Source organism: Agelaius tricolor, unplaced genomic scaffold (genome assembly GCF_023055355.1).
Source record: "Agelaius tricolor isolate 1412-34295 unplaced genomic scaffold, bAgeTri1.0.p SCAF_9, whole genome shotgun sequence".
In the NCBI taxonomy this organism is placed as follows: Eukaryota; Metazoa; Chordata; class Aves; order Passeriformes; family Icteridae; genus Agelaius; species Agelaius tricolor.
In genome coordinates, this window is record NW_027269269.1 from 44,388,975 (window position 1) to 44,532,735 (window position 143,761).

The following is a 143,761-nucleotide window of genomic DNA, read 5'->3' on the forward strand; positions in this document are numbered from 1 at the left end:
TGCTAGACAGCAAATCTGCAGGACAGGAGCCTGATGGTCACGAGCCAAGTGCAAACAGCGCCGCGCCGTCACACGCAAAGAGGAAATCAAACATCCTACTGGGATGTGTAAACAGGACATAACCCACAAGGCAGGGGGGAAACCTCTGCAGAGAGCCCCACATGCAGCTCTGAGCACTCACGCTGTGGGAGAGGCAGCTGGGGTCAGGGCAGCAAAGGGAAAAGCTGCACGGGGTCCAGAAAACATCCTGCAGGGAAAGACTGAGCGAGCTGGAAGCAGCCAGCACTGACAGAGGTGGCTGAACAGGGAAACAGGAGCAGATGTGTGCAAAAACTGCATCTTCAAAGGACTGAAGCACCTGCCAGTTCTTCAGGATAAAGTCAGGCAGCTTTCCTAATTGCAAAGAAAGTGAAAGAACAGGTCATCTAGAGGGGCTGTGGTGTCTCCAAATCCCTCTGTGGTCACAGGAAGCAGGTCTGTGTCTGCTGTGGTTTCTCTAAAGCTACTTTGGTCTGAGGACAGTGCTCAGAGTATTGCCCTGATACCTGACCTTACAGCTCCCTGGGACCATTCCCAATACCAGATATTTTTCAGGTAGCAGAGCTCCTCAGCCTTGAAAAGGTGAGCCCAAGCTGGATAACAGGGTATAGAGGAGCTGCCCCACAAGCACACACATGGCTTTTTTTATTATATGGGACAACCTGGATGTGTCTAATACCAGACCCCAGCTGTGCAACTTCCTGACCCACAGATAGCCCAGGTGCCAGAGGCTGGATGCTGTCTTCTACAGCAGAAGCAAAGGAAGGAGCTGGAACTTTGTAGGCTCATGTCTGAGATGGTTTGATGTCTACATCTTCCTTCTGGGATCCAAGACTCCATGCCAGTCCTTTACTAGGTCAACAGGATTTGTTTTTTTGTGGATGGCTGTGATTCCTCTGCTCTGGACTTTCTTCATGCCCAGCCAGCCTTGCTCAGTCCTCATGTTCCTGTGACAGGTTTTGGGATGAAGACACATGTAATTTTGGAGAGGTGATGCTCTTTGGACGCAGGCACTCTCAGGATGTGAAAAGAGCAGTGTCCAAGATCTTCCCCAGCAAAGAGTGGGCAAAGGCAAGGGTGATGACTGAAATGGGACACCAATATTCCACTTCCTGTTCTACCACTGGTAGAACAGGATACCTGTTAGCCTGGATACCACATAGATTTTGTCAAGACACCTAAAATTAGTAGAAATATGGTACTTTTGTGTCACAGCACAGAAAGAGCTGTTTTTCCCCTTATTCCTGCAGAGGAATAACACCACTTCCATCCACTGTGGGAGATGCATATTGCAAGGGCCTCCAAATGTACCACAACAAACAGAGCAGGAAATGGGTGAGTACCTAACCTCAAAGACAGAAACACTTGTTATGAAAACCCTATTTGCTTAATAATTCCAAAGCTGCCTCATTCCACCAAAAGCAAACACACAATTTCAAGGATTTATTGCAAGAGCTACTACAAAACAATAAAAAGCCCCTCTGCAAGTACTCAGTCCTCCCCAGCTGTCCAGCTCTGCTCCTCCAAGTTACACCTGCCTCCACAGACCAGCTAAGTTTTCTTGGCCTCTTCATTCCCTTCCAGTTCCATCATCCATCCAGTGATGTTGCTCTTCTTGCTTTTCCTGAATTTGCAGTACCAGCAGAAGACAGCAAGGGCCAGCAGAAGGATCAGAACCAGTGGTAAGTATAAGATGAAGTTCAGCAGTGGTGGGGATGAGCAGATCCTAGACAAAACAGTTGATTCTGAAGGAAAAAAGAAAGAAAAAGTGAGGCCCCAAGCTAGTTTGAGTTTCTCACTCCTAAGTGCTATTTTCTTAACACTTTTCCCTCAATCTTCAACAGCTACAAATTTTTAAGAATTCATACAGGCTACCTGAGGAGAAGGGAGAGAGAAACCAGGTAATTTGCCTCAATTTCTTGTCTGGGGAGGTCAGATAAGGCCCTGGCTTGTTCATCTGAAACATCCCAACAGAAACAGCCAAGTTCTTCTGCTAACTCATTCCAGACTGGGCTCAGTGAGGAAAAGCAACACACCCTGCCTGACATCAGTGACCGTGGGATGAGGTAGAAGTCTGTCAGAGGCTGCACCACTGAGCAAGATGGGATAAGAGGAAAGCAAAGAACACCAAATCAGGAGGTGCCTGTCCCCCCCAGACATCTGCCCCTCCTTGTTACTCCTGATCTGCTATCGTATTTCATCCCCAGCGAGCTGCAGGCAGCTGTGAGCACCATCCTCATCCCTGGCAGCTCCTGCAGAACAGCTCCCCAGCAGAGGTGGAGGCTCCTGGGTACTTCAAAGATACCTGCATCACTGGAGGAACACACATGCACACACATGGCCACCCAAAAAAAAAAAAAAATTAAAAAGAGAGAGAGAAAGAAAAAACACCCAGCTAAGATTTTGCCTTTTGTGAAAACCATGAAAACCACTTGGCAAAAACACTTATTCAAAAATTGGAGGAGAATTTACTACCAGTTACTGAGCAATTTTAGCAATGCTTTTTCCACCAGTAATGGGTAACAAGAGATAGAGGGAGCTGATGAAGGAGAAATCTTGCGTGCTAGAGAGCTGTGATGGATACCAGCAGCAACACGACAGCAGGGGGGATGAAGTGCTGTCAGTCCCTCTCTGTGCAATTAAATCCAGATTAGCTCTGCTGTAGGTGCAAAGTCATGAGAGCAGGCCTGTTTCTGGCTGTGGGAGCAGCAGGCAGAGGGAAGGGCTCTGCAGGGTCACTCTCTCCATGCTGCTCAGTTCTGGGAATTGCTGCAGAAGCCAGAACTCGTGTAGGCACCCAGGCTGGCTTCAGGCATGGCAGCTCCAGAGCTGAAGGCAAGCACAAGAGCAAGATCCTCTCAGCTGGGTGCCTCATGATTGATTTCACAGTTTAGATTTTTTCCTCCATGCGGGTGATCTGAGCCTCCTATTTTCCCAAAGCAGCAACAACTCCTGCCTATTACCTTCCCAAAAACCCTGCGTGCACCTGACCGAAACCTGTGCTTTTATTTACTTAAACTTCTGCATGCAGAATCCAGTCCTACCTTGCGATATATATCTTATATTAAAACTACTAAAAAAATAGAAGAAAGGATTTCATCAGAAGGCTAGCTAAGAATAGAAAAGGAATGATAACAAAGGCTTGTGACTGACCGAGACAGCTGGACTGTGATTGGCCATTAATTAGAAACAACCACACATGAGACCAATCACAGTTCCACCTGTTGCATTCCACAGCAGCAGATAATCAATGTTTACATTTTGTTCCTGAGGCCTCTCAGCTTCTCAGGAGAAAAAAATCCTAAGGAAAGGATTTTTCATAAAAGATGTCTGTGACACCACCTTTGCACCCAGCAGGTGCCCCCACTCACCCCAAAGTGAAGTTTAGAGAGACCTCAGTCTAGACAGACTTCCCAGAGAAGTCACACCAAGAATTTTCCCCCCAAAACACTTAGGTCCTGGTCCCAGCACGGCTCTGGGGAGAGGAGGTGATCAGCCCCTGGCACCCAGCAGCGTTACCTGGCGGGATGGTGATGAGCTGGGTGTGCCCTGAGCGTGCCAAGGCCTGCAGAGCCCAGTCCTTCCCCTCGCCCTGCTGCTGCCATTCCTGCAGCTGGCAGTAATATGCCCCAGCATCTCCCCTCTCCACGCCGCTCAGCGTCAGGCTGAAGTCGCGGGCGGAGGCGCGGCGCAGGAACAGCCTCGCTGCCAGGCGCCCCTCGGGGTACTGCACGGTGCCATCGCGCTGCAGGGACAGCAGGGCACTGTCACGGCCGCTGCCCTTCGCCTGGAACCAGGTGGCTGAGAGCTGTGAGCGGGGCGGGAGGGCGCTCTGCAGCCGGCAGGGCAGCGTGGCCTCCTCGCCCTCCCGCGCGGAGATGCTGCCGTTGGTTTTCTCCATCTGCAGCTTGAGCTCTGTGGGGGAAGAGGGAGAGCAGAAAGAGATGTTGCGGTGTTGTACAGCTGTAAAAACACTTCTGCCTGCACCCACAGGCTGACAGGAACCTTCTGGAGCAAAGTGTGAGGGATTGGAATGGCCTCCCACAGGCCCCTTGCTGCTGTGACTCATTCTCCCTGGGGTGTTGTGTCCCCCACCTTGCCCATCATCTCTGCCCCCTGTGCAGTAGTACTTCCTACCCCCTCCAAATAAGTGATAAAGGCATCTTTTGGACCAAAAGCTATTTAGGAAGCTGGTATTCTCTGATCCACTTTATTTAGGGCTGGAGAGAGGCTGATTGAGGGAAGAACTGAGCCAGAGAGATCCACCATGCACCCCGGAGGTGCAGTGATTAAGGTGAGAGCAGCTGAACCTCCCGTCTTGTTCCTTAGCAGCAATGTGCTGCAGGGTAAGGAAAACCTGGTGTTTTCCTTCAGGATGCTCAGCAGCACCAGGTAAGGGCAGCTTCTCTATTCACAGCATTGCACAACCACCCAAGTGCACCAGGTGTTGGAGGGAAAAGAGAAAGGCCAAAATTCACTTTGTTATGAAGCATTCCACTACATCTGCCAGTAATAAAAATAGCAGCTCGGTTGGCTTGGGAGGATGTGGTAAATCTTCCTAATTCCCTATTTCCCTTTGAGAGGCACTGACAACTCCTGCATCCCTAAGCCTCTGATCCAACACAAGAGCTGCTGCTTTTCCTAAGCCCTGCCAGCTTAGGAAAGGCCTGGCAGGGGCCTGTCATAAGTTGACCCAACCTCCTCCAGCAGCACTACACAAGGGATAACACCTGCTCACCTGAGAGTTTGAACTTCAGCGTGGTCCTTCCCGATGTTCTCTCTCCGAGCTTGTACCAGCCATCCACCAGCCAGAGCCATTCCTCCACCACACAGTAGTAGCTGCCCTCATCCCCCACGTTTGCAGAGAGAATCTGCAGCTGGAATAGGCTGCTGGACACCCTCTGGCTCAGGAATCGTGACTTCAGTGCAGGAGAGCTGAATTCAGACCCGTACTCCAGTACGCTGGTGTAGTTGGCCCTGAGGATTTGCAGGGGTTTTGTGTCTGCTGGAGGAGGCAGGAGGTACCAGGTAACAGCAAACTGTGAATTTTCCTGGGCAAACACAATCCTGCACTGAATGGCTACGTTACTGCTGGCAATCTCCACAGAGCTGTCTTTCGTATCAACCTGAAGCTTGCTCCCTAAAATGGAGAAACAAAACAGTCATGCCAGATGCAGCTGCCAGTACAGGATACTGACAAGGAGGGGAATAAGGCTGAGAGAAACACGCTGGAAGAGGAGTAAGGAAAAGGGCACACAGAGGACAAAGGCTCATTAGGGGATGCTGGAGCAGAGGGTGGAGGGAGGAGGGAAAGAGCAAATCCACACACCCTTGTGTGTACACACAATAGCAGGGAATCACAGCTGGGTGTTAGTGGGCAGGAGAGCAGCAGAGGAGGTGCCTTGGAGACCACGGAGCAGGAATGGGGGATGGAGGCAGCCATTGTGTTGGAGCTGGGAGGCAAAGCCTCTGTCTGAAGCCAATGTGTCTGTCTACCACTGCTCCCATCAGCAGGCTCACACATATGTGACAAAAGCAGCCCACAGCTTTGGAGACTGTGAACAAGTGTCTTTTATCACAGAGTGACTACAGAGCCTCTGTGGGTTTCACTAACAGTTGCCATGTCAGGTGTTTGCTGTGGTTATTAACCCAAAACCACACAACAGAGTCCTGCACACCCCTGTGATCACACCCAGTGATTGTTCAGTGCTGTGCACTTGAGGAGAGCAGAGGGATGGTGCTGCCTTGGGCAGAGGGAAATCCTGATCCTGATGTGTCTGTGCTGCTCTGAGGGAACCTCTTCCCACAGCACATCACCTGTTGCTGGAACCTCTCCTCCAGCAATGAAAAGGCTGCAAATCCATATCTTTAAAGGTCCTCCAGCCACCTGCATTTCCCCTCCATGCTCAGCAGTCAGGGGAAGGAATACACACAGGTATCCACCCTTGGGTAGGGAGAAATTACTCACCAGGAGACACCATCAGGGTTTTAAGGGACTGTAGGCTGAGTTTCCATTCTTAGCACTTTCCTTGCCTATGAGCTGAGCAGCAGGACACCCTCTGCCACAGAGGCTGGGGACAACTGAGCTCCCTTAAGGCTCAGTCCCTGGGCGCTGGTCTGGGGACAGGCAGCAGAGTTCACACTGAGATGGTCCCTCAGAATGTCTCAGACCCCTGCCCTTGTCCACAGGTTCAGCAGGGCACTCCCCTCCCAATCCCAAGGGATGTGATGGCAGCAGGTGGTGGAGAGGGCTTTGGGACAAGAGGGAGCTGTGGCTTCTCCCACAGGGGCTGAGGGGGAAGGAGGACACTGCAGGAAAAAGCTTTCACATTTCCCCTTCCTTCAAGCATTTCTTCTCAAAACTCAAGCAATCCACTTCAGAGCCCTTCACTACCTCTCTTGAGACTGGTCAAAGCAAAATATCCCAACTGATATCTCTTTACATCCCTGTAGAGCCTCTGCTTCTGTGAAATCTGCCAACAAAACCTCCCTGCTTATTCTTTTCTCTTTGCACCCCATTACTCTTCCTTCTCTCTGCAGACAAACACATTTTCACCAAAAGGTTGGCAGTCTCCTCCAGAGAGGCACTTGCACAAGTCCCAGTATCTGCTTATTGTCTCGATTCAGTGATGAGGATTTCCACAGCAACACTCACTGGGATTAATGGGAGGTGGATGTTCCCAAGGGATCACAGTGCTGTCCTGCATTTCACAGTGTGCATTTGCTGCTCTGAAGAAACAGGCGTGGGCAAAAAGCAGAAGAGAGGGGACAGCAGTCATCCTAATTAGGACACTGTGCAAATTTATCAGATCCACCACGAAAACCACACTGACTTGAGCACACCTGGGAACTAGATGCCAGTTGATGTCTTACACTTGAGTATTTAAAAGCACACTTATCCCAGAGCTGGCTCTCTGGAAGCACAAATGTTCAGAGGGGGATGCTGAAGATACCCAAAAGCCATCTAGAGAGGGTTCTGGGCAGCCTGCTCTAGGGGGCCCTGCTTGCACAGGGAGTTGGACCAGGTCACCTCCAAAAGTCCCTGCCAATCTCCACCATCCTGTGTTTCTGTGACAGGTGAACTGACCGCACTGGAAAAAATAAGACACTTAATTCTGAACTTCATCTGCTCAGCACCAAGGATACCCCTCAGCCAGTCAGTGAAGTGCCAGAGAACAAAGGGGCAGGCAGGGTCTTGCTTGAGTATGGCCTAGCCTTGCACCCACTCATGGGCAGAGAATGCTCCAGAGAAGGAAAAGCTACGAGATCTCAGAGAGGAGGCACAGGAACCAAGCCTTGCGTGCTTGATTTTGATGAGGAAAATTGCTGTTACGCTCTCAGAGATTACCTCAAGAGGAAGCAGAGCGTTTGCTGCAAAGCCCCTTTGTTTTAACTCCAGGTCTCCTCTCTCTCTGCTGCTAAAGATCATTTACCAAAAGGGCAGAGGAGCTGCCGCCTCTTCCTTTCTCACATAAAAGCCATGATGCTGTTCTCCCTTTCATTTTCAATTTAATTAACCAAGCTGAGCACCTCAGCACCCATCTCCCTGTGAACCTTGCCTGCTGACTCTTGGCTTGCTCCTGGCCCAGGAGCAGTGGAGCAGGCAGAGGAACACAGCCCACGTGGGCTGCTGGCCTGGGGGACACAAGGTGAAAATGCCCACTCCAGCTCCACTGGAGAAAAACGAAAAAGCCCACTCAGCTGCACTGAGAGGATCATGGAGCACTGATTATGAGATCCCACCTTAGATGTTGAAAATTGAAAAGATCTGTCCTCCTTCCCTGTCTGCTATAATCTTTCATGGATGTCCTTCCTAGCTGAAGATGGTCTCTGGACCACAGCAACATGTAAACTCCTAAAGCACCAACTGACATCAAGTAGTAAACAAAGTGCTGAAGCAAAAAGTCAAGCACTCCAGTATCTCTGCAGGCTCCAGCTACAAGGTTTTATATGAGGAGAAGCAGGCTGGTGATTTTCATTATTTGCAGCTTCATTTTCTGCCGCTTCCCCTCAACCCTATTGCTGCCTGAGCCAGCTTCCTCCCCACACTTCCCAACCTTCCCAAATATCCTCCACTGGCTCGTGCTGCCTTTCCAAGAGAGGTGGCAGTAGAGGCAGCAGGAACCTCCCACTGTGCATCACCCTCTCCCAGTTCCCACCATTCTTTATGGAGTCACAGTCTCCAGCAGCAGCTGCAACACATTTGGAGCCAAATGTTGTAGTCTCATGCTGCTGCCATCTCCTCTGTGTAGATGCTCTGCAATTACACCTGCTCATTGCCACTTACACTAGAGATGTGTGCCCAAAGACGCTGATTATTGTCACCCCTTTGCCTCAGTGCCACCCTGCCCCAGCTGGTTCTAGCTCCAGAGCATCCCAGCAGTCAGCTCCACAGGGGTGAGGAATCAGTAACAGTGGAACAGGAGAGAGCACCAGAGAAAAGAGCCCAGACAGGGTAGGGAATGTATTAGCCTATGCCACAGCAAACCCATCAGTTAAAATACATGAAAAATGCATAATTTCAGTTCACTGGGCTGTGATTCCGAAAATCCAAGGATTTTAGAGGAAGGAGCACTTAATGCAAGGAAAAAAAAAAAAAGAGCAAGAGCTCTCCTTTGCTGGCAGAACAGACATGAGGGCAAAAAACCAAACCAGCCCATGTTCTCACACCTGCCTGCAGAGGCTCACTCAGAGGCTTTGGCCAGGACAAACCCTGCAGTTCCTGCAGCAGCCCCAGCTGTGAGCAGGGCACGCTGGCTCCGTGGTGCTGCCTTGGGGGCTGGGGTCTGTCTGCTTGCAACATCTCTCTTCCATAAGAGGATGAGGCTCCCAGTGGGATGCTGGCAGGAGGGATGGCAGCGCAGCCCCGGCCTGCAGGGGTGGCCATAAAAGGGAAGCCTGGGCAGGGCCCTGGCTGTGCAGCCCAGCTGTGCCTGGCAGGAGATGCCTCCCCACGGAGTCCCGGCACCCTGAGGCTCAGTGCTGGCTCCCAGCCCGGCAGAGAGGCCTGGTGCTTTCTCAGCATGCCTTCAATATTCTGGTCAGGGAACACAGGCATACCCCAGCATCAGCTTCAGGGGCTGGTCTCTCTCCACTGCCTCCCAGAAACCCACACTATGGGGTGTACCTTGCACCCCAAACATTCAGCCGGGCTTCTTGGGGGGCTCTGCTTCTTCCCAGAAACCAGGCTCAAAATCCTAGTGGCAAGGCTGATCCCTATATGCTTGGTGTAATCTGCAAACAAAGAGATACTGCCACTTGCCCGCACCAAATTTGCCTCCAAGGTTTTGTCAGGTGCCGAGGAAGCACCAGAACAGGCAGCACCATCTCCTGCGGCCCTGGGGACGCCCCAGACATCAGGGGCCCTGGTTGCCCCTGGTGACATTTAATGGATTTAAAGTTGCAGGAGAGACCTCTGCTGAAGGGTCTGCTTACCTGGCAGCACCACTTTTATTCCCACGGCATTGGAGCTGGTGCTGGCTGCCGGCCGCCCCAGGGGCAGGACGTTCCTCCTCCAGACCTCCACCTCGCACTGGTACGTCCCCTCGTTGGCAGGCAAGGCGCTGTGGATGTGCAGCCTGAAGGAGGTGTCAGTCTTCGCCAGCTGGGCTTTCCCCTGGAAGCGTGGCTGTGCTGCCCCCCAGAGCACGGTGCCATTGGGAAGGACCTGGACCAGCTCCTGTAAGGGACTCGTGGGCGGGTTGGGCTGGAAGCGCCACCGCACAGACACCGGCACCTCCTCCAGGGCGTAGCTGGCACCCACCTGGCAGAAGAGCTCAAAACTCTGCCCGTAACTGACCGTAGCAATTCGGCTTCTCAGTGTGGCCTGCAGACCCAGACCTGCTCGGGAGGAGAGAGCCCTTGGCTTGGGGACACAAATCCTGCCCTTGGCATGGGGACCCAAGTCCTGCCCTGTGCCACCCCACCACCACCCTTCCCTTCCCAAGAAGGAAGGCCATGGTCACTGCACACCATGGAGATGAGCAGCTCTGCACTCAGAGGGCAGGAGAAGCAATCAGAGGCCAGCACCAGGGGGTATCTCTGATAAATGCCACCAGACAATTCAGCAAGTAGCTTTGTGGAACTTAATTACTGCGAGTAATTATGCTGCTAGAACAGATATTTTGTATTCCAGCTTAAGGAGACAGGCCTGCTGGGCAAGATACTGCCCCTCAGGTCCCTGAGCATTTTAGCCGTTGTCTCCCGCAGGTCTCTCCCAAAACACACCATGGAGGACTCTGGCATCTTGGTAGAAATGGGGAAATTGAAGCACTGCAGGGCCAAGTGGTCAGCCCTAGGTCACCCTGCAGCAGCAGAGCTCAGAGCAAGCAGGCCCATGTCCCACTGATGTGTCCACCTGTTGGAACCCAGGAAATTCCTCTGACTGCCCTGGAGGACTCAAACCCCTGCCTGGGCGCTCAGAGACCTTGGCACAGAGCCCAAGACCCCCGTGCCTTTGATTTTGACCCATGGAAAAACAATTACCAAAGAGAGTTTAAGTAGAATAATAGTTTGTCACAGGGTGAAAAATAGATTTTTTTGGGTTTTAGAATGGGGGTTCGAGGTCCCAAGATGGAGGAATTTGGATGTACCCTGTCCTCCTTCCTTCTTCTTTTTAGACTCCATCTACAGGGTGATGGTGGCACTTTTGGATTGGTTTAAGGTAGAAACTCACTGTCTAACATAGGTGATAGGTATTGGGAAGTTATTGTAAATAACGCACACGTAGTTTTTAGTATACGAAGATAACACCACCTCTGAGGGCAGCCAGTGTGCCTCAATCCAACCTGCCAGACAAACCTTGGTGGGTTGGAGAAAGAATGTTAGAGAGAAGAAATAATAAACAGCCTTGAGAATGAGAATAGAAGAATCCTGACTCCTTAGTTGACTCAGAGTCACTCTGACCAGCAGAGAACCTGAGATCCACCCACTTCTCCCACCCAGAAACAGGGACAGCTGAACTCACCTATGGAGCTGACCATCACTGCTGCCTCCCCCTTGCCTGTCCAGTTCCGGCCTCGGGACCACTGCGTGGCTTCACACCGGTACTGCCCGCCATCATCCTCATCCAGCGTGCTGGGGATCACCAGGGTGAAGGTGCCAGAGCTCTCTTTCTGCAGCCTGAGGCTCCCCCGAGCCCCTCCATGCCGGTAGGCGCTGCCCAGGTTCAGGGCACCATCCTGCTCCATGGCGGCCACCAGCTCCCTGTGCCCCGGCTGCTGCGGTGGCAGGTGCCACCAGCGCAGGGACACGGGGCCGGTGGCTCCCTGCACCTCACAGTGCAGGACCAGGGCGTCTCCTGCTGTCACCCGTGGGGTGCTGGTGGACACAGACAGGCGCAGGTGGATCTCTGCAAATGACAGTGACCACGTTGGGATGCTGTGCTCCTTAGGAAAAGCCAGAGATACTCTAGCGTTACATGGAAGACCAGACAAATCTTGATTTTGGAAAAGGAGTTGAGGTGTAGTAATTACATATCCTCTGAACAGAGAGAGACTTGCTTCTCCCAGGAAAATCCTGGGAGGCTGTGTAGAAGCTGTGAGAAACTTAGGGGAAATAATTCAAACAATTATTATCTCTCTTTCTGTAACCATTGTTTATAGATATGGTTCTCCAGAATGTGCTATTCATAGTTCACCAATAGGGTGAGAGAAGATTCCTAAAGGCCAATCAGGTCTTAAGTCCACCATTGTTTCTATAAGAACTGTACATTTCTAATAAAAAAGTGTTTTTGCATGCCTTCTGATGATAGAGTCTCTGTATCACCTTTAGCTGTCCCCAATACCCCTTCACTGATATTGGAGAATTGCCTGAAATTTTCAACCAGCCTTTTCATATAAATTTGGAGAAAGCATTGTGGTTGCAGTTTTTTGGTTTTGTTTTTGTTTTGTTTGTTTGTTTTTCTTTTTTTTGGTTTTTTTTTTTTTTTCTTTCTGTTTTATGTCTTGGGACACAGATACATAAAGAATGAGTTAAGAAACAGAGTCCCAGCAGGCAGCTCCTGCTACATCAGAATAACCATTATCTAGCTATGACAAGGAAACCAAGAGCCTCCTACACACTTTCCTTAGAGTGGTTTCTCACAAATCATCCATCCAAAACAGTGAGAGTACCCTGATGGAAATGGCAATGATCCCCCTCCCCAGACATGCCTGTTCTGCTGGGTTTTCCTGTGATTTTCAGGAGTAGCAGCAGATGTTGCTCACAGTTTTCAGTACCAAAGATACAAGAGGACCCAGACTCCTCAGAATTCTACCTATTTGCCCCAAAACTTACTGTGAAGAGATTGGACTAAAGGTTTACACTTTGTTGACAGCTAATGTGTCTGTCATGCTAATATGTGCTAAAGCAAATGCTTTTCCCATTATCTATCAAAAACTATGGCATATTTACACTCTTGCTGCCCTGTCAAGATGAGGCCAGACCTAAAGCATTTCCCAGTCAAGGATCCTGCAGACTTCACCCAGCAGAGCAGCTGTTAGGCTTTACTAACCTACTGGCTTCACGTCGACTTGGATGCCTGATGACACAACAGTCTGGATGCTCTGCAAGTCCCCAGGAGTCTTCATTTCTGACACAGAGCACTGGTAGGTACCCTTGTCCTCCAGCCCCACCTCAGAGATGGTGAGGACATAAACTGTGTTGCTTGGCTTGAATGCTCGGAGCTGCCCCAGCCTGGCTCTCTCCTGGTATTCTTCCTCCCAGGTCAACACCCCATGGGGGTCAACCCTGGCCACTTCCTTGTTGTTGAGGAGCCAGACCACTTTGAAGTTGCTGCTCTTTGGGGCTTCCACCACACAACTGAGCTGCAAGCTGTCCCCTTCAGAAAGGGAGGGTTCAGCGGCAGTGAGGTCCACGGAGAGGTCTGTGCCTGTGGGCAACCAAAAAACAAGGAGGGTGGTGGGTGGCCCTGCCCATGCTTCCCTCCTGCCTGGCAGTGCCAGTGGCCTTGCAGAGGGCAGCAGGAGGGAATTCTCTGTTAAAATGTGGGGTTTTTTTTCATAAGAAAAGTGATCAGGATGGAAAACTTGGACCCTGGGGAGAGGGTTGCCAGCTCTGGGCACTAAGCAGCAGTTGCAGGTGGAGGAAGAGCCAGAGCCCTGGGGAGCTGAGCTCCCCCCTTTAGAGCAGATAAACCCAACAGAGCACTCACTGGGACAGCCTTTGGCCACAGCCTCCCCCTGCTCAGCTCAGACGTCCAAACTGAGGGCTGCCCTAACTCAGAGGCATCAGCTTTTGCAGGTGCTGCTCTGCCTCACCTCCTGGAGCTGTTTTACCTCATGGAACACCTATCCTGTAAGCCAGAAAGGGGCACAAAGGGCTTTTATCACAGTGGTGGTTTTAACTATGCTGCTTGTGATAGAAAAAGGTGTATGAAGGGCTGGCTTTCAAGTGGCTTGTCTGAATCCACTGTGTCTCTTCCTGCATGCTGAAACCCCCAGTGTCTACTGTGGATTGTGGGCAAGAGATGCTCTCCAAGCTGGAGAGGACTTGGGTTAAGTTCCTACAGAAAGCAGAAATTTCAAGACTTATCACATCATGGGGAGGCAGGAAGGAAAAAAGAGAAGGTGGATCCTGCTCCCCATACCAATTAGCAGTAGGTGCTGAGCAAAGAAGGCAGTGACAGGGGGAACCTGAAGTCATCTTCCCCTTGGCAGACCCTCTTGGGCAGTCAGTCAGCTGTGTCTGAGGTAGGGACCCCATCTCTGGGTCCTATTGTAGCATTCACCTTCCTCACTGGGCATTCACCTTCCTCCCCAGGCACTCCTGGCACCAACCTGGCTGGACAGTGGCTGCAAGCAGGAGACCCACTGGGTACCCCAAAACCCTGAGCCATGACCCCACAAAGCACTGGCTTGGCCAAAAACCTGGAGGAAGGACTGAGCCCCCGTTCCCTGGCTCACACCACTGTGTCCCTGGGTCACTGTGGTGCCCCATGAGTCTCAAAACACGGGAAAGGTTACGTGCTGTAGTTTGGAAAGAAAACAGAGCAGCTCCCAAACCACAACTGGAAGGGCTCAAATAATTTACCTAAAGCACAGCACCCTGTGAATTTAAACACTGGTTCATAAACAGTTTGGGAACAGGAATCCCAGCTGCTGCAGATATGTTTGGCATTCCTAAACATTTGCTGCAGAGTTTATAGAAGCCCCTGGAGCAGCTAGCCATGGTCAGAGTGGCTGATGGCTCTCAGAGTGACGGGGTGCTCAGCCCTGGGTTCCCCCACTGGGTGCTGGAGGAGGAAAGCAGCCCTGCAAATTTGATGGAGGGCTTGCACACCCACTGCTGTCCCACCATGGCAATACCAGGAGCACCAACTCTGCCACCATGAGGTCCTCTCACCACCCTTTAACACTTACCACAGGACAAACATCAAACTCTGACAGGGTTTCTAAAAAATCCCATGGCACTGATGCCTGATGCACTACCAGTCATGACAAGCCCTCCTCAACAAGAGGATGCACAGAAGTGCACTGACTGCCATTGCTCCCCAGGCAGCAGCAGGCTTGGAAACCTTTGCTGCAAACAGTGCACAATGAGGGGAATAAAGCTTACCCACTCAGGTTTCAGGAGACAAAGTGACAAGAGAGCACACTTCCCTCCCCCTCCTCCTGATACCTTGCTCCCCTGAGGCACATTCAGAGTGCTGAGTTCTCACCCGTCTGTTCTTTGGTTTCCTGCTCTGACTCACTGCCCTCCCACAGGACATCAGTTCCCCTCACTGCCCCAGCTCTGCTCTGAGGCCTCCTCCACCCGCCCTGAGCAGTGGGGACAGGGTACACCACCTCCACAGGCAGGGCTTCAGTGGGAGACTTGCTCCCATTTTACTGCACCCTGTGTTAAAGGGCACCAACTAGCCACAGCCTTGTCTTGGCAGCTTTGAGCTAAAGCTTACTGGTGATAGAGAGAGAGAGAGATTCTCCCTTCCCCTGGGCATGGCTACTCACACACATCTGGGGGAAGAGCAGGGTGAGGGAGCACAGCCAGCAGAGGCTGAGGCAGCAGGGACAGACAAGCCACCCCCAACAAGAGCTGTGCAGCACACACAGCCCATCCCTGGGTCCCTCCATGCCTCTGCTGAGGCACAGTGACAAGCAGCTGACTTTTTTAAGGCCACAAGAGCCTCGAGGCAGTGTAACAACCCTGTTTTCCACACTCTGGAGTTAGGACTGCCAAGGATCCATCCAGGCTGCTGTGGGCACACGCTGTGCCCTCTGCTAACACCTCACACGGGTCTGTGAGGCTGTGGCCTTGCTGCTGGCATCGGGGATTCAGCTGCATGAGGAGCCAAAACACCAGCAGCTCCTGAGCCAGGGCTGCCATGGCCCTGAGCTCAGCCCAGCCCGACCCACTGTGTCTGAGCAGCTCCTGAGCCAGGGCTGCCATGGCCCTGAGCTCAGCCCAGCCCGACCCACTGTGTCTGAGCAGCTCCTGAGCCAGGGCTGCCATGGCCCTGAGCTCAGCCCAGCCCGACCCACTGTGTCTGAGCAGCTCCTGAGCCAGGGCTGCCATGGCCCTGAGCTCAGCCCAGCCCAACCCACTGTGTCTGAGCAGCTCCTGAGCCAGGGCTGCCATGGCCCTGAGCTCAGCCCAGCCCAACCCACTGTGTCTGAGCAGCTCCTGAGCCAGGGCTGCCATGGCCCTGAGCTCAGCCCAGCCCAGCTCCTTGGTGCCCAGCCAGACCCACCAGTGTGTCCCTGGGCTGCGGCACGGGCAGGTGAAGGGGCACTGAAATCTGCTGCTGTAGAGCCTGGAATGCACAGGGGAGCTGGAGCCAACAGGTGAGTTAGTTTGTAAAAGGTCTTACCCCGGCTCAAAACTGCCAGCCAAGTCCTCTGAGTTTGGTTGCGGGAGATGTCCTTCCATGTCTTGTCAGGATCCTCAATCCACTCGGCTGCCTCACAGTACAGCTGCCCCTGGTCAGATGGCTTCACTCCCCTGATGATGAGCTTGTACGTGGTGTTCCCAACCTTGTTCAGCTGCACATTCCCCTCCAGAAACCTCTGCTCATAAGAGGGCCCTGGCTTCAGGATGAAGTCCTTGGAGAGGGTGAGGATCTCCTTGGCAGGCTGCTCTCCTGCTCCCTGAAGAAGGTACCAGCCAACTGAGAGATGGGTGTGCTGGGCAGTGGCCTTGGACACCTCACAGGTCAGCTCCACCACATCCCCTTCCATGTGAGTGAGGGCCTGGGGTGCCATGGAAGCCGAGAGTGTGTCTGGAATCACTGAGCATGGGGAGAAACACAGAATCACAGAATATCCTGAGTTGAAAGGGACCCATGAGAGTCACTGAGTCCAGCTCCTGTCCCTGCATAGGACAACTCCCAAGAATCTGCAACCAGGGCCTAAGGGAGCTGACAGCACAGGAGAAGAATCTGTAGCTGACTGACAAGGCTTCCATCACCTTGTGTTGAGGTGTGAAGGGACTAAAACTTCAGCAAACAAGAAAGAAACAGTCAATCTCTTTACAGTGCCCTCTTCACTCTTTACAGTGCCCTCTTAATTAGGCAACCCCAAGGAGATTAGAACCCATCCCCTCATTGTCCCAAATGCAGACTGGTGCAACACCAAGATAAAGGAGAAAACAGGGCTGAACACCAACTGGAAGCACCATACCACCGTGTAGACTCAGTGGGCTCACAGCTGGGCCTTTCCCTCTGTATCTCCACCCCATTGCTTTCCCTCCCCAGTGGTCTGCAGGAGCTGCTACCTCCCTCCACCTGTGAGTATCCTACTTGGGTCAATTCCCATACCCACAGAGCCTGGGAACTCCTGCCTTCCCAAGCACTCAGCTGCAACACGCTGTGTCTGTGTCAGGAGCTGAAGTCAGGCCATGGGAGAGCAGAGGCTTCCTTTTCCTCCCCTTGCTCTGGCTGGGAGGCAATAACCACAGAATCACAGAATAATGAGGTCGGAAGAGACCTCTAAGATCATTGAGTCCAACCTATGCCCTAACACCTCAACTAGACTATAGCACCAAGAGCCATATCCAGTCTTTTTTTAAACACATCCAGAGATGGTGATTCTACCACCTCCCTGGGGAGAGCATTCCGGTACTTTATTATTCTTTCAGTGAAAATTTTTTTCCTAATACCCAACCTATACCTTCCCTGACGCAGCTTGAGACTGTGTCCTCTGGTTCTCTCAGTTGCTGCCCGGTGGGAGAGACCGACTGTCGGAATTCAGGACATCCCTCTGGCTGTCCTGGATTGCCAGGATCCCTGCCAGGGGGCTCAGACACCCTGGTACAGAGCCCAAGACGCCTGTGTCTTTGATTATGACTCATGGAGCAAATTACCAACCTTATATGAAGATCTACAAGCCACAAAAGTATAAGTAGAATAATAATTAGTTTGTCACAGGGTGGAAAAATAGATTTTTTTGGGGTTTTTAGAATGGGGGTTCAGGGGGCAAGATGGAGGGATCTGGGCGTGTCCAGCCTTTCTCCTTCTTCTTGGCCTCCATGTTCTGCTGTGATGTTGGCACTTTTAGATTGGTTTAGAATAGAAGCTCACTGTCTAACATAGGGGATAGGTATTGGAAAGTAATTGTAAATATCGTACACGTTGTTTTTAGTATAAAAAGATAACACTGCCCTGGGGGCAGGCAGAGTGCCTCTGTCTCTGAGCAGATCTTGGCAGGCCAGGAGAAAGAATTTTATAGATAAGAAACAAAAAACAACCTTGAGACCGAGAACTGAAGAGTTCTGACTTCTTCAACTGCCGGGTTGGGAAAAGAGACTTTCTAATGCATCTCAGGGTCACTCTGACCAGCTAAAGCCCCGAGAACTGACCTGTCTACAACCTCCCTTCAGGAAGCTGTAGAGAGCAATAAGGTCACCTCTAAGCCTCCTCTTCTCCAGGCTAAACAGCCCCAGCTCCTTCAAACGTTCCTCAAACCAGAGAACACGCAAGGTGATGGATATCTTGACATACCGACCTCAGCCCCACTCATCACCCCTTTCCCCACTGTCCCTCTGACAGATGAGATGTCCCTGTGGGGACAGCAGTGACCTGTCCCAGCGGGAGCAGGGCTCTCACTCTGGGCCCACCTGTGAGGTTGGTCTTGGCGCTGTAGGTGCCGAAGTACCTCTCGTCGGTGTTGGGCGTGTGGCACTCGTACTGGCCGGCGTCGCGCTCCTGCAGCTCGGTGATGTGCAGCAGCACGGCGTCCCCCTGCAGCCGCTCCACGAAGATGCCGCGGCCGCGCACGCGCTGCGTGTAGATGGCGTAGGGGAACGAGGGGTCCACGGTGCTGACGATCTGCACCTCCCGCTCGGGGGCCGAGGGCAGGTAGATGGACCACTGGAAGTTCTGCTCCGCCGGGCCCTGGTAGCCGCTCACCTTGCACCACAGGGTGACGTGGGAGCCCTCCGTGCGGTACAGGGGGCCCTCCTGCACTGTCACTTGCCGCTGGGCACTGGTCAGACCTGTCAGCACACACGGTGTTTGCAGGGGGGGCAGTTACAGGAACAAGCCCTGTTACAACAGAGCCCTGAAATTTCTTGTCTCGTGTCACACTTGTTTCCTGTCTCTTCTCTCTCTTACACTGGGGGGTCACACAACAGAGGCCAGAGCATCATGGCCAGAGGGCTGCCAAGCCCGTTCTTGCCTGAAGAGCCTGTCTCAGGCAGCACTGCAGGGGAAGCAGCAATCAGGCTGAGAGCACTGGAGGAAGCTTGTGGTGTGTTAAAATGAAGAGGGCCAAGCTCTCGGGTCCTGCACAAAGTGTGGGGGACAGGGAGCATGGGGGACAGGGAGCAGGGGTGCAGAGCTGGTCACTGTCAGAGGAGGAGATGCAACACAGAAGCTGAGGCACGCGGGACAGTGGAGGTCAGCAGCAGGCTGGATGCTGCAGAGATGCTCCATAGGCAGAAATGGAGGAGAGCACAGGAGAGGGGGTCAGAAAGAACTCTCCTCTGAAGGCAGGGGGCACAAGGAAGCATCAAGAGCTCCCTCCATTTCTGCTTGCACAGGGTCTGGGGATTGCCACCCACAGACCCTCCCCTTCCATATAGCACTCAGCAGTGACATTCACTCTGGAGCTCAGCATGCACACCAAGCAGAGTGCCCACAGGACATGGGTCTTGAGTCATAAAAACAACTGTGGTGGCCAGGGAAGAGAGCTGGTGACAGGGCTGCCTAGGAAACCTTCAGAAATTCCCTCCCAATGGAAGAGGGAGTGAGGTAACACCCTCCACACACTGCAATCAGCCACTCAACAGGGACGTGTGTGTCCCCTCACTGAAACCCTCTTAGGGTTTGGGCTCTCATTTTGGAGTGAAAACACAAAGCAAAAGGAGCACGTGCTGATGGCACCTCTTCCCATGGCAACTGAGCCAGAGCAGCACTGGCTGAGCCCCCCAGGCCCTGCTTTCCCCACAACACTTCCAAGAAAGCTCCAGCCACTGGGCAGGGCACTCACCCAGGAAGAGGAGGAGGAAGAGGAAGGCAGCTGCCAGGCACTGTGCCAGCCCCATGGGAATCCTCTCTGCTTGGATCCTCTCCCAGAGGGGCGCTGGTGGGTTCTCATGGGCGATGGCGGCAGCCACGCCGCTATTTAGAGAGAGGCTGGGAGGAAACTGTCTCTCAGTGGTGGTTTCCTCTGCTCAGAAAGGCAGGGAGAAGTCACGGAACGGGGTGCATCAGCAAAGCAACACCCTCTGGGAGGTGACAGCCTGCACCCTGTCCCCAGGCCACCTGGGCAAGTGTGACAATGCCCAAAGCCCCTTCTGCCACTGCATCCATGCCAGATGCCCACCTGTGGGCACCACTGGCTGTGGCTTTGCTGTCCAACAGCAGCTCATGGGCTAAACCTCTGTCTCACTCCTTCCCCTTTATTGTATGGAGTAGCTTGCTCCCTGCTGACAGTGAGGAAGGGACAAGGGGCTGGATTCCAGGGAGGGATGGAAGCAGATTTCTAGGGATGGATGAAGGCTCCTCCAGCTATTTATTTCCCATGGCTGCAGCCAGCAGCATGATGCCTTAGGTAGGGGCTAGAGTGGCACAGCCTTGAAGATGGCTGATCAAGCTCTCCCCACTCCAGTGTCCCCAGTGGGGCATCCTTCCCACCAGTCCATCCACCACATGGTCAGGAGGATCATAGCAGCCAGTCCAGCCAGCTCGTTGGTTCTTGAAGGACCACCACAGAGCCAGGAATTGGCCAGGAACTCTATCCTGTATGCAGATCCCATGGATGTGGGAGATCCTGGCCCAACACTTCTGGCAGCAGCAATGGGACCATGGGGAGCTGCACTGGAGGGCTGAGGTCAGGAGGCTCCAGTGCAGTCCCAGGGGCTCTGGCACATTCCCAGAGACAGGTGTTGTGGCTGCATTGCCTGGGACATGCTGCTGGCTCCTGCTGGCAGGTGCCAGGGGTGTCCTGGGACATGGTGGGTCATCCAGGGCCACATCCTGGGCAGGGAAAACCCAGTCTCTGAGGCATGTAGCCAAAACACTAGAGATGGGCTCCAAGGCACTGCTGAAATTATTTGTTTGGCTGTTTTTGTTTGGTGAGGGGTTTTTTTGGTTTTGGGGATTTTTGGGGGTGGGGTTGTTTTCTTTGCTTTGGGGTTGTTGGCCTTTTTTTCCCCAGGTGGCACAAAGCATTTATCCCTGAGCCATGCTGCTCCTGCTGCTGCCAGAGGGATTGACTGAATGACTTAATTAGCTCAGGGATTCACAAGCAAAATCCAACCATAAAACAGCTCCTCTTGCTAGATCCCAGGGGGCTTCCAGAGGGAATGAGATTCATGTAACAACCCAAAACAAACACCAGGTCCCTCCTTTTCCCATTTATAAAACCAACTCATATGGCAGGCTGGGAGGTGGAGGCAGAGGCCTCTTGCTGCAAGGCTCAACCCTCCATCATCCAGCTCCTCATCAGCTCCTCAGAAAACCATATCCAGACCAGGGGACAGGCTGTGTCAGCAGGCAGAGGTGCCTGCAGGACCCCACCTGTACCCTGAGGAGGGTCTGTGCCTTGTGGCAGCAGGACAGAGCCATAACTCTGTGGTAGGCTTACATTCCGTGCTGCAGGATTAAACCTCCCCATTTCAGAAGGAAAGGGATGGAGAGGTTTGCTTTCCAAGAGCAACCCACTGCCAGCACTGCCCTGGGGGATCATCCTGTTGACAGTAAGCCAACCCACTTACCACTTTGGAGGAGGGAAAAGCATCAAAAGCATCTCTGCTACAGTGACAGAGTAAATGGAAAGGAAACTTGGAGTTCAACCTCAGTGAGCTTCCGACAGCCAGTGTGCAGATAAACACACACTTGGGGACAGTTTAACTCCAAGCTTGCAGCTCTAATGATGCATGAGTCGCAGTTCACATTTGCAGTAGAGAAACTGGGGAGAATAGGACTGCCTGGCCAAACTGTATCCCTGGCAATAATGATGCTCTGTGGACAAAACCAACAGTTCCTTCTTCCTGGGGCTGCACAGTCTAAAACTCACTCTCTTCCTCTCTGGGAAATCAGAGCAACCAGACATACAGCAGGGCAGGGTAAAGGAGGGGATCAGAAAATTCTTTACAAAGACAGCACTGCCATTAGAAGCCACATCAGGGAGTCCAAATCCATGGGGAGAAAGATTCCCTTGCCCTATTTTCCCAGGCATGACACCAGACAGGAAATATGATCCTTGGATAGCAGAGGGTCCCTGCCTGTGCCTACACAGAGCAGAGGACTTTTCTCCTCTGAGCCAGGTGCTGCATGTGCCCAGGGCCCCACCTGGTGAACTGAAGTGCTGCACAGTCCCATAGGGATTAAACACTCTTGGCCTCTGGCTCCTGGAACGGCCTGGCTACTGCCAGCACCACAGCAGGGCCACCTCTCAGTGCACTTCAGCAGGGTACAGCTATGTACCAGAGCATAAAGTTGGAAATTGGGTTGCCCAGACCACTGGCTTTGTCTTTCACACTGGTGATGACCATCTTCAATTGCATGCCTTCATTCTCCTGCCTCTCCCTGGATCCCTTCGAAGGTGCCCTCACTGGATGTTGTTCAGCCATTTTAGGTCGAAGCTTTGCAGAAAAACGCCACCAAAAGCACAGCAAGGTTACCAAGCTACCATGGAAAGTTACCAAGCAAGGTGGAGGCTCTGCTAAAAGAGCAGAGCAGCCATCAGCAACATCCGCAGTGACTCGGAAACCTCTTGGCTAGACAAGTGCTGACATTCACCTTACACACTGCAGTGAGCCTGGGGAGAGATGGAAATAAGGCAGGCTCAGCCCCACATCAGGGCAGAAAGGCTGTGGAGGAAGCTGTTGAGGGTGAAGGAGGTGACTCAGTAATCAGTGTTTATTTTTAGGGGGAGGAGTCTGTTGAGACCCAGAAGTGGTTAGGCAAGCACAGGGGAAAGGCTGTAACCCAGATCCCAGTCTGGCTGTATGATCCCTCACCCCATTTGGGCGCCTGGGGTTAGGGAAGCTGTGGTTTCCTGCGCCTGCAGCCATCCACTGAAAAGTCACAACAAACACCACCATCCAAAGGAAATCAGACCTCAAACCATGTTGCAGGCAAGTCCAGCTTTGCACAGGAGGGGTTTTCAGCCTGCGTGGTTGTAAACACCTCTGTGCCTTGCAAAGAGCAGCTGCAGAGAGCTCCCCACATTTCAGGCTGCTCTTGTGACCAAATGGGGAGGGGGAATACGGCCAGGTACAGGCTGTAGGCAAGCTCTCCAAAAATGCTGCCTCTGCCTCAAAACTAATTAGATTGACAGGTCTCTGGAGCTCTGTCTCCCACCCAGAAATGCCACTGCTGTCTGCCCACAGTGATGTGGAGAGGCAGGAGGACAGGGAGGGATGGAAGCTGCAGCTTTGAAAGCAGGAGGCTGGCGCCAGGCAGGGTTGGAGAGACAGAGGGAAGAGCACAGCATTAGCCGGGATAATCTGGCAGTCTTGGGGGACGCGCCAGAAGCCTACAGATAATCAGGGGAGCTGGTGCAACAGACTTTGAAGTCTGCCATCAGGTTTTCTCAGCCCGGCTCAGACATCAAAGGCAGCTGGTTGCTGCCCCCAATTACAGAGCGAGCCGGCCTGCTGCCTGCCTTCCCCAAGGCCGGCGGCTCAGCCGCGCTCCCCCGGGCACGCGCTCACGGCCAGAAACCTCCTGACAAAGCAGAAATGCCCAAATTCCCTGCAGCTCCTGCTGGAGCCAGGCTCACTTTGCTGGGAGCTCGCCTGGCTGCCACGTGGCTTTCACCTTGGGCTGTGGGAGCCAAGTGAGATCTTGGTGGATACAGATCTGCCCACTGATGTGCTGTGGGGCCTCTCAGTCCCAGGAAAACCAGACAGCCACAAAAAAAGGGGAAGACTAACAAAAGAGAAGAAAATAACAACCTTTTCTCATTGTGGTGGGAAAGTTGCTGCCTTTAGTCAAATCTTGCGTGGCCCTCGTGGGACATGGCTCCAATGCAGGGCAAGGTCAGGGTCTTCATGAGCAAAACACTCCAGCAACACAGAGAGGCTGTTGGGGTCAGTTTGCACTGAAAAAACACAACACAGTACAGCAAGTGAAAGCAAATAATTAAAACCACAAACAAAACAAGAGAAATTGAAATCTAAGAGCAGAAGTGGCTGAGAAGCAGAGAAAAACCTGTCTTGTACCAGCTGCAGCTTCTAAGGAGTCTGGCCACGCTGAGTAGCAAACAGCCAAGAACACACACAACTCTTCTTCAATGAACCGGTGTTTGCTCTTATTTGCACCATAATTTCTACTGGGAAACAAAAAAAAAAAAACCAAAAAAAAAAAACCAAAAAAAAACACAACAAACCAACCCAACAAATCAAAGAAGAGAAGAAGAGAGCAGCCTGCCCTCCATGAATCCTGGTGATCCCCTCTGCAGCACACACAGGGCCTGATCACGTCACAGTGAAGTCTCCAAGTGCAGCCCCCCTGCCCAGCCCGGCTTCTGCGCAGCACCAGGAGCCGCCCCCGGCCCGCTCTGCGCTGGCATCTGAAGCAGCATCAGCATCTTTTACACAAGCAGCATCATGAAAGGCTCTTTGAAGCACAGCAGCAGTGGGATGAGCCTGGTTGTTTCAGTTCCCCATGGACAAGAGCCTGGGCAGAGGCCGGGGAAGAGAGGAGGGAGGTTAACAGAGGGATAGGAGAGCAGTTGCATTGGAGTTTCTGGGGGGGAGCACAGGACGGTGGTGTTACGTGTTGGGAGAGAAACTAGGTTTTCATATTAAGCTGCTTATTTAGGTCTCTAAGTTATGGAGATTCTGCACTTCAAAACTAATTAGATTGACAGAGCTTGGATTCGATTACAGGATTTCCAGAAGCAAGAGGGTTTGAAAAAAATCAAATTAAATAGCTAGCCTGGAAATGCTTGCAAGAGAATTAAACACCCATTGCTGCAACCAATTGTTAAATGCATCTAGGCTGGGAAAATGACAACTCCTATTCCCAAAACCCACTGCACCAGTGGCTGCAGCAGGGAGGTGCTCTCCTAACAAACCCAAGTGGAATATGGACAAAACCATGTTTCCCAGTCCTAGAGGTAGGCAGAGGGTCCCAAGGCACTTCAGGAAGCACATGCCTCTCCAGTGGCAGTGTGTGAATTTTTCCCTGCCCTGAGGCTACTGCAGCGAGCAGAGCATCCAGGAGCTGTAGGCGGGCAACTGCAGGGCTGGGGCTGAAGAGGGAGGAGCTGGAGGTCCCACGGAGCAGCACTAGGGCTTGCAGGGGAAACCTCACCACATAAAACCCGACCACCTACATAGACAGAAAGTCCCATCCTTACCAGCCAGGACACCAAAGTGTTTTCTGCACCAGAGGAGTGGGGCTGGCCCAGCACTGCCAACAACGTGGGACCATCTCACAGCTGTGCTCCTGAAATGACAAAGCAAGGGAGCAATGGCAGAGCTACACTTACACCTCACCTACCATCAAAGGCTTTGCTCATCTGCCTGAAAGAACTCCCTCTTTCCCACTCCTCTGAGATCACAGGAATAGCAGTGGCTTTTAAGGCCCAACAGCAGAGCCAGAGTGGCCTTTTTTAAAATCCCAGAACTGCCAGCTTCAGTTCCTCTTGAAGCTCCAAAAGCATATTTTCTCTCTTCTCTTCAAGCATCCACATGCAGGTGTCCAAAGAAAGTCAGCTTGGGGCCTGAGGGGGTGCCAGGGGAACTTTGCCTCCCAGTGTAGGATGGGCTGGGTGTGTTTAGCTACCTGGCCATGCAGTAGATGCTCTGTTTCCTATATGTCACCTTTTCACCCTCCTTAGGTTTGGGTAGAGCACTCTGGACAGCATCATCCCACATTGTCACACCAGCACCACAAGGCAGAGCACATTGTAGGCAATACTGAGGCTGCTGCTGCTGCTCTCCTCCATTTGCACTACAGAACTGGCATCTTGGCTATCGTCACAGAAAGGCTAAGTTGTGCTTACTCTGAGCCAAACAAATTCCCTTCAAACAAAAGGCAGGAGCTGCAGTGAACTCCAGGGAAAGCCTGCAGGGTACACTGCTTTGATTAAACAGAGATGGCAGGAAGAGTTGCAAATGTACACAGTACATCTCACTTGTTTGTGCTCGGGTTGCCAGTCTCAGTGTGAAAGCAACTCCCCCTTCAACGTTGCCACTGAAGGGCTTGATAAAGGATGTGCTCAGGACTGCAACACAGCAGCAGCAGCTATCTTCCTTTTGCCTGACACCTTCCACACAAGACAGCCTGCAGAACTCCCCTGCTCCTCACAGGGACTTGGAGAACACCTCTCACCACCAAAATGTGTGTCTCAGCCAAGCTGGGAAGAGGTGACACTCTGGCAACACGCTGCTGCCACCAGTGACACGAGGTAAAGGAGGGTTTAAAGACAGCAGCGCCATGCCCAAGGGTCCTGAGAGCTGTCTTGTTAACACTGTACACAGTCGGGTCGAGGAAAGGGAATTTAATGAATAGCAACTCACAAAAGACCTTTATAGACCTTTTCTGAAAAGACCTTTTCTGCATTCATCCATGCAGGGAACTGTAGGAGACAGAAAGAAGAGAGGGGCAAAAAAAAGATAATGGCACAAGGCAAAGACATCTCAGCACGGACCTGAAAGGCCACAGGAAAAGCCATCAACTTCAAAAGGACCTTAACATCTTATTTCTAATGAAATGGATTATTCTACCAGTCCGAGCTCTCTGAGCTGAAGGGGCTCTCCCTGAAAAACCTGAGACGGACATTTCTGAGCTAGAGGAAGGGGCCATGCTTTTGTCAGCCTACAGTGATGGGGGCAGGGGAGAGAGTGGACAGTGACAAAAACCAGCTAGTAAGGTCTGTCCCTGCAGAAGCCAAAACCACAATAAAGTAGAAAAATACTTTTTTTTTTTTTTTTTTTTTTTTTACTGGAAGACTCACCTTAAGGCAATGATTTTCCTCTAAATGCTCCAAGAAGCTTGGTTACTCACCGTTGGCACAGCCACTAGGAAAGACACCTTCAGAGGGACTGGACACTGTGGATAACACACCAGGGACTTCAGTATGAGGCAGGGTTGGCTCCAGTAGCCACAGAGCAGAAAAGCTGCCTGGCTGAAGCCCAGGAACCTGCAAAAGGATAAAAAACACAGAGTAGACTGCATTCATCCTGATAACCATCATCCAAGGGCTGTTGCACAGAGGTGTTATACAAGTAACAAAATGGAGATCAGAATCCATCCTGGAAATGTTTTCATGGATATATAAGCTATGTTTGGAGAGAACCTGAGGACCCGTCACCTGTCTGTGGGTTGAACAATGACCACTGCTCCCTGCTGGGACTTCCTCCCTCCTTCCCAGTCCATCACTTGATGGAGCTGCCATTACCTCATTTCTCTCAGCCCCTACCTGTCTGCCCAATACTTTTATACAGGTATCTTGCCTAATTCTCATATCTTGGGAGAGCTGTGATTTCCTCTACAGCAATAGTGAGAAACAAGTGTCTACAGTTCTTATTCTGAGATGTGTATCTTGAGTAGCTCAGATAAATTACATTCTTTAATTACCTGTTTCTCAAGTCCAGGATAGCTATCCTGGGTGTTAACAATGAATCATGTTGTTGCTATTCTGAAAAATGAAAATGTTCAGCACAGTGGTCGCTTGTCTGGAGCTCCTAGACACTGAGCAGAATTTGTGTTATGATAGCAAGCAGATGGAGAAAAAAGGCTAAACCATCTTTCTTAGAAAGAAAAACTGTCCCTTCTGCTTTGGCAAAGGGAATATAAATGTCTCTTTGGAGTCACATCAGAAATCCTTACTTTCCTTGCATATTGCCTAGAGTCCTCATGAGGAAAGTGGCTACAAAACATTTGTGTGTATGTGCACAGGGTCCCAGCCTTGCAGGTGATTCTGCAGTGGGCACTGGGCTGCAGTTCTGCAGCCTGAGCTCTCAGCAGATGATTCAAGATCACACTATAACAATGGATTCAAGAACACTGTGACAACGTACCCCTGCTCTCCTCCAGAGAGAGAAGCACAAAAGGCCATCGTCCTTGAGATGCAGAGAGACAAAGGCAAGAAAAGGCCCCTGAAATGAAGCATGAAAAACAGAAGAGATAAGGCAGAAGGAAGAAAACACAGATTAAATCAGCAAACAAGTTTCAGCACACTAAAAGGATGTACCTGAACACCAAAGGGGAGGTTACAACTACTGCACTTGCATTCAGAACATGCATTTGGCTGTAACCACACACAGCTTTCACACATTCAGGCAGATGCTAAGCAGCATGGATATTTTCTCTTTTTACCACAGTCCTAGCATCCCAACAATTGCACATTATCCCAGGGCCTTTGTAGAGCTAAGTCAGCACAGAGGCAACAAGAGCTACAGAGGCAACACCAGTCCTGTCCTCTCAGACATCTCTGGGTTCCCAGGTGCCCAGGTATGTTCATATTGCCAGTTCTGCTGCAGGAGCTCTGGAAGCACATCCTCCCTTCTCTCCTAGCTCCACCCTTTAGGAAACTTTTAGGAACTTAGTGTCTTTGGCACTCCTTACCATCCATTAAGTATGTCAAACTATTGCCAGGATCATAGAAGCAAGGAACTAGAGGGCATAAGCCAGGTTTAAGTTGCTAAGAAGAAACAGAACTTTGTGCCCATTTGTCCTGCAGCTTCATCACTCACCTCTGACGACAACAGACTGAGTCTGTGGTCTAGTCTAAGGAATAAAATGTAAGATATTGCTAACTTGCTTTCCCAAAACCTGTATTGCAAAGTCCTGCCTCTCTACCCCCTTGGCAGAGGTGGAAGCTCTTACGCTTCTGGCACTTGATGGAATGCAACTCTGCTGCCAGGGAGAGGAGAACAGCTTGTGTCTATGGCAGCTCTCCTGAGGGACCTGGAAATCCACAGGGCCTGCTTTCCTCCATAACCCAGGATCAGTCATCTGCTGGCTACAGCACAATGCCATTTTCCTCAGTAGCAGAAGGAGACCCCTGGCAAAAGGCTGTCTGACTGAAAGCTACACGTGGCATTTGAGGTGTATTTGGCACAAGGATGAGAAGTGGCTTTTCCTTCAGTTAGCACATCCCACAGCTTCAATCAGTCACTAAAGACTCTCTCTTGAAACACCATTTGTCCTGATACCTGCTGTGCAGACCTCAGCCCCCTGCAGCCACAGAAGTGTGGGAAGTCCCACAGGAAAGGCTAAAGCCACACATTTCCTTGGAAGATTTGCATGGCAGGGCTTCAGCTTCACATGACAAAGAGGAGGCAGGTCTCCTCATGCATCCTGCTTGACACCAGTCAGTTCCAGCCCAGAGAGGGTTTTTGGACTGGCCCTGACCTGAGCAGGGCAGTCAGCCAGAGCCACAGCAGCACCAATAGGGTCTGTCAGAGAAAAAGGACAGCCAAGCATGTTGCCTGAGCCTGCTGTTATGAAAGCAACTAAACTCTCAGGCTCTGGCACAAAAGTGCTTCTCAGACTGCCCCCATGGCAGCAGGCCATACCCCCATCAGCAGCTGGGAGAGCTGAGTCCATGGCAGGTACAAGGCAGTGTTAGAGACCTGACACCTCCCATCACTCACTGCAACACCCAGGCACTTACTTACCAGTACCCCCTTGCATTTCCAGACTTATATTTTTCAGCTTTCTTTCTTATAACAAAATCCACCACGTTTACAACAATGGTATTAAGACCCAGGTCATCCCAGGGGGTGGGGGAGGCAAGTGAATTCCATAAAAGCTCACCCAAACTTACCTGTGAGGTGTAACCTGCACAGCTCGAGGCCAAGGACTGCTGTCCCACGAGCACACCACTCCTTCCTGCTGTCCCTGTGTCAGAGGCTCTGCTGAGGGACCATTTGTGACATTTCTAGATCTCGGCTGATGGCTCCTGCTGCTCCTTAAGGATTTAGAGCTTGGTGCCACCTCCCAGCTTCCTGCAAGCAGACTCTGCAGAGCACACCTTTCCATCTAGAAAGAAGTCAAAGGTACAAAGGTACACACTTTGCTGTCACCTGGCCGGCACTGCAGCCTGTCAGACGCAGCACACACCACTCTGAACACAAACTCACCTTGCCAAAGCCTGCCTGGGCCTCCCAAAACCACTGCTGCCTCAAACAACTTCCTGCTGGAAAGCACATGTGCTGCTTTTGGCTGGAATAAAGTTCATTTTCTTCACAGTATCCAGCATGGGGCAGTGTTTTGGATTTGTGTTGGAAGCAGTGCTGATAATGCAGGGATATTTTCCTTACTGCTGGGCAGAGCCTGCACAGAGCCAAGGCCTTTTCTGCCTCTCTCCCCACCCCAGCAGCGAGTGGGAGCACAAGAAGGTGGGAGGGGACACAGCCAGGACAGGTGACCCCAAGTTACCCCAGGGATATCCCAGAGCAGACAGTGCCATGCTGGGCATATAAAAGTGGTGGGAGGAGGAGGAAGGGGGAACATGCAGAACACAGGTGTTTGCCTTCCCAAGTCACTGCTACGTGTGACAGAGCCCTGCTCTCCTGGGGATGGCTGAGCACCTGCCTGCCCAGGGGAAACAGGGAATGAATTCCTTTGTTTCCATCTATGGCTTTTTCTTTCCCTATTAAACTGTCTATATCTCAACACATGTATTTTTCTAACTTTCACCCTTCCAATTCTCTCCTCCATCCCACTAGTGGGGGAGTGAGCAAGTAGGGGGCTGTGTGGGGCTTGGCTGCCAGCTGGGATCAAACCGTGACAGCAAGTCACCTCCTTGCTGTATGATTTCGGTGTCTTTGCATGGTTGCTGGGGGTAAAAAAACATCCCAAACTCAGCCATTGGCAAAGAAAGCATGAAGTTTTCTTCCAACACTATTGATTTTCCTCCTGGTATTCTGGAAATGAGAAGCCTCGTGAAGGGGTCAAGGAAGACTCAACATCTAACACCAGGTTTTACAGCAGATATTAAATATACACTCCCAACTGTGACTCTTGTCCTTAGCTAATCAAAATAAAACTCTTCCAACAAAAAGGGTGACTTACAGTGGGGTAGAAACACAATAGACTCAGAAAATAATTATGCTTCCCAATTCATCCCAGAAATGTAGGCAAATATTTAAAACTTACTGTAAAAATAGGTTCCTGCTTATTTTACAGGGTAAACACTGCTGGAAACAGGACTGTGAGGTTTACATTTTATACCTTCAACAATAGTGTCTGCATACATGCAGGGAACAAGGAAAGAACTGCCCCCTAGCTCAAACATCCAGACCCACAGCACAGACATAATCAAAAAGGACATAATCTTTATTTTAAACATAAAAAGAAACATTTTACACGGCATTGTTAGAACTATTCGGTACCTGCATTCCAGAATTGTGCCCAAAACTTTATTTTATAATTTTGAAATTAAAACAAAAGAAAGAAAATATCTTGCCCTTCTGCTGTATGATGTTCAAGGTTGCCCTGGATCGAAATTCCAAGTGCCTGGAGGAATTTACCAGCTTAACCAGGAGACATGGCAATGCAAACAGAGGAAGATCAATGTGAGCCCTTAGGATACTTTGACAATACCACAGGTTGCAGCAGGGAGGATATGGATGCTTGTACTGCACCACAGGCAGCTTACTCTTCTGACACTCTGCAGGTTTAATACACAACCAGATGCACACACACCTCCACTCACACAAACCCTGGTCACACACAAAATAATAATAATAATAATAACAATAAAAAACATGAAAAGTGACCTAGATTTTTTTTTTCCCTTAGAGAGAAGATTCACACTCTATTTTTAAAAAAGGGGATAATACAAAATTGGCACAAGTAGAAGGAAACCTGGGGGCTAGGTCTAGCCCATCAGCTTCTAGCCTTCCAACTACAGCAAATACAGGGTGGGATGGGATGCAGCATTGCCTTCCAAGGGGCTGTCAGCAGTACAAGCTAGTGGCAAAGCTTCCTTCACTTGGAGTGACAAAGTTGGTTTTTATGGGCTGTGGAGGAAGGTCAGCATTAGCTAAGGACACGGGGACCTTTCACTAGAGAAGAAGGGAGCCCTGACCAAAATAACCCTGAGTTTTTTTCCAGCAGGGAGGAAGTGTGCTATATTGTGTGTTTGGGAAGAGCTGGCTCATCCATTCCCTAATTATTGCCCTGCTCATCCATTCCCTAATTATTGCATTACGGTCACGATCCTCTCCCCCTAAAACTTAACCAAGGGCATAGATAGACAAGGAGTCAGTCTGCCAGGACAAAAAGTGACTGATGCTGTGCTTAGAACTTCACCACCACTTCCACCCCTCCCAAGATGCCCCAGTGCCACAACCTTCTGAGAAGAAAGCAGATGTTAATGCAGGAAAGCATCTGCTAGATCAGCCAGCATCCCAAACATCAGAATAGTGTTTCATAACATCCCAGGAAAAAGCAAGATTTCACGACAGTAGAGACAGGAGAGGAAGAAAAATTCTTGCTGTCAAAGTAGTATCTGAGTGAATCCTTTCCTCAACTCCCTTCCTTTGGAAAGCATTGCTACAGATTTCTGGGCTTTCACAGTGGAAGCCGGAGACTGCTTCTGCCCTCTTCTTTAGGAAAGGCAGCTAAGTCTGCCTGCAACAGAGGTCTTTTCAGAGCTCTTCCAGAAAGAAAAACATCAGGCCAGAAAGAAAACTTGCTATGTACCTTCAGGACAAAATCTTTCAGAGGTTCATAGGTCTGGGGGTCCCAGTTTTGGAATACTACATGAAATGTCTTAAATAACAACTTGCAAGCCCCAACTCTGCAAATTAAGGCCATTTTGAAGATGTTTCATACTCATCTTTCAAAAATCCCTGGACACCTCTAAGCATACAGATGTGACTGCATGCATGTTCACACACAGGACACAGAGCAGCCTTCTGGAAAATCCCTTCACATCGGCCTCAGAACAAAGGTCACAATGCAAGACAAAAAAACAATCCACACTAAGAAAACTTAGCACAAAAAGCCTTCATAGGCCAGATACCAGACCTGCAGCTCCCCTGGAATACGCAGTGGGATGAGCTATTAGAGAAGCAGATTGTCTAGGACATAACTAATGTCTAATCAGGCAACAGCACACCACAGCCACTACCGTCCGTGGATGTTCTTCTTTACCACCTTTTAAAAGCCATGGTAAGGATTGAGCCCTGGCCTCACCTCTGCATTTCTCACCCTTCTTGATGCAAGCCAAACCACGGCTGTGACATCAGACTGTGGTGAAGTCCTACTTCCTCGTTGGTTTGTACACAGTATCTTTATTCTGACCCTTATTGCTTAGAACACCAGCCGTGCTGGGAAGACAGAACTGCCTGGCAAAGATGCTGCTCCCTCTCAGGAGCCAGGTCAGTGTATTTGGAAGACCAAAGCAGGAGTTCCATACTATAGCACCGAGGCATAGGTCTCAAGCCCAGGGGGAAAGCCCTGCTGAAAGGCTCATGCTCAAGACCAGGGCCCTTGGAGCCTGAAGGATTCTTGCTGCCCTCTTGGGCTTGCTCTTATTCCTATCCTGAGCTGCACTGCAGCTACTGCAGATCTCAGATTCTGCTCACAGGCTTGAGGGTTACCAGTGAGTGACTGGCAGAAGCAGCACTGAAGTCTGGTCTGTGCATTTGGTAATACATAGTTTATGAGTCTCTAAACATGATCAGTTGGCCAACTGCAGATGAAGACCCCTATTTTCATAGGTCACACCATCACCTGGGGAGCAAGGTGTCCAACCTCCCTGCTGAGGCCAGCAGAAGGCTGAGCCCTGTCCCTAGGTACCACGTGCCCCCCTGCCACAAGCAGAACAGGGTCTCAGGCACGATGTGAGCAGCTGTAGTGGGGAGAAGAGAAGGTGGAAGGGTGTGGGAGAAGGTGGCCATAGGCAGACATCCAACAAATGCTTGTCTGAGAATCAACTCTTCAAGTTAGTTCCTACTCACCATAGCTAAGAGATTTGAGCACTGAAAATAAAAGGTTTAAAAAAAGTGCTTCAAAGACCTCTACCAGGCAAGGTACATGTCAGGATTAACTGCAATCTCTTGGAAAGCCAAGGAAGAGAAGGCATGCTGACAACCATAAAACAATTCTTTGCTGGAACAGCCTTATGATGGCTCCAGTACAGGAACCTTCCCCAGCCTTCAACCCAACACAGAGAAGTCTCTGAGATACCAAGGTGGAAAGAGAAAGGGAACAGGATGGTGTGATGGGGACAGAGGGGAAAGGTAGATTGGTTAATACAGTGAAAGTCTAACACTTACCAGCCTCTTTCCCATTCATCATCCTGCCCACCTTGCCTTCATACAGGGACATCTTTCCAAAACCACGAGGGGGGGAAAAAACCAATGAACCAACAAACAAAACATTAATGAATTTTGTCACAGGGCCCTGCTGAAAGAAGGCTCAACAGTTTGCACATTAGAAGGACATGATCCCTATGCAGAAAGTGCTGCTGGAAAAGGAGAACTCCCAAGTTGCTAAATATGGCCTGATTGTTCTCAGGACATGATGTGTAACAAGGAGAAGCTGAGGTCCAGGCTGAAACCAGAGAGCAAACGCACTGTCTTGTCTGGGCCTGTGAGCAAGTGTCTCAGCACAGTCCAGGAGCCCTGTGAGTCTCTCCTGAAATGCAGTGTGCCCAGCTGGGTGCTCAGTCCATCTCCATCGACATGAGCCGGCGCCGCTCGCGCCGCGTTTCCTGCACCTCCTTCTTGCAGCACCAGCGGGAGCTGCAGTAGCCAATAAGGCAGGATAGGAGTCCAATGGCCGTGGCCAGGCCGATGCCGATCAACAGGGGGTACTTGAAAGCATTCAGAACTGAAAAAGGAAGGCAGAGCCATTAGATATCGCTGAGAAACTCAGACATCCCCTTTATTTCTGCTTGACTGAAAAAGGAGAGAATTCCACATTATTCACTCAGGGACAGATTAATTATTTCAGAAAGAAATTACGCTAATTTTCCTTCTTGATTTTCATCTTCCCAGGTTTGAAAAATTGGTCTTTTAGTCTCTCCCTTTCCTCTTCACCCTAATTCTTCCTCTATAATTTCAAAGCCTTGAAGAGGCTGGAAGCACCAGAAGAGCCCTGGAGTAAGACAGCCAAGTAGAGTTTATTTCAAAAATTATCCTCTCACGCATTTCTCCAAACAAAATATTGGATTGTTTCCCCATCAGAGGAAGAGTGTGGCTGCATTCTTTGTAATTTCCAAAAAGCAAGGAGTGGACTCCTCTGTGCTTTGAATTATTAGAATTACTATATATTTACCCTATCTAATCAACCTTCAAAGCTAGTGCCTAAACAAAAAAAAAAAAAAAAAAAAAAGAGATTTTGAAGTACCTACTGTTCAGTTAAAAGGCAGTAAGAACTGAAAGGGGTTTGGAAAGTACAGTTATAATAGTTATCAGCACAGTGGGGAGAACAAAAGCTTCTTGTTCATTTCAAGTTCATGGAACTTCCAAAAATGACCTCTCCTAGAAATATCAAGAAAGCAACTAGTTCAAAACCCCTCCTGTATTCATTTTACTCCTTAGCTGAATTCTGAGTGCAGTATCTAGTGTGCAACTTCCTGCCCATGAAGTCTAGCAACACTTGCAACTCTGGGTGGAAAGCAGACAAGGCATAAAGTGCAGGGAGCAACATGTCTTGTCATCAGAGAGGGAGGAAAGAGGCAGAGCTCTGATTTTTCTCTTCTCAGCTTTGACACTAACCACAATGTGACTAATTCACACAGCCCATCTGCAAACCAAGGCCTCCTCCAGCAGGCAGCAGAAGGGTTAACACCTGGAGAGAATGCTGTGCCCTTGACTAGAAGATGCCTCAGCTATGGAAAACATCACCAAGAGGTGATCAGGAAAGAAAATGCTCCAGTCTTGTATCTATCAACTGTTTAGGCAGAACAGATTCTTCTCCTCTGAAGAATCTTGAATCAGAAATTGCTGACCATAAAAAAAAAAAAAAAAAAAAAAAGACAAAATCTAATGAGGCACCTTTAAAAGCAGTTATGGGGGATGTTTGCCACAAAAGGACATAATAAGGTGTTAAAACCTAAGTGTTTCAGTGTCTCACCATCCATTTTCACAGAGAGGAAGATGGGTTTGGCTCTGATGTCGGGCTCCCGCTGCCACACGCCCGTGGCAGACCGCACCCAGGGGGTCACCAGGCAGTAGTGGTTCCCGAAGTCGTGGTCCTCGCAGCCGTGCACGCGCAGCCGGAATTCCAGAGGGCTGATCCTCTCCAGGCTCAGCTCGCTGCTCCCGTTCCTCCTGCCCTGGGTCACAATCCCCCTCCTGTCCAGAGAGGCCAGCAAGATGGGCTCTCTGTCCAGGGCAAAGGAGCGCACGGCAAACCAGGAGACATCAAAGGACATGTCATCTGTGTGTGGGGACAAAGAAGAGTTCAGATGTGCTGGTGAGCCCTGAAAAGCATCCACAGTGCCATTTCTCAGCAGAAAGGTTAATTTGTAAGCAGCATGGCCAGCACTGGTCTGACAGCAGAGGGGAAAAAAAAAAAAAAAGAAAACAGAAAGAAAAAGAGACAGTCCCCTGAACATGTCCTTTCTAGGAAGATTCAAGCAGTGAACTGCAATGAAATGCATTGACAGGAAGAATGGAGTTGTACAGAAAGGGTGACTTACCACAGGGATGACACTAAAGTGATTTCTTGCCTTTCTGCCTGCTATTCTGATATTTGTATTAAACTCTGATCTAAGTTTTTACCAAGCAGGCTTAATATCATAAGAAGTTCTACAGTTATACTGCATCTATAGCGAAAGGGAGTGGGAGTGCTAGATATTTGCTAGCAGAGAGTGATTTGCAGTCACTGTCTTCATGAGGGCCTTACACAAGCACTCAAGATCAGAAGGCTCTATCCTGAAGGCCCCTTCCTCACATTTAGATTTTGCCTAAATGAATACATATTCTGCACAGTGCACAAAAAATTAGCTGCAACAGTACAAAACATTCAGGAGCAAAGCCTGACCATGCTGCTTTTATACACTTTTCCCAGAGTTGTGGGTTACTGTGACACATCAGACATGATGCCTTGTGCAAGTTTCACCACCCAAAGACACAGTCTATAATATGGATTTGCAGGAACTTACACTTTTGACACAGCTGCCCCGCAGTCAGAGTCCATCAGCACACCCAGCTCGCTGTGTGTTCATGCAAGGTCCTATTGATCTCATTAGCAAATCTCAGTCCTAAGCCTATTAGGCAGATGTAGCTGAGTATCTACTTTCAAAATCACCACTATTCTTTGCTATCACGAGCCCAGCAACACCTGTCAGAGTCTGAAACCTGGCATGACCCACAGCACAGGCAGGAAAGCCTGCTCACCTGTTTCCTCACAGGTCCTCCTCCCTGGCACATCAGCAAACCCATGGACACAAAGTGGAAACAGAAGTTACTATTTCTGTCCTGAGTTTGGAGTACTGATACAGTGTGTGCACACCTAAGGCAGTCCCAGTGATTCTTGGCAATGTATCAAACCTCCATTTTCTAGTATTGAGAGCTCTGAAAAATACAGTACCAGCAATCTGAAATTTGAAACTGATCTTTTGGCCAAATGAGGTTTTTTTCTCTTAAACTTTTACATTTGACCTCCAGGCTAATGGAAGCCCTAAGCCTGCTGTTGTACTGAAATTGTTTACAGATCTAAGTGAAGATGATTTTTAAGTCTATCAGGCAAGCTAGCACTTTGAAAAAGAAGGGAACTTCCATATTTTAAAGTAAAAGGAAGAAAAGGGACAGTCTCAGCTCTTTTACCTAAAGTATATTATCAGCTGGCCATGTGGGACATTCCTCCTTACTGCAGAAAAAAAGCCAAACAAACCAGTGTTTGAGTATAATTAATTCCTTCCTAAGGTGCACTAGTTTTACACATACCTACAGAAACAAAACAAAAATATGAGAAAGCACACGTTCCTAGGAGAGACAGTGTCTGACCAAACTGTTTTGGGACACCAGCCAGTTTCCTGCCCTGCCTGCCCCAGCCTGGTGCTCTGGGCAATGCACAGACCCTCGGGAGAGCACCTGGCCTGCTCTGCAGCTGGGGCAAGTGTGCCAGCCCTACACAGGGGGGTTCAGCACAGGTCACACGGACCAGCAGCCCTCAGAGCAATCCCTCTTGCCTCTCGTCCTGCAAATGCTACAGGAGTTACTTGGCAAAGCACTTGGACCACTTCCCTTGAAACCAAAGTTAATAAAAATTACCATAAACACATGTTCAGTCAAAGAGACCAAACTTTGACCTCTGCTTTGTGCACTCATCCAAATGTCTATGGGACACAGGGCCTCTGCTGGAGAGAGCTCTGTTTATAGAAACCACTCTTCGTCCCTGCTGTCTGTTTATGCCAAATATAGTAATAGCACTGGTCCACAGGCAGCACGTTGGGAATGACCAATTCCTTCCAAAGATCCAAGACTGACGCTTGCTTTTGTGTTTCCAGGTGCTGTAGGAGCATATGGACACCTTTCAGGCTAAGTGAATTATACTTAACACACCACTGACCTTCCTCAAGCAATAAATTTAGATATTAAAAGATAATAATAATAATCTAATCTTCAGATCCTCAGGCAGCTTTGAAGAATCCCTTCTTTTGCATCTCAGATAATTTGAGGTTCCTGTCCCTTCACATGAGTACAGGCACTTGCTGTCATTTTGAAATATTTGAATCTATCTTCTGTAATTACAACGTGGGACAACATTATTATGCCAACATATTTTATTAGCCAGTATACAGTTTGCAATTAGTGACTCACTACAGACAGTCAGAGGGAGGCTTTGGCTCCGAGCACTCTGTCACTATCCTCCTTGAAATAGCTTAATACAGCAAAGTCATCTGATTCATTTCTCTCCATCTCTGGGTTTCATGCAATAAAAACACAGACAAATATAGCAAAGCCAGGACATAAATCAGGTGCTCTCTAAATATCAGAGATGAACATACCTAGCAGCTCCCAAGTGCTAATAAATATGTAGATTCACTGACATAAAACAGGTCACACACTAGGCATCTGCCTCATTCCACACACCTTGCATCGATGTTGACGAGCCACTCTCAATTTTTGACCCAAATGTACAAAAACTCCACTTCAAGAACCACGCTCCCACTCAACAAAGGTTTCTTTTCCTGGCTCTGTCTGTGCCACAGTTAGTAGTGTGGAACACCTGGCCAAGCTGCCCCACAGTGAAGCGTCACATCCCAGTGCCCACAAGGCCATCAAGGACCTCAGTGCCACCAGGACATGCACCCTCTAAAGGAACAGAGAGCACTGGGAGCTGCCCTTGAGAGCTCTGGGAGCAGAGTTAGCAGTGCTGCTGTGCTTCCTCCCCTCCTCAGCCAGTGAGGATCATCAACATGTAAAGCACATCTTTAGGCACATTTCGATTTGACACACAGGGCTAAGCTGTCTGGGTCTTAGCTACTTCCCTGACCAATCACCCCTCAAAAGAGGGAATCCTATTTCTAGACCAGCTTCTTAGGAACCATACACTTCCACTGCTTAGAATGGAGCTCTCTCAGCATCCTGTTACAGTGTTGAATCACAATTTTGAGACCCTTTTTGTTTACTACATTTAAATGAGGTTGAATAGGGCTTCCTAGAGAGCTGAGCAAACCACTTCAAGCCATATAAGGGGTAAACAAGCTGGTTTTGTTAAATTCTCCAGAGTGCCCATTGGGTCTGGCTGGAGCAGATAAAAAAACCCCACATCTCCTTTCAGACACAGTAAGTAATACTTTTAAATCCCTAAGCACACAGCCCAAGAATGGGTGATCTGGGAAGTCTAGAGAGATCATTTGTGAAAATGTGTATTCAACAGAAGTATCAGAAGCAGCTTTTATATCTTCAGGGCACAGAAGAACTACTATTCCCCACTGACACACACACATATTCCCCTCGTACCAATTCAAAACACCAACCACTGCTGCCAAAGCAAAGGAGCACTTCTTTAGAGGAGCAGTTGCTGCCATGTACTGGGCTTAGTAACACACACTCGATTTCAGCAGGGTCTCAAAGAAGCAGAGGAAATTAAAGCATGTAGCAGTCACGCCAAAACCTTTTCTACCCTTTGAAAATTTCCCACAGGGTGGATACACACAAACACACACTGAAAGCATTGTGAGCTGCCTCCACCAGAAAAAGGTTCAAACCATAAGTGATACCTCTAGAATAAAAAATAAAAAAAAAGGATCAATCTAACTAACAAATGGCACTGACAAACATAACTGGTCATTTAGCTTTTCTTCAGCTCCTTGGAAGTACTTTATTTTTCTAACTGTGCATACAGAGAGGGAGAAGAGGTGGCCCCTGACACCAATGTACTACAGGAGGCATACATACTAATGCACATGCATGCCTGCAAAGTTGAGTGTGCACAAGAGCAGAGCTGGCTGGCATACCAAATACATCCAAAGGATGTGCATCTAACAGGATATCTTAGGAAACATCCTGCTCCTCCTCTGCTCACAGGGGATCCCACACCACAGCCCTGCAGCAGGTCTGACACAAGAAGCACAGATGGCCTTGAAAGCCGCCACACCCCTCAGAAAGGAGTCAAATGCATTTGCTCTTTTCTCCTTTCTCATCACATTCCCAAATGGAATGACCATGTCTGTACTGCAGTCATCTGTTTTCTTCCAGAAGATGCTGATAACTCTTGCCTTGTTTCTCTAAATGCCAGGTGTAGGCTTTCCCTAACAGCGTGCCTCATGTCCCCAGTGGGATGAGACAGCCCTGTATTTTCACAGTCTGTCTAACATTTGGCACTAATTTAAAAAGCAAGTCCTCCATTCCAATTGTGAATTAAATTGTGATACTGACACAGCATAAAGACAGATCAGAAATGGGACACAGAGGAATAAGGCTACCAGTAAGGAACTACATGTTTGCTACCATACAAGCCCTCAATCCCTTCCTCTAACCTGCTCCATTAGCCCCCTCCAGCTCCCAAGGCCAGGAAGGGAGATGGATGAGGAAAGTCTGCACACCCTGCATTAATTCCAGCTGTTCCCTACAGTTCTTCTGCCAGCCTCATCCAGAGGACCAGCAAGGACTGTGTGTTTCATCACACAGCATGACTGGTTAGGCCCCAAATCCTGCTCATCCTGCAACTGGAGGCTCAGAGCATGGACTGAAAAGTCCCCTCAAAGCCTGCCACAATGCCACATTTTACTCCACTCTAGGTTTACTTGTCTGTGCCTCATCTGCCCCATTACAAATTGAAAAAAAAAGAAACCAAACAAACCACTAACATGAAAGAAAGAAGATAAAAAAACACCACAGAGGTCTGCCATGTCGAAGATGACATTACCCAGCTATGGAACAGATTACAGTGCTGACATTTAAGACTCTGCTCTGGTTGCCCATGACTGCTGGAAACAGCATCATCTCCAGCTCCAGGGATCATCTATCAATTCAACAGACACCCACAAACCCTTGTGAAGTTGCCAAGTTAAAACTTAACTGTGCTGCTATGAGCAGCTCCCTAAAAGGCGACACCTTTTTACTTCAACCTTTTTGATTATCCTTATACTGTCCGTGTTCCTCCCAATCTTGAGGTACCAAATACACATAAAACCATCCCAAACCCAACTGTGAAGCTCTTACAGGAGAGCCCCACTGCTACTAAGTGGCCTCTTTTCACAGCATGGTTGAGGCTGGAAGGGACCACTGGAGGTCATCTGGTCCAACCTCCCTGCTCAGGAGTTATCCTCAAGCACACGACACGGGATTCTGTCCTGAGGGCTTTTGAATCTCTCCAGAGAAGGAGCCTCCACAACATCTCTGGGCACCCTGTTCCAGTGTGTGGTCACCCTCACAGTAAAGAAGCTCCTCCTCATATTCAGGTGGAACTTGTTGTGTTCCAGTTTTCAAGTTTTAAGTGAGTCAGGGATGCTGAGGCCTCTTTCACAAGGCTACGCTGAGCTCATTTAGGCTGTCGAGCACCAGCAGAAGCAGCAGCTGCTCCCTGTCAGCAATTATTGCTTTGGAAAGGAAGGCAGCTGCTCTGAGTACTGCCTCACAACAATACCTCTAAGAGCTTGAGCACACCTCAACGTGCAAGAGGCTTCCTGCTGAGCAGAAGCCACAGCACAGGCTGAGGTAGATGCACAGGCACACGTTGCTGCTTGCTGTGCCCAATATCCCAGGCCGTGAGTCTTTTGACAGCAATAAAGTTTACTCAGCTTTTCCTCCCTACCAAGCATTTCAATAATACAATCTACAGACTTCTATCATTTTTTCACAGGCAGCACACGACTGTAATCTGGCAAATTGCTTCCCTGCCACGCTCAGATTTAATGTAGAACAGACATCTTGTAATTTCAAAGTGATGGGCCTTTACTAAGCCTGGTACCTCATCTCATCAGCCACTACATCATAAGTAATATTTTCTGCACAGCACCTCTTTTGTAGTGGTTTATGTGTAGGCTTTTAAGTTTGGCATAAATCATGACAACTTTATATTTAGATATATTCACATATATTTATATTTACATATATATTAGTAGATTTATTTTAAAGAGATGCTTATATCCATATACATAATGACTCAACTGACTCCAAACCCAAATTTTGGGTATAAGAAAGAGAGCTACTCTCACAGCATTTTGATGAAAAGCAGCTCAGACAATGCTTGGCAAGCAGCTAGGTTTTGAGCAATTCTCTGAACTTTTCAGCTCTCCATAAAAATTTGCTTTTGTGTCTGCTACTCTTCCCACAGGAACTAGGTACTGTATTTCTTTCTTCCACATAAAAAAAGGATGCTCAACTCTGAAGGCAATGAACATTCATTTTGGCATTTAGGCTGCAGCAGTCAATTATTATGATTTTTAGATTTACTTTAAGCCTTAAATTCACTCTGAAGTGAGAAGCTGACTGGCCAGGAGTCTAGGATTTCTTTACAGATGACCATTTTCTTCTAAATGGTTTAGCCAATGGAACTCCTTTCCATTTAAAGGGAATAGGAATAGTTTTCATGGCCCATCTGATGGCTGCAGGTTGAGATTACCTGCAATGGGGTCAGTTGGTGGGGACAGCAGAGGGGGATTTGATGGTAAGAACACTTTTTCCCTCTCCCCTCAGGAGGGGAAAAAAACACTTGCTTTAAATTGAGCTGTGTAAAAGCAAGCATACTATCCTGCTTTTGTCTAGTTCTACAGAACTGTTGGTTCTCAGCTCTCCAGCCTCACTCCAAGGACATAGGGCTGTCGCTTCTGAAGGCAAATGAGTTACGGGTGAAATAATGTTGCTGAAATACCTGGCTCGAGTGGCATTCCTTCCATTGTGACGATGCACAGCAAATCTGCCACCTCACCCTGGTAAATCGTTGGGCTGTCAGAGTGCACCGAGACATTGAACACAGGACCTAGAAAAGAGTAACCACAATTATTCATGCAATTATTCATGACAAGCTTTACTGCACTGTCCAACACCTTTCTTGCACATTTTTGAAGTATCCTCCCCTAGTTTGTGGAGACAGAGCTCTGAAGTAGGGACAAGCAGCCATTAAAGTTTGTTGTAAAATAGTTTTTCATTTTTAGCCATTTAATTCTGTACTAAGACAAAGTACCTAAACCATCAGACCTTTCACCCAACACAGAGGCTGCTGCCCAAATCTGCCTTCTGCTCTCCAGCACAAAAGCAGCTGGTCTTCCACTAGTGACTCCTTTAAGAGCATGGGAGTTCAGATCTTCAGGCTAATCTAGAATGGATCTCTTTGTTGAGGCTGTCAATAAGAATTCAAGTTAAAGCAAAACAGTATCTTAACAATACCAATGGTTCTACACTGGAACAGACAATACAAGAAGTGCATCTGATAATACTTTTCTGTGGGTTTTCCTTCAGGCTCTGCCACAGATAGCTTCTTCTGAAGATGTCTCAAAGCCCAAGGGTACAGTAACTCCTTCAGCTGCAAAGTGGTGATGATATCAATGAAAACCATTAGGCTGTTTTGAAATACTCAGATACCATGACAACACTGTGATGTTTTAAAAGACTTCTGACATACATAGGTTAAAATCCCCAAAACTTCTCCAAATTTTGACAACAGCTGCATCTCTAGTGCAAAAGTAACAAAATCACAACTCCTCAGATATGCCAGCACTGTTAATGCTCTCTATTTCACAGGGCAGCAACTGAAGAATGTAACAAAATACCTCTGTGACTTCTCTTACTAACCAAGGAGTGAACAGAAGGAAAGCTGATCCCAACAGTGACCCCCAGAATGACTTTGGGGGACAGAGCCAGGGAAGCAAAGAAGAAACCTGTGACTCAGTTAAGAAGTAACCCTTTTGACACTCCCTAGACTGCCATGATTACCTGGCTCACCTACTTCTGGCACAGCAGCAGCAACAACAAGCAGAGAAGGGTGGCTTGGGAGGAAAGAAAAAGCTGTTTATTTCCTCTCCTCCACTCTTAGCTGCTACTCTTTTAGTACAAGAACCCTAAATTTCAAATCCCCTGAAGATCAGTGGCAAACAATGCTTTTAACGAAGAACACTTCAGGAAATCATCCAAAAAAACCACTTGTGCCTTGCCCTCTCAACATGTTTCTACACTGATAGCTCACCACATGGCACAGACAACATGATTCCCAAACTGAGGTTCTGGAAAGAAACTTGGATGTATCGTGAAGCTAGAGCTATAATTTTTGGTGCAACTTTTCTAGACTACAAGGGCCTGGCTTGTTTTGGTCAACAGAAAACACACAGCACGCTAAGAAATTAATTCCAACTACAGTGCAATAATTACTTCTCCAGCTTTCAAAATCCCCTCTCCCCCAGTTTCCACCAGCCCTCTCCTCTGCCCCAGAAGCAGCTGCACTTTTGTACACAAGGGTAGTATGCAGACATACAATCTGAGAGTTTGACACCCATTTTGAAACTAGAAGATCTTTCTTAAAATTAACACTGCAAATTACCCCCCCAAACAAGGATAAAAGGGTGGTAGAGATGCAATAGAGGCTATACATGGATTACCAACCAAGACTCCTACATGTTTATGCTAGAACACATTTAAGGAAACAAGAGACCCAGAATACTGAGATCAGCTGCTCAGGTAGTGACTGCACAAGCAGGCTGCAGCCCCAACTTAAGCTCAGCATGATGGGATCCTTTTCCTAGGAGATGAACAGAGATTACTCTGAATGCTTCCTCAGCATCTGTCTCAACTGGTTTTGTGTGAATTCAATTTGTTTCCTGACATTCACACGCGCACACCAAACTATATTCCCCTAGCAGCCTATTTGATTATTTGATAAATCAAGACATTTCCATCCTCTTGCTCAGAGTTGGGCAGACAGAAGTTCCAGGTCCTGGGGATTAAAGGCAGCATGGATCAGGGCACTCCAGCCAACTAAAAGCAGAAAAATCTCAAGCTGTGTGTGAACTGTCAGAGAAAAGAAATAAAGAGACTGTCAAAATCTGCTGGGAATGTCCCTGCATTCCCAGCACAGTCCCTCTGCTGCACCGATCAAAGGCAGAACAGCACCATAATAATCCTGGTACTGTCCATAGCTCAGAGTCTATCCTCAGTCCATCCTGCAGCAGGTGAGGTAACATCACATCAGGAATGCAGGACATGCCCTGCTCCAGCAGACAGGCTGGATGCTGGGAGGAGCTGAGCAAGAGAGATGAACTGCATGGCTCCAACTCTGTCAGGCTAAGGATGGGCCACCTTACCCCTGCCCTGGCAGGTTAAACAAGAGGGCACATCGACTTTTCAGGCCTTATTTCTAGGCTGAAAGTCCAGGTACCTTCTGCATTGAACAGACACTGCCTTCAAACTCCACTGATGTGGAGCAGAGTCAAACCAACAAACCACTGATATGGAGCAGAGTCGGAGCAGAATCAGAGCATTCCTGGCCACTGGATGTCACAAGGGTAAAAGCTGAGCTTTCCTGGCTCACTCAGCCAGGAAAGGCTGTGAATCATGGAAATGCAGCATTCCCAAAACACTCCTCAGTTTGGGTCACCAAGCACTTCTCCGCTGGGAGAGCCAAAGCTTCTCAGGCATGAAGGCTCCAAGGCATCAGCTGCATTGGCATTTCAGGATTGTGCTTTCCCTTGGTAAGGCACAAAAAGTTCTTTCCCTTCAGGTATTTCCCTAGCAGGTAACATCTCTTGCAAATTACCTTTTCTACCTCCAGGGAGAAATCACTGTCCTGCGCTAGAACTGGATATCAATACTCAAGAGGTGTGTTGGGGGTTGTGTTCTTCCCTCTTCAGCTGAAGAGGGAAAACAACATTTAATTATTTATTAAAACCTAAGCAAGATTAATTGCAGTGAAAGTTCTTCAGTTCAGTCTTGAAAACTGTGTGGCTGCAACTTCCTAGGGTTATATATTCTTTAGTTGTATCTCAGGTCTTCTGCCCACATAACCCATGCCCTGGGCCCCAGGCTGCCCTCAGGCATGAAAGGACAGAATAAATCACCTTCAGAGATTTATTGCCTCCCTTAAAAAAATGGGGCACTGAGTGCCCCATTCCCCCACCCAGTGTTCAAGAGGCTCTGGATCTGGACCATGCCAAGCAAGGCTCAGAACACAAAACTCAAGTACACTTCTCTCGTTTTTGCCCTCAAAGATAAAACAAACAAATAAAACAAAAAACCCCAAAACAAAAAAACAAAACAAAAAAAAAAAAAGAAAACCCAAAAAAACCAAACAAAAAACCACCCAAAAAAGAGGCCAAACATCTCAGTGCCAAGGTTACAGATACAGGCATTGGTAAAACAGGCAGCTCCCAGCAGACACTGATGACACTGGCTCAGGGTCTCAGCTCCGTCACGCTCAAGCACTTGCAGTGTCACTGGGAGGGTTGGGGAGGTGACAGCAACTCTCTCCTTCAGTGAGATATGAGTTCATGCTACATTAACGCCGAGAAAAACAGAACTCTGCAGATAACAGATGATGTGGCTTTGGCCATCTTTGCCACCTGCATTTAACAGTTTGAAATACTGTAATTGGCACCTACTGGTCACTTGGGAGAATAAACAAACCAGAGTTTAGTTTCAATTGCAGGGCTGACAGATCAAGCATGACCTGTAAAACTCATCAAGAACAAGGCAAAGTTAAATGCTGAAAAGCTGTTCATGAGCTTGAAAGCTGAGAAATAACTGGATTTTAATAACTTCAGATTTGAAGATAAGTGTCATTCCTTCAGATAATTTGGAAGCTAAAGAGCACAGATTTACAACACAAACCAGCACTCCCAATTCTAAGAGGTAAGCATCATAAATTGCCATGTTCTGCTGAGAACTTTGATTTAAAATAAGCCAAAATATCTGCTCCTCACTATAAATAAGGCCTTATGTAAGCTTAGATAAAACACCTAAAAGAAGTTTTCTTCTTTATAAAGTAATAACAATTTTATATTAAAAAGCATCTGCAGTCAGGATGGTAAGAGTTTTCAGAGCATTTCTTGACTCCTGAACACTTGAAAAACACTACACAACTTTAAACAGAAAGTTTAGAAATTGACAGACTTTAAACAGAAAGTGAAGAAATTGAGGTCAGAAGTTTACTAGTACAAACCCAGAAGTGCTTTAGAAACCAGGTTCCAGAATCAGGATTTCTTCAGTGTACTTTTCTCTGAATGCTCCCTTTTATAATAGATCTCAATGCTCAAACTGTTGATTTCATGTCACCAGGAAGGTAACTCCAGGAGCCAGACACTATATTGATACAGTTTTCAGCTAAAAAGTGCTATGCTAATTCTTCTACACATAAAAATGAAAGGAAAAAGTATTGTTGAATATTTTGTGCTCAATCAGATTCACACTGAAGGGGCTGCAGGGTGGAAACAAGGAGTTCAAGTTGATCGAGGTAATTTACTCAACTTAAGCATTGAGACAAATTCTGAGCCCTCTTTACCTGATGTCACCCCACTTTCTCCCTGCTTTCCTTCCCTGCTCAGTAATCTGAATACTTTAAATCTGCAAGAAAAATGGGAAAATAAAAGAGAATAACCAAAAGCCAGTTAAAATCCAGTCTGCAACAGAAGAGGCCCTAATTATCTAGGGTCCTAGGTGATGTTTTGTCTTCTTTGATTATCATTTTACCCTGCACTTCTCTGCAGAAACAAGGTACAGTCTCCCCCCAGACACGAGCTACCTTCATTTCCCAGCCAAGTAGAGAAGAGAAAGGTCAAGTAATCTGATGACAACAGAGACCTGGGGCAGGCTGCTCCCCTCAAGAAGCCCATGCCCAGGCTATTACTGACCAGGGACTGGAATTCCAGCACACAGTTACCCTGCTTCTAATCAGACAGCACCACAGACCACAACGGGGAAAACAACTGATGCAACCCACGAGCTCTGCATCGTCCAAAATATTACTCATCTCTGCCCTGGCACCAAATCCTTCACTCTTCAACTGAGAATTCCATGATCTGCTTTTCTCCAGATAATAAGTTTCTTCACCTTCACTTTTCCAGACCCCTGCCCTTTCCCAGTTTCTTCGTGAAGCCGTTCCCTAACAAGCTTTGCCCCAAGCCTCATAATGGCCGTTACTGGAAGAAGCCCTCAGTAGTTAAGTCTGTGGTTTCTACTTCCAGCTACAAATTAATGCACACAGGCACAAAGGCACACAATGACAAAGCACGTTCCTGCCCATTAAGAGTGGCTGGAAAATACCAGCCTTTCTTGCCAAAGAGTTTCTGCTGCGCTGCTTTTCATTCATTTCCGTGATTAAGCTTTCTTTCCTCTAAGAATCTTTCTATTCGCCCTTCTTGAAATTGAGTATCTCTCGGGGTCATTGCAGGGCATCATTTCATTTTAATTGCAAGCTCAACATCAATACTCAGCTCATATTTCAGCAGCTCTTGGTTTATCTCAGCTTCTTCCAAAGTGAACGATAATACATTGCTGTGCAATGAGCTCACATGCAGATGTAATCCAGAGTTGAAGATTTCATTGAGATATTTCCCTTACAAGTTCTCTTTTATTTTTGCCTCTCCAGAACTTTCTACCCTCTGCTGAACGGCACAGAGCAGAGACAGCTCAGAGCACAGCCAAGCTCCAAATGGATCTCTCACATAACACACTTCTCAGCATGAGATTAAAAGCTTCCTTCTCCCTGCTTCCTTCAAGGGAAAGGAAAATAAGTCACTTGTGTGGAAATCCTTGAGAGTGTGTAGTGGGCAAACACATTCTAAACACCAACCTGGGTTGCCCAATTCATGGTGAAAGGGTTTGAAGATTAAAGGACAGATGCCAACACAGAGTTTATGAAGCTGTCTTCATACACTGGCTTGAGAAGAACACAAGGGACAGAAGACTGGTGTGTTCCAGGCTGAAAGGAAGGATCTCTACACATGCATCAACAAATAGCTCAGGAGGAGAGAGGATGCACTGGAGTAGAAAATGTGCAATGAAATTAAGAGAACATTTCAAGACAGGCACTGGCAGCTGCTCTTGTTCCTCACATCACCGGGCAACCTTTTAAAAAAGACATGGCAGAACCTCTCTGTCCTACACTGGGAAGATAAACAAAAAGCACTGAGGAATATTAAATTCTTCACATGGGACAGCTTTCCCTGCCCACCAGATAAGCTTATTTTGCTTACAGCAGCTGGACATACAGAAGGCATTCGTTTTATGAAACTGGTCTAGTGATCCATGTTATCCATGAGGTCATACCAGAAGATTCACAAGATCCTCTCTGGTCTTAAAATATATCCAGCAGAGAACAATCTGCCATTGACTGAATATTTGAAAACTAATGGCCTAGTAGGCTCCTCCTTACCACCACACTCCCCCACCCTCACCTCCAGTTCATATGGCCCAGTGGACAAAATCCACATTTCCTTTTTTTTTAGTTCAGGGTGTTTCAAACAAATGCCTTTACATTAACATTTCAGATCATTACCAAATTGAATAAATATGCCCCTCTGCAACAGCAAGTGGAGAAAGGAGAGAGGAGATCTCTGTCTGCAGCCAGCAAGTTCTGCCCTGAATGGAAAGAATCTGAGCAAGACATTTTCCACAGATGTTCATGGAACAACATTTCAGAGCACTGCCACATTTCAAGCCCATTGTGGCAGGAAACACTGAAGTTTCACATGTGCAGTCCCCAGCTCACATATGAAAAGCTCACAGGCCTCTGCCCCTCAGAGAGATCACATGGCACAATGTGTATGCACGCTTAAAAACTCCTCTTTGAAACATCACTCAGCTCGGAGAGATCTGGGAGTGAGTCAAATGAGAGAGAAGGATTTCCAGTCCCAGCAAGCCTCACCATCCCCCATCAAAGGGGAATCAATAAAAACAACTGAGAAAGAAATTCCCCCTAGGACTAAAAGCTTCACGTAAAACCCTTTAAGGGCTTCCTTTTGCTGAAAATGCTGCTTCCTTATTGATCCCCTCCCCACTCCAACAGCCATGATGGAAGCTGAAAATGCTGCCCAGGCCCAAGATTTCAAAGTTTGGAGGAGACTGCAATACATCCTATTTTTCAAAATTACACTGCTGTATATATTCCCTCCAGCAGTTATAGATAAGTTGTCTTTCTGTTACACTTTGAGAAATCAGTGCAATTGACTCCTTAACAGTTTTCCTACCAGGGACAAACACTCATAAAAGATACCACACCCCACCCTCCCTACAACTCAGGATTTAGCACACTGGTGCTCCCCAGGTTTTGTTTTGTTTTGCTTTCCCAGTTGCCTGGAAAGCTGCATGCCCCTCTTTTTTCCTGCACGTTTCCTGTTAGTATCTTCCCTCCAATTTTGAGGAAATTTTCCCAACAAATAACTAGCTCCCTCAGCAGTTCTGCCTTTCACCATGCCCATTAGGGAAATTCTGGCACCAACTTATTTTTTCTGAAGAACAAGTTTGACAGCTGCTTGTGCCACAGGATGCAAGAGAAGGGTGTGATATCTGAGCTGTGCTTTCATAGCTCCTCCACAGCTTTGCCATTTACCTCTGGCTCCCTGACTCAGTCTGCATCAAAGACAGGAGGTTTCAGCACACAAAACCAAAGTAACACACCCACAAAACATCTTCTGTCTTGTATACTTAATTCCAGATGATTTCCCAAATAATAATTCCACAGTTAGTCCATTCTAACTGTGCTCATCACATGTTCTCCTTGTGCCCAGAGGTGAATATTCAGCAGGGATATCTGAGTAACAACTGAAGGACACAAAGTTCATCCAACAATTAAAGAAAATTGCAGGTATTTCAAAACAGATTTTGCTACATGCCAAGATTATTTTGGGAAATAGCACTGCAGCAAATTCTGCCTGGGATCTCATTTCTTTCTTCATTCTTTTGTAAAGAATGAAAGGCTGACAGGGCTTCAGGACCATGCCTCCCCCTGCTCCAGCCCTGCTACTGGAATTCACACATTCCCAGGGCACTTCTACACGCTGCCTCCCTTTCTTCACTCCACGCTCCAGAAATCCTATCTGGGTGGAGGGGTTGGGAGGAGAGGCTGGCAGCAAAGAGAAGTCAAGACTACAACACGCACGCTTCCCTCCCTCGCATTGCTCGCAGGTTTCCCTCTGAACCCTGGGTGTCAAAGCATCCCAACAAACTCTCTGGATGGGAGTTCAAAGTGACACAGGACCAGCAATATTGGGAGAGGCACAAACCACCACTTTTGTGCAGGAAAGCCTCCGCATAGGAGCTTGGAGGGGCAGGGTGGGGTTTTGTGCAGATTTCATTCTTGCTGGTTTCTTTTATCACTCCCTTTGCAAATACTACTCTCCCACTGTGTCTGACCCAGATATGAAGAGTAATAAGGCTAAAACTGCAGCCCACTAAACCATCTTGAGAAATTACCTAAAACTGAAAGAAGCTGAGTCAATGTCCTCTGTCTGGCCAGCTTAGATCAAATCTACATCTCAAAGCTTCCTACGAAGCGATGTCTTCATTGCCAGGCTGTCCTCCTACGATCAGCCCTTGTCCTTTTCCCAGTGTGCTATATAAGCAAGTTCAGATCTTAGGAACCACATCATCTAGAATAATTACCTTAGCTGTGGATGCAGCTGAGAAGTCAGGCTGCTCTTGCCTAGACACAGACACATCTCCTAAATAGGCTACAGCCTGTTACTACCAGCAGAATATGAGCATGAAAGCCCCATCAGCTCAAAACCCCACCAGCTTGGTTTATCAAGTCATGAGAGAAGCCCTTCACTCATATGCGCACCAGTGTTATAAAAACAGCTCCCACTGCACTTCCCAACAATATAACATGACAGAAGTCAGAGTTAATATGCATCTCTGATGATCCAAATCAATGCCATCCATCTCTCCCTCCCTCCAACATATTATCAGGACAGGCACGTTTCTATAGAAAAGTCTCAACAGGCAGGCTTAGTTACAGCTGAAGGTAAGGGTTTCAGCAAGCAATTGAGGAGCAGGATGTCCTTCTGGGTACTGAAATCCCTCCCAATTTGTGGAGCTCTGTAGCTCAGCCGCGAGGGACCTCTAAGGTTTTGCAGCAGCAGGATACACTTACTGAGATGGCTGAAATGTTACCCTGACCTGGCCATTTTCTGCAATTACATCAACAGCGAGGTGTGCTCAGGAAATTTAATGCTATGCTAATAGAGTCTGTTTTGGAACAGAAATCCAGTTTATATTAATGCTCTTCCAGAGCAGCCGCTACTAACAATCTAGTGATACAGCTGGCAAATGCAGCAGCAGTTGCTCCATACTGAGAATGAGCTCTGAGCCTGCAGGACCATAAAAGCTGCATTAGTAGAGAAAAACCCAGGGGTTATGATTACAGCCAATTCATTAAACATCTTTCTGTAAACAATCAATAGCACAAAGGACACAAGTACCACCAAAGAAGACAAGCACAGCTCTCAGCCATCATACCATTTGTTCCAAAGAGTAGATATTTCTGAGACACAGGGAAATCAATGGGAAGGCGTCACAGAATTCCCTCTCTCTCTGGCTTAGACACACGGCTGCCAGGTTCTGTACCAACCTGATGTCTGGAAGTCTATCTGGATAGGGTTGGACAAGCCATTGACCGCTTCACGCCACATGCCCCCGCCACCCGGAGACCAGGCGGTCACCACGCAGCGGTACAGCCCGGCGTCCGAGATCTGGGTCTGGTACATCCTGTAGCGGAACTCGTTCTCCTGCACCTTCTCCAGGACCACCCCATCCACGCGGGTCTGGTCCGTCCAGTCCTCCAGCCGCACCACCGAGTCCTGGTTCAAGGAGATGATGCGAGTGGTCCCGTTGGGACTCGACTGGTCCGTCAGGGGCTTCTCGGCGGTGATGAGGACGGAGTAGCGCGGCGTCTTGATGTTCTTGGAGGACACTTTGCACGTCATCTCAAAGGTGTGGCCTGCTACAAAGAATGGCTTCAATTTCACCGCCTCCACTGTGAGCGTGTAATCTGAAGAGGGAAGGAAATAAAGCGGCAAGAGAGGGTTAACAAACAGGCTCGGGTATTTCTGCAGCACCACTTCAACCTAGAAGGTCACAGACAGGCAAAGTTTCTTTTTTGGAGGAACAAATCTCAGCGCATTTATCTGAACACGTGGACAGCCCAGAATGCTACTCAACAGTGCACACACACACAAGTACACAACAGTTTGGGTCAAGATGCACAAATTCAAACAAACACCAAATACTGAACAAATAGAATACACAGCTTGCCACAAGACAGGATCTCCAGGATTGCTTTATTCAAGAATAAAGATATTAGACAAGATTCATGTGACTGTGTTCAAAGGGGTCTTAGGATGAGGGAAGAGACGAGGATCTGACTCCATGTTTCAGAAGGCTTGATTTATTATTTTATGATATATATTATATTAAAACTATACTAAAAGAATAGAAGAAAGGATTTCATCAGAAGGCTGGCTAAGAATAGAATAAGAAAGAATGATAACAAAGCCTTGTGGCTCAGACTCTGTGTCCGAGCCAGCTGGGCTGTGACTGGCCATTAATCAGAAACAACCAACATGGGCCAATCAAAGATCCAGCTGTTGCATTCCACAGCAGCAGATAACCAATGTTTACATTTTGTTCCTGAGGCCTCTCAGCTTCTGAGGAGGAAAAATCCTAAGGAAAGGATTTTTCATAAAAGATGTCTGTGACAGATTCAGTCCCAGTTTTATACTGGCGCTGGAAGAGCACCCTCAGTGCCGGGGTAATAAGGGCACTGCTGAAATACTCATGACTAATGACAAAAGCTGCCACTTGCTAAATTGGCAGCACTTAGCGTAGCATCTTTTATTTCCCTTGAAAATCCACCCTAACGGCATTCCTAACGGCAATCCAGACACATTCAGCTGAAATACGTGACAAAAGTTGGTGTAACAGACGTCTCCACCCCAGGCACCCCCATACAGATTTACACACACCTCTGCCTCCGTGTCAGTCTTTCCTCCCCTTGCTTCTCATACATTTACTTGCATACAAGCCTACCAGAAGTCTTGACATTTCCTATTCGACATCAAGAATTCCAGCAACACTTACTGCTTAGTTTCCTTCCATTCTCTACTGTCTCCTCAATCCCAAGAATCCCTTAATTACAGGGTTTGGGAAAATTATACATGTCAGAGCACAGCTCCAAGACACACAAAATACAACCTCACAGTGAGAAACAGAGAAAATGAGGAGTGACTGAAATCAGAATCAGATAAAAGGAAAGGGAGTTGCTAGTTTCCTGGCATTGTGATGAAAAGACACCCTGTACATCGTGGTTCTTCTTAAGGAAGGCGGGGGCTGTGGCAGAATACACAGAAGTAACCATCTTGCAAAAATACAGCCAATCCAACTCTCTGGACTTACTTTGCTGCACCATATTCTCCCTTCCCTCCTTTATTTAAAAAAAAAAGTGTAGACCTGTTAAAGAACTCCACAGAACCGTTTTATGCAAGACAAAACTTCTCAGGAACATGGAAATAAGCAATGGTGAGATTGAAACATATTTCCCAAAACTGAACTTAAATGCAGTAATATTTATGTCCTCCCCACAAGAGCAACAAGATACTTGTCAAGATTACATTTTGCAGTGTTTTGCCTTCAAGCAGCAGTTTTCACAATGAGTAAACACAGCCCACAAGATGAGAAGCCCGGTATGACAACTTTAAATCAGTACTGTATAAAGCAGATCACAGTACAAAGCTATATAAAGAAACAGCAGGAGCAGTGAAGGCTGAGATGCTTCTAGTGGTCTAGCTGAGCACAGAATTATTTGATACTCCACACCAAACCCCCTCACACTTCCACCCACTAAGCAAGTGACAATACAAGAGTTGCACATTTAGGCACTCAGGGTACAATCACAAATGAAGTTGTATAGCATCAGAGTCATTCTACTCTCCCTTGTGAAAAGACTCATTAGATACCAGATTCCAGACTTCAAATCCATTTTTTTGTCCTCATTCTGTGTCTCTGAGACTCTGATATTTCCTTCTTCATATGCCTGCAGTATTTAGGAGCCCAGCACAGATCAGCTTTTCACATACTTTTAGGAACATAGTAGGCAATTATATTTTGTCCCAAAAGCAGAAGCACAAACAGCTAGTTATACTTTTCTGGCACATATTGTTGCTTTCTAGGCCATATGAGGAGGCTCTGGGCAAAAATCCCTCCTTACTTAAATGTTCTTTATGTTGTTGATCTTCACATAAGAACACTGGGTCCTAGACACCAGAAAGGAAATCTTACTTTTGGTCTCTGGTATATGTGCTTAAGATTACACACCCTCACATGCCCAGAGCAGTTCAGCTACAGCTGAGATAACTCTCCCTATTACCTGAGTTTCAAACACCTTAACTTCCACTACTCCCTGAGCCACAGGTCAGACAGCAGCAGAAAGGGCCATGTGTTGTCCTCAATAAGGACAGAGCAAATTTTGTCCCTCGACATCCTTTGTTGGTTTTCCATTTGAGGGCAATAGCAAATGCCTTTCCCTAAGTATTTCTGCTACAGGAAAAGGAGAAAGGAGTGGTGGCAGCATGGGACAACAGCAGAAATTCCACTGGTAGAGTTTGTGGAAGAGAACAACTGAGGCCCAGAGATGCAGCTGGAGAACAGTGATAGAGTTCAGAAGGGTTAGAAATTAGGATCCTGAACAGAGAACAAGGAGATACGTTCTTATGAAAGTTCTCTCAAAACATTTTTCTACCTTTAAAAACCCCTGAGATCATTAGTTTGGATGAACACACAAGGCAGAGGCACCCCCTCTTGTGTTAGACCATAAGAAATTTAGAACAGAATAGAGAAGGGGACACACAACCCATCACATACAGGTGCTGAATATTTCTTTTTGCAACAAAGTCAAAAAAAGATCAAAGGGATGTTTCTGTATGTGCCATAATATTAGAGACCTGCATATGTAGCAAAGTAAAACAACAACAACAAAAAGGCTCCATAGCCTATCAACTAGAAAAACCTGGATCACTATTCTTAATATGCTGGTTCTGTGCCAATATTGTTCTCCTTCAGCAGCAGCAGATGAAATGTAATTAGCACTCCTTCAACCCCTCCTAGAAAAGCGTGTAGCTGTCTGTGTGTGTGAGTCCACATTATGAAATAGAGGGCAGCCCAAAGATCTGGCACTTATCTTAGAAATAACAGTAATCTGCACAGAAAAATAAGAGGGAAAGGAAAGTCTCTTCATGTTTCCTATGTTAGCAGAAATTACTCATCAGATCTTGCAGCATAAGATGAGCCAGAGAGGTTAAATGAATGTTTTCTTCCAAGAACTGCAGCCTAAGGTCTCATTTCTAATCTTTTGGGAATTGCCAAGGAAGCAATGTCTGTCTTGACCACTACTCCACACACTTGCCTGTCTGCATACATGTCTGCAGTCCCATGTGGAGTCTCATCTCCTTCTTGTAAAGCTCCATGAATGAAAAGCACAATAAAACACACCCTGCTTGGTCATATACAGGAGGCTGCAATCTGCAGTTTATTCTGGAAAGCAGTAGGGGAAGAGTTCCTAAGTAAACCATACCCAAAGCTTGGGCACTACTCCAAGACAGAGGGCTAGCAACAGAAGAAAACCTAGCCAAATGACTCAAATAAAATTTGAGTAAACTGTACTTTGGAGCCTGGCAGTGCAAGCTTCTGCCTTCCATCACTGGCCAGTCCAAGTGGTTAAGCCACACTGTAATTCTCCTGTTGCTCTTCCACCACAAAATGTGTGCTCAGCTTTAAGAGCACTTCCAGAATAGTGACCAAAACCAGTTTTCACCTAATCTGCACCAGGCAAATTTCTAGAGAAGCCCAACAGCTAAAAGGGCAAGAAGACTTTAGAATAAACAGCAAACACCTTCCCTGCACTGCTTTGACTCCAGCTGGACAAGCAGCACATTGGCCAGGGCTGACAGCAATGCTGGAGCCTCACAGCGCTGCTCGAGGCTGCTGACAAGAATTTTGGTGTTCATAGAGGCCCCTCCATCCCCCCGTGCACTGATGAGGCTGCAAGTGCAGGGAATGCAGCAGACATTAAGGCAGTGAGAGCTCTGCCATGGCAGGAGGTGGCTGTACAACACCCCGAGGTACAACTGCAGCCCCAGCAGCTCTGGAAGCACAGCAGGCACACCAAAGCCTGCACTGCAGCCTGCACCTGAACACACCTGGCTGCAGGAACCCCTGTCCCTACAGCCAAACTGGCACACACACACTCCAGCTTAGTGCCATGGGCATCTCTGTGCCTTGGGGGAACTGTGTGCCTGTATACATCAGCAATGATATATAAAAGTAGCTGGCAGAAATATTATTCGTTCTCTATTTGCAGGACTGTGTGAAAGATTAAGGCACCCTTGCTCCCAATTAAGTGTGATGGGAGGGCCTAGGCAAACATTTAGGACAAGTAACATTATGTTAAATATAATTATTTTGTAAATTAAAGACAGAAGTATTAACAAAACCCCAAATAATAGTACCTTTGGGATTTGGAATTTCAATTAAAAGATAATGTTTTCTTCTGCTAAGTACTCCATGCAGATCCAAAGTTGACAACACTGGTTTAGGAAAAAAGCATTGATTTTCTTTTTTTCAATGTTAGCAGTATCTGTGTTCTAAATGTAACTCATATTCAAATAAATAAATAAAATTATCCTTTAGAATATCAAACTTTTTTCTGGGTTGAAAATCATTTACAGAGCTAAAAAATGTTTCACCCCTTTTCACTGACTGGAATTTGCACTCTAAATAAGCAAAACATAATACAACTGGTATTTTTAGTTTCTGAGATGAGACAGAGATGCCTTCTTTGTCACCTTGGCAGGGGAGGAAGTAGAAGGGGGGAAGAAACATATCAGGCAGACTATGTCAAAAACAATGGTGATCTATGATAGCAATTGGCTGCACTTGCAAAGCTGAGTAAGCAGAAAGATGTGAGCATTATTGGCCCCCATAGAATAAAACAGAAAACAGAGACAATAAAACCCCAAGTTCAAATGGGCAAACACACAACTTATTATACACTGCACAAAAAGGGGGTTTTTACATGTTTACACGATGTTTACATTTTGAATAAAGGCTCTGAACACCCATCTTTGCTGAGAGACCCACAGACACAATATAAACCCATTTCTCCTTTCTCAAGAACTCAGAACAATTGTTTTCAAAGTGAGATTTCTCCAACATCCTCCCCCAAAGTAGTGCTCTAAAATCAACAAAGAAGATGCAAGCAATGAAACTGATGGAAGAAAAGTCTCTGTATAGGCATAAGCTATGCAAGGAAGAGGCAAATTTCTGTTCTCTCCTTAGGCAAACACGTGGGAGCCTGGCTGCTGGCTTTTATAAGCACTGGGAGCAGTTAGGGACTCAAATCACCAGAGATACTTGTCAAAACAACAGTCAGAGAGCACAGGCAGCAGCAGATTAACTCCTTCATAGCTGCTGGCTACAGCACTGGGCTCCCAGCAGCCGAGTGTGCAGCTCACAGGAATAGGATGTGGCAGGGGACAGGGCACACAGGGAGAGGCATCTGGGGCTGCACTGCTGAAGGGGGAGTTGAGGGGGGTAGAGAAGGGGAAATCAAACCTGTATTTCACCCTCCCCACCTCATATACATACAACATTCTTTTTCAGGAGGGGAAGGTTTCAGAGGAGAGCTCACTTTCACATAATAAATCCCCCAACCCCGAGCTTTGCCAACAGAACGTACTTTTCAGCACAGGGACTACAACATTTACATTTGTGCTGCAAAATTAGCAGAGTTTCTGGAACAAAACCAGAACCAAGGGAATGTTCACACCTGTCACGGTTTGTTTTCCCTCAGAAATGTCAACACAGGCTGAGACTTTTCAACTCCAGCTGGTCTCTGTAGCTGCTCTGAAGGCGACGATCCATTACACCGGCATGCACATGCACACACTCCGTGTTGTGGCATAACACTGAACTAATTGTGACCAACATCCAGCATTAATGAGACTTCTCAGTCCTGCTGGAGAAGTCAGCTTCAGGGGTAAAAAAAAAAATACAAATGAAAAAACACAAAAAAACCCCGCAAACCTTTCCCTGGACCACACATGTGTAGCATTGAGCACCACTTCTGTCTCCACTGAAGCAGAATCACAGGAGAAGATTTCCAATTTGCTGTTCAGGGATTATCCCTAAACAACTTCAAAATTATTTCAAATTGCTTGTCTCTGAAATATAGTTCTCTGCCTGTGGATGCCTAAGCTATACTATTAAACTAGTCTATCAAGATAAATGCAGCTTAGCTCAACACAGATTTTTGACAAAGACATTGCATCCCTTTCTGATGCTCTCCAACAGACCCCTCTTGCAAGACTTCACTCTGAGCCAAAAACAGTACCACTCTACAGCACATCCAGGAAACACAGATCCCATTTTAAACCAGAGTTAAGCAACTTCAGGTAACTATTAAGCTTCTAAAAATGCTCCCAGAAGAAGTTAAATACTGACCAGAGCTAGTTTACTTTTCCCTAAAAAAAAGGTCAAGATCCAAGCAAACCACGGAATTACTTTGTTCAGCTACCCATTTATTTTTTGATACTCTGGTAGTACTATGCCCATGAACTTCCTCAGATATGCCTTTTAAACATGGGCTTGTACAAGAGAAAAATAAAACCACAGCTCCCAAACTGTCAGACAGGGAAGACAAAGTGACATTCCTCTTTTCACCTCAGTACTACCCTATTGTTAGCAGCAAGATGCACCCTAAAGAGACCAAAACACTCCAAGCCACAAAAGTGGGCAATGACCATAGCAGCAACACTGCTGGATGCCACCCCTGCCACTTCCAGCCCAGCTCCTGGAAGTCTCAGCAACTTGATGGAAACTCTCCTTTGATGGTGTCTCTTCCTTTGCACTTCCACTCCAAACTGTTGCATAAAAGTGGTAAAGTAGTGATGCAAAATAAAGGAGTAATGTAAAGGAGTTCCCCTCCACAGATAAGAGGCCTTTACACAAGTTGACAGTGCTTTTAAACCTTCATCAACACAGAACCCCATTTCCAAAGCCCATTAGCAGGCCTTCTGGCTGACAAGCCTACTCTCAGCCATCCAGGTGTAAAGTTCCTACCTTGTGTAGCCCAGAAAATGTTGACAGATGCAGAAGCCACATCTTTGCTCTTCACCCAGCTGTTGTTACGGTGCCTACTCCACGCCGAGATGACACAGAAATAATCCCCTCTGTCACTCTCTGAAGTCCACTGGATTCTCAAACTGAAGGTGTCAGCAGACTTTTTAGACAAGATGATTTCCCCGTTCTGAATCCGCTCTCTGCCCCTGTCCCCAGGCAGCAGAGCCCAGTCTGCATCCATGGAAGCCAGGAGCTCCTCTGGCACCACGTCGTCACCGGGCAGACGCTGCCTGTAGTACCAGGACACGGTGAAGCGGATGTTTGCCTCGGTGTCCTGGACGTTTGTGATCCTGCAGTTGAGCTCTGTGGGGTCATCTGAAAACTTGGGTGTTTTAGAGGCATTCAGGTACACGTCATAGTCTGGCTCTGCAGGAGAGGAAATGCAGAAGAAACAGGTTAGGAGCTACAAGAAGGGAGAAAACGTCAGACTTAATCAAAAGATATACTAACTTCTAACATCCAGTTTTAGCATCCAAGCTGAGTGCCACGATATGCATTTTTCTTACAAAACCTTGGAACTTTGGTTATCAGACTTGCACCTCTCCAACACAGGTACCCCTAAGCCTGCATTTCCAAACAAGACACTCCATTTCATAGGTCTAGTCGGACCATTTCAGAAAAATCAGGACTAATAGATCTTGTTGAGCAAAATAATTCCCTCCTTTAGGCCTGCCCCCAAGAACCCACCTGTGGGTTCAATTTCATTCAGACACTTTTGAATCTGTCAAATGCCTGGGGCAGCCTGCAGCAGGACACTGGTTATCCTCTAGCTTTGGACTGACCAGAGCTGTCCCATTTTCCCAGTATCTCTCCAGAACAAGAGGCCATCTCCCATCTTGAAAGGCCTTATTTTCCACACTTAACCATCCCATTGTGTCTCTACAACAGTTTAAGAATGGTAAGAAACAGCCAAACAGTTCACCTAAACCAGGGGACACAGAACACCACTGGCACTGGCCAGAGGCAGCACCAAGAGCTGAGCACAGTAAATTTCAGAGGTCAGCGGTTTAAATACTACCTAGGTCAATAAATACTAGGTAGGATGAGAGTTGAAGATGTGTAGATCAGAAAAAAGCTTCACAGTCTGAATAGAGAAGTATGTGCTGTGCAGCTGTGAGGCTGGAATACCTCAGGCTGGAAAATCAGTGCCTGAGTTTCACGGGTTAAGAATGGGGCTGTTGTATTTAAATCTGAAATAGCTGGCTGCCCAAAGCCTAAAAGCGATAAGGGAGCCGCATGACTATTTTCTCTCAGACTACAGAGATAGTAAAGGAAAAAGATTACAGCAAGAACCTCACACCACAAAGGAAATACATATTTATTTACTAGTATTAGAATTTTTTTGTCTTACTGTCTACTATAATTCAGAAAAATGACCAGCTTCCCAACTGTTCGGCCAATACTCATCACACGGCTTTTACAGCCTAACTGTATTCAGCACTCCGTATTTATTTCCTGCTTTATGTTTTACTTGGCATTTTGCCCTCCTAGAAACAATTAACTGAAGCTATAATTGGGACAAAGAAGGCAATCCAAGGCTAAAACTTAGGCTTAGCTCACCAACAAGCCATGATAATAAAGCATCTTAATAGAACTGCTGTGGAAACTCTGTGTGCATGTGCACTTTTGGACTTGAGATGCAAAGGATAAAAACAATTGTAGCTACAATTCTGCTGCTTCTATGTCAGCCTGCAGAAAAGATCTCTCACCAGTGTCCTTGCATCCAGCAAGAACAAGGGCAGCAATACACACCAGACCCCAGAGAATCTGGTAATACTGGTGGGGAGTTTCTGTGACACTAGGCAACATAAAATCATAAAAGCACTGCTTACAAAGACTGTGGTACCTACTACCAGTGAGCATGTGGAGATTTCTGCACTTTTTCAGGGCAAGACAAAATAAAAAGAAAATGCACAGAATTTTGCTACAACCAAAGCACAGATTATTAAAGATGGCCAAACCCCAGTTTTGGTGTAAGGCCTCTTAGACCCTATAGCTATACTGCTCTTCTTTTCTCATTCACAAAAGAGTAGTTTACTCCAGGGCCTCATGATGTATTGCTCACACTCTACAACTCTCTTACCATTCCCCCTTTGCCACGCCTTCTCCTTAAAAAGAAGGCATTCAAGACCAACTAATATCTTCATAGCAACAAAGAGAAAGCAGATGCACTTCCCTAGACAGGGGCATAAGAAAGAGAAAGCCACAAGAATCCCAAGTTCTCAGAAAATCGCTTGAGGTTTGTTTTATTTGTGGGCAGGGGAAGGATCCTAAGAAGAGAGTTTCTCTTTGATAGCACCACTCCAGATAGGCGCTTCACCCTGACAGACACTCTAACAGAGGATTTAGAAAGAATAAAAGGCTGGCTGGATAAACCTCATTCCTCCACTCTGTCAGCTGTCAAAGAATAGCCTCACTGACAATTCAACGACTTAATACTCCAGGAGCTCTTAACTTCCATTAAGGAGGAAGAGTTGGTAAATTCTGGATGCAGTTGAAAACCTCAAACACTGAAAATTTATTCTGCTTTCCCTCTCCCTAGCAACCAAGCATCTGCATCTGCTGAAAAGCAGATTTTATTTTCTCCAGTTCCCAAATAATGCTAAATTAGAATGGAAAGAGTAAAGAGAAGTCCTACAGGTAGAGGCATGAAAAAAAAGCACACACATGTGCAAGTGCATCTGTACACACATGGACACATGTACATGACTGCACATGCACACAAGTGGGGAAAGGAGGGAACACTGACAAGTTAAATGTGCAATGTGAATGGCTGAATAAGGACAGGAAATGAAGACATTAATCACTTGTGCACTTTAGTACACATTACAAGTGTACTTGGGGACTGCCACAGCTCAGCTGCTCTGCACAATGCTAAAATGCAACATTTAAAGTCATTGTTGATGGGATTTAACCTTATGGCACAGCTATTTATTGCTGAAAAACAGGCTCTCTATATGCTAGCCTCATTCAGCACTTTCATGTTGGAGGAGTTCTGCCTTTGTAACTGGATAGTACCACCAGTTTCTCATGACAAGAGGATCTGAAAGGGTACATTGAAAGGGTTTGGGCCTGGATGCTTGCTTCCAGTCAGAGCTGGGAACAAGCACCAAGCACTACAGCTCTGCCAGTTCACATCCAGCTTCATTCATGCTTCCAATATCACCAATACCTTGCACAATTTAGCAGGTGCACATACCTTACCTACACCATTCTGCAACAACATCCTGAGTTTCACTGGCTCTAAATTGAAGCTATTATCTCCTCAAGAATAAACTAGAGAACAGATTGGGTAGGCTGACATATCTAGACCTATCTGTAAAACAACAGGCTTTTTAAGAAGTTTTACTGGAGTTTCATTTTTAGTAATTCTCCCAGGTAACTTTGCTTCTAAGGATATTTGCATAAAGAAAAATATATGTGAGAGAGATGCCTACATATAGATAATAGATGCAAACAAGAGAAACATTTGTGCAGAAGAGATTCTGCAAGGTCCTCTCCCTTTTCTGACGGGGCCAAGGATTGAGGGATACATTACTCATGAAGTCTGACAGCACAATCACTCACCCAGCGCTGTCACCACAACGCTGACTGGTGCAGAGGTCCTCTCCACCACCTTGTGCCAGCTCCCATTGTGCAGTGGCACCCAGATAGCAGCTTCACAGAAGTAGTAGCCAGAGTCCTCCACATCCACGTCACGCACCAAGAGGCGATAGGAGTTCCTGTCCACATGGCTGAGGCTGATGAGAGCTGAATCACTGACAACAGAATCGTGGTCCATGCTCAGCAACAGCTGAGCATCTGACAAGGTGTCATCAGGTGATGCAGAAAAATACCACATCACCTCTGCTTGGAAAATACCACTTCTATCTGTTGTGATGTTGCATGTAAGATCCAGGGAGTCTCTTTCGGTCACAGACACATTGCTGGTTGAGATGACCACATCTAGAGCTTGGAAAGAGAGACACAAAAATTCAAACAAAAAGTATTTTTTTTTATTTGTTACTTTTAATAAACTTTTAATAGTTCACTCTCACATTCTATAACAGGAGCTTCTGAAGAGGCTCAGTAGCCCAACCTTCAAATGCCTATTGGATATTGAGCCGAGTGATCTATTACAAGGGCAATACACATTATCAGTCAAGCAAGGGATGTGAGATGAGGGCAGAGGGGAGAAAGGGAGGGAGAACAGCATTTTTATAACCCAACAGCAACTGGTCCATGAAGGCTTTGTCTCATCCACAGACTGCACATCACCTTTCCACAGCAGGAAAATGTGTACAGAATTTTTCAGTCTCACAGGAGGGTCAAAATGTTTTGGGACTATGCCTCAGAAGACCAAGCATCTACAGAAATCACTAGGAACTACATTGGAACTCAACATGGCTTCTGCTGACATTTCTGAGCTCCTCAAACAGGGCAGATTTAGATGAGAAGCAGCCATGGCCACATACTGGAGTCCTGACTGACCTCAGGTGTGCTGCAAAAACATGAAATGGAGGCAAACAGAAGGCAGCAGTAACTCCAACACACATTGGGGACTTCAAAGCAACACCAACAGCCACTCCAAACACACTCAGCAACCACTGGCCTGTGAGTACTTCTAATATACACATCACATATGGTCACGGCCAGCATTCAAATAGGACTAGATACAGAATATTAAAAAGAAAACCATGGAAGCACAGTGTCAAGACCAGGCTACCACGTGTCTTCACTTGCTCATTCACTCATTCTACACTGCCTGAAGATTAGATCTGGGTCTCAATGCAGCACCATTCCCACAGTGTGTAATGCAGCTGCTCCCAAAGTCTCCACTGAGGCCAGTGGACAGGGCTGCTACAGCAGTGGCTCTTCTCAGCACAAGCAAGAATAGAAATACCTGCTTTAAACCAGCAGCTGTGTCTCTGCTGAGATTAGTGACTTCTATGTAAAACCATGTTCTACTATATAATAGTTCCCCATCTGCATAAACTTCCTTGGACTATCATCTGGAATGAGACAACACATGAAGGCTAGAGCCAAACTGAGTAGTCAGAACTATTGCCAATGAAACCAAGCAAGGCTCATTCTCACCCCTCACCACCTGATAACACAGAGCAGTCAAACTGGGCAGAGGGTAGAAAGCCCCACCTGAGTGCTGAAATCAAGTCCAGATGAATCTCTCACTGGGACTTGCCTCACTGTCTTATTATGGGATTAAAATCAGTAGGAAAACCTAGCTAATTTAACAGACTAATATCAGAATACAAACTAAGACTCATCTGCAAGGTTAAGAGCAGCAATCCTCCAAGCAACATTTCTGTCTTCATGAAAGTGATGGGCATTCACAATCTGGCAATATATGCACCTAGAGGGACTTGGAGAAAGTTTACCCATAGGCATATAACTATTTACATCTCAAGTTCTTTTAGCATGCAAGTGCAGAGATTTCAGATGTCAGCACAAGATGTTCTTCAAGTCCTTCTACAGGATGTGTATTCTGCATTTTGCTGGAGAATAACCTATCCCCTTTAGCATAACTTTAAAAAACCTTCATGCCCCTGACAAAGTGCCAGTGCTGCTAATGACTGAGTTTAAAATGAAGGCAAAAAACCCCAAAGAAAAACAAACAAAATCCCCCACAAGAAACAAACCACACACCCAAACCACATCAAAAAACTGTACCACTGCTGGTCTTGGCCAGCCACATGCTGTTTTCAGCCACTGATTAAACCCCACCTACTTAAACCAAACACTGCAAAAGTGTGACAAAATCGACAATTACAGCTCTTAATTAGGCAAGTCCTGTGTCAGCAGAGAGCACCTCCAAGCTTAGGGGTGCAACAGACACCCTCAAAAAGAGGGTGCAGGTTGATCCAGTAAAATGTCACAGGCTAAGTACCACCAAGACACTAAAACTACATCCAAATGAGCCAATCAAAAAAACACAGACTTTTGAGTTCTCCCTATAGTGATTAAAGGATTACAAAAATAAAAAGGTACCCTTCCTGTCTGAACAGTTCTAAAATACTGTGATAATCTCATATTTCTGAGGGACCATCACTGCCTGTTTTTCCACCTATTGAGTGATAAGGTGTATCACCCCCGCTCTCCCTCCTCCAACCAGCAGTGAGAATGCTGATGCAGTCAAGTGCTTAGTGCATCTAGTCCTGAAATCTCTATGGGCAGGGATATCTGGATATGCTCAGCACAGCTCTGCATGTATTTTTGTCTCCTTAGCCAAGCATGCAATGATATGTTTAACAGAACCATTACTGTCCTAGACCCCTGCCAACAGAGCAATCAGACCAGTGATAAAAAATCATTGGGTAATTTGCCCTGTTAAATTATCACTGCCTTCCTCTTTTCTCTTGATCTTTCCACACTATTTTAATAAACAGCATACAGAAGAGCTCCACATCTATCACTGAATCACAAGCCATTTTCACAGGGGAAGTGCAGCTGTTTAGTGCTATGGAACCCTGTGTTAATAACAGAGCAGAGGGAAGGCTTTGGGGGACCAGGTGTTAAATATAATGTTTATTTAAGAAATATTAAAAAAATATAAAAAACCATGAGCCCTCTGAAGTGAATGAAGGATGAGATAAAATCTGCATCTAGGCTTCTAAGAGGTTCCAGGATATCATTCCATGCCCTTTTCTCCAAAATAAAGCTAGAAAAATTATGTCACAGATTTAACAGGCGTGAAAAATGTATGTATTTTATGATTGGCTTTTCGCAAATATTAAAATGAATATTATATGTGTTGTGCTAGAAAGTAATGCTGTATTAATTCTCTTAAGTATTGTGTTAAATATAGTTTTAGGTTATAAAAAATGTTAAAATAGAAACCATGCTATGTAGGAGACTTTTTTTAAAGAAAGGACTCGCAGCAAGATAGCAGCCACAGGACACCTCAATCTTTCAGAGAAAGAGAATTTATTTCCCTCTTATCAGGAGAAACGAACTTCTTCCACCTCGAAGGCGCTGTTAGGATTCGGAGGAAGAAGCTGACCCTGACCAGACAGAATCCTGTGTTTGAATGGAATTTATGCATCATGTATGAGGTGTATGAATATGCAACAGGCTATTGTTTTTAAGGGTTAATTCTTTGTTTATGTGTGTGTCCCTTTCATGGCTCGTGCTGCCCAGAAAAAGGTACCCGGACGTCCGTAACTCTTTGTATTTATTATCTCATACTGTCCTAATTCAATTTGTCCAAATTGTTATTACTCTAATTGTATTACTATTTTTAATAACCATTTTATTACTATTAAACTTTTAAAATTTTAAAAACAAGTGACTGGCGTTTTTCACAACAGGCCAGCTATCCAAACAGCACTCCAGATTCTGCTGGAATGCACCCTCACTTCGTTCAGTGACCCCAAAGCACCAGAGCCTGGTGTAAGAGCCTAAATGAGAGATGCGGGACTCCAGGCAGCTCTCCAAAATGCAGTTTATTCCATCCAAGAGGTTACAGCAGTCCAGGGTGGTGGATGACAGAGCCTGTGCCTAAGCTGTCAGCTCCAGCTGCAGGCAGGCCTGGAGACCCTTTGGTTTAGGTTACAATGGATTACATACTTTTCTTTGCTGAGCATCTTAATACAGTAGAACCAATCTATACCTTAACTATTATCTACAGCCTATCATAACTACTATAATTACCATATTCATGTTACTATTTTCCAATCACTAAAAGTTAGTACATTACAGTTTAAGCTAGAAATTGTTTTTCAGTTTTCTTGCAGTGGAAAATTCTGAGACCTTTTTTCTACTTGCAACTTTGCTGACTTGTTTGCCTGTGCTATCTTTCTGCTTGGTAAAAACATCTTGTTTGAGGTGGGTTTATCCTTTGCTCTAAGTCATAAAAACCCCTTCTAACTAACACACCCTTTGCCTTCTTGGTTAGCCAGTCAGACCGGCTCAGCAATTCTTTTCTTCTATATCAAAACTTGCTTCCATCTCTATTCCTTCATCAGACTCTACATTTAAAAATCTTTCTGCTAAGCACACATATCTGTGAGACTTTCTTGTCAAGCTTTCATCCTTCCCAACAGCCTGGACACAGCACCGTGACCGCAGCCCACCAGGAGCACTCACCGGTCCTCTGGATGGACACAGTGGCGATCTCCACGCTCTTCTCCTGGATCTTCTGCCACGAGCCGTCCGCCCCTCTCACCCACTCGCTCACGAGGCAGCGGTAGGCCCCGCCGTCCGCGGAGGAGGCCTGGGACACGGAGAGCCGGTACGTGTCGTTGGCTCCCGTGTCCAGGCGGATGTCCCCGCTGCGGTAGCGCTCCTCGTAGCCGGGGCCCGGCTGGAACTTGCCCTCGTGAGTCAAAGACAGGACGTCCCGCCAAGAGGAGCCGCTCCTGACCTGCCAGGTGACGTGCAGGTGAGTGTGCTCTGGGGAGGTGGTGGTGGCTGAGCAGCGCAGCTTGAAGGAGTCACCCTCAGACAGCCGGAGAGATGTCGAGGAACGAGCTTTGGAACCGCTCACGGACAAGCCGTCGGAAATCACTATTAGGGGGAAAAAAAACCCCAAACGATACAAGCATCACAAAACAATCAAGTAGAGAACACCCACGGTGAGCTGTTCAGATGTGAGGCAATAAAACCACCACAGAGCAACACCTTGCCAATCATTCCTTCTCCCACACATAAATATATTCCAGGAAGAAGGAAATTCAGCTGAAAAAGCACTAAAGGAAGTGCTCTGCTTTAAACAAGACAAGACAAGAATTCATTTATCCTTCCACTCACTTTAGTTTCTCATCCAAACATCATCTTTTTGACTATTCCCATACAAAACTAATCTTGATATTCATGTGAATAAAAAATAAGATATGGGAAAAGAAATAGTGTCCAAATTTAATACTGAAAAATGCTAAGTGATAGAGCAAAGCTAGGACAAGACTGTAGTATCAACATGCTATAAAAGAGAAAAGGAAGATTACCTCCTTCATACAGAGAGATCCCTAAATGACACTAAAACTGAGAGAGAAGGCAGCCTGTGGTTTTTACCTGAATGTAGCTTCTCTACCAAGAGGATTAGGGACATGAAATATTTGCAGACATCTTCAGAAAACCCACCACTTAGTGTTTTATTTACATATTTACTAGACAGAAAAAAAAAGTGGTGTTTATAGTAAACAGCCTCTCTTCACTTCTTCACCTCACTTGCCTTTGCTATCATATTTCCCAATTTTAAATTCTGGCTTTAGGAGAATTACAGAGCAATAAGAAGAAGAAGAAAAGAAACGAAAAATCACAATGATCATAAACAACAGAAAATCAACATTCTTAAGGGTACATCTATAATCAATATCAAAAACAAATTTAAAGCACACCTCACTCTTCAGAAATACCTTTCACTTGGACCTCTGCATCATAATTTCCCTGAACGGTGGCATCAGTGCTGGGCGTGGAACATTTGTATCTCCCTTGGTCAGCTGGCTGGATGTTCCTAATCACAAGTTCCACAGCATCGTTGCTGCTCCGTCTCAGTTTGATATCCCCGCGGCCCACGCGTTTTTGGTACTCCTCAGAGGTGAAGGTAGAATCCCAGGTACTCACTATCCGCACGAAGTCAGTGTCCCGGGAGAACTCCCAGTCAAAGTTCTGCTCGCTGGGGCCGTCATAGTCGCTAACGCTGCACGGGATCGCCACCTCCGTGCCCACCACTCGAATGAGGGGACCTTTGGGCACTCTCACAATGCGCCCTCTGCAGAAAGCTGGGCAGGAGAATGGAGAATAGGGCACAGTTAAGGATAGGCTTCAACCAGGAAAACACCAAAAATTAAACATGCCAAGGTTGGGCATCCCACTCTGCAGAAAGCAAGAGCTAGTAAGAGCAATATTCCCATTAACATTTCAACTCACTGAAGAAGGAGCCTCTAAACACACCATTTTTAGTGTGGGCAATTTTTTTTTTGCTGCTTATTTAATACCACATGAGGCAACAAAATACTAAATGAGAGAAAACTGTAAAGAGAAAAAAAAAAAAAGAGAATTAGCCATAGATCCAATCGGTAACAGTTTCTCTACAAAGCGAGTGGTACATAAGATGTCTATACAACACTAATAAGTGGTTTTCATTACTACAATGAGGGCATAATCTAATCAGGAATTTTTATAAGACTTCTGCTGATACCACTAGAGAGTCTGAAGTAGGAAATTAATTCTCCCCTAGATTGAGGGCTATGAGAATTTTAAGGTGACGTTCTCCCAAAATGAGTATAGTCACAGCTGCCCTAAAGGGTCATGGCTTCTCAAACACAGGTGAGATTCCTTGCCCTCCAAATTGATTCAAAAGAAAGAACTGATTATAACGGACACAGTTTGCTTGAGTGGATTTCTGCAACCACAAGTTTGCTCTCTGGTGAAGGCCCAGAAGCTGGGAGCATGAGCAGAGCAGGCTGCCTCCAAAGCAGAGGAACACACAGTGCCCAGACTGTGTTTTCTGGGACCGTCTCACCAGAAGGAAAGGACAACAGCAGTTTTCTGCAGAAGCTGGCAAAGCAGAATTTTATGCTCCAGGCAGAAGTGTGAACCACTTAAACAAGCCAGAGGACCTGGCAGAGACACAGCAAGAGACTCTTCTGGTTGATTTGGCTCTGTAGTCCGGAGAATAACCCCAGCAGCTGCACATGGATTTTGGCAAGTCCTTACTTCTCCAAAGAGCAAACTGCTTTGATTCATAGTTCCAACCAGAGAAATCTCTTAAAAGATGAGTACTACTAAATTCAGCCTCCAAACACAAACAGCTTACTGCATCCCACCACATCCATATCCTTAGCAAAATATTTTAACAGCCAGGTAGAACAGAAGCCAGAACACTGAAAGACAGCTCTTGATACAACCAAGAAGACATCTAACAACAACAAAAGAAATTGGACCAAAAAATTGCTCTGAGATACTGCAGAGGAAAAGACAAATTTAAACAAACAACCCCCTAACACACAGAGTACAGCATTCCACATCTGCTACAATTCACCAAGTCCATGGGGAAAGCCACCAGCTAGTGACACAAACACCAATATTATTTGCTGAGCCTTTCCCTCCTATCACTCTGCACATCATCTTGCTGTAGATTAGGACTCCACTTGCTGGCTTAGGCTCATCATGCCAATGGGTGTCCAAGTGTGGGCAAAAGAGTCTTGTGAACAGAAACCCCCACTGGGGAACCTGCTATAAAGCACAGCTTGCCCACCCAAGAGCAGTGTGGAGAAGGATGTGTTAAAGAATAACATTTCTGTGGGCATTTAAAAACTACACAAGCAGCTGTACACGCTTAGCATAACTGCAAGAGAAAAAGTGTGATTTTATTTGCAGTTATAGTTCAGCAAACAGTTGAACCAAAGACTAAAACTGCCCCGTTCAGAACTCTAACCATGCTCTTTGCTTTGCAGGCTGTTCACGTGTACCAGCTCAGTCATAATAGTCCAATTTCCTCACTGCCATGACCTTCTGTATTCAACATTAGTACTTCATTAAACTTATTTGTAATGCAGACTGGGGTTAATCTCCTACCCCTTCTATCCCTCCCAGAAGACTGTTTTTATATACCTGATCAAGTGATTGACTAGTCCTAATAAGGAAGCTGGACTTTGCTGCACCATTCACATGTGCATTGGAGAGGAAAACCTCCACTGACAATGTACTGTTCCACAGACAGATGTCTTCAAGGACACATCTCCTAACCCAAGCACCATGCTAAAATCCTAAAATCATCCACAGAGAAAAACAATCAACAAAAAATAAAGCAAGCTACAGGGCTCTGATATACTTCCTCACAAAGTCTTAAGTTGCATTCAATCCTTCAACTTATCCTCTTACAGAAAGCAGTAACAGCAGCAGGTAAGCTTTAAAGCCTGACAGCCAAACCAGCTTCCAGCAAACCACTGTGAGAAGTCAGCTCAGGATCCTGACTGAGGGCACTCTTCAAGCACTGACATCTCTAGAAAATACTCTCTGGTGACACTAAAACAAGCAGACAACACTGTTCTGCATGTGTCTTCAGCTGCAGACCCACATACCCTGCACTGCACTAATCCAATCTAGAGGTGACAAAGGCATGACTAATGTGGCAAGGGCTGTGCATTTGTGTTGAGATTAGCACCGACAGCTCTCTTCTTCCAAGGTCACTAAAGACCCTTTGACACTAAATGAAGGTAGGGGGTGATTAGCACCTTCCTACGAAAAGGCAAACCAAAGTGAAAGACAGGAGCACAGGGAGTCCTCACCAGATCTGTAAAGCCATGACTATCCCCCTCCCCACAGCACAGTCTCACAAGCAATTCCTGCTTAACCCAGGGCTGGAGGGAAGGCAGCGGAACAGACTGCAGGAGAGAAGAGGAATGAGGTGTAACAGAATTTTATACTTTCCACACAATAGTATTTATTATTGCCAAGATAAATCAGGATTCTGGTAAGGCAGGAGCAGAGCAACACCACCAAGATTGAGAACTTCCTGCAGAGCAGCTGCTCTGCCCTTCCCACAGTGAGGAGGAGTGTGCACAGGACAGGCACTCCAAGGGTAAGCTGCATTTCTAAGTGACCCAGCAGGCTGTGAATTCAAGGTTCTGCCTTTGGTCCTGCAGCAAGGCTATGCCTAAAGACTAAACAAGCTGTCCTTTGCCGTGCATTAGGGATTAACATTTCATGTAACTGTGGCAGAAGTAGCTACAAACACTGATCTTGGCAAAAGGTGAGCTCCATATTACTCTGGCAGATAAGTGAGGAGCTTTTGCAAATATTTTATTCTTACAGAGTCTTGTGTTAATTACATACACCCCCTCACCTTCCCAGAGCAATCATGATACAAGAGCTCAAAACTACGTAAATTTGTTGGAAACATTTATTTTTCATGACACCAAATATATTTCACTGTTAATATAAAGTGACAGGTTCTTGATGAATTCATCTGAATCCCATTTAACTATAGAAACAGATGGAGGAAGACAAAACAATGTATACGCTAGTGACAGAAAACAACAGAACTTTGACAAATCTGTATTTCTCAGTATCACTGATCCCATCAAAGATGTGAATTTAGTGAGAACTCAGTAATTGGATCTGAGTTGGTGTTGGACATTAAATTTTCTAAAGCCCAAGGTTAACTATTAAATACAAAATTTTATTTTTATTGAGTTACCTGTCCACCAGACAAAATTGCAAAGAATGTTTTCCAAAACAAAAGGTAATGGAGCCCCTGCAAGGAGGACAGCACACAAACACAAGGCATGGGACATATTCCTTGGGTTTGTGAAACAGGTGACAGCACTACCAGGCAACACTGGTCCTTTTGCAGGGCTTTTGCAGAAACACAGAAATGTAAGACAACCACAGAGCCCTCGTGGGTATTTGTCAAGCACTTGATTAGAGGATTCTCCCACAGGAATGCATTGAATACTTCACCAGAAACATGGACAAAGTGTGGCTCAAGGTAGAATAATAATACAGAGGGGTCTACCATATTAGTAAGACAGGGGCAAGACAGTTCAGACATAGCCAAGGCAGCTTTGAGATAGTATTTTTTCCCTAGCAATGGTTTATAAATTTGACCCACCACCCAGATGCACCATCACCCTGCTGGCATTAAATGAAATCCTTCCAAAAGGAGAACAAGGAAAGCAGATGATTGAATAGATGGGTTGTGAAGTTAATCCGAGTATAAATAGTAACCTGTCATTTTTAGGATAACCAAGAAAACAAGGCAGCAAAATTGTGCAGGACCTACAGAACAGGTAGATGTTTAAACTCTCAACAAGCTACAAAACTCAAGGAAAGGGCTGGTTAAGGATTTCCCCTTGCATTGGGGACATTTGGAAAGTCTTCTAGGAGCTTCATTTTCATATACATTTTGCATCTACGTATCACTTACGAAAGGACAAGATGAAAAGTAATCTGTGGAGCCGTCCACAAGGCTGAGAACGTATTATTGTTGCAAAGAGCACACTTGTGCTTCAGCACTCTCTTTCACAAGGTGCTTCCTCCAGCCTGCACTAGACAGCTCTCTCTAATAAGAAAACATGTTCTCGTAGCAGCCTGGAGAAGGAGGTCGCCTCCACATCCGCCAGCTGAAGGAAAATACAATCTGACATGCAGTAGGAAGCCAATTAAAGTCAAAAAAGTAAGAGCTAACGAATGAGTAAATTGGCTCAGACTAAGCACTCGAGCCTCTGCATCAGAAAGACTTGGAACACACAGTCCAGCTCCTCAACCAAGGCAGTCACAGGAGACACAGCGACAACTTTGCTGACGCCTTTCATCTCAAAAGAGCTTTCCGAACAAAAGGTTGTTTCATTTGCCAACTGAACATTACCATGTCTGGGAAGGAAATACCCAGCAGCCCTTTCAAATTCACAACAGTTTATGACAGGGAAAAAAAATACTGCAGCCAACTTTGCAAATGGTGGTAACGATCCTCCCTCCCTGAACTCCTCCATCTATTTCCAGTGGAAGCAACACTTGCTGCAGCACTGAGGGAGTGAGTGACCTGAGCAGGGGCAGCCCCTCTTGTGCCACACTGGAGTGTGAGCAATGGATCTCCTACCATTAAAGCTATTTCTAGCAAAATCCCAAACCTCTCACTCCTGTACTGAACTGCTTAACTACAGCATTCGGGAAGTGTAAAGCCATTTTCCAAACTGAAGAAAAAAAGTTATTTTTGCTAATTTTTTTTTTTTAGCCCACCAGAGTCACGTCCACTCAAATACTCTTCCTCCATTTTCAAAAAAGAAATTATCAGGCTCCTGATGGAAAGCATTCAGCAACTTTCCCTAGCGAGCAGGCAGGTGAAGGGACAGGCAGCATGCCACACATTCACAGCCTCTCCTCTTGGGAAGGAGAGCCAAAGCATATCAACACAGGAGATGATAATCCTTATCTCCAATCTGCCCCTCTTCCCCTTGCCTATCCTCCCAGCTTCAATTACAATCAGGCAGCTACACATCAAGAATGTCATCAGTGACTACCCGGGAGAGAAAGAACAAGTTATACCAAACACGCATACAATGCCTGAAAATCTTTCAAAACTTTCAATAATCGTTACAGCAATTATTTTTTTTTAAATATATAATTAACATGATTTTCCTAGAAGAGGCACATTTAAACAAACATTTTACTGTGGTATTTCCTCCACTTTTTAAATGCAATCAATTAAATTTTCTACGCTACACTGTGTAGTCTGAGAGGAAAAATCAGAGATTAAGCAGAAAAGGAAAGTTCTTGAAGAACCAGAAAGGCAGCTATCAAAATTTCCATATTAGTTTCAAAAAGAGAAGGAAAAAAACAAAACTAAGTAAGTGAGATCCCTTACCATTCCTGCTTAACACATGACATTATCATACCCTTTTTTCCAGTGCAGACGCACACACAGGAGGGATTGGGATGTATGCTAAATTATGTGGTAGGCTATTCCTATTCTTTCCAAATTACCAAATTCAGATTGCCTTAACCAGCAGAAGCAACCCAGACTTTACAACTGGCCAGCCTTCACAGGGAAGAAACAAGGGGCTCCTTTAAAAAAAAAAACAAATTTGGTTCTTTATGTCAAAGCTGTAATCACCACAGTAGCCTGGGATCATTGGAGGCACACAGAGCTCCCTCCAAACCTTGCAAGAAAACAGTCATGTTACACCTCTCTGACTGTAGAACTGCCTTACCTAAAAAAAGTCTGATGGATTTTTATGGCTTGAAAGATCTGCAGCCTATCATCTGAAGATATCAGAGAAGAGCAAATGAAAGAGTCCGTGAGAGAGACATTTACATTGTTCTTTCCCAGGCGGCTAGGATTCTTTTTTTAGATAATGTAGAGCTCTTATCAAAAGGAATTAGCCTGGGTGTAATTGCTTAAAACCCATTATCTCTATCAGGATGAAGAAACGCATACTGCATCTTAAGTGGAGCCTCAGAAATGCTATCAAACTGCAAGGCTGCTGGATTGCTGTTATCTCCATACCATCTGAGATCTCAGAAAAACCACATCTCCAGCACAGGGTGAAAAAGCAAGTACCTTCCCAGCTGAACTCCATGTACACCATGTGGACTAATGTGAAAGCACAAGTGTTAATTTTGCAGCACAGGAACAACCTGCTTTCTTCACCACTCATCCATCCCCTCACCCACTGCCACCCCAAGCCATGGGATTACAAAAGCACCTGAACAAACCATGAGGCTTTCACTAGGGCACAGTTCTCAGTTATCACAGAAACACAGAATGGTTTGCATTGGAATGGACTTTTAAAGACCATCTAGTTCCAACACCCTGCCATGGGCAGGGATGTGTTACACTAGACCAAGGTGCTGCAAGTTTCAGCCAACCTGACCTTGAACACTTCAAATAATGGGGCATCCACAGCTTTTCTGGGCAACCTGCTCCAGTGTCTTTCCACCCTCATCATAAAGAATTTCTTCTTAATATCCAATCAAAACCTGCCCTCTCTTTCAGTTTAAAGCCATTATCCCTTGTCCTGTCACTACATGCCTTGGTCAAATGTCTCTCTCCATCCTTTTTACAAGCCCCTTGAAGTACTGAAAGGCCGTAATATGATCTCCCTGGAGTCTTCTCTTCTCCAGACTTAACATTGGCCTTTCTCCATAGGAAAGAAGTTCAGTCCTGACAGCAGTCAGAAGATCTTACTGTCCAAAAAAACAGGGACGGTAAGAGAACAACACTTCACCATATGAAACACACTGTGTCATTGCACGTAGTCAGCAGTTCATCTGCTCACTGCCCAAAAAGATTCACTCTGGAAAAACATCACTGAACCATCTCACAAAAATGAAAGCCACCTTCTGTCTCACAAAAATGAAAGCCACCTTCTGTCTCTCTCCCAAGGCAGCTGCAACAGGCAGCATTGTCTCTCCTGCCATCTCAGACTTTTGGGAATGAAGCACTGGTCACCTGTACCAGTTCCTCTCCTCTGAAGACAAGCAGACTGGCATCTTTCACTCCAGCACATCACCCATCTCAATCCTGGGCCAAAACAAGCTACAGGAATTTGCTGCAAGTGTTTCTGTGGATTACCCATGCTACAGTACAAGGAGAAGAGACCAGTAAACTGCAGTGGAAACTGTAAGGCAGAAACCAGGTGCATGTGCAGGTAGAGTTTAAAACACTATCACTGGCTGCAGACAGCACAGATCCCTCTGTACGCCACTAATTCCTGGCCATGGGGAGAGGTTTGCCATGGGAAGGTAGACCAAGGCATATGGCAGGCAGAAGAGAAAGGAGAAGCCATACAAACCTTTCCCAAGTGTGCAAAACAGGAGGCTACCTTGTAAAACAGAGCAGCTCTTGGCAGGCAGAGAACTGTGGTACCATTGGTCCAAAAAAAAAAAAAAAAAAACAAAACCAAAAAACGCAAGAAAAACCCTAAAAAACCAAAAAAGCCCCAAAAAACCCACCACCAAACCATCTAGCAGGCAAAGATAACACTAAAGATCATGTTTTAGCTTCCCTGGATGTCAAACAACTTCATCACAAATAATCTCTATTCCCTTTCCCTACCACTGACTGACAGTTAAAGATAAAAAGCTGTATCTAAGAACTACTTCTGACAACTCTCTAAAATGCATCTGGGAGTGAAAAAGAAAGGGGATAGGAAAAAAACCCCATGAAATGTCAGAATTAACATGCCACTTATTCCTGGGTCTCACCTGACAAACCTGTCCCTGCTAATGGCCTTCACTTACTGTCCTCCAAATTGTCTCCATTTCTATCCTGCTCTGACAGAGCAGCCCATTTAGGTTACCTGGTGACATCTGACCCAAAAAGTCCAGGGATTCTGGAAGTGGTATTTAGACTGCCACACAAGACAGGTGATTTTCTGTTGTTCTTCCTCAGAAGCAATTTGTGTTGCAGAGGAGAAGTTCAATATGTTGCATTCTAAAGAAAACAGTTGACAAAGCAGTAAAGCCCACAAGTCAAGGCTTAAGAGCATAGTTGGAAACCAGGCTGCAAATATTTCCAGAAATGCTGTATCTTCACATTTCCTTTAGTGGGGAGGAAAGACACAGGTTAACAAATACCTACTACTAATGGCAACTTGAACAAGAGAAGTATTTTTAAAAAGTCCCCAAACTGGAATATACAGAATTAAAATCAGTGCTGCTCCGCAACATCATTAACTTGCACTTATCTCTTATCTTAAATCTTTCCCAAAGCAGTTGGAACTGAGCAGAGCAGTCCAAATCCATTTGTTCTATACTGCAATTTCCTCTGGGCAGAGACAAACTATTTTCTTTGCTCTGTGTGGAATGCAGCACACCACTAGGATTAAACAGAACTTTTGGGAGATTTAACTGGAGTAAACAATCGAAATAGATAATTTCTAAATCTGCATCTACATTAACTAAAAATCATACATTGAGTGAAAATCCAAGACAAAAAAAATCTAAATCCTAGAAAGATCACATTAAAACTCTATAAGCTACTATGTTTTTTACCAACATATCTTTCAACAGGACATAGCTCATAACAGAGCTGATAAAGCTGGAAAGCTAAGAAAAAGCATTTGTCAAAAGACTTTTTAAAAAGCTGCATGAATAGCAATATCCATGTGTTTTACAAGTCTCTAAAATATATATATATATTATATGAATTACAAAGGAAATCCTGAAACACTCCCTTCTCTCCTTAAAATAATTTCCATTATCATCACTCTCTTTTTCTCCTAAAGCAGAAAGCATTGATTTTTATTAGCATGAAGTAATCATTTGTTTTCCAAGTCATCTTTAATGCTAGGTAATATACAAAAAAAAAAAAACCCTTTAAAAATGCTAACAAATACAAGAAACACTGAAACCAATGGAAAGTCTCTTACTTTTCATTAACAATTACACTAAAACCAAAAAAGCAAAGCAAGAAAAAGCACAAACAGATGTTTGGAGGTTTTTTGGTTTTTATTTTTTTTGGGGGGAGGGGGGGGCAGGTTCTTGAGTGATTGTTTTGCCTTGTTTTTAGATGTGAGCTTTTTATTTTGTGTTTGGGATGAAGGGGGGGGCAGGCTGCAGGAGGTTTTTGTTGGTGGTTTTTTATGTTCTTTACCTGGTTAAATTTCATGGCATTTGTCCACTGCAATTTAACCCAACACCCCACTCACACCAGACAAAGTCCTGTCTAAAGCCAAGTTAAATCCAAAGGGGATGTGGAAATGAAATTTAAAAAGTCAAATACTTTCATAATCCAGATATTACTTATCTTCACCTTCCCAAGAATTATTTTGGGGTTCACTTCAAATCTCCACACCAGGCACTCGTTTCCTAACACGCATTTCACTGGATGAGCAAAGGCATCCTGGAGGCTTCAGCAAAAGCAGCAACAGAGGCCCATCACAGAAGTCAGCAGCCACACCACCAAATGACACAACACACACACACACACACACTTGGGCTCCCAGACTCTCCACCTGGGATCCTGAAGGGCAGCTTCACTCTGCCTGCATCTGCTGCTGTGAGAGATTACGGCACGAGGTGGCTGGGCAGCCAGGCTGCTGGAACGGCTGAGCAAGGCAGCATATGGCACTGGCCCACCTTGGCTCCACGCTTGACAACTGATTTGCAGCCACAGGAGCCAGTGGGGGGATGGAGCTCAGTGTTTTAGAGCAATCCTTTTTGCCTGTAATTTAATTTTCTAACGGTCTCATCTTCACCGTAAATAATCTCCAAGCAAGCAGCCACATTAAAAATGCCAACAGCAGATGCACACAGAATGAGTGTTATGGCATGGAAATCAGTTCCTGTGCCTTGTAGGACTGTGGAGGTAAGTGCAGTAGCACAGCTTTTGCCAGGTCCTTTTGCAGCAGATCTTCTTGGACAGATTAACCAACTAGACCAAATTAAAAAGCTAGGAACAGATTACAGGCATTCCTGGTTTCAGGCTTAGTGCTCACTTTATCACAGTTTCTTTACATAAAGATGAATGCAAAGAGCCAGGCAAAGATGACATAAGGCAACAGAGAACAGTTACCTAACTTGTGCTTCAGCAGTTGGTGCCCCCAGAGGACTTCACCTGGGCCCCTACACAGCCACCGCATCCATACTGCTGCCTGGAACCTGGAAAACTGGAGACCAGTGTTTTCCAAGCCCTTCTCTCAAAGCCTACAGATCCAATTAGCACCCAAAAGCCAATTTCAGGTCATGCAGAGCAACAGTGTTTAGTATGTTAATCTCTGTGGAGCCTGCATGGTGTTTTTCTCCTGGACAACAAGGAATTGCACGCATGCGTGCACACAGAGTATGATTTGAGAGACATCAGGGCTCTTCCTCCTTTAAGACAAGATTTACATAACTAATTCTGTAATTGAGAACAGGACTGGAAGGTATTTACACTGCTTGATGCTGCTGAGCTTTTATTATTTGCTATGGGAGAGACAGTAAGAGATTCTCTTGCCCCAGAAAAGATAGGTAGTCTCATCTGTAGCATTAAAAAAAAAAAAAGGAGACACATGAAATTACCCATTTCAGGAAGAGATATTTTCCATTACAGAATCATTTCTCTCTTCCAAAGCAGAGGGTCAGTGGGAGCAAGGGAAGAAAAGAGGTCTGGATAAGAAAAAAGATGAGAGGTCAGGGACATAAAACAACATCTAGAAGGCACACAGGGATTCCAGTCAAGGTCTCTGTGCAACCCCCACGCAGACTGTTAAATAAAATTACCCCCAGATGGGTCTGCAAAACAGCTGGCTTTGAAAACAGGCATGCCACAGCACTCTTCATTATTTGAAAGGGACAAATACCAACACAAGACACTTCTGGAAACACAGGAAAAAGCCTCACAAACAGCATTCAAATCAATATTGCTTGTTTCATTAAGACTCCTGAAAATTCAGAATAAAGTTTTAGGTTAGTAGATGGAACTCAAGATGGCCTCCTTATTTACTTCACTAATATTTAAACAGAAACAAAAAAATCTGCATTACAAAGAAAAATAAGACTACCACAACTATCTACTTTGGCACTAGCACAGTCTTAAAAAACAGAAAAGGCTGCAGAGGGCAGCTGGTGCTAAGCCCCCAAAAATCATACTGCATCTTTGGGAGGTGGCAGTGTACCAAAAATCCAAGACACCTGAAGCACAGCAGATATGCTCCTGGAGTGACACTTCTGGGTCAGTTACATCCCAAGGAATACTCAGATTGCTTCCCAGGAAAAAGCAAAGTGCAGAAACGGGAACTCACCTCAGAAATTCAGTCCTCGACAACCAAAATGATAATGAAGGTGCAATCTGTGTGCTCATAAAAGATGCTTAAAGGACTGCTCACATTTGAACTTAGTCTTCCCTAAATCACAAGTGTGAGCTAAAGCCATAAACACACGTGTGGCCAGGATTTGAAATCCACCCACACTTCGCAGCATCACTTATGCCTGCTCAACAAATTTAACAGCCAAAACTTCCAAAAAAACCATGCAAGACTCAAAAATTTCCTGGCATTCAGTGCCTCCAAGGGCTTGAAGGCAAATTAGCTGTGTAATTAGCTGTCTGTGGCCCTGAATCCTACCTCTAGAAAGCTGTTCTCACACGTGAAAGGAAACAGTATTGCATGTGGCTGCTGTTTAATTTCCTGGAAGATTAATTTTACTGGACAGAAGAAGAGGCTTTCTGGAACAGGCGGGCAGGTATGTGCATGTGGGCAACTCAAAAGAGATCCAGAAACCAGCAAAGCATTGAGCAAGCACCTGGTGAAATTCCACTCCAAATTACCCAATCCTGGAGAAAAACAAACATTTCTACTTGTGACTTATAGAGTAAGCAAAAAAAAAAAAAAAAAAAAAAAAAAAAAAAAAAAAGAAAAGAAAAGAAAAGAAAAGAAAAGAAAAGAAAAAAGAAGCACTCTGCTCTTGTGTGACCAAAGCTAGGTAGTTCTTGAAATGAAGAGGTTCAATTATCAAAAATGCCTGAGCATTAATCTCCTGGGGAACCAAGCCTCCTTTCTAAAGTTCCAGGCTCTCACAGTCCCAAGCCTTCCATCACCTGTGAAAACCCTGCCCTGAATTCAATGCAGGCACTTTGTTACCTCCAGTAGCAGAACAGCAAGGTTCATCAATTCAGCACCTGGCCAAAGAAGACCAGCAGTCATTTCATGTTCCCCATCACAAATTTAAAGTCTTTTCTCCCTTTAGATTATATGCCAGTAAGTTATCTCTGTTATCTGCTTTGATTAACTTGCAGCATTTGCTGCAGTATCTACTTTTGCCTCAACAATCAATCCTGAACAGCCTCCCTGGTACACACAGGAACAGGTAGCACTGCAGAATGTCACACACATTTAAGCTTCTGGGGAGATTTTGATGCCATTAGACATGAGAAAACCCACATGTAATAAAAGGCTATCACAGCATTGCATCACTTGGAGCCTTAGCAAAGTCTGGGGTTCAGCCTTTAGCTACCACTTTCACTTAAGCATGCCCAAATATACATCTCAAAATGCTTCCTGTTATTTCTCTCCAAAGCAGATACTTTGCTGCTGTCATTGGCATGCTATGCATTGGACAGTCAAGTCAACACCAGAGGTGATGAAAGAGAAAGGTAACACAATAAGATTATCTAATAGGTGCCAACACCCAGAACATTTCAGAAACCAGCTTCAGAGGTAGCCAAATGCAACACCCATGAGCCAGCAAATACTTGGGGGAATTAGCCAAGGTTAAGCACATTAAGGTGAGGTTGGATGGAGCTCTGAGCAACCTGGTTCAGTGGCAAGTGTTCCTCTCCATGGCAGGTGTCTTGATTTTGCATGGGACCAAAACCACAACAGCAGGGGGGTTGGAACTAGATAATCTGTAAGGTCCCTTCCAACCTAAACCATCCTATGGTTCTATGAGGATACCACCTCTAATTTAGGAAGCTTCCAAGCTACATATGATCATGAAATAGTACACTAGGATAGTAATGTCTTCACTCTACCCTAGGCTGCCACTCATGGCCACTGTCAGAGGCAAGACCTGAGGCTAAATAGGTCTTTGGTGTCAGCCTTCCCCTCTCTTCCACAGCCTCAGGAAGCAGGAGCTTGGAGGCACTGCCCTTTCATCACTGCTGCTCCTCAGTGGAACCCAGGCTGGTGACTAGGCTGGGCCCAGCAGTGAGAACAGAGACAAAAAAAGGAGTGAAAGAACACAGAATTTTCAAGTAACTCCAAAATCAGAAGTGAGGGAATCCTTTTGAGCATGAAACAAGAGTGAGAGGCGTGTAGAGAACCAACATGACATTAAAATAGCAGGAGGAGGAGAATACAATTTTTGAAAGACACCCAGAGGGAAAACGCTTAATTGTTTCTTTTCTGCTCCAGTCTCAATGCAGAACTATTCTAGGTTACACTATTTAACAAGACAACCTATGCACAGAATAAGTAGCTGTTAATATTTGGGTGAAGCTTGGGATATGCTGAAATTATTCTGTAACTAACACTTATAATCAGCTCACATTGAAACAGACAGCAGATTGCATGCACCCCAGGCATCCTCACATTTGCTGCGTTGGAAAGAAGAGTTATGTCCCACAGTACATTGTTCAGCAGAACAAAAGACTCTGCATCCCAATGGACAGCACACCAGCCATTTTGTGGGTCCTACCCTGGTGCACACGTGTAGCACATCAACAACAGACAACACCTCCAGTACACATTGCAAAAGCAAAGTGCAGTGCTGACCAAGCCACAGAAGTCTCCACCAACCCCTGTGTTCATGCAAACAAAATTTTAATGTAACTTGAAATTATGTCTAGTGCAAACACAGTAGCTGTCTAACACCATAAGAACAGAAGGGGAAAGTACACCACCGATTTAGAAAAGTCAAGGGTGCTAAAATTCACCTGGAGAGCTGTAGATGGATTTGTCCACCAACACTGGCATTAGCAGTCCATGCTTCTAAAGCATGAGGGAAGAGCCTTGGTAGCAGCTTTTAAGTACCTTTGGGATTTCTAGTGAACAGGTGTGTCTCTGAATTGTCCCCTTCACTTGAGGGCAAAGAGCCCTTGGGTAACAAGGGATGCACTCACTGCACAGAGAGCCCATATTGCCCAGAGGTACTTCTGACTGGGCCCAGAAAACCAAAGCATCCAACACTCCTGTCCAACGAGCAGAGCAAGCCCCGACCCCTGAGCACATCCTGGATGCCATGCCAAGCCAGAGACCTGCTCACCAGCCTTAGCACTAGAGATCCCAGGAACTGACATATCCCTCCCAGTGCAAGCACAAAACACAGACCCATATGTAAGAAAACAGAAATGTGACATGCATTTCTACCACACCAACCTAAACTGGAGAAGTGTTCATTTGGCGCCTAAGCCCTTAACTCAGACTGTAAAAAAAAAAATTAACTGAAAGCTTGATCTCATAAGCATTAACAACAACAACAAAAAAAAACCCCAAACAAACAAAAAACCCAACTAAAAAAACCCCAAAATGACAAACAAGCAAAGAAAAAAACCCAAATAAAAAGATAAAGTAAGAGACTGAATTCTGTGCAGCACTGAGAAGTTCTCCTTGCTCACATGCCTCATGATAACATCTGAAAAGATAGCATTGTTTAAAAAGTCAGTGCTATATCTAAGCCCCTTTGGGCAAAAGAAAAAGAGTTATGCCTTCGGTAATGTTCAGAAAGAAGCATGGTATACATGCACTCAGATTTCTCAATGGATGGTTTAAAAATAAAGTATCCTCCTCCCAGGTCTGCACCTAGCCATGTCCAATGTCAGCAATACATACCAATAAGCCTGACAAGCCTTTCATAAATAAATACAACAAAACTGTTTATTTCCCTTTTAATTTCTTCACTGTTTATAAATTCACACTTTAAACCTTCTAAGTACTACTTACACGCCCTGCTCAATTTTTATTTTACTACACCACATAACCAACTGGGTTGCTGTCTTGCTGGAATGACAGTCATAAGTCATGCTAACAGCACCACTGTCCTATAGAAAACTTGTTTATTATTAGAGAGCAATCAGTATTACTACTGTTACAAGAAAATAATAAAGTGGCTAAAAGGCACTCCTGTTGCTAGTGAAGATCTAAATGAAGGTACACACAGAATTTACAGGGCTCTAGTTAACTATACAATTCTGCTCTCACCTCCTGCCTCCCCACTTAATTTTTCAGAAAAAATAACAGGTTTTTAGATATTAATAATCTGAAGAGCATTTCCCAGGAGCTTAAACCTGTTCGAATCCACAACACCAAATTATGACATTTCAAAGTATTCAAGCAGAAGAGCACCTGCCTTAATGGAATGCAAGAGCAGCCTACAAATGCCTCCACTGTTTGTAGTTTTATAGCCTAAGCCTACCTGCAGTCAAAATGCAGGGCACAAAGCACACAGCTACATCATGTTTTGCCTTTCCCCAGACAAAACACAGATTATTTCAACATCTTTATTCCTTTCACAAAGAATAAGCAAGCCTTGGACAAGGGATTGCCAGCAAGTCTTAAAGTACAGAAGTCCAGTCTGTCCCTAGATGGAAAAGTAGCAATCTTTGCCTTTATTGTAAAAGGATATCCTCTTTAGCAGAGAGAATTGTGTTTAAAAAAAATCTGTTTAATATTTGAGTAATTATCTTCCCTGGGCAGTTTTAAGGTATTCATATTTCTGCCTACCCCGCTCAAACTTCACTTTCATCTCTTAACAATTCAATGCAAGAAATTCACTACCTGTCCATCACCTACAATTGCTCAGTACAATCAGTGAGTTCTCCCAGAATTCTCTGAGATCCTATTGAAAAAATCTCTCTACTGATGAAAAGAACCATCTTCATTAATCCACCTGGCAGATGCATTCTTCCCTTCTAATCATTATGTGAGTTTACAAATCTAACAAAGCTGTACTCACATCACATTATTCAGATTACAAATTCTCTGGGAAAAGAAAGCTCGTGGGCATGGTGCTGTAAATCATCAAAACCACTTCTTACTCCTAGCTGATACCCACTTTAAGAAAAGGTATGTACACAGCTGACTGCTAGGGAAGAGTCACAGGCACGGTCAGTCAACTGGCTATCCCTGAAACAAGCATTTGTTAAGCAGCACTACTCAATAATCAGAATATTTTCTGCAGGAAGGACACACATTTATACAGGGCAGCTCAAACTTTGAGTGAAACCTACCCAGAGTATTGTAAGCCAAGGCTGTTAAGTTATCTGCAGAGAGCCTGAAACAACAGCAGAGGCAAAAGCTGCATCCTTGAATGTCAACACTAGAAGCCAATAACAAATTTAACATCACTACTGTGGATTGTTTCAGGATTTATGTATTTTTATGGAAATGCACAAGAGTTGAATGTTCAATTGCCATTATCACAGTCGGGTTAAGTCCATGAGGCAGTACTGGGGTTACAAGAAACATCCTGCAGGAAAAGCTTAAAATGAGGCTCCCTAGTTTCTGTCAGTAAAAGAGAACAGACTTTAACAACCTAACTTCACAAGCTCCTGCTAAGCCTGGATGTCAGTCAGTTAAATGTTTGTTCCTATTTCATCCTTAAATGCCAGAAATGTTAAAGGAAAAGGAAAGAAAACATTCAGAGAACCACAGAGTATCCCAGGTTGGAAGGGACACATGAGGATCACCAAGTGCAACTCCTGGCCCTAGGCAGGACACCCCAAGGGTCACACCATGTACCTGAGAGCAGTGTCCAAACACTTGAACTCTGTGAGTCTTGGTGCTGTGACCACTGCCCTGGGGAGCTGTTCCAGTGCCCAACCACCCTCTGGGTGAAAAACATTTTCCTTATATCCCACCTAAACCTCCCCTGACTCATCTTCCTGCCATTCCCATGGGTCCTGTCACTGTCACCACAGAGCAGAGAGCGGTGCCTGCCTCTCCTCTTCCCCTCATCAGGATGTTGAAGACCACAACGAGGTCTCCCCTCAGTCTCCTCTTCTCCAGACTGAACAAAACAAGTGACCTCAGCTGCCCTTGTACAGCTTCCCCACCAGTCCCTTCATCATCTTCACAGCCCTAATTCCAATTAGTTTCTATCTCAACATAAAACATTTCTGCAACAATCAGAGGTAGATGGTGCTAAGGAGGGGGTATACAGAAATGGACAGTGGAATTTCTGTATGACCCCCACCATAAATTCAAATAATGTTCTGCCAACTAATTCATTTTTAGAGCTCATTTGGTTTTAAACTCCAGCTTTGTTATTACTTGGGACTTGTGACAGGAGCTTCCATGCAATGCATAACTCAGCATTCATATGACAAAAATCATCAAAATTACAAGTCACAGAATAACTGTGTAGAAGAGTAGCAGTATTTATGTAACCACAGTAATATAAGGCAATATTCTTTAGAGATCTTTCATTAGACCAGCTCACAGTAAGAAAAGATGGCATACATGTCCTTTTTCTGAAACAGATATAATAAGAAACTTCCCTAAAGTTTCAAAAGCACCAAGGTCCTAGAGAAAAAAAATCTCTCTACTGCTATACCTTGCCTATCATTCTGCCTCAATGAGCTCAAACACAGCTCAGCTCACGTCCCACAGCCTCTCACAGTTCTGCCCATCACAAGTGCACACTCCAGTGCTTCTACTCACAGTGACTTCCCTGCAGAACAAAACACCCAAGATGACCTGACAAAATCCTTGCTGGCATTCACACTTCTGATGCTGCAAAGAAGACTATTTAGGTAGAAGTGGATTCAAATGGAAGAAAAAAAGGCAAAAGGTGACTTCATGCACAGAAACAGATGTTCTGAAAGAGGGCAAGAAAGAGATTCCACTCTCCTAAGAATGCCAACAATATATACCACCAGATGAGCAGAATTCTGTCCAAGAGCTATTCAGGTTTCCCAGCAGGTACTCACTGCTCTTCACCTACTTCAACACAAAGCACACATGCCATCTTTTCCAAGGAAAAGCAGACCCTCCTCAGCACAGGCAGGCTAGTTAGGAGACGGTCTGAGGCTCCTGTGGCAGAGGCTGCTGAAGCAGACCCACAGGTGCCCTAAAGCTCCCACCAGCCTTCCAAGCTATGCTTACTGCATGAACCAGGCTTATCCAAGGAATGCCACAGCAGAACAAGAACAAAGGCAAGCCATGCTTGCTCCCCTCTGCACACCTTTAAAGAGTGTCCAAACCCAGCCTGACTTACCGAGACGCATCCCTGCCTCTGAAGATCTGCCTGAAACGTGGTAAATGTATCAAGAGGAAATTTTATATCAAATTACAAGAAAAGGGTACATGAAATTGCCTGTGAGGGACTTAGAGATCCTGCAAAGACACAGAAACAATCATCAGACCATTTCCTGTCATCATCTGGTGCCATACATCCAGGACAATATAGAAGTCTTACAGGTAGGGCATTAATTACCACAAGTTAAAAATCTTCTTGGCTTCCTGTATTGAAAACAATTGTCACTTCATGAGCTTTTCAAGTTTCTAATGCATACAAAACCAGCAAATGCTGGGGAGCTGCAGAAGGAAGTGGTGGTGTTAACTAGTGCCAAGAAGCATTCAAATAACTTCGAAGGTCGAAGTTCTTCACTCACCCATGCAAACAAAACAGTGAAAACCAGGGCAGACAGGGCTGTCCCTCCTTGTGCATGTGTCAGCCACAGCCAACACACATCTGGCTGTTTTGTATCAGAAACTGGGTTCTGAGCTCACTCAGGAGCCAACCTCAGCTGCAGAGTTTTAATTCCAAGAAACATCTGTGGACTCGTGAGAGTCACCTGACCAAAGCTCTGCTTTGGACTGCAGTCAAGATCCCACAGCAACAAGGCAACCCTGACACTGGAGGATTAGTGCTGAGCCCAGACTGCCACTCGTGTGAAAGCAGAACTCACGCTGGACTTGGGCCAAACCCACATATGCAAAGCGTGCTCTCACCCCAGTGCACCAATACCAGAAGGGCAACCAAAAGAAGAAAACACAGAAGGAAAGCCAGCACATTACTTTGGTGACAAATGCATGTTCTGTCAAAGTCCAGGTAAGGGGACTCATTTCTTATTCTGGGCTGGGAATTGTTAAAGCAAGGAAAAGACCCACCTTACAAGTTTGAGTACAGAAGTGCCCCGTGCACTGCCCTGCATCCACCTGTAGGTTACTACCCTTGCCCAGATACACAAAGAGGTTTAAGTGCCTCTACAGCATCAGCCAGGGTGAAAAATCTCTCCATATACATACAAACTAAACGCTGACAGCTCACATCAAGAGGGGGATCAGTGAAAAATACTTCAAACTGCCTTTAACAGCTCCTTCCAAGAAGCTTTGGCCTATCTCTGTTGATCCTTAGAGGTTCATAAGGCAAAGTCCAGAACAGGCACACGCCCTGCAGCCTCTGGTCCTAAGTAGGAACAAGGCTACCATGTGAAGTCTCATTTGTTCTTCAGCTATTTTGGAAGGACATCCCCACCCAGTAACTCTATTCACAGTACTGCAGCCTCCCCCTCAACCCGCCCTTTCAGACTTTAAAGGCAGACACCAGCAACAACTCAGAGGCCACAGCATACCCTGCAGCCACATGCATCACACTTCAGTCCTTGTTTTAAACTCTGCAGGAGTCTACAATTAGATATTCCATTTACCTGCCAGTGGTGAGCAGAAAACTTTGCTTAGAAAACCAGGGTATTTCAAGATTCAACTGCAGAGCTTTGAAAAACCAGCAGTTTTTTACCAATGCTGTTTTGTGGTGATAACTGCCCCAGCACCACCATCTCATGCAGACATACCTTTACCTAATTCTTCCATTTTAAACAAGCTATTCCCTCATTTCCCTTTCTCTGTGGAAAGCATGCCCTGCTCTGGTTATCTCTCCTCCTTTCCTTCTCCCACTTCTAATTTCAAGCAACAGCCATACTTCTGTGCCCAGTGACCCCGGGGGTATACATGCTATTTTCTCAACTTTTTGTTTTAATAGATAAACCTACAGTCCTAGGGATGTCAGCAGCTTTGCAACTATTGACAGGTGCCTATCAATAGAGTTTCCAGCAGACAGGGCTCAGTCAATAGCTTTAGTGACCATTCAACTCCGCTTGTGATAAGACAGGGAAGACCCAGCCTTGTTTTACTTCCCACTTCCAAACACCAAGTGATTTTGTCTCTAATAAGCTGTCATGTTCTTTATTTTCTCACTGATGAGGCCACCTCCAAGCACTTAATCTCTGCTTGCCAAAAGGTACAGCATGCCTTGTCTAGAACCAAGCCCCGAGATCAAACAGGAACAAGGCTGATGTGATACATTTCTTACACCACATTAACTTAAAGCTCTGTATAAACTGGATGGGAACAAGAACACTGCACACACACCATAAAGGCTCTTTACACAGACAAACACCATCCACAGCCATCACCTCCCCAATACACAGCATATTGCTGGGCTTCTAAAGAACATAACATGTCTTTTGGGGGAAGGTGGATGTTATCTGGGTAAGTATTATGGGTGGTGCTGTGAAAGCACAAAATAGTCTGTGGCAAAGGCAAAAGGCAAAGGAAGATACATCACCCCTCCTACCCTCTAGGAAGAGGATTAGAGCGCAGACAGAAAGACTAACGCCTCGCTGCTTATTCTAACAGTTTCCATTAACAAATAATTGCCTATTTTCACCTCAGTATTACTAGCTGCATTCAAGCACAAATACATGTACTGATTAGACATGCATTTCTGAGGGGGAAAATGGGCATTGAGACTTACATTACCATTCACAAACCAAGCAAATTCTGAATTTTTGCTCCAAATAAATACATTTGGTACCCTGAAAACCTAGGAAGCATCCTCCATCAGTTCAGCATCTGTTTCATATTTAGAAGCTATTCTTTGCAAATGCAGGGGTCACACTGCTTTTAAAGCAGCCTCTGCCAATTCCCTTTCGCGGGGCAGATTTAATAGCGAATTCCACTGCCACAGGATTCAGTGTGTAATAATGAAGGGTAGCGTGTCAATAGATGAAACTGCACACATCAATAAGGAGCTGGCAGAGGTCCCCGCGGATGCCTCTCTTGCAACAATCGTTCCAATGCGTGTAGGAGAACAATGCGTTACAGCCCGCTCAAAGATTCCCCACAGCCACACTGCATCAAAGGCCGGCTCAAACACCGCGCTAAAGCTCTGCTCTCGGAGCCAGCCGTGCAACATGCACGGAAACAAAGTCCTTTACACTGGCAATTGTTCTTGTTAACACTGGCAAACCTGAGCAGAGCCAGCTTTCTGTCGGAACTGGACTCTTGCTAACCAACGCGACCCCCAGCAATGGTTCTGCCAAACTCTTTTCAGAGGCTACCGATATGGCAAGGAGAGAGTGACTCAGAGAGCATGAGAACACACAAACTGCAGTCACAAAGCAAGCACCAAGCAGCACAGCTAAACCACGTCTTTAAGAAAGGCAGAAAGGCAAGTCCAGACTAATCAAGCCTGTTAAACAGAAAGAGTGGAATAAGAGCAGCTACAGCAGCAGGAGTTGTTTTACAGCCAGTGTGAAGTAAAGAATGGTGATGGATATCTGGGAAAAAAGCCTGAGAGGAAAACTGAAGCCAGAGAACAAAAGTTAAAAGCAACACAAAGTTTACATTGATTTTTTTTTTCCAAGCGACACATAGGAAAGATGATATATATACTTTGTGTGCTACAAGCAGCAGACTCTCACAGCAGCTCTGATCAGCGATCCACACAGAGCAGTACATCAATCCAGCACTGGCCAATTTGGCAAAAGCAGAGAAAAAAAGAACAGAAGTGGGGGGCAGGGGAGTGGGGGGAAAGGCCTTCACACACATTTACAGAAGTCTGAAACTGGAATAAAAAGGAGGGCTCCGTTTCTCCACCCCCAACTGCAGTTGTAATCCTTTGACACCTTACAAGCAATGACAGAATGCTTTCTCTAGGGACCTGAGACTAATTCCCTATTAAGCTTTTACAAACTGATGCTTTTCCAAGTCTATAATGTGGCCAAATTTGGACATTTTCCTAAGAACAGCAAAAGCCACATTCTTGATGCAGAGTCAACACTCCAGCCAAATTTCCAGTTCTTGTTCTAAACCACAGCAGGGTTGTGCTAGAACTTCCAAACTTGGCAGCTGAGATTATTATTGGTTCAAGAGTGACAAGGAAGAAATAGCTAGAACCTGCAAGAATCAAAAAGGAAAAAAAGAATTCACCCTGCTGCCTTCCCAAGTGTAACTATTGGAAATACTGGAGCATTTCAAGAGAAATGAGAAAGCGAGGGGAGCAGTGTTTCCTGGGGGAGGGGGGGAAGTCAACCTGTGGTAGACATCCAGGAAATTTCAGCATGAATGCCTGAAGTCCTGCAGAATAATAAACAATTTAAGAGATGGCACTCATAAAAAACAGTAACAAGCAGATATACTACAGGCATTGCTGCCAGCCCTGCTTATTGGCAGCTGTGACAGATTGCCTGGGAGCTCCAGTCTTGAATTAGTTCTCATTCCTGAAGTTCACAAGTCAATTAATTCTAAAAACCACCCTCAGATTCTTTTTTAAAGGAAATCCTGTCCAAGATTCTCTGCCTTTCTTACCTCTTCTTCCCATAGCTCAGCTAACAGATCCTTTAGAGCATCCATGCAAATTCCATCTGGCCGTGGAGATTATCACTAGTCAAATACTTCAGCTTGCTTCAGCAATTCTTCATATTTCTGCAGCAGGATTTTGCCTCTGCTGCACACAACAGATACTGCTCCCCAGGCTGCTTCTTCAGCCCCTCTTTCCCCACAACTTGCCTCCTCCAGGGTAATGAACAGGAGCACCAAGTGCAACACTCCAGCGCCAGTTTCAAGCAGTCCCCATGGCAGTCACATGGACTCAAATCTACAAGCATTACCACATTGCTTTATAACTTTTTCAAGACTCAACAAAGGCATTTAGCAACACCAGTTCTACCTTCTACCTAACTCACTTTAGACTTGGTCAGAATGCCACAGTTGAATACAGTTTCCACTGGAAACCCAGCTTTGAAACCACTTCCAACTCTGGAAGGAATGGGGAAAAAAATCAAAACCAAAAAAACCCATCCTTTTTTTCTGTCTCAGACTTCATTAAGAAGAAATCAGTTATGCTTTACATTTATGAAATCTTACATGTATATGAATAAACCAGCTTCTGATATGAAACTCAAAAGACCTAAGAAACTTTAAGTTCCTTAATTTCTGTCTTGCTTCTTATCCTATTTTATATATGCTGATCATCTGGAAAGACATTATTGAAGACTTTTGGCACCTTAGCAGCTATCTGTCAATTCATCCAAAAGCAGTTTGGTCTGAAACTGATTTTACACCTTTGCCCCTTGCAAGACACAAGGTGTATTAAAAGTTTCTCATTATTTTTAAAGTCTCTTCTCAATAGATATTTGAATCTTGAAAGACAACTGAAATTTGAGGCTTTCTATAGAATCAACTGACAAAAAAAAAGGGGAAAATTGAGAACCATTGAGAAACCGGTATCTCCCTGTAAGCTCATTTCGTCTTTAGAACAGGAAATTCTAACAACTTCAAACCTGCTTATGACAGTCACTCCCTGCCTTGTTCAATACAGTTTTGAGGTACCTTGTGCAGGTTAGGAACTGGGGTCAAGCTGGAAACTGCTTATTATTCTTGGACAGAAATGGAAACATGCCTAGACAATTTCACCTCACAGGTCTCTATAAAACTTTAAAGTCTATAAGACTTTATCACTTACTATCACAGATCTGAGAAAGCAGAACAAATATCAGAGGCCTGGTAACATCTCCAATAAAAGTCAAAAGCAAAGTATTAAACAGATATTTTTATTTGCATTCCAATATACAGACTGACTCTATACTCCATCTAATACCTTTCTTTTGAAAGTACTAGAGACTTTTATAGACATTGACATAACCACTACTTTGACCTAGCTCCTTGTCTTCCTCAAGTTCTTTCCAACTTAACTTTCAATCGACTTCTATACATAATCTGAAAGAATTCACATTGTCAGACAATGTGTCCCCTTTCCCTTCCTTCTAAAACACAGAACTTCACACACCATAAAATATATCACTGAAAGGCATCTAAAACCAGACAACTGAAATGCTCACTTTCTAAGAATACCTTATTCAGATATGTAGCCATTTCCCTTCTAAGAAAAACCCATACATTTCTGTTTTGCAGGTTAGTGTTTGACAAGGATTATGGAGATGGGAACAAAAAAAACTCCAACCCACAACAACAAGAAACAACCACATAGAAACAAATCAACCCATGAATACATTAGATGTGAAAGCTGAAATCTCAAATGTTCCTGAATGTTTGTTTATATAACTAGAGGGATGGATATATATTCTTTCTTAAGCACATTCCCCTCTAATCAAGCATGTGGCTGCATTTTTAAATGACCCCTACTGCTTACTTCAAATCTTGTTCAGGCAGGTTTATACCTCAGTTCGGGGATTAGAGCCAAACACAACAGAGGCTACCTAAAGAGAGCAAGCTGTTGCTACACTGAAATGTAGCCATCGAGAAACCTGGGGAACAAGGTCAAAGAATTTCAGAAAAAGCACCTAGACTCCCTAAAAAGCAGCCCAAGACAGGCACCTACAAAGATGCAAGAGAGCCAGAGAAGGTGACTAAGCTATCATCTGCCACCCCTAAAGAACACAGGATGTAAAGGAACAAACACTCACTACAGTGCTCACCCCTCGATTCCCACATGTTCCCGCAGCCTACACAGCAAGAAAATACATCAGCATGACAAAGCCACAGGGAAAGAGCTTCCTCCTCAGCAACACCACCTGCCCTTCAGTGCCTCACCAACCCAGTTCCAGTTCACTACATGCTTCCAGTGCATTAGCAGTCTGTAATTCCTTTTTGGAAGCCTTTTTAGCCACCTCCTAAGTCACAGGAGATAGGCAGGTCTAGCTGTAAGCCTTCTCTGAGTACCAGTAAGGATCTGAGCCTGCCTCCTTCCAAGAACAGGCAGGCAAAAGCCTCCAGGGCCAGCCCTGGGCTCACCTGCAGGTGAGCAGGCACCAGAAAGGAAAGAGGGAGCAGATTCCACTTTAACATACCTTGAACACTCCATAGGCAATCATCCTTTCATTGCCTCCCTGCCCTAAACCTTGAGGCTCTCCCTTTCTCTAATGCTCCCCCTTCAGCTGCAAATGCAAGAAAAGATTAAAGCATGCTTTTCCTTGAAGTGCATGATCACAATAACTTACACTAATTACCAAAAGCCTTCTATTGCAGAGCTTGAATTAAACCTTGATTCAAATGACTAATTGTTGTAGCTTCTGAGGAAAAGAAACAAAAAATAATTTCAGACACGAGATGCAGGAAACAACTCCATCCATCTAAACACACAGCTCCTGGGGTTCTGGCACGCTGGAACTGACTTTCATCATAGCAGACAGCGAGTGCCACACAGGTCTGAAAGGTGAGTAAGAAAAAGGCCATCTCTGGAAAACCCATTATCAGTGGTTTTCCCCCAGGATCTACTGAGTACATGCCCTCCTCATGCCCCATAGCATTTAAAGAAAAACCTTTTTTTTTTTTTTTCAGATCCACTGAAATTATTACCTTGGACCTCAAACAAGAACCAGGAAAAAAATCCAGGAGGTTGAATGCTTATTGTTTACTTTACTGTCTGAGCCCTGGTAACAATCAGATGCTTGTTTGGTTTTTGGCCGTCTTGTCCTAGGAGAGATGTTTTGGTTTCCAGAGCATTTCACAGGTTGATTAGGTAGATTGGCTGCAGAGTGAAATCACACATGAAACAGACAGAGCACAACGCTCTTATAGTGCCCTCCTTTCTCAGGATCTAACCACACCAGAGGAAGGAAGAAAAGAGACACTAGATGAAACCTTAGTATCAGGATCCCACAATCTCCTTACCAAACAGATTATAACTGTACTGGATCAAAAAGAAAGAATGATTAAAACATTCTCATTTGTCACAGCCAAATACTTCAGCCATTTGCATCCTTTTGCTGGATTATTTTGTAAATATCTGAAGAAAACAGTCAAGTCTAAGTACTCACAAGGGATAAACTTGTGTATGCTTCAGCTCCTTCCCTCCACCTCCCTTACACAAGAATTCTTCAACACTTGCAGCAAAAGCTCCAAGCCATCGCTCCATTAAAGAGCTGCTAGAAATGGTTCACAGAAGTGTACTTCTCCCATCCAGAGTGAGAAAATGACTACTTTCCAAACCTCTTAACCTTTGGAATATTTCATAGAAGTGACCAAGTAATGGTATCAAAAGATAGGCACTCTACAATGCACACTACAAATAAGACTACAGTTCAGAGATTTTTCTGCACACAAAAACACTTTCAGTCTTAAAAGCACCATTCTAATTACCAAAAAGAAATCCCCAAGAGACAACTCAGAACATCTAGACAAACCAGATCATGAACAATGGCCACATATCTCTGCATGCACACTTTAAGTTCTTCAAATTATTTCATCTTGATTTAAGAAGGAAACAACTTTCCTGTTGTGCGTCATCCTTAATAGTTTTTACTTTTTGCTGCGTGACCTTGAGCATCTGAGAGTCTTGATTTTCCGCTTGTCCTATTAAACCATCCTCTTGAAAAATCTTATTCCCTTTCTGTTTCTAAACAAAAATACTGAAGGTGAGCTCTCCAGCTCATGACTGTTTCCCCAGCTGGCAGCATGCCTATATTGTAAAGATAAATGAGATGACTAACGTCAGCTGCAAGTAAGAGAAAGCACAGTGGACACTTTTGTCTGGTAGGATCTTGGAGGCAGAACACCCTCTGCCCCAACAGCCTGCAAGCAGCCACAGGAAAAAGACCAGGACAAGACCAGGTTTAGGAAACTGATTTTTCAACTGCAACTCTCAGCTCTGCAGACCTGGCTATGAAAGATTCAACATCTAAACAATGAGGAAAGTGCTCTGGCAGATTTAGGGGGAAAAAAAAGTCACAGCAAAGTCAAAAGTACAAACACAAACTAAGTCAGTGAATAGAGTTTTGTTTAAAGAAGAGCGTTGGCATTGTGGGGCTGGGGCACTGTTTAGTTACTCCTTTCCACCTGAAATCTGGAAAAGGTTCCCACTTACTACCTGCAATTAATCAAGTGTTCTGAATCATGAACTACATAGAGTAACCTGTGGGACATGCTTGCTCACCTGTACCTGATGTCCTTCTGGCTGCCCAGAGCCGACAAAAAGCCACTAAAATAATACAAGATAGAGCTATCTAACCCGAATGGTCTTCTGGTTCTCTACTTTTACATTCACTGCTACATCTGTAACAGGGTTAGCAACAACGCTACAAGTACAACGTTGGGGGGAAAACAAGGGAAAAAAAAGGAAAAATAAAAGAAAAAAAAATCCCACGACAACCTACCACCCACCCTTTTGTGTAGAGCTTGCTTGTCTTTATTCCTGCACGCTGCCTGGCTGGCACTGACACCAGGAAGGAACAATGCCACATGTCACGCTAACGACAGCTACACAATTACCTGAACGCAGCGTAAACCATCACCTACACAATTACACGCTATCTCCTAGCGGGAGAACTTCCCGGCAGAGGCAGCAAACCCCGGGAGCCCGGCAGGAGGGCTCCGGGAAGCGCTGCTTCCCCAGCACCCCGTGCGCCCGGAGAACCCGAGCAGGGTGCGGGCCCCGGGGGACAGGCACAAGGAGGGTCCCACCTCAGCCAGCGGCTTCACCTCCGCCAGGTGAGCTCTCGGAGCGAAAGAGCGCTCTCACCTCACCGCCAACACAGCCCCCGCTCCGGCTCCTTTACCAGCAACTACGGCTCCACCGCCACGTTCCGCGGCCGGGGCGCCGCGGGACCCCGGAGCCTGCGGGAGCCCCCGGGCAGCACCCCGCAACCCACCCCCGCTCCGGGGAGGCCCCCTAAAGTTTCGGGGAAATGCCCGGCAGCGATCCCCCGGAGGGAGCAGCGGGGACCGGGGGATCCGGGCCGGCCGATTCCGCCCGCTCCGGGGGCCGGCACAGCCCGGCGGCCAGGCGGCACAGCCCGGCCCCGCCGAGGGCAGCGCCCGGCCGGGCTCCGCCGCGCCCCGGGCGGGCACGGCCCCGCGGGCCGCTCCCTCCCTCCCAGCCCCGCCGCGCTACCTGCGGGCAAGGTGGCTGAGCACCCCCGGCCGCCCTCCCCGCCGCCCCCGGCCGCGCACCCCCGGCTCACCGAGCAGCAGCAGGACGAGGAGGAGGAGAGGCAGGCAGGACGCCCTCTCCCCGCGGTGCCCCATGCTGGCAGGGCTGCGCGGCGCCTCTCCCTAGGCGAACGGGACCGCGGGCTCGCAGGCTGGGCTGGCCCGGGGGCACCGGCGGCGGCAGCGCTCCTCGGCCGGCCGCTCGCTGCCCTGCGAGCGCACGGAGCCGCCCGCCCGCCCCGACCGGCCGCGCCGCGCGGCGCAGCCAACCACAGAGACAAACTTTCCCAGCGCCCGCCCCCGCCCGCAGGTAGCGGGGGCGGCGCGGGGTCCGGCCCGGCCCGGCCCCTTCCCCTCAGGCGGGAGAGGGAGGGCGGAGAGCGGGGCCGCGGGGGAGCGCCTCGCCGAGAAGGGCCCAGTGGAGAACGGCGCTGCCCTCACCGCCTCCCTCCCTTCTTCCCTCCCGGGGCCGCCGCCGCCGCGCACACGTGGCTTGGGGAAGCCCCGGTGCGGGGAGGGCGGGCTGGCCCGGCCGGGAGCGTCCCCTGGAGCCCCGGGAGCGGCCCTTGGGCAGCGTGGGGCCGGGACGCTGTTTGGCCGCTCGTTCCTGCCCCGGCTGCGGAGCCCGTCCGGCCCCGCCTCACGGGGTGGGGTCCCCCCGTGTCCGCAGCCGGGGCTCGGCTGTGCCCCCGGTGCTCACATCCCGCGCACGGAGCCACCGCACACGTGTGGAGTCACTGCTGGTCCTGTGCCCATCCTGGCCTGCCCCAGGCACGGCGGGCACTCGTGCCCCATTCCATGCCTGTGTGACCTCAAAAACCAGTGCCGGCTGTGCCCATCGTCTGCCCTACCCTTCCACGGGCAGCATTGGCCTGCCTGTGCTCTGGCGATTCTGTCCTGCTCACGGCCTGAGTTAGGAGCAGGAGAGCACTGACCCTCTCAAGTGTGTCTCTACCCCAAGCACTTCGTGGACAAGGCCACCACTCCATTACCCACTGATGCCAGGCAGCCCCACAAGCAGCATCGCCCTTTTTTGAGACTCAGTTTGTTTCCCCCTGCCTGAGATCCCAGTTTACTTAATAAGGGGCTGCTGCAGCATGGCATTCATGCCACCAACTCCACCACCTTCCTTCCCAGCCTGCTCAGAGATTTTTGTTTGCTCGGGGATTTAATTTCCTGTTTGTTTGTAAAAACAAAGAGCGGAGGCACTGGGCGGCTCTCTAGTAACTCGGACAGTTGTCTGCTCTTTCAGTCCCCTTGCCACATTCTCTGGGAAATCTGTGCTCTCCTTGGGCACACCTTGCTGTCTGTTGTCCAGGCACCGTGGTAGAGAAGGATCTGTGTTATACATTTTCCTGTGGGGAATCTCTGGAGCCTATGCATGGCATGGGGCAGCTGCTCCTGCTCAAAATGGCTGGTTTAGGTTTTATTCTAGCGTCTCCAGTGCACCTTGCTCTTGAGCATGACTTGGCTTGGGCGAGGTTCAGGAAGTGTGCGCTGTGTTCTTGACTGAGCATGATTATCAGACTGGATTTTAGGCTGGACTTTGTTATTCTGTTATGCTTTACAGGAAGGAGGGTGTTGCCTGATAGGAATGAAATGAGACCCTCCTAAAACTGATGAGAAGAACTTTCACCCTCCAACCACAGTTACCTGAGCTCCTGCAAGGAGTAGATCGACCTCTTTGCAGAGCTGCAGCCACGAGCTCTCTGGAGGACGCTTGGTCCTGTGCAGAACTGAAGTTCTCACAGCTCCCAGACAGCAAATGAGGCTGAATCCACAAACATGACTGAGGAAAAGTTGTATGAAAAAAACAAGGCTGTCTTCAAATATATTCAAAATGCCCTCATATCCCTGCTTGTTCTTGCTGCCTGTTCCCAGTCATTCTGCTCTCCTCCTTTAGCCAGCATTTAAACACACTTTTTCTTCACTGGAATATGTCACTTCCATAAACCAAGACGTGTCCCTTACATCAAATTCAGAAAGCAAGTTAGATGTCTCACTCAGCTTACCAGTCAGCTTCCACCACACTGGGTAAACTCCTGATCCTTCATCAAGCTTTAGTCCTAAAACCCTGCTGTCCTGAGCCCTGGGTTGTGTTCTCAACAAGCACCTCTCACTCTTTTACTTCAGTAAGAACCATTTTCCCCCTACATATAGTCAGACTTCCAGACAGAAGGGCCACTATAACCCATTAATCTGACCCATATACAAAAACCATGGATTTTTTCTTCAGCAGCTGGATCAAAGTGAGTTAGAAAGACAACACGTCTTAAAGACTCCAAGTAATGGAGTCTTCTTCAGTGGCAACTGCTTCTTCCACCTACTAATTTATTCCAATGTTTAATTATCCTTGCTGCTAGGAAATTGCTTCTTTCAAGGTTGAATTTGTCTAACTTCAACTTTGAGACATCAGAACTTGTTATGCCTTTGCCTACAAAACTGCATACCCATCCCATTTTCATGGATAAGTAACCATACATGGTGCTTCTAATAACTTCTTGTTTAACTGAATAGATTGTTTCCTTTGAAGCCTCACATTGTAGGATTTAGTTTTGGTCACTGCAGATTTTTTGGACTCCAGTGTTTCTAAGTGTTTTTTTGACTTGCAGGCACCCAGCGTGGGTACAATGTCATTGCGGTCTATACACACATGCTGTGCTCAGAGTAAAAGTAATTTCTCAGTCATTGTTTTCCCCCTTCTCTCATAACTAAAAATGGAAGTAGACCATTTCCTGTGCTGTACAAAAAGCTTGTGGAGTTCATTACCCATGTTGAGTCCCCAAATCTCTTTCTGCATCTGTGTTTTTCCTGAAAGCATCTTTATCCTGCCATTCATCACTATGCTCTTCCCTCCTCAGCACATGGCCTTGCAGCAGGGTGTGTTAAAATTCATTCTGTAACATTGTGACAATTTAAGCAGGTGTCTGAGATTCTCTTTCAATTTGAGAGCCGTTTCTCCAAGGCTGGTAAATCGCCAGCACAGATGCCAGAAAGAGCAGGTCTGAAGTTGACCGCTGTGTTAGTCTACCTTCTCCTTCAAAGCCTGTTTTCTTCTCCTTTTTGTGTGTCCTACTTTCAATGGATTGTTACATGTATGTGATTATGTCATTTTTCCCCCTTGCCAATTCCATTTTGTATCGTTCAGCTATGAGAGCCAGTCTGAGCCAGAAGCTTTCTCCAAGTTGAAACAAATATCTTCCTCTGTTTTTGTGCATTTTCAATGTTTATTCATGAGCTGCAGAGTAAATACATGGTCAGTTGTTTGTTTCTCAGGAAGGCATCCCATTTGACTTTCAGTGTTTAGCATGCTGTTGATTTGAGTAGATAGCACGTACTTATTTATTGATGATGCTGTAAAAATGCTTGCTTACGTTTCTTCATACCTACATTTCTGCATAATGTATAGGCTGAAAGTGTCTCTCATTTGGGGGTAACTAGGTTAGCCAGCAGAATTTCGGGGAAGGATCAAGATTGGAGTGTTATATTAAACACACTATTATGCATGCACATGTTCATGAAACATGAACACACCCTGATCCTAAAGAAGCCCACACGCAACCACTCCCTGCTTGCACCACTCCCCCAACATACACTTGCTAGCCTTTGCAGTTTCTCTCTTGGCAAACATGGATAAACAACTCTTGTTCTCCCCACCTTGTTGCCTGAGCAGCAGAGGATCGGGTGAAATGTCTGTGTATGAGGCCCACATCCAACACGGAGTGCAAGAATAAAGAACATTTAGAAGGGATGACCAACAGCAGGAGGACCTGGACTGATGAGGACCCAGCACCTGCTTAGGAGCAGAGATGCAAAAGTGCTCCTCTCATGCAGTGCAGACTGCAGGATGCAAACCTTAAGCAGGTGAGAAACCTTTTGGTGCCATTGCCCGGCGTGTGGCAGCCAGGAGCTCTCCACAACAAACGAGAGGCGTGGGCAGACAGACAGGTAAGGCCGTGCTCCACTGCCCCGTCAGCAGCACAGCAGCCTCTAAGGCAGGAAGAGGGCTCTCAGTGGCTTCCAAGCTGTTTGCATGAGAAGCCTGGGGAAAGGCAGCCACAGCACAAACGTTGTCCTGGAGACATCTTGTGCAGGGATGTGCCATCTCATTTAAGGACCTTTTTCTCAAGAGCTAGGGACTTCATCCCCAGCATGCTGGCGAAATTCCACGTTGCTTGATTTCATTCCGCCCCTAGGTTCCCTTTGTGTCTCCAAGCAGGCACAATACTTGTCTTCATTTCCTCTTCTCAACTCTTGTTAAATTTCGCCTTGCTCCAATGAACAGAGCGCGTGTTCCAGCCAACGGGCTGCCCCATCACGGTTGTGGCTGACGTGAGCCCCACGCTCGGTTTTGTGAAATGTTTCTGAGCGTACCTGGATGGAAAATGTATGCCCCCCTGTCATTCCCCTTTAGCAGTTGAACAGAAATATGGGCAATAGTAGAGAGCTCACAAAGAACTGTGAAAAACTCAGCTTAGCCATTTATGTATTATGCATTAAAACCTGTCTCTATTGAGCTGTCCAAGATAAAGTCCTACTGGCATGTGATCAAAAGCGTAGGAAATTACCTTGATTTGTCCTGGCTAGAGCTGGCTGCCTCATGTAAAAGTATTTGTGAATAAATTATTTGCAGATTGATGAGGAAAAAGTGAGTAATTTATTTGATGAATATTGTTCAGCTGGCTCTTGAGCTAACCAAACCATGAGGAAAAAATATTGGTGAATGATTTATTTGAAAATCTAGTTGAAATCTGACAGAAGAAAATGGTCAAACAATCTGCCACAATTATTCAAATTCCGGTAGACCTGGATAATGTTCACACGCTACTAAAGCACACTCCAATGCTTCAAGCTATGGTGGTAAAGAAGATATTGAAATCTGAATTCAAATCTTCAAACCTATACTCACCTTCTCCTCAAAAGAGATTCTCCTCAACCACAGACCCAAAGGTACCTATTAATGAGCATAGACCAGATTCTACAGTTTGCAGTTATTTATTCTTATTTATTATTAAGACACTCTGGAAACTCTCTTGCTTGATAGAACAGCAATGAAAATTGAGTACCTTTTACTCCTCTACAGCCTCCCTTCAGTGGATTTCTGAGCACTTTACAAATTTCAATGGGTTTAATGTTACAGCTGTTCTGTGAAGCAGGAAGGCATAATGAAATCCAGGAAAATAGAAAGCACACCACAGCTACAGGTTTCTTTACAACATAAACTCCAGCTTCATGAACATCTTTAGACTAGATTCCTTTCAACAGAGCACATCTTTCTAAGACTGACAAAATTTCTAAGATTTTTCAAATCTGACTTCCTGAGCTTGGGTTCCTGACTACTTAAGCACTCATAAACACTCTATGTGTTGAAATTTGTTGGAACTTTTGAGCACAAAACACACAAGGAAAACCCCCGTGTGTCGTGATATTTCCATGCATACAGATTTACCAGCATATCTCTAGATAACTGATGGTCTCACAGGTTAGAGCCATCACAGCTGCAAAACAGGCAGGTTGCAAAAAGCTGCCTGTGGCTGTGGGTTGCACATCATGTTGCTGTCGCCACATGAGCAAACCACATGCAGAAAGGTTATCCAACCTGTTAAGCAATAAATGACACATCCTCCTACCTCCTGCCTCCCTCTTGCACTTCCAGCAGCAGGGCTGCAATCCCTCTGTTGCTTCTTGGTTGAGATGGTGAATGAAATATGAGGGGCTGCACTTCAAAGTGCTGGAGAGATGCTAAAGATCTGATGTTAGATGTTATGGCAGTTCCCACTAGGGCAGGAACAGTAAGGATAAAATCAACACCCTATTCAAACTACTGGACATTTTCTTGTCAACTTGAGTGCAGACAGGATTTGATCTGTAGTACCTAAGCAACCAAAGAATTAGGGAGGATAAAATACATTCTAAAGCAGTATATGACAAAATTATCCCCCCAACAACTTGCACTCTGAACTCCTACAGAAGTAAATAATTAAATAACCAATCTAAAAGATACAATTTTTTTAATAAGGAAGACTGAATATCAAATTAAAAATCTGCTGTCGGCCTTAACACAAATAAACTGTAAAACCAGAAATAAATATTTGTATAATTGCTGTTGATCATTAGAGGCAGTTTAAAATCCGATTTACTCAGTGTGATTTTTATTCTCCTTCCCACTGGCATGTCTCCTCTCTTGAACTAGGAAAAATCAAAAGGACTCAATTTTGCTTTCAGGTTTTCTCTCTTTCTGCGATGTGACTGCAAAAAATCATAGGGGAGGATATTGCTCTGTTTTAAAGGAACAGATTTCATTAGATACAGAGAAGGAAAACAATAGAAACATTTCTCTTGTCATTTATTTGTTTTTATATGAATTCTCCTAGGCAAAATTGAAGTCACGAGAGAGGGGAGTCTCTGTTTATAACGTGGGCAGGTACAATTCCACAATTCTTACCCTGCTCCAGATTCACTCTCATGAGTGTAACTGACCAGTTACAGTCCATTTTGGGAGCTTGCTTTTTTTTCAGTAAGGTCAATCTGAACTTAGCTCTTCATTGTGTTTTTTACCTGTGGGACTGCTGTCTTCCCACATCAGAAACAGGCTCAAATCCTTCTCTGACCTTGATTGCAGGACATCCATGTGATAAGAATAAATCAGATTAAATCAGAAGCAGGAACACTGCATTTCTTTGGCAGGTCCTTGAACTTCACATATTGTTGCCTTCTATTACACAAGGTGTGTAACCCAACCTTAACTTTAGGCCATTCTGAGGCACAGAAATTGTGGAAACAAGAGGCCAGGAGGTCTCTGCCTGTGCTAGACTGAAATGCTACACATAATATACACTGAGCTGTCACCTATTATCCTGAGTTGATTTAAAATAATCTATAATCCAGGGATGAGAAGTGAGCGCCATAGGATGTGGGAAATCCTTCTCATACAGCATGACAGTGCTGTCATTATACCAGACCATGAAAGAAGAAACACACCGTCTCTTCAAAAAAGGACTTCTAATTTCTTGAACACTATGGCTAAAAGAATCTTTTCCAGTCCATTTACATTAACAGGAATTAATTAAGAGATTAGGCTAAGACTGGTGATTAGGGCCCTGTCTGAGAATGTGGGCACACTCTTTATTAACAAGAGCCTAGAAACAGGAAGGAGGCTCCACACCCCCCGTGCATATAAGCTAGTGAAGTCACTGCATTCCAAGGAACATTCTCAGTACAAAGGATGATCCAGAAGTCAGTCTTCTGGGGATCTTCCCTTCCCTTGATGGGACTAGAGGAGATGCTATGAAGAGAGCTTTGTGTTCTCAGACCAAAAAAAAGTCTGGGAAAGTCAGTGAAGTCTCAACGTGTGTTTTTCAGGTTAATTTCTAACTTGCAGTGCCAAGCAAAGAGAATAGAGATGCAAAATACATGCAAAATAAAACCAACATAAAAGTTCAGTGACAACTGGCATATTGAAAACCCTGCTTTTAACAGAGTTCCAAAAACCAACTCAGAGAGCTTAATGCACAAATAATAAAGGAGAGCAAAGCAGCCTCTGTACTTATATATTTCCAGTTCTTTTGGCATCCTAATAGTCCAACATCTCCTGCCTATTGCAATTTGCTCTCCTTTCCTCTGTTTTGTTTTCACATTGAATGACCAGCTAACTAGCTATTGAGCCAGCAGAGACAAAAAAAAAAAAGGTCAAAAGCTGCAGATGTCTCAGTGTTTGTGCCCAGGGGACATCAGATAACAAGCTGTTACAGTCTGCCTGCAAATCCACTGGTTGACTTGTTATTCTTGAGTGTCTGCGTAAGGCCTCATTGATTCTAGTTTGGCACTGTCCTGTTGACCCTGCAGCGTTTTGAGGAGATCTGCAGTACAAAAGGCTCATCAGCTCATCCAGCACATCTTCTGTGAGTCTTGGATAATGGTCAGAGAAGTAACTCAGAGAAGCTGTGTCTCACCCCAGACCTTCAGCTGAGCTGGCAGCTGAGGGCTCCTGTTACTGTTCTATGGGACACTCCATACACCTGTGCCTTGGCAAATCTTGCATCCTGGGAGATGGACACTGTTAGAAGGTGCCCCTGTGTTGGCAGAACAGGGAATATGTCTGCTGATCATGTGGTTCTTCAGGACTCCCCAAAAGCCCCAGAAGTCACAAGGTAAAGCACAGCACAAAGTCCCCTTGCCTACTCTGTGACCGCAGGGACTGCAAGCAAGGAAACACATTCAGATTCAAATCACGATATATGAAACTCTCACTAATTTAGACCCAAGGGACTTCAGAAGAGGGCAGATTTTGGCTCTCTGTGAGAGCGCAGTGTGTGCATATAAAGTCACTGGAAAATGTTCAATGAGGCTACACATACTGTGTCCCTCAAAATACACTTCTGTGACGGGGGAGCAGTGGCTGTTATTCATGAACTGCATGTCTTATAGCAGAATAAGAAGGGTTGATAAAAACAGCATGAATAAATCCTATTAGCATTGTTTTAAGGAGACTTCCACTCCAGCCCTCGCACAGATGAGTGAGCAAAGCTGGGCAAGTCTGCACGGGGGCTCTGGCCATTTTCTTGTATCCCTGAGGGAAACAGCATTTATCTGTTGGTGGAAGGGGTGAGAGCCTGTACATTCCCTGCCCCTCAGACTTCCCATGGGCTTTGAGGTCAGCTCCTCACCCACCACCATGCTGTGGAGTGGTGTTTCGTGCAAGCAAGATGACTTCAGAGCAGGGGGGATTGAGGAGCAAGGAAGGACTAGTGCAAAAGGAAGTATCACTGCATTTCCAGAGCTTGTCACGGAGGATCAGGACAGCTGGGTAGCCTTGGAGACAGAAATTGAAGGTGTGTTACGGGGATTTACATGCTGGTTTTGGAAGTCCTGTTTCAATTTAAGATGATTAGCAATATCTGTGAAAGCCCTCAGGAAGCTGACTCCTTTACGTTTCCATAAAGGAATCAGACAAGGCATAGCCCTTTTCTTTTAGGAAGAATTTCCTAGCCAGTGGCTGGAGAAATGTGCTGCTTTTCTCCTTGCTGCGAATAGGCAGCTGCTGTGCTCACTAGATTATAACCCAGGCTGCATGGGAAGATTTGATTTAAGGCAAGCCTGGCTGATGACTCTCTGCATGCAAAACTTCCAAACAAGGAGGAGGGAGCAGCTGCAATTACAGTTTTCAATTGGGAAGTGAGAAAATAGAGATAATTTCCGTTTCTACAGCAATGTGAATAATTATCAAAAAGAAAATGGTCGACTGGCAGCTAGAAGCCTTGCTCCTGCTACCTAGAGCAATGGGCCAGTAGCAGCAGCACAGGAGAAATCCTTGGACAGAGAGTCCACTTCTAAATTTTAAATCTCCTTTCCCCATTCTCATGTTTGTTTGTTTTTCATTTACACGTACTTGGAATTTACATTTCCCCACCCTGCCCTGAGAACACTGTGTATTACAAGGTTTGCATGTGAATATCGCTTCTGAGATTTCACCTTGCCTCTGCTTACATCTCAGCACCAATCAAACAAGACTGCAAGGCATTCAGGCACTAAGCTTCCATAAAGCATCCCTTTCTAGATTAGAATCAACACTGTTTATTCTCAAGAACGTTTGAAAACCAGCCATGTTTAGCAGGTGATGGGCACTCCCCACGAAGTTGCTTTGACATAGCGCTGGTTTTCAGGGGCTCTCCTGTCTCAGACAGGAATTCCTAGCAAATTTCATGAATCCAGAGCCTGGCAAATCCATGGCAATAGCCTTCTGAAGTGCTAATAAAATGCCAAGCCAATTCTGGAATCATACTCTGGCATACGAATGTGGGCTTGTGTATCGAATGTTGTGATGCTTCTGCTGCCAGCTAAAAGAAGGTGGTGCCCCCTGTGAGTAACACTGGCTCAGCTGAGCGACCTGGCCACTGCACAAGAAATCCAGTGGCACTCAGCTGGTCTGACTGCAAATGCACTGAAATTCACTTAGCTAGCAACACTGAAAATCCACAGGATCCTAATTAGAATGATCAAGTAGTCAACTTTAAAACATCGGTACTATCTGCTACCGAGCCCACAGGCTCTGTGAAATAATGAGCATTAAAGGAGAAAAACCTCTTCAGAAAGGAAGCTCTCACTGATACCTTAGATAGCAGGTCATGCCTTTTGCATTTCTTGATGAGCTTCTGTAGCCAGTCTTCTCCGACTGCTCCTGCCAGCACATGTTGGAGCACATCTCATGCCTATTCAAACAAACAAAAGAGAATGTCTTGTCTTTCTCCTTCCTCCATACTGTGGGGAATTACTGCTCTTCTCCATTCTGCTTCTCATGTGGAGAGAGTAATTTTTAGTTTTTTATTGCAGTAAAAATAATACAAAGCTTCATGAATGAAGCTGGCAAAATACAGAATTGGGCTTTACTCTTCATGCACAAAGATAAAATGGTAACATAATATTTAATCAGGGAGTGAAAGAAAGAGAAGTGAGTTCATTAACTTTTCCCTTGAGTGAAAACTCCTGTTTTCATTCTTCTTTTATTTTTATTCAAATAATTTCCAAGAGAACACCATCCATATGCAAATGCATATGTGTTCTCAGAATACAGCTTTCTTTTATATAGATGATCATGAACTCACTTTAATAAAGGGAAAAATGTCAGGATTTTTTCATAGAAATAATCGGCCAGGCAGCCAGCAGTAAAATCTCTATTAACCTCCAATTATCTCTCCCACATTCCCAAGAGCTTGTATACTTCAGTGGACAGTGTTTTGCAGTGCTGGACATTACAGATCCAAACTGCTTTTACTCAGTCCTTCTGTGGGAAAAATCACATGCTACTTTTTGGGGTTTGTAGGGGCTTTTTTTCCCCCTAGTCGCTAATGACAGCAGAAGAAGAAGGAGCAACTTTTTCATTGAGTTTTCCATGAAGCAAGATCCATGCTCTTTGGAGGCTCCATAATGCTCTGTGAAGATCCACATCTCCACTTCTGGATGCTGACAGGAGGTTTGGATTTTTGCCAGGAGTGAGCTCAGAGGCAGAACTGCCTGTGACACTGAAGGACAGGGGAAGGGCAAAGACGCTTTGATGTTGAATGATGGGCAAACATAATTCAAAATATGACATTTGAATTGTGCCCTCATGCACCAGAGACCAGGGAATGGGAATGTCATTTGTCCTGGGCAATGGCAGGGAAAAGGCTCAGGGTGACAGCTTCCAGACAAATTTTGAGGGAATGCTGAGTCTTGACACGATTGCCCATCTCTACCCCTTGACCTGTTTAATAAGCACCAGTTGCCAGATCCCTGAATGGGGTCAGGCACCAGCTCTGCCTCTCCTGAGGCATCCACATTACAGGGAGGAACATTCTTATTGAGGAGACATCCCAGCTAAAAGAAGCCACACAAGAAAGAAAAGGGAAGTTCAGCCCTGGGAGTACCTGCTCAGAGCCCCTGATCTGGACTGTGCCACTGAGCTCCACCCCAGCAGCTTCCCCACCCAGACTCTGCTGGCTGCACACTCCAGTCCTAAAGCACAGAGCACGACAGCACCGAAATAACTGCAGAGTTAACATGTCCTGAAGGTCTCCTACTTTCACAGGAGCATGTGTAATGTCTCTTCCAAATGATCCCTCTTATGGGTGTTGCCCCCAGATACGCCCATTTGGGAAGCAGTTTGGTTGTGCAGAAGTTTTTGAAGAGATGCAAACACGACCATTAAAATAACCGAAGCAATTCCCACACCCCCTCTGTGACATAAAAAACATACTTGTCTCCCATCACCAAGATGTGATTTCTTTATTTTTCCTCCTGTTATTTCCTTTTAGATAACCATGTTATCAGAACCCACTAATTTATGGGGAACAGAGAAAGACCAGGAGAGTTAGTCTCTTCCTTGAAGATGTTACTTCTGTCAGATTAATATGTGAAAAACAGCCAGGAACTTCTCAATGAATCTTTCTGGAATATTTCCTAAGCAGCTGCTGATTCTTTCTGGGTAATAACAGAAAAGAAATCTGAGAGGAGAAACTGCAGCTGCTGCCACAACAGAAAGAGCTTATTATGAGACATTGCGCTCTTTTGTTTTTTCACTTCGTTTGTTTGGGTTTTGTTGAGGTTTTTATTTTTGCCGAAGTGATAAATTGCTAGGGAAAATCCACACCAGGAAATTTTTATATATACATATATACATATACGCCTACCAACAGGCAGGTTCCCATACAGCCACGGATGATGTCAGCTATTTTGGTTAGTAATGACTTCGTCCCCTGTGGTGCTTTGATTCCCTTCCTACAGGACTCAAATTCTGCGCTGGAGGCACTGGGCTGGGATTTGAATGATTTGCCACCAGTGCCTGCCTCTTTCCAGTGCACTCTGGCTCAGGTTTCTTCCATTCACAGTGCACCACAATCCCAATTATCTTCTTATCTGCCTCCATGGTTATTGCGTTCCAATACTAAACCTTTCCAAGAAAGGATCATATCTTCATCAGATTTTTTGCCCCTATTGCAATGCAATAACTGATAAGAGGGAACACCATCTGCAGAAAAATACAATTCCCAAAGCTGCACTTAAGGCAACCTTTCAGTCCTTAATTACCCAACACTGAATCAGAGAGGAAAGAAAGAAAACCAGCTCCAGGCATCTGCTCCCTCAGTCCCTGAGGAGGAAACCTGAGCTGCCAGCCCAGAGTCACCACCATGCAACATTCCTCCTGCTCAGAGAGCACGGGGGTCCTGTGTTTGCCTTATACCCAGAACTGGTAGGAAGCAAGATATTAGGAAATGTGATGTTGTCAGGGCAGACTCAGCCCAGCACTGCCAAGAAAAGACATTTAGAAGAGCTCAGCATTTTGAAAAGAATCACCAAAGCTTTTTGAGTTCCACAAAATGCTACTTTACATTCACATTACAAAACTGCGTGACACCGAGGCCAAGAACCAAAACGAGGGGGAATACCTCATATTGTAACATAGTCAGAATTCAGGTGGCTGTGGGCATGCTACCTGCATGCTAACAGAAAGCGAAGATATTTCTAGTCACCAGCAGGCTTTTCTGAAGCACCTCTGACATCCTCCAACACCCTTCTTTACTGCCAAGCATCTAAATAAAATAAAATAAAATAAAATAAAATAAAATAAAATAAAATAAAATAAAATAAAATAAAATAAAATAAAATAAAATAAAATAAATGTTACCATTGAGCAAGTAGGTTATTTACCCTCTTAGGTACTCCATGCCCTCCTCTGGAGGCTGCACACTCTTTTCTCCACTACAGTTCACTTGCTGTGCAAGTTCAGTTTGGCATTTGTCAAATCCTTTCCAAATCTGGAAACACTGATGTGTCACGGAAGTATTTCTTTGTTCAGGGGTTACTGGATGGATTAATTGCAGTGGCTTCTCAAAGGACAACTTAATCTGCATTAGCAACTCACCTGTTTCTCAGTGCAGCTCCTCTGCGCACGTTGGGAAGGATGGATGGGAAATCAGGACATTGAAATAATTTTTGCTGTGTGTTTCTTGATGTGTCTTACCTTACTTGCCCAAAATGGCTGGCAAGCATTTGCCACAGCATTTGCCACATACTTAAATATCTTATGAAAATGAGTCAACAGAGAACCTCAGGCTGGTTGGGAAATTTTTTAACTTTCTCAGGCAGTCAACTAGATCATATCCTCCTAAGCAGTTGAGTCCCTATATTATTTGTCCGTTAAAAAAAAAAAGTAGTTTTAACCAGCAATGTGACTTTGCAAACAGTCCATTGTATGTCTTGGAATCAAAACTGCTCTGTGACACAGACATGTTTCATTATTGATTCAACAAGTTTCAATTCCATATGGCTTCAGTTACAGAATAACTAACTAGAGCCTTTCCTTCCTTGCACAAAAGCATCGTCAGCTAAACCCCAATAACAGAAGCCTTATTTCAGGCATGTGCAAGGGGTGGAAAGAGGCTAATTGAATCTGATCTGATAGTTTTTCCAGTTTTAAAAATTAGTGTGGATTGCCATTTCTTCTAGATGAAGGAGGGGAAAAAACCTAAAAGAGGCCAGATTCTGAGCTGGTGCCCCAGTTGATGAGCTGGTCCCATTTTACAAGTAGGAAAATAGTAGTTCTAGAAGGGTGACTCCCTACAAATGGGACAGGATGGTGTGGGTAAGTGGTGAGGGTTATGGACTAGCATGCAAGTCCTCTGCAGATCAGAAAATAATGGGAACACCACAGCATAGGGGTTTTGCTAAATCCATACCTCTGATTTGGCAGCCACAGTCATTTAGACTTCCTCCTGCAGCTTGTGGTCCTCAGCCAATGCCCACTCAAGTCAACAGAAACTTTTGTTGACTTCAAAGGAAATTTACTTGGCCTTTTTTTGTCAGCCTTTGAGTGCAATTAAAGCCATATTGTGTACAAATGCATGGAGGACACCGTTCCTTGGATGATGCTTTTCTTTCTTCACTGCTTGGTTGGTAGGACTGGTGATGATAATACCAGTAAAAGTGGAATCATTCTGCTTGTGCTGTGAGCCTGCCAGTGGCTCCCAGGTGTTGGGTGACTTGAGGAATCAGGGCTTTGCCTCAGTTCCAGCTTCACAAAGATTCACAAGGAGAGGAGTTTAAACCTTCCCTGCCTCTGGCATCTCTTCCCTTAATTGCCCTGTCCCTTTCTTTTCTCTAGGTTGTCCCGCTGCTGCTTGAGCCCTGTAAAGTAGGGCATTGCAAAAAGCTTGGTGCTAGAAGCCAGTTTTGCTGAGATTGACATGATTAGTCAGGGTGGCAGTGGGGTCCTGAGGGAGGGAACTGGGACCCAGAACACTCTGAGAGGCAAACAAAATCTTTCTGTGGGCAGAAGTGAGGTCTGAAGAGCTCCCTACCTACAAGCCCAGTGTCTGCAAGGTTTCACTCCAGCTCTTTTCCTGGTGACCCTTACTGCTTTTGACAAGTCACCAGGCAATTGCAGATCAAAATCACAAGCTCAGCCCCAACTCCAGTTGGCAGTGCCTTAACTGAGACTGGCAGTGGCTGATTTTCAAACCAGTGAAAAGATATAAGAACCTCACCAATGTATTGCTGGGAAGGACAGGGCTGTGCCTGAGGCTCTGGGCAGCCAGGAAGCATCACAGCTGTACTGCAATGCAGATCCAAGTGTAGACACACTCATGACCAAGTCCTGCTTTCAGGTACTCCTTCAGTACAGAGCAACCCCTGTGGCAGCTCCTTTCTTCTAACCAAGAGCAAGTGACACTGTCCTGCTTTCCTCCATCAGCCTGCAGGATGGGGTGACAGCCAGTCTATGCCTACTGCCTCTTGCTGTCTCATGGCAGAGGCTTCAGGATACTGTTCCCACCCCTGGGGTCTGAGCAGGGCGCCCATTCCCGTGGAAGGACTTCTGATGTGTTGTGTGCTGCACTGTGTCCTCTGCAGGGACTAAATGTTTAGTTATCTCACAGGGTGCATACATTCAGAGCTGAGCTAAAAATGGACTGGATGTGTTTGCTGCATCTTGAACTGCCTGGGTGCAACAAAACATGACAGGCTGTTCCAGTTGTTCAAACTTGTATCTGTGTTTAATCAGCCCAGGTGCCCAGCTGTCTGCTAAAGGAAATCCTTCTGGAAGCCACTGAGATGGGCTTTTCTTTATGAAATCTCATTACTGTGATAGGTGGCAGCAGTGTCTGTTATGCAGGTTGGCATGATCTTCAGTCTCTTCTAACGCTGCCTGACTTTAACTGGCTGGGCTGACATCTTCTGTGAGAGGTCTTGCCTAGGGCTGATGGATTCCTCAGCCTTTTGTAAGACATGCTATTCAAATCTGGTTACTCTGGTCCTGTTAATTTCCTCTTAGGTTCTTCTAGAATACCATTGTAACGCTGAAGTGCTTACAGCAACTCCTGCATTTATAATCACCAGCTCAGCTCACCTGGTGAGAAACAGCAGCTATTTCTGACAGCCCCTTTGAGCTACCCAGGGTCTGCCTGCCCAGGGACCAGCCTGCTGGCACAGTGCATGGAGGTTGAGCAGGACTCTCACTGATTTCTCTCACTGCACCCCTGTGATTTCAAGAAGGGCACTGGGCAATGAGAGCACACAGAGGCAGTGATTACCTACAAATGCTTGATGATGTCCATGATATCCCACAGGTACACGGCACCACAGGCAGGGAGAAAGTCCAGTTCTCTGGGACAGAACTCTGGTGTCTTCTCAGTGAGACAGGGCCTTCTTTCAGCCTCCACATCAACTGTTACTCACTTTCCATCTTCTCCAAGAAAAGAGCAGAGGTCAGCAGGCAGCAGCCTCCTCTGTCCTCATGCTTTGCTGTTCAGCCCCTCCACAGCTGCAGTCTGTGCACTGAGACAGGCAGGGGCTAAAGGAGCAAGTTGGACACTCATGGGGCCCAAAATCAGATTGCACAAGGCCACCATCATTCTGGCTCTCCTCCACCACCTTCCTGCTTTGTGGAGGGCTTGCTTTCACAATCTTTAGCATTGTGCTTTTAACATCATTTTCCTTGGAGGGGTGGTGGTGGTGGTGGTTAGAAAGATGTCTAACAGAAGCTGACCATCTTTTGGAAAGATTTCTCAGTGGTAGCTCAGGAGATGACAGGGCAAAGCCCCAGTGACATGTACCAGTCCCTTGGGAGGCCTGTCCCTCCTTGGGAAAGCAGGGTGAGGAAATCTCAGCTCTTCTTCCTGTGAAACTCCAGCTGAGGTCAGGCTGCCAGGCCCCAGGTGCCTGGGAGAGGTGCTGCATGCCTTGGATGTGTGCTGTGGTTCTCCTCAGGGTCCTGGCCACCCAAATGAGGGGATCTGACCTGATGCTGGCATGTCCTCCTGCATGGAAATCAGGTGCAAGGAGGTGGAGACCACTGATTACTTCTGACTGAGCAGGTGATACACAGCCAGGATGGGCACCTAAATTCAGGTGCCAAAAAGGTCATTGGCTGACATCATACAGATGTAGTGTCTGACACCAGAGATGACATGCCCAGGAGCACTACTATTTATCCATCCTGGCATCAGATCAGGCTGGTTTCAGTATTTAAAACAATGTTTCAAGCCTAAATTCTTCTTGCAGCCATGAAATGCCATAAATTGAGGCTGCTGGCTGACATGCAATCCCTTCCTCCTCTTTCATTTGTGCCATGGCTGGTCATACTTTATCAAGCCTAGCACCTTCCACTGGGAAATGCCAGTCGAGATTTTACATTTATAAAAACGCATCGTAGCGGATCTCGCAGTCTATCAGAGCATGTGGTACTCTGTATGCTGCGAGCCCATCTTCACTGCTGCATTGAGCAAAATGGGCAATTCTCCTTCTGCAAGGCAGCTATTCAGATCCCAAACAGGGCTGGTTATTTTTTTCCTGACTTGCAGTTATTAAAAGCTCTGTCTTTTGCAGGCGCGTTGTTGTGCTGGATCAGAAATAGCGATGCAGGGGCACTGAAGGTTGAGCCCTGTGTTTTGCTAACACTTTGGAAGACGATGCCATCTGCGACATGATTCAGATCAGTGGTTCAGTGAAATTCTGTTGGCAGGGAGTTATTCACCAGATTAATGTTTCAGAAGTTCTCGTGCTTCCAAAATGATGCTTTGCCTTCCATCTCTCTCTGCTGTTTTCTTTCTCATCTCCAAAGGTAAGCCCTGTCAGAGTGCCTCATTAGCATGTCTGGACGAGGCAAGAAATACAATCTTTGCTGGCACAAGCCCATGATGCACAGCTTGAAAGGGTGCACAGAGGTCCTGATGCTTTGAGCAGGTCATGCAGATGCCACCAAAGCCTGCACCACGGGCACACAGCGAGAGTGTCCCCCCCAGACTCCTCTTCCCCACAGCATCCCAACACAGGAGGCATCCCCAGAGCACATGCATAACACAGTGTGGAAAGGAGATTTGGTTCTTTCAAGAAAAATTAATTTTGGCCATCTGAAGACCTCCATGGCAAATCATCATGCGCCTCATTTGTGTGAGCAAGACCAACTTGAAAATGCCTTTGATTTTGATACCCTGTCAGGACTACAGCTCCCTACACACACCAGACTCTGGCTTACAAGCAATCAAAGTATTCTCAATACTCACTTGCAGAGATGGACTTTACAGACGTCCTCTCAGGCCAGGAAGCCCCATGGCTTTGGGTGCTGTTCAAACACCTCCAAAGCCATTAAAGGGCTCACAGCCCTGTGAAACACCTCACAAACATCCACCAGACAACCTAGACATGGGAAATAAAATTCTGCAGCACCTCTTGGGCACCTCTCCCCAGCTATTTTCTGAAATACATTTTTCCATAAAGCACCAGCAGTGTCAGACACTTCAGAATGGCTGCAGCATCCTAAGGATGTGGGGGGTGTTTTGAATTACACCAGACCTTCTCTGGGCAAAATGATCTCCACACAGCATTATTTGTAATTGAAAATGAGAGGTTAGAGTAAATGAATTCTCATCACCATCACAGATCTTCATAAGCTGCCCACTGCCACAGTAATTAGGCACAAAAATTAGGCAATAACAGCAGTTGTTTCTGAAGTATTTTGAACATCATAAAAATAGTTTTAATGGTTAAAACCCAAAGTGCTGGGAGCCATCACTGTGACAGCTCTGTAGATGAGAGCTGCATTCCAGCAGCAAGATGCAGTAAATTTACTCACAGTAAATCTGGATCACTGGAAAAATAGTTAGATAAAACAGAACATTTTCATACCTGTTAGTCTCTGGTTTGCTGTTGATTGGACAGTGTGTCTGATCATTTTGTGCAGCAGAGTGACAAATAACTTACAAAATTATTTCCCTGAAATTGTTTGGAAATATAGCTCTTCTTGCCACATATTTCATCTGGAAGGCAATTTTTTCCTGCCCTTCTGCAGATCAGCCTGGAGTTTCTGTTAGAGAGAAGTGGTAATACAGAGAGACATCAGCATCATTCATTGAATGAAAATACTGAAACAGCAAACAGTTTCTAAAAATAAAAATATAGTGAATATGTCTTTAGGTCTCTAAGGCATTATATGGTGACTAATCAGAGCAGTTTTCCTATGAAAAAGGGACAGAAGCAATAGAGATGGCATCAGATTTAATAGTAGAAAATGCAAGGTCGTGCCCCGAGGGAGTAATAATGAGAATTTCTGCTACCAGCTGGGAGCTCATCAGTTGGAAGTGACAGAGGAGGAGAAAGACCTGAGCGCACGAGCTGATCAAATGTCTGTAAGCTGGCAGTAGCATGCAGATGTGAGAAAGACAAATGTGAGCCTAAGACATGTCAGATGAGGGATTTCTAATAGAAATAGCAAGATTTTAATGCCATCACAGAAGTACAGAATATTGTATGTCCATATAAAAGATGAATTAATTTCAAATTGCCTTTTTTTGTGCCTTTCTCTCTTGTCATGACCTGGGAGGAGAGAGCTTTCTTCCACAAGAAGAGACTAAATGAGCTTGGTTTCTTGAGTCTAGCAAAATGCAGGCTGGAAAAAGATATATTTGTTGCTTACAAATACCCTGGGGGGAAGTACCAGGAAGAGAGAAGAGCTATTTGAGTGAAAGGGCAGTGCTGGCAGAAGAACAAGTGCCTATAAATTTGCCAGGAATACATTTCAGCTGGAAATTAGAAGAAGGACCTGACTGTCCAAGAAGTGCATCTCTGGGATTGACTTGCAGGAGATTTTATGGGGACAAAAAAACCCAACTTGTTTTAAAGCAGAAGTGAGGCAGCTCTTTACCACAGCTACACCAAGCATCAGGGGATTGGACAATATGGTCCAAAAGGTCCCTTTTGGTCCCTATTTTCCACTGTCCTCAGGTGCCTATCTTGCTCAACAACCACAGGTTTCACACTGATGGTATTCAGCTACCTTTGAGTAGCTGAATAACCAAAAAAATTGGTCTTTCTTATTTTGCTGACTAGAAGAACTCACAGCCAAGGCCTGGTTCTGTGTCCCTCTGGGTATTTTCTGGCCCATTTTGTTGAAGAAATTGGTGAGGACAATCCCAAGCCTGTTTCTAATGGACACATGCCACATGAGTCAGACCATCCAGCATGTCTGTGGAGAAATGGGCCAAAGGCTCCAAGCTGCCCTTTGCACTGAGATCTGCTCTGCTCCTGCCTGGGGTGGAGAGAGATCACACATTATCCAAATGTTTTAATGCAGAAGTGAGGCATTGCACACAAAGATTTCGCTACTGCAATGCAAAGAGCTGCATGGGCACATCATAAATTCCTTTTTTGGCGTCTTTTTGTGACTCTTCTCTTGTGTTAAAGAGATAGAGGTGAAGCTTGGGCTTGGAGAAGGGTGGAAAGCCATGATGTGCAAGTGTCAGGTAGGTGATGAGCAGCAGCTCGGGGCAGCTTGCTTGCTAACTGCTCAGCACTTCCTGCAGCACTCACTTTTGTAAGGTCACCTGAAATATGAAGAAGCCCAGCCCAGAAGCAAAAATTCAAGTGAGCAGGTACGGCAGAGGATCAGCTGGATGAGGTTAGGCATGTGACATTGAAGTCCTCACTTAAAGCAGCTTAAATGGAACCATGGGTGAAATTGGCAGGTGGGAGCCTCAGCCTCAGCCTGGAGGAAGTTTGCTAGGTGGTTCTTACCATCAGTATGCTCTGAGCACCCCTGAGGGACAAGGAAGTTTGTCCTTCCTCTGCCTGTAACAGGAGACTCTGGGCAGATGATCTCAGAAAGCATCTGGATGCAAAGCATTATATAAAGACACCTTTTATGTACATTTCTTTGCTTTCAGACTTAATAAAACACTACTGACCTTTGTTTTCTTTACCTCTTCTCCCTGGCATATTATGTCTCTCAGATTGCAGTCCCATCAGGGTGGTTGTTCTCTCCATGTCACACTGTAACTTTACACAGCAATTTGTCACCATAGATAAAACATCTTTGCTGTCCCAGGCTGCGTGCAAGTTAGAACAGGCATGGCATGCAAATCCAACCAAAATTCAAGAGTTCAAGTTCAGAGGAGTCTGGAGGAGAGGAAAGAAGGGGGAGTGCTTTAGGAGGACAGCTTTGCAGAGGGCTGCCAAGGCAGAGCGATAGTGCACTCACAGATGAGAGGAGGGAGGGCTGCCCAGGAACAGGAAACGCAGCACAGAAGGGCAAGAGTGGGAGCAAGGGATGCAAGGAGGGATGTGGAGGAGAAATGCAGAGGAAGGAGCTTGGAGGAAACAATTAGAGAGCTAACACTGCTGTTGTGTGCCCAGAAATGAGCAGGAGCCCAAGGGCACTGTAGATAACAGAGTATGGCTGCTGCATCCCACACCAGAGCCTCCCCTTCATTGCTGGGCAAACGATCAAATGCACACACAGACACACAAAGCCTTTGTAGAGGCTTCAAGGTGAAAGGCACCTATAACAGGAATTACTATTGTTGACATTAAGTAGCTGAGGAAATTTTCACTTGGAAATGCACCTGGGTTTTGTCCCTTCTCAGCACAGTTGTTATTCAACTGCAAACCTGCACAGGAGTTTCTTAAGTGCATATCTTTGTATTTGACTCAGCCAGCTGGTTTGGGTTTGCAGCAGCAGAGAACCTCCTGTGTGTTTGAGCAGCACACACATAAAGCCTTACTCTTAGCACAGCAACTGAATGTATATGCTTTGTTCAGTTTGATATTCCAAGCACTGAGTAAACCCTCAACAAATGCTGACTTCAAAAACTGGCCACACACCCACGCCAGTCAAACTTTCCACGGAGTCAGAACCTCAGAAATCCCTCACCAAGAAGGAAGCACTGGCCTGGTCTGAATTCATTTTAGGAGAGGAGGGAACAAAGAGAACACATTCATCAAATTTTGTCTAGGCTAATGATACTGGACTGAAATTCAACCTTCTACTTCTGTTAGATTTTATAGCCTTGACAACCAGCAACATCCTACTCTGAAACCCTACAGGGAAGCAATCTTGGGAGCAAGACTAAAAGGAATAATGCTCTTACTCCATCTTTTTGGGCACAAATGCATCCCTCTACAATGAGCTCTCTGTGCCCCTGAGGAACTGTGGTCTCTGGGGAGCCCAGTTTGTGACACAAAAACTGGGATGAGACAGCCCTTCTCCACAGGGCCTCAGGTTGCGCAAACAGCTCTCCTCCTTCTTCTCCCATGAGAAGGGAATTGATCACAAGAGTTGTGCTGCCCTGCAGCAGGGCAGGAGATGAGGAAGGAGGCAGGCAGAGCATGCTGAGTGAGTCATGTTCTGGACATGGGTGCAGGAGTAGGGAGGGAGCCATGGGGCAGCAATGCAAGCAGCTCTCTGACTGCACATGGCTTTTTACACCCAATGAGCCCAAAAATCCTTTAAGGGGGTAGCCAGGGACAGCCTGGTGAGTAGAGCAGGAGCTTGTGCTGCTCCATCCCTCTCCTGCACTTGTGACTCCAGGCTGGTTGGGAAATAAAGTTATCTTTAGGCTGAGGAGAGGACTGTACTAATGCCTAGCTGTTGATGCTATCCCCTGGAGAGCCCCCTGTGCCCTTGGACAGGCCTCAGCTCTCCAGGGAAGGCAAGTTTCTGCTGCCAAGGGGCTGTGTGAGGGCACAGAGCTGTGTCGGCAGGCAGGCTGTGTTTGAGTGATGCAGTGCACAGCAGATGTCCCAGAGACAGCCAAGAGGTGGGACTGAGGCAAGGCACAGGGAATGAGTCACCCACAGCTGAAGCCAAGCAAGGCCTGAGCGTTGAGACAAATTGTCTAAGATGAGAACAGGGCCAGAGCCAAGTGGGAAAGAGAAGAAGTCTTCCCATCAGGGAAACAGCCAGAGAGATGGAATAAGGAGGACGAAGAAAATCAGAGAACCACGGAAGTGCGGGGTGTAATAAGGAGCACCCTTCACCAGACTGGGGAGCATCCAGCTTGGTACACTGTCTGCAGCAGGGGCCAGGAGCAGATGTCCAAGGAAAAAGTGCAGAAAAGCCACAACAGGCGTGGAGTGTGACTTTCCCCAGAGGACCCTCCCAGCCTCTGGCACTCCACAGAGTAGCAACTCCCCGAGCCAGAGGCTGTGCCTGCAATGTTCATAGCCTTCAGGGAGTTTTCTCCTCTGAACCTGATTGCTTTGCAATCCCCTCTGTGCTCTTGGCCTCTGTCCGAATTGGCAGGAGCGAGCTCCACAGCCTGAGGGTGCACAGGGGAGGGAGAGAGGGAGGGATGGAGGAAAGCTGCTAAGTGAGGGAGGATGGAGGGGAACCTTCTGGGAAAGGACCCATTGCATCAGCCTGTCCAGCCATTTGCAGAACCCTCCTAAAATGGCAAATTGAGGTCACATCATTGTGGCGCACTCCTAAAGCTCTTGTGTCAGCCCCTTGGAGGGTCCAAGACATCAGCAGTGCATTTGAGTGGACTGCCCCAAGCGTAGCTCTGTCAAAAGGGAAACTGTTTCTGAGAAAGAAAATGCCAAAACCAATGACTTCAGCACCAAGAAGTTTGTTTTCCCTCCCAAGGAGACTGCAGTCCCCACGAGGCCAGTTCCTCTACAAGAGAAGAGCTCCAGGCACTTGGGCAGCCTGCATTGGTGCTCCTTTCTGGACACCTCTGTGCCAATCTGTTGGAGAGACAAACTTGCTCTGGACACAGCAAGAGGATAGGACAAAGGCTTTTTTCCCCCCAAATAGTAGAGCATTTCTTTTTTCCTCCAGGAAAGGGGCAGCAAACGAAGGTATTATGCCAATTAAAAGAGAGGAGGGGGCAGGATTTGAGTTACAAAAGAAACCAGCACATTACAGCAAGGGAAGCTGCAAGGTACAAGGCCACACTGTAAAAGAAAAAAAAAGAAAAGGCATTCAAACCCTCTCCAGCATCCATCAAAGCGATAACGTTATTGCATGGTACGTTTATAGTTCCCTTGCAGCTGCGGCAGCAGCTTTTCAGTGGGGCTGGGCTTAAAACGAGACCAGAGCCGGTTCTCTGCTGCTCCAGCACCAGCAGACAGGCCTTTTCCACCCCCTCCTCCATGCACAGACATGCACAGCCTGTAGCAGTCACTCCAAAATTCATTTCACCCTTTAATTGGATTTCATGGAGGAGAGCGAGGCACGGAGGGGGAACAGCCGGGGCTGCGGGGGTCCCTGGTGCCTGGTGGGACAGTGACAGTTCAGAGAAGGACAGGGTTGGGACAGGGCTGCTGGGACAGGGTCCTGCCCCGTGCAGAACCCACCAAACACAGTGTGGGCCGGACGAGCAGCAAACACTCTATTTCTGGTGTCAATTTTCAGCGAGTGCGAGTCGCTTCCATTTCATCGCACTCAAAAACGTCTGGGCTTAACTAGGTCACATTTCCTAACTGTATCAGAGGCAGAGGCTTCTCTTGCTTGAGTGATTTAACTAACCACCCTGGAAGAATTTTACTGAGAGGTGCCACGAGTGTCCATGATGAGAGATGACTCCCCCTGCCTTGCTCTGGAGGAGTGAAGAGAACCTGTGCAAGGGACCAAATGCTGTTTACAGCCCCACTGCTTTAAGATCCTGGGTGAGAAGCAGCTCCTTTTCAGCAGTATGAATAGATGGTCTCTGGGACAAGCTATTTCCAACTTGCATTTTTACCCCATTAGGTGCCAAGGCACAACTTTTGTACGCTGTGTTTATCCTGCAGACAATGGCACTAAGCAGTGAAAGCTATGGGGCAAAGAGATTCTGTACCCCTGGTGCAGGTGGAAGACCAAACCTCAGCCCTGGGTGCCAATGAATAGGTAAGGAGAGGCAAGAATTGGCAGACATTTCAATGTAAACCCCAATCTCCTCTGCCTCTTTCCCCCACCTCAGCCCTCTTTTGTGAAGAAATCAGATAGGTCCCACATGCTGGCTGATTGTTTCACCCTGCTGGGGGGACCCCTCACCTTCCCTCCCAGCTCAGCATCACCTTGGCACTGTGACCACTGCCATGCCTCAGGGAAGAGCTGCAGGGAGCCTCAAGGGCAGCCCTCTGGAGCTACAGCCCAGTCAACCTGCCCTGCCAAAATCCTAACCCCAGCACAAAACAGGAATGATTGTGATTCACCTGCATGTACAGCCCTACCCTGAATCATGCTGGACTCTTGGTGTGCACAGTGTATCCTGCACTCTCATCCCCCAGCTGTAGCTACACAGCTGAGAAGAATCCATCCTTTTGCCCACATTAGCCATTTTGGCCATCAGTGTCCATGGATGTCTCTTTGATTGTGCCTCATTTAGGGGGATAAACTGATTTGTCTTTGTTTTTCAAACACTTCACCTCAATCCTCCTGATACAGGTGGGAACAAGACAGTCACTATTTCCAGCCTCTCTGCATCCATCACTTTCTCTGCTCAATTTTTCTCCACATCCTTCATCTGTTACTCATGCAACAAGAGAATGTCTCCAGTCCATAATTCACCTGCTCTGCCTAGACAGCAGAAAGGTGGTATTTTCAGCATGGCTTTTTTTTTTTTCCTGCCTCTTTTTTTTTTTTTAATGCTGCTCTTTATATAGCCAGCCATTTTGTTCTCTCCTGAGCCAGCTGCTGCAGACTGAGCAGATGTTCCCAGTGAGCTGTGTGTGGTGACACCCAGCCTCCCCCCACCATCACCCAGGCAGCTGTGGTGGATTGAGGAACCAGAGAGGTGGCAGTGCCATCGAGGCAGCCTTCCCCACCGTGTGTGTCAGCAGCAAGGGTCACCTGCCCCTTACCTTGGGTAAGTCCCACTGGGTGCCTGCACAGTCTTCCCTAGCCTAAATTATTCCATGCCATCTGCAAAACTTGCTGCTTCACTGCTTCCCCCACTTCTCCAAGTAGTTAATAAATATTAAGCACCAGCAGTGTGCTCACAGCTCACTGCCCCGTCTCCATCCCTGGAGGGAGAGTGCATCCCTTCCCCCTTTGCCACCAGTGAGACCCCCAGCATCCCCTCCCATCTACCCCCCATCATCCCCACCTGGCTGCAAGGGGCTCCAGCCCACACAGAGCAGCTTTGGTGGGCTGCAGGGGTGTTTTTATCCCTGGTCAGCCCCTGTTTCTAAAAATGGAGCACAGGTTGCCCGACCTCAGCTGACTCACTCGGCTCCTCCACATTGCAAAGCACTCAATAATTCACAATGCTAAATGGCCCCTTTGGTTCAGGCTGAGCTTCCCATCCCAGGGGATGACAGACACGGCACCGCCAGCTCCTGTTACCCTCTCTGTCCTGCAGCCAGAGCAGCACCTACAGAGGCCCCCAGGCTGACCTCCCACAGGCCCTGAGGTGCTGCTCAGCCCTCTGAGGATGCTGCACCCCTGCCCATGGGGGAAGGAGCATGCAGCGGGCTGTGGAAGGGAAGCAGTCAAGAGACCCAGAAAGACTGGCTCTAGTAGGGATTTCTCTGCTGACTTATTGGGCAGGAAAAATGTGAAACTGGCAAAAACGTCACTGAGGGCACCCACCTTCCCTCCCCACACACCTCTGCATACAGCCCCAGAGATTGTAACAGTTCCCCCCTTGTCATACCCAAAAAATCCCTTTGTGGGCCTTGAGACCCTCGTCCCCCTTGCCCAGGGGCTGGTGATGGCCACCTGCACAAAGCTGCTGTCTGTGGGGAGCTGCATCCAACATTTCATCTCTAGTTTGAATGGAAAGGACGGCTTGTTCTAATTTTGTTGATTATCTATTTTAAAGAAAAACATAGGGAAAGGAGGAATTTTGGTCTGCATGTCTCTAAAGCACTGCTGCATACTAGAAGTAGCTGTGGACATCATGTCTGCTTGCCCAAGGATATCCCTAATATTTCACCACCTCCCAGAGCTTTGGCTTTTGTATGTCTTGTCCACCTCACATCCTTCCTTCCAATACCTAAAGGGAGCCCACAAGAAAGATGTAAGGGAACTTTGTACAAGAGCATGTAGTGACAGAAAAAGGAGGAATGGATTCAAACTGAAAAAGAGCAGGTTTACATTAGATATTAGAAAGAAATTTTTTACTGTGAGGGTGGTGAAGGACTAGAACAGGTCACCCAGAGAAGAAGTGATCTCATCCCTGGGAGCTCCACCAAGGAGCTGCAGTGCAGGGTCTTCTGCCCCTCTCCAACCTTGGGTCAGGCTGGGGCTCTGTCTGCATTTTGCTCAGCCCATGATACATTTAACCAGACTTGTCACTGTGCAGGGAAATCAGCCACTCATGCACACTGCAAAGCCTTGTTCAGATGCTCACTTTGAGAGCTTAGCCACCAAAAAAAGTACAGTGCATGCACAGTACATGACTTTAAAGCAATCAAAATGTGCTCAAGAAAAAGTCAACTTTAAAGACATAAGCTGAGAGAGATCTTCATTGCAGAGGTTACTTCCCTGCCTAATTTCAGCCTTCCATTCTCTGGGGTTTTGGCCAAAAATCTGCTAAGAACATCACTACTTTCTTCCTAATTGGTCAAACCACATTTCTTTTCCAGAGAAAGCCTCCTTCCCGCACAGACCCAGGCTGGAATAATCACCACTGCTTGAAAGACAAGCATTTTGAGCAACTGGGGAACAGGGGATTGGAGAGAAAACGAGTGCCCTGGCTGCCCCTCAGCAATCCCCATGGTCTGGTGCTGTGTCCTCACAGCCTGCCTGTCCTGCAGCAGGGCTCTTCCCTCTCTCCTTGGCAGAGCTGTGGATGCCTGCAGTGGCAAAGCCTGTTTTCCCTAAACACAGAAGGAAACAAAAGGGAGATTTCCCAGTCACTCTTTCAGGATTGCTTCCCCTAAAACTCTCTAAAGCAGTGCTGCAAGCCCTTCTTTGATGTTTGCTTACATCCTCCTTTATCTGCTTCTGTGACACTTTTGTGGCTTTTCTGCACGAAGTGATGCAGCTCCCTCCCTGCTCTGCAGTGGCCTCCTGTGCTTGCACTCAGTCACTCTCTCCTCTGGTCACACCTCTCCTGACCCACTGTGTGCACCGCTGGCAATTTGGATAGCAGCTCCTACCATTTCAGCTGTATGTTTCACAAAGGGAATCTGTACGGGGGGGTTTTATATGTATCTTGAAAGAGAGTAGCTTTTAACAACAGCTTTTGCTGACCTCTCTGCTGCATCCAATTCATTTTCATATAACTCATCTAGAAGGACTAAAATCTATACAAAATATCACATGCTATCCATTCCTGAACGTTTTTGCCTAAGGCTTTCTGTTACTTTGAGGTTTTTTTTCTCATGTAGGGTCAGGAATGGCAGTACTGAGAGAGGGTTTATAGATATTGTGCTATTTGTATTATACTACAAATCAAACAGAGGAGAGGAGGATAGAGGGAGAGAGAATGAGTAAAAACTCTTCTTTTTTTCCATATCAGCCTGTATTGAAAAGGCAATTATTATTTCAGGGTAGTCTCCTTCTCTCAGACCTCTCCATCAAACTTTTCCTATACACATTCCTCCTCATTTGGTTAGTATTCATTACTATGAGCCTGATCACAGACTTCATGGTGCTCCTTGAAGAAATTCATGCCCTCATCCCATGACGTTGATCACTTGACTCTGCACTTGAATACAACTGGCAATGCTTTTTTCTGACACATATGCAGAGCTGATGGCACCAAAATCTTCATGACTTGTCACAGCCAGGATAGGTTTGGTATTTAAAGAAAAAAAAGGAAATAAAGAAAAAGGAGGAGAGAGATGACCAAGCAACTCTTCAGGCAGCCAAAAGATTTCATTTCAGTATTGTCAAAATGAAACATTCAGAACAATTTTTCATTTCTTTCTAAGCCAGAAGGTCTTAAATCCTCATAGATGGAATAAAGAAAATGAAATACATGGCTTTGCCTCTTTGCTTTGCCATGTTTAAAGTTAGACTGTGTTTTCTTAATTTATTGTCCTGCCATGGAGTTGCCAGGAATTGCCAGTCACTACAGATTGCTGAGTTTCCAGAGCAGAGGAATGAATTGCTCACAGCTTCCCCACCCCTGGACTCTGCTGCAGTCCCCACTGCCCCATCCAGGCAGCCACCCAGCTTCCTAGAAATGTTTCTGCCTTAAGAGAGGTATTCTTAATATTCTGTTAATATCTCCATGCAGGTGCTCTCTGCATCACCAAGCACCTTTAGCCGGTGCTGTGCTGCACAGCAAACTGCTTCCTGGGTCTGAGCAATGCAGGCTCCTCTCCTGCACTTTGCCAACAGGTTATTCCCACTGGAATGCTCTTCCAGCCTAGCACTTTGCTGGCCTTCCCTCCAGAAATGCTCAGCAGTTTGTCAATACAGAGCTGGCCTTGGCATGCCTGAAGGGCAACAGCGTTGTAGTTGCTGCCCGTAAACGCCATCCTCGCTTGCCCACTGCAGCAGAGTCCTCCTGTGCCCTCTCCAGAGCCCATAATCACCGAGTGATGCTGCCAAGCATCTCAATTGCAAGTTTACAGCCCAGCTAAATTGCCCTGTGCTCCCCACAGTTCTCATTCAGCATTTCCGCCGTCACCCTCTCACTGGATATCTGGTTCAGATTAATTGGCCCGAAGATGGGGCAGCCTGCATTTGTCTGGATTGTTTCCTGCCCGAGCTGCTAACCTCAACAGATATAATTTTTTGAAAAGGAACGCATTGGCAGACCATCAGAAAGGAAAACTCCCTGACAGTGCAATTATAGTTTAATGTGTAATAGCCATCTGGGAGATGCTGGGAAAGCCCAGGCATTTTGGGCGTATGGAAATACAACTTGCTGCTACGCATGGAAAAAAAATGAAAAACCCACTGAAGAGGACTTTGCAATAGCCAGGGGTGAACAAACTCTGTGTGAACCAATAGCTCATTTTCATCTCCACCCCTGATACCATGGCCAGGGAAGGCTCACAGAGAGAAATGTAGGCCATGCAGGAAAGGTGGGATCACCTGCGGCCAGGGAGAGCCATTCCTGCTGGTGATGGGCTAAGTGAGAAAACAACACCAACTTGCCCTGATCTTCGGTTCAGTGACATTGATGGAGGGATTAATTCAAACTGATTGACCACAACTCCAGACCTCACATTGCTGTCACATATGATTAAAGCTGATCAAGTTGCTCACTGCAGATAAATCCTGTGACAAACGCAGCACCGCTATCTGTCCCCGCGTTATCAGCCGGCAGCCTGGCTGCTCACGGGCGGGCTCGCTTCTCCAGTGGCTGTGACAAGTGCTTTGTGTGAAGGCATTTTAACATATGGCTGAGCTGAGACCCTTCTGCTGAAAATATCCTACTCCTCACTCAGCATTTACGTTGTGCCATTGGTCATGTAATTCATCCTAAGTCGCCTCTGGTTAGGTGACATCCCCTCCTCGTCGCGAGTTATTTGCAATCACGCCGGATTGTTCCACGAGCCTATTATGCAACTGATAGGGCTCTTCAGCCTGGCTTTGAGAATAAACACCAGCCTGAGAATTCAATTATATTTATTCACATTACTCCAAAAGATAGCTTGCTTTCGTGAACATCTTTGCGGGTAGAAAATTCTTTTGCAGCAGAGTGTTTGGGAATAAAATGGGTCACAATCGCTAAGGAAGACAGGCTGCATGTTTTATTCACAAGCACATTTTGTGAACGTTTATTGCTACATACGCCCAGCTCTAGTGAAGATGGACATCTCTAGTTTTCCTTCTCATTTGCCCTCCCTTAGTTCTTATTTTTGTCTCCAGGTATTAACTACATCCTATTGACATTTTCAGCTACCAACTGAAGGGGGAGGGGAAAAAAAGTCATTCTGGGAAACTATGCAAAAAAAAAAAAATTTACTCCCTCCTAAACCTTTTCCTTAAATTCAATTATATCACTCTCATCTGCAACAGTCTAATGGCCATTTACAGAGTCCATATCAGATGCAGCCACACGGTTTCTGCTGAGCAAAAATTTCTCTGGCAAAATGCCACTTCATTTACTGGTGAGCTGGTTTGCTCAGCACATCTCAGCTTTGACAGATTTTCACCAGCTACAGCACAGGATTGCAGGATGAGTTCAGCCACAGTGCTGACCCCTCAGGGGGTGCCAGGGACCCTCTTTTGCTCTCTTGGCCCCAGAACCTCTCCCAGACATTTATTTTCCCAGGCCAGGTAGCAGCAGTAGCTGGGGTTTTATGGAAATTTCTGTGTGGAGTGCTCACACTTCCAGCTTTTCAGGCCATGCTGAAATGGGGGGAGACACAGTCTCTGACCAAATACACACACCACTGGTCACAGTCCAGCTCAGCCACTCTGCTTTTCAGGTGGGTTTGGGCACCAGGAGAGCTTCTTACAACCCCTACCACTGAAGACTGGAGATGACTTCCTGTGTTACAGGAGCCCAGACTTTCATTCCTGAACTGTCTTGAACCTCAAGCTGATCTCATCAGTGTGTTTGGCTCAGCAGGAATAAAGAGACCAAGAAAACATCAACCAACACAGGAGGGATTCTGTGTGTGTGTTAGAGCCTGCCAACTAGGAAGCAGACAGGAGCCCATCTCCTTCTTCTATAGAAATCGACACCAAGAGTGAAGGATGGAGGGAATGAAGACACAGTGGCCTGGCTGAGGAGGAAGAAGAGAAGGCAGAAAGGGTTTCTGGCTTAAACAGCTCTCTTCTCTAAAGGCTGTTCCTTTCATCTGCCTCAGAAAGGTCAGTGTGGAAAAGGAAAATCATTTTTTAAAGCCAGCTCTAAGATAAAGATAAGTTCGGCAAAATAAAAACTCTCACATAAAAAAATAAGGAGGAGCAAGAGGAAAAAATAAACAAAGTGATTCTTGGCTTTCACTTTATGTTACTATCTGTGGAAATATTCCTATCTTCCAAGATGCCTTTTTTCCATACTACTCATTTCTCTTGGAGCAAGCATTTGATGTAGACCACGCATGTGCAAGGATGGCTGCATGGGAAGGATCCAGTTTTCCTCACAACCACTGAGAAACAGACACAGATGGCTACAGGGATAGAGAAACCATCCAACACCTCCCTGGGTGGGACTGATCTTGCCCCAAGTAGTGTCACCACAAGGGCTCTGGGGCAGCCACTGTGCAGATGGACACAGATGGGTGACTCTGCTGCAATGTCCCCATCTGGTACAGCAGGGCCCCCAGAGGTCCCTGTGTGGTCAGGGGCCACTGTGCTCCAATGCCTGCCATCCCAACAGGCCACCCAGCTTCTCCTTCCCACTGGGAGCAAGGGAAGAAGACAGACTGGCAATGCTCCTGCCTCTAAAACTCACTAAAACACTCTCCTGCCACCCCTCCTGCAAGAATGTCTGTGAGCGTTACACAAACCAACTTGTTAAGCAAGGCCTGCTGCCCTTCCTTGAGGTACTGAATTAATATTTCCATTTTGCAGGCAGGGAAACAAGGATGGAGAGAGTGAGGGTGTTTGTGTGAGATCCCATATGTTCTCCATTACAGGCCATGGCGCTTCCTGGCTGCAGCACGACCTGACTGAAGCGCTAAATAACAGCCAACATTTGTTCCTTTCATAAGTCCACACCAACCAGTAGCAGGAAGCACAGTTGCAAACTCATGGAAACCTGGGAGGTCTGGGGAAGGGTTTGGGCTCCAAGCATATGTGCTCTGGGATCCAGAGAGCAGAAATGCTGGATGCATTAACCTTCTCTGCAATGAGATGCACCTCCTACCAAGGGCCAGACAGGACACAACTGCTTCTAGCTAGCTGGAGCATTTGCTTTGCAAAGAGGAAGGTTTCTAAGCACTCTCCTTTCCTCTCCCTGGGGGGAGAGGTGCCAGGACACCACCAGGAGAAGGGAGCAGCAACAGCAAAGCAAAATCACCACCCATGCAAAGCCACAGAACATCAGTGGTGGCCTCCGCACAGCTTCCATGTCCAGACGTGCCTGCCCCACACAGCACCTTCCTACCACCCTTTCATCAGGAGGTCAAAGCAGCAGGTGATGGATGCAGCTCTTGTGCCTCCTGCACTGCACTGCCACACAGTAACCACCACAGAGGGGCAAAGAGGCCATTATTTATCCAGCCCAAGCCAGGAAAGCACAACCTGGCTGATGGCACAGAGCACACTGTCCCAGACAGACATAGCTGGGAGGGGTGCAGGCAGCAGAATTATTGATAAGGAACTGAGGGATTATGCTTGGACCAGCATCACCACAGTTCTGGAGGGTGACTTGGACCTACAAGAGTCTGGATGTGATCCTCAGCCAGCCAAACCTCTGGCCCCTCTTATATTACTACGTAAGTCGCACTTAACCCCAATTAGCCAGGATTTATTTTCAAAGTTTCTCTACTCAGAAATATGATTATGCCTTACAGTCTACCCCCTGCATTTGGGGTTCATTGGGGATTGGACTAAATCACCTCCAGGAGGTCTCTTTCAGCCTAAATTAATCTTTGATCCTACAGCTCTCCAATTTTGAGGGAAGAGGTCTGAGCCAAAGCACCGCTCAAGCGACAGCGCTGGTCTTTACCGCATAGTCACTTTTATCCTCAGTGCATCTTTGAGGGAATTGTTCTTGGTTTCAGCTTGTAAAAACAACATCCCTGTGGAGACACAGCTGCAGCTGTGTTAACGTGGCTGGTCACCCAGAAACTTCTGAAGGGAAGCTGAACCATTTCATCTCACTTCACAAAGAGGATGCTGCCTCACCCTCTGCTTTGAGCCTCAGAGCCATGGCAGTGGTATGAGGGAGGCTTTCAGTGTGTGAACCAGATTACCCCCAAAACACACATGCAGAGCCTAACTGGATTTCCTAAGGAGGCTAAAAAGCTGTGGCCTCCTCTTTAGTCCAGCAAATCACCCTGTTCAACACATGTGTTTCACAGCACCCACAGTCACACGCAACCAGGACCCTAGAAGACAGATTATGTCAGAAACAACCTTTCAAATCTGAGGATGCAAGGGGCTGTACAGAAGAGATTTTCTCTCCTTGGGTAGCCGAATGCTTTTCTGTCCCACAATGCCAGTCCAGAGGCAAAGGGAGGAGCTGTACACCAGACAGCAATTGCAGCTGCCCAGGTACTGGGTTTGTACCTTTCCCCCTGAACTAAAAAGTGCAGGTGACAGGAAACCCATGCAAAGACTCAGCTAATGGTTAAAACAGCAACATGCTGCCCCATGAGCCTCCTGGGGCTGTGGGCTTTGCAACATCCTTTTGCCAAGACCTGACATCTACAGCTCTTTCAGCTTGCCTTGAAGGTCCCTCCACAAAACACAGCCAAGCACCACTGACGCCCATCCAGCCCAAGGCACTCATCTCCTCGGCCACAAGACAAATAAAGTGCTCCAGCTCTGGCTTGGCTTTCTGCTCTGCATCATCTGGGCTAGCCTCTGGCCTTCCCACACAGAACAGCTGGCTCCATGCAGGCTCATGTGTGTCCTAAGGACCTTCTGGGGGCTGCACCAATTTTCCACTAACGCTGCTCTTTGTTTATGCCCAGAGGTCTCCAGGTCAGCAAGCTGCAGGGGGTGGGGAGCCAGAGCCATTGTTTTAGTGTACACAAGAAAGGAGAGGCAGAGCAAAGCCAGCTGAAGAGTCTCCCCATCGTGGTAGCACCAGCTGCCATCGCCTGACTGAGCAGATGAGAGAGCTCACTAAAAAATAAAACAGCTTATGCAAAACCTGGCTCTGTTAGACATAAATACAACTGTTGTGACTCACCATTAGGTTGGGACAAAGGCATGAAAAGAGGGATAGAACTGGAAGTTGCACTGGTGTCACTTCTCTGAGGAAGCTGTCCTGAGGAGATCATGAAGGATGCACAGTACATCTTGCTTCTTGCTTCATGTCTGTTATGAAGAGAAAAGAATAAATATAAAAAGGCAGAAAAAGGTGAAGAGCACATGACCAATTCAGGACCTTAACCCCAGTGAGACACCCAGCAGGCTGAGACCAGTAGGGGAGGAAATTGGGTTGAGCACCAAGGATGCTGCTGGCACAGCACTGCAGGGACAAGCCAGTACCTTTGAATGCATTTTACTCAAAGGCTCTTCCCCAGTATCACTCTCATGGTGAAAATGTTGCTTAGCACAAGATGCTACCACCCTTAGGGGCAGCACAGAGCCTGGCTGTGCCTTCCCCAGAGGAGTCAGAGACATCCTCAGACTCAGAACTCCCTCCCACACCACATCACATTGCACCACATCCCTTTCAGGTGAGTTAATATCTGTTCATCTGCTTCGGTGGAGCCTCTCACAACACATGGATGCATTTGGGGTCAGCACAGACTGGAAAGAGTGATAGAGACACTTGGCACAGCTCTTTTTGCTTCATGTTGCCTTAGCATTGGGACAGGTCACCACTGCTGTTCAGGTATGCAAAGCCATAAGCTGGCTTTGCACAAGTCAAATCCATAAAGCCAGCACTTCTCAGTGTCCTCCACATACCTCCTCACAGGTCTGGTCTCTCAGTCAGAGACAATTCACTCTGAGCAGCAGGAAGCTGTTGTTTAAATGCAGAGCACAGCTGGGGGAGTAGCTGAGCTCTGGGTGGAGCTGATGCCCTTTGCCCAGGGCTCAGGCCCTGCCCCTCTGCAGAGACTGGCAGCTCTGGGCAGGGACACTCCATCACTTGCAAAAGCCCCAGAAATCTGGTCCTTGAGAGCCCTGGGCAAACCAGGCAGCAGCAAGGTGCAAGAATGGGGACAATTCCTGCACACCAGGAATGGCTGATGCTGAGCACTCAGCATGGGAGTGAGGGGATACCCATGACCTCCCCTTCCCTGGTGCTGCAGCACAGCATAGCCTGGCTGCCTGGTCCCATTCCATCAACAGGGAGCCCCTACCACAATCTGTGCCCTCCTAAAAGCCACAAACCTTTGCTGATGCCAGCAAGCCACCCCAAATCCCCTCTGGGCCATTCAAGCCACGCACATCATTCACCATCGTCACTGCCACTTGTTCCACCCCAGCTTTCTGCTTCTCCCTCAGCTCCTGCATATGAGCAACACCCCCCACCCATCCAGCACCTCACTCAGGGCACAGGTGTGCTTAGGCAGGCTGGGTACAGCCACCCAGTCCATCCTAGCAGCAGCAGGGGTCTGTAAAAGCAGTTGCCAGGTTTTAGCTCTTACAAGGATAGATAATACACCTCCCTGAGGGGAGCTCCCACCAGAGAGCACAGAACAGAGCATCCCTCAAGAGGAAAGCATTTTTGTCAAAATGCTGCATTTGTACCCTTAAAACAGGGCAGGGGGATTCAGTGAGGGAGCACACACGGAGCCCATTTTAACAAGCCACACATCGCCCCAGGAAAACGCCTTGGACAAACGTGATTTCGAGTGGCACATCTGCAGCACCTTGCAGCTTTAGTTGACAGCCTGAACAAGCAGGAGAGACAGGCATTAGAGAAAACAGAATCAGAAACAAGGGGGGAAAGAAAGACCAGAGGAGCAAAGACAGCCTAACAACAAAGGCTTGTCTTTTCCAGAGAGAGGAAAGTATGTGTGTGCCTGTGCAAAGAAAACAATTTTTTTTAACTTGAAGTTGTATACAGGCACAGGAAAAGGTGCCTGTATACACACAATCTGTAGCATGAATTTTTACAGAGCAAGCAGTGCCTTTGTGCTTAATAAGTGAAGATGTGCATGTAATGTGAGTTCTGTGAGCACTATCTGGGCACATGAAGTGTTTATTGTGTCATGCTTTGACTAAGAGAGGGGGTGCTCACCTGAGGAAGGGAGCTGCATGGAAGTGACGCAATTAGGGCGTAATGTACACAGCAAAGCCACACAGCAGAGCCTGTGAAAAGCATTTGTTGGTAGAGATTTCATGCCTGAATCTGCAAGCACCCATGAGAAGTGAGGAGGAAACAGCTCACGTTTGGGGACTGGGGATGAGAAGAGTCCTTCTCTGCACACGTGAGAGAGGGAAAGACCATGGGATGCTCATAATCCCAGAAGGGAAGCAAGGTGGGGATGCTGCATGTGTCAAAATTCACTCCAAACAAATGGCCAGGATCTTTATAATCTGGCTGAAACTGGTGTTGCTCCCAGCCACCCCAGAGTGCAGCAGGGCTCTGAACATTTCTCCAGCCTGACACCTTTGATTTGAAGTCAGATGGCTCCATGTTTTCAGCCTTCAGAAAACCTGGATTTTCAGGGAGCAACATTCAACCATTATGAACACAAAGAATAAGAGTCACAGAATCATCTAGGTTGGAAAAGACCTCTGAAATCATCGAGTCCAACCATTAGTTCAGCACTGCCAAGCCCACCACTAAATCAGCTCCCTAAGCTCCACATCTATAGGTCTTTTAAATGCCTCCAGGGATGATGATTCAACCCCTTCCCCGGGCAGCCTGTTCCAACGAGTTTTCCAAAAGCCAGGGTGTAGTGCCGGCTCAAAAAGACATCCAAGCTCGGCACTGCTTCCAGCCTGATGTTCTTGCTTAGTGAGGTGGGGCTTTTTCCTCCTTCTTCGAAACACTATAGTGGTTTGAGCACAGGTGCTCTCTTACTGAAGTCCGCATGTTTTAGGGAAGAGCTTTTCGGGAGGCAGGGGGGAAAGGATCAAGTTTTGACCCCCGAATTGCTGCGTGGTGACAATACACTTCATGTTCCTCTATGTTTTACATGGGGGAGAGCACGGGCGTGTGCCCGGAGCCGGGGAGAGAACTCGGGGCAGGAGGAGAGAGAGGGGATGCAGGCGGGAGAGGCGCAGCCGGCTGCTCCCCGCGCACCGAGCGGAGCTTTGTGCTCCTCTTTGATGGCACAAAGCTGCGAGCTCCCAGGAAGATGAAAAGGGCTCACAGGGTTTGTGCAAAAAAAAAAAAAAAAAGTGGGGCGAGGGGGAGGCAAAAATAAAATAAAAGGGGCAAGGGAAGAGCCCAGCAGCAGAGCCGTGCACGGAACAGTTGTTTCCAGGTGCCCTCTCCTGGCCTTGCGGGGCTTTCTCCTCGGGGCTCCTCGTCCTCTACAACTGCCTGAAAGAACCACCTCGAGTTGTGCCAGCCGAGGCTTAGATTGGATATTACGAACAATTTCTTCACGGAAAGGGTGGTCAGGCACTGGAACAGGCTGCCCAGAGATGTGGTGGAGTCACCATCCTTGGAGGTATTGTAAAGATGTGTAGGTGTGGCACTTATGGACATCGTTTAGTGGCTGATTTGGCAGTGCTGGATTAGTGGTTGGACTCAATGGCCTTAGAGGTCTTTTCCAAGCTAAATGATTCTAGGATTCCAAAGATTTGTGTCTTTCTTTTTTTTTTTTTTTCTTTTGTCTTTTGCATGACCTCCACACCACCCCCCTGCATGGAAACAGAATCCTATCAAGACCTTCCTCTACTCACCATCAGCTTGCACCACTGAGTCTCTGCAGCCTCCACACTAGACACCAAGAGCTGAAATAATTAACCAGGGGGCAAGGAGTGATTTATGCAGCAGAATAAAGTAATAAAGACATAAAGTTAGGAATCATTCAGAAAATAAACTCTGTATTTACACAGACATAACCTGCAGACTTATGATGTGCTTCCCAAAAAAGAAGGGTAAGAAGGAAGGGTAGAGAAGAATAGCACGTGGGTTGTTCTATAGTTCAATTTAAAATAAGGTTAAGAAATCCCTGCATCTCTAAAAAGCAAAAACATGACAGTGCTGCTCTTTTGGGGAGAGTGCTTTCACTTCCTTGTTGCCCCTTGCTCAGCTGTGGTCCCCATTCCAGTTCCTCCACCAGAATTAGCAGTGTCAGATGTTACAGGATTCCTTCTGCTTTGTGAGGAACAAGGAGACACATAACAGGCCAGGAAAGACCCAAAATGAGCTGCATGGCCCTGATTTCACCTCTGCCCCTCCATTGCCACTCAGCCTTGAGCACATCCCAAACACTGAGTTTCTGACACTGGTTTTTGTCTTCTGGCAAACAAGTTTTCTCAATGCACCCTCTGGGAAATTTCGAGGCAGCAGACAGGGAGGTTTGCCATGTGTTGTGGAAGTGGTTAGGACATGTCTGAGCAGCTACCAGAGGAACCAAAACCTGAAACTGATTGTAGTGAAGATCACAAGCAGAAAATAGCGATTTGTGTCTCAAATACTAATAACAGGAGTCAAGGGCTTAAGAGAAGTCTCTAGTCTTGCTTATTTGTATCTCTTTGGGTGCAAAATGAGGTCTAAATTAGATGGGCAGTTAAGCATTATTGTTTGTGAATCTCTTCTACAGGCACAAAATGCACTCTACTGAGGGTTAGTATGTGAGGGCCATCAGAGTTCAAGAGTTTGGATGAGCTCCCTTTAATCCTGGCCTGTGATAAACAAGCCTGACATAAACTGTGTGTGAAGCCTGTGACAATAACAGCTTTCACACTGCCTGTTTCAAGGAAAAGCTTTGTGGCTACAAAATACAGGCCTGATCGTCAAGATGTGAATTAGTGCACGGGAGGAGTAGAAGGCATGGGAGGAAGGGCACAGAGCTGTGCTCATGTGGTCCCACTAGATGACAGCACCAACATGTTCTTGTGCACCCCACGCTCACACCAGCTGGATAGTTCTGTGTTGTAAACTGCCCTCCCTGCCTAGAGGTGAGCACCACAAATTGCTAACAACTGCTGCATCCCTAAACTCTTGTCTTGGTTGTATGGCCAGCCCACAAATTCCCCTTCTCCTCCAGAGAGTCCAAGCAGCTCCCTGAGCAACTCCCTGGTCCAGCTGCCCCTTGAACATGAGTCCAGCCTTGTGTCCCCCCCTCCAGCCATGTTGTTCACCAACAAAGAAAGAGACTTTAGCCCAGAACCCACAGCTCTGGGTGTTAAATGGGCATAGCATGAAATTTCCATTCTTTGTGCATACAATTCTCCCCAGGGAATGTTTTCAGCGGTGCATTTGAGGTAGGGCATCCATCCTGGCCCACCCTGGGCTGTCCCTGAGCAAAAGGCTGACCCTAAAGTGGCAGCAGGTAGGTGTTCATCCTGCCAAAGCTGCCAAGAGACCCATGGCACAGATCCACAGCCTGGGCTCCTGGCTGGGTGCCACCACACCATCTGCAGACAAGTTTCTGCTTCCGAGACACGACTGTCCCATGACACCACCACTTGCTCTTCAGGCAGCCACATGACACTGGGAGCTGGGAGAGGGAGCACAGCAGCCAGGTCTCGCGTGGGACACGGGCCAAGTGTCCCAGCCCAGGCATCCGTGCCCATCCCCAGACTCAGCCCACAGAGGTTCAGCACCTGCAGTGCAGTCTGCAGAGCTGGGCTAAGCCTCACCTGTCCCACAGAGAAGGATCATCTGCACCATTTCTTCCATCCCAGCCTCCTGCAGCAGATTTTTCCCAAAAGGATGCAGCATCTTCCTTTCACACCTTGGACAAGCAGAGCTTTTGCTTCTCTTCTGGTCAATCTAGGCCTGTAAATCTTTCTTCTGTACTATTTCTCATGAGGCCTACAGAAGCACATATCCCTCAAAACTCCAGGAGAGGGAGAGGACCAGCAGTTCCTGCTGCTCAACATGTGTGTGTACATGTGTTGAGTCAGTTGAGACAGCTGCTCTGGTGCCCACCGGTCGTGGTGCACTTTTTCATCTCCAGAGAAGACATCACTCCTGCATTTACCTAAGGTGCTCTGCCACAGATGCTCTTCCCTAGCACAGATGCTTTGAGACAAAGCAGATTCACAGCTGATTCTTCTATGGTTGCCATCTTGAAATGCCTTTCCTCCCGTTGTTGGCGTTGCCTTTAACCCTGGCACCTGTGGCTCTTCAGGGCTGCCGTTTGGAGGTTTTCCAGTTTAAGGGAAATCCAGTTTTCCTGATGTAATGTTCCCATCAGGAACAACAGGGAGGCCCACCTCAGGTAATATTTCAGAGATATACATGTCCAGCCTCTTTTCTCTAGAACAGACCCCAGCCAAACTGTACCTGTGCCAAGGAAGAGGGGTGAAAAGACAAGAATGAACCTGATAAGAGAGTGTACTTTGGCAGCAACAGTCAGGGACATATTTGCTGTTTTCTGCAGCATCACACAAGGCAGCCCACCTGTGACCTGAATTTCTAGGCAAGACATCTGAAAGAAACAGGGTGGGGACACCCTTTATTTTCACTCCTTCTTCCTTATTAAACACTTTGGAAAACTGTGGATTCTGATCAACTCCTTCAACATTTGGTACTTAATTTCCACTACAGGGCCTGCCTAAAGGCTCCTATGAGTCACTTGCTGTGCAGATAAGTTTCCTTCTTGACAGTGCTTTTAAATATCTCCATGTTGCTTGGTTCCTCTTTTGCAGTGGATAGCTTTAGACTAAGCTTGTCTTCTTTGTAATTTATAAATGGCTAAAAGAAAAATAGAGTCTGTAGAAACTGTAAGGTCAGCAGGAGAGCATTGGAGGTTTTCCTGGTTGAATTTTGGGTTTGAAATACCAGAACTTCCTACTAGCAGCAGGAACCACATCCTCATTCTGCCATGTACTCCAGGGGCCCTGGCTGCTGAAATCACTGAAGCCAGCTAGAATTGGTCACTACAGTGACCTGTGTGTCTGCAGGACACGGGCCTCGCAGTCCCCCTTGCTGTTGGTGCAGCCTGGTGCTGTACAGCCATTCCTAGAGACACAGATCCCTCAGAACAGCCATTCCATTCCCGGAGACACAGCTCCCTCAGGTGGTGCCTTTAACAGCTGTAAAACTTCCAGGAAAGCAGAGATGGAGGAAAACAGCTGCGCCAGCACAAACTGATAGCTACTCCCTTCTCATGCAAGAGGAGAAATCCCATTCCCAGCAGCAATACAACTAGGAGCATCCCAGGAGCATCCTAAGCCTACAGACTGCCCTTGCTCTCCCTGGTTTGCCATTGTGCCTATTGCTCAGCACAGGGCAAGTCACAAGGGACAGACAGGACACACCAGTCACCGTGAGATGAGTCAGGAGTAAGAGCAGAGCCAAGGCAGAGCAGGGCAAGCCCCCAGTGCCCTGGCACAGAGTTCCTTTCTAGGAACTGCCCAGCAGGATCCTCCAGAACACCTTCCAACAAGCACAGGGGGCTCTGGGGCGCCCAGCCAAAGGGGAAGAGACTGACGCAGGCTTTGCAAAGAGCCCATCGTGGAAGAACGTGATGTGCATGCACGTTTTATGAAAGAAAACCTGGAGACCAGGGCACCCTTCCATAGGAACTTGTTGGCAAACAAACATGCCTTTATTTCACTGCCATTATTCATGGGAAAGCTCACTTTGGCTTTAGCAGAGGAAGAGGGGTTTGTCTAATTCTGGCTGCTTAGAGCGGCGGTCCCAGACATTTCATCCTGGGGCTCTGCCAGGGCCGGCTGTCCAAATGCCTCTCTGCCTGTCCCCATGTCACTGCTGTCGAGGCAGGGAGTGGCAAACAGGGAAATCAGCCTGGGGATGCCTGCAGGCAGTGTTGTTTCAGAGCTGCTCCCCTCAGGGGACAGCAGTGACAGCACCAAGCGCATCTCTCCTCGCACCCCTCTGCCTCCGCACCCTGCTCGCTCGCCTGCCCCGTGCCCCACACCAAAGGGCTGGAAATGATACCAGGCATTTGTGTGGGAGGCCAGGCAGCAGCCAGAAACACTAGCCTGCTGTTTTTAGGTAGGCAGAAAGAGTGTGTGGGAAACACAACCAATGAGCATCTCAGCTGTGGCATTATCTCTTCCTGTTATCTCAAAACTGCGCTTCAGATGCACCCCAGGCAGAAACTGTCGAACAATAGCACCCAAAGCAGAGGCAGGCGAGGCTCTGGCACCTCACTGGGGCCAGTGCTGGTGGCAGGCAGGTGGGCAGGATCAAACACTGCCCTAGCAGGGCCTCACAGCACCATGGGCTCCGTGCCCGGGGTTCACCACAGGCCCAGTGAGACTCAGGAAGGTGAGTCGGCCCAGGTTGTGCACTTCCCATGGCAGAAGGCAGCCAAGAGGTTCCTTCCAGAGCCAGGAATTGTTCCTGACAGCTCTGGCAAAGGCAGCCAACAGCAAAGCAACCTAGAGAGGGCTTCTCAGGGTAGGTATGATCATGAGGAACCATGTTCTGAAGCCATGAGGACACCTTGGAAGTCCCCTTTCCTCCCTTAGGCTGACATGTGCATAGGTGGAGTCCTGAGGTGTCATTCAAAGAGGAAGGATAAACCAGCCTGAGTGGGCATTTTGTAGCAAAGGAAAACTAGAATAGACAGTAATGGTGGGAAGTGTCACAGGAGGTGAGAACAAGGCAGCTGGTCCTCAGATGAAAAAAGGAGGGGGTAGCAGGAGGCCCAGCAAGGCAGGCAGCTCATGCCCCTGCCCAAAGGGTAAATCACACTTCAGATGGGAGCTCTGCACAGAAAGAAAAGCCACACCCCAGGACTGAGAATGTGACAAAGTTATGTGACTCAAATCCTGCTTCCTGACCATCCAGCTCATCTTCTCAAGCAGCCATTTCTGTGCCTGCCCTGTTGGCCTGTGTGCCCCATGCACAAAGCCTGGCTTATTCACTGGGCCAGCTCAGCTGATCCCTGCCCTGAACCCCAGCCTGGAGGCCCTGGGCAGTAGCTGGCAGATGCTTTACTGATCACTGTGTGAGGTAGCTCCTCACATGCCTGCCCTTTTCTGCTCACAGCTCCTTTTCACACCTCCCCAGCTCCACCAGAAGGTCCAGGGGAGCAGCAGCCATGTCATGCTTTGGGAAAGCTCCTTCACCTGTGTCCCTGCTATTCCTAGGGAGAAAGCAACTCCCACTCACAAAGGAAGAGTGAAAGGGCTGTAGCAGAGCCAAGGGGAATTTCAGAGGCCCTCAAGCAGCTGGTCTGGCACCTCTTTGAAAGGGTAAAGGCTGAAGCTGCACCTCTGAGGGAGGGAAAGGCTCCCATGGTTCAGCTGATCCATGGCTCAAGGCAGGCAGGCTGGAAGGATGAGGAAAAGTCCTATGGTAAACTCCCTTCTGCAGGGAGGGAAGGAGCACTTTGGTGGGGGAGAGTGAGAAGGTTGGGTTTGGCACTCCTCTTGTGAGCTGAGGCTGGCAGAGGAACCAGGAGGCCAATTCCACAAGGCACAGGGCCTCTTACTGTGCTCCCCTTCAATTAACCCTTATCTTTCTTCCCACAGCACGAGATAGGATTGCCCAGCAGCAGTATTTCACAAGCTTGATAGCTACTACAAACTAATCTTATTCAAAATCCTGAGGCCAGACCTCTTACATTATCAGCTGCAGCACCTGAATATCTGTAGCAGAATAAGGACAAAATCAGTGTCTTTTCCCCATGGCATCATTTTGGTAAACATCTCAAGAAAGGCTTGTACTAGCGATGGTTTCCTACTTGACTTTTTACTCAGAGTTTTAGTTTAGGAATGAAATTATTATCTGGCCTGTGCCAGAAGCCTGAGAACCTCCCTCTGGACAGGCCAACAGAGGTACAGGCAGGTTCTGGCTACTTTATTAGAAAGGCCAAGTTTGGGCAGCAAGTGCTGCTGTTTTCACAGGGGTTAATGGTGGGATAGAAGATTTGTATGTTCTACAGAACCAACCATTGCCCTTTTGGGTGCCTGCTCAGTCTGCCCATCCGGTGAGTGCTACAGGACCACAGCACAACCACAGACCTGCTTTGATCATGGGCTGAGCCTCCCTCCATCCCGTTCCTTCAGCACTGGCTCTGGAGCACACCACCAACAAAACTGATCCCTGCTAATACCCAGGCAGCAGAAACTGCAGCTCTCAAACAGGGGGATGAGGCAGCAGACAGAAAAGGACAAGACCAGCATTGATCATCTCATCTCATCCCCCTTAAGAAGAGTAGGAAAAAACACTTCACCTCATGACTCAGTGGTAGATGCATCTATAAAAGAAGAACCAAGAAATGTTACAGCAAGAACCACCAGAGCCAAGCACATCCTGTTATGTCTTAGGTCCCAATGTCAGCTCATTTTCCAGAACTGAAACATCCACTACAGCATAAAAACCCGAGATTTGAATGCCCCACGACGCACATTCTGAAAAATGAAGTTCTGCTGGGTGCTTGTTTGATAAGTCAGCATTTTTTCTGAATGTGTCATGGACCATTGGCAGTCATCATTGTTTTTGTGATGTCTCACGTTTGTTCCTGATGTTCTGCAATGGACAATACTTGTATAAGGAGACATCACAAAAACAATGGTGACTATCAAAAGAAAAGGAGCAAATGAAAAATAAGTTTTGTTCTGGTGAGCTTTCCATTGCACAGGCATGCTCTGTGCTAGTAGTATTTTCTTGCCTGCCAAGGACTGTGTTTTGGGGTAAATCAACCCAACTGGGATAAATCTTCTTTTTCAGGCCCCAGTAACCCTCCCTCTCTCCCAGAAAGGACCCCCACACCTGTAACCACAGAGCAGCACCAGTAAAGCTCTGGCAGCACAGGACAGGCAGAGCAGCTGTGTTCACCCACACCAGCTCCTGGCACCCCAGCACCTCCCAGGGATGGTGTGACACCTCCTGCACCCTGCCTCTGTGTCTCAGGGACCAAAATGGGTTTTTTTGCCTCCTTTGATACAAAGTGAGATACTGAAGTACCAGCACAGCTGTGAACTAAGATCCTCTGCACCCAGTCTTCTCTTTATTTATTCAGTACAGGGATATAGCATATGGTATGTTACAAAGTAAACCATGAAACATTTACCAAATGCAATTTTAAATAGCAAAAGCCCAAAAATCTTAGCTGCAGAAAAAAAAGCCCAAAAATCTTAGCTGCAGAAAGCTAAGGCAAGAGAGCAAGTGGCACTCCCAGGGCTATTCCTGCTGTCAGAGTTCAAGTGGAGTGACTGAGCTCTGGAGGAGGCAGAGGCTTCCTTTTCCTGACAAGTTGCCTCCTCGCCCTTACACCAGAAGATAAAAATACTCATATTTCTCAGGAGAAACAAAGCATGGCTGTTTTATCTCCCCTGGCACATGTGGGATGGGCCAGCCTGGAAGAGGTGTTGGGTGTTCTTCTGCCTGACCCATCAGCTGGCTGGATGTCTCATGCTCTGTGCCTCTTGTAGCTCTCTCCTCCTTCACCTGCCCTGCCTTTTACCCCAGACTGTTGAGTGTACCCATGCAGACACTGCTCTAAAACAG

The 143,761-nt window shown here is 46.6% G+C and overlaps 3 protein-coding genes and 1 long non-coding RNA gene across 5 annotated transcripts in view; all 4 read right to left on the bottom strand.

Moving 5' to 3' along the window:
• Nucleotides 1–1,467: 1,467 nt before the first annotated feature.
• CD101 (CD101 molecule) lies at nt 1,468–19,732 on the bottom strand. The gene is made up of 9 exons (XM_071433746.1): nt 19,464–19,732; nt 18,091–18,468; nt 15,848–16,264; nt 12,533–12,910; nt 11,006–11,389; nt 9,475–9,879; nt 4,778–5,179; nt 3,559–3,954; nt 1,468–1,784 (listed from the first exon to the last, which is right to left on the bottom strand). Exons 1-9 carry the CDS (start codon nt 19,516–19,518, stop codon nt 1,591–1,593), a joined length of 3,009 nt encoding a protein of 1,002 aa, XP_071289847.1. The 5' UTR covers nt 19,519–19,732; the 3' UTR covers nt 1,468–1,590.
• A 6,619-nt stretch (nt 19,733–26,351) lies between these two features.
• Nucleotides 26,352–27,537, bottom strand: LOC139593225 (uncharacterized). Its single transcript, XR_011680223.1, has 2 exons — nt 27,457–27,537; nt 26,352–26,576 (listed from the first exon to the last, which is right to left on the bottom strand). It is a non-coding gene; the product is annotated as an uncharacterized lncRNA (long non-coding RNA).
• Nucleotides 27,538–30,700: 3,163 nt separating this feature from the next.
• On the bottom strand, nt 30,701–98,330 carry PTGFRN (prostaglandin F2 receptor inhibitor). 2 transcript variants are annotated; one of them, XM_071433748.1, is made up of 9 exons: nt 98,018–98,330; nt 69,303–69,668; nt 68,035–68,454; nt 63,520–63,903; nt 59,893–60,318; nt 52,352–52,771; nt 42,671–42,778; nt 35,477–35,782; nt 30,701–34,228 (listed from the first exon to the last, which is right to left on the bottom strand). In XM_071433748.1, exons 1-9 carry the CDS (start codon nt 98,079–98,081, stop codon nt 34,062–34,064), a joined length of 2,661 nt encoding a protein of 886 aa, XP_071289849.1. In that variant the 5' UTR covers nt 98,082–98,330; the 3' UTR covers nt 30,701–34,061. The 2 variants fall into 2 exon arrangements, with proteins under 2 accessions (XP_071289849.1, XP_071289851.1); XM_071433750.1 differs by lacking the exon at nt 98,018–98,330 and having other exon boundaries at nt 69,511–69,616.
• A 44,904-nt stretch (nt 98,331–143,234) lies between these two features.
• The window catches only part of CD2 (CD2 molecule), an 11,892-nt gene continuing 11,365 nt past the window's right edge, over nt 143,235–143,761 (bottom strand). Inside the window, exon 5 of the mRNA XM_071433751.1 lies at nt 143,235–143,761. This exon is cut by the window's right edge and continues 1,972 nt beyond it. The gene's annotated coding sequence lies outside the window, so the exon portion shown is untranslated.

What these genes read in the sequence shown, in the direction of transcription:
- PTGFRN (XM_071433748.1), bottom strand. Translation starts at nt 98,081, where the DNA reads ATGGGGCACCGCGGGGAGAGGGCGTCCTGCCTGCCTCTCCTCCTCCTC. An exon ending in CGTTGTGGTGACAGCGCTGG is followed by an intron (nt 60,319 to 63,519) that starts GTGAGTGATTGT and finishes CCTCTCCTGCAG; the next exon opens with AGCCAGACTATGACGTGTAC. An exon ending in CATTTTCTGGGCTACACAAG is followed by an intron (nt 52,772 to 59,892) that starts GTAGGAACTTTA and finishes TTCCCTCTTCAG; the next exon opens with ATTACACGCTCACAGTGGAG.
- CD101 (XM_071433746.1), bottom strand. Translation starts at nt 19,518, where the DNA reads ATGGGGCTGGCACAGTGCCTGGCAGCTGCCTTCCTCTTCCTCCTCCTC. An exon ending in GCTGGCAGTTTTGAGCCGGG is followed by an intron (nt 12,911 to 15,847) that starts GTAAGACCTTTT and finishes GGTTGCCCACAG; the next exon opens with GCACAGACCTCTCCGTGGAC. An exon ending in AATAAAAGTGGTGCTGCCAG is followed by an intron (nt 5,180 to 9,474) that starts GTAAGCAGACCC and finishes TCTCCATTTTAG; the next exon opens with GGAGCAAGCTTCAGGTTGAT.